This window comes from Pangasianodon hypophthalmus, chromosome 4, assembly GCF_027358585.1.
Source record: "Pangasianodon hypophthalmus isolate fPanHyp1 chromosome 4, fPanHyp1.pri, whole genome shotgun sequence".
Classification (NCBI taxonomy): domain Eukaryota; kingdom Metazoa; phylum Chordata; class Actinopteri; order Siluriformes; family Pangasiidae; genus Pangasianodon; species Pangasianodon hypophthalmus.
In genome coordinates, this window is record NC_069713.1 from 21917991 (window position 1) to 22051402 (window position 133412).

Below are 133412 nucleotides of genomic sequence, written 5' to 3' on the forward strand. Positions count from 1 at the left end.
AAAAAAATAGTAATTTTTTGTTCTTCGACGGATAAAGAGGTTTAATGTAAATAGCTGTGTCTTGCAAAATTTTATGGGTCTGTACTGCAAAGTGTTTTGACCTTTGGGTTGATTTGTATGCTTGCGTACTTGTGTGTCAAAGACCAGAGAAGAGAACAAACTTCAGAGATGACTTAAGACGACAAGCAAAATAATAGATATTGAGCAGACATTACTCATTCAACTCTACAATCACCCTCATGCTAAATTAAAAAAAAAAGTGTATTACTCCTTCTATTTTACCCATGCTTTACATCAGAAATTTATAATGAGCAAGACGGGAAGGATTTTGATTAAAATAACTAAGTTTAAACCATCATTGGTTTATTTGGTTTGTTGCTATAAATGTAATCAAAAGCCAGAGCTACATTAGATACTATATGTTATCTTTTCAATTAATAAGAATTTTGAAAATCTTATGGTTGTGTTTCCTATGGGTAATAAACGGGTAATAAATTTAAACTTGAAGCTTTTAAATGTTCTGTGAAGTATAACCAGTATATAGCAATCATTTGTATTCATATAATTCTATTATAAATGGAAAATTGACTACCATTTTTGAGGACATAAAAGTCATTCAAATGGATGGCCCCATCCATCTCCCTCCACTAAACAGCGTTGGGTCTCAAATCACATACTTATGTACTATTCTAGGCCATCATTGAGTACTAACCAATGACTTTGTTAGTGTTAGTGCAATTTTAAAAACCTGTCATTTCACCTTCAAACCTACTGAAGGTCTGTTTCACGTACCAGTCTTCTGAATTTTCTAGATTAGTAAATACTTTTGAAAGTATTGTCAGAGTTTTCGATCTAAGATGCAGCCCATGACAACAATCATGACAACCACTAAAGATTTAGGAGAAACAGATCTAAACTAATCTCTAAACAGTTTACACTTTGGCCTGGAATTCTCGGTTGGTCTTTCTGAATTTGTTAATAAGTTTGGCAACAGTGTCGTGTGTGATATGCTTGACATGTTTCCTGTTACAATCCATCGCAACCTTGTGACAGCTTCCCAATCCAGCCATGAGAATAATTTCAATATGTTCTTTTGTCAAAGGTATTCTTAATAGGCGTCATTATCTTCATTCCTACTGAAGCTTTTCAGAATTACTTATATAAAAGATAAAAGTGTTAATATGACTAAAATGCTTACATCTCACAGCTCTAGGAATTAAGTTATCAAATTGATATAATACTACATCAAGCCGTAATAATAATAATTATATGTTAAATATGTAACATACAGTAAAATGTAAATACAATGTATGTAAGTTTTTGTATAGGTTTTGACAGTTAAGCTTAGAGCAAGGGTGGGGTTTGCAATCTAATAATATTTTATGATTTCATTCATATAAAATCCAACCATATATCCCTTGCTCATTCTAATTCTGACAAATCTGGAGTGAGATTTAAATACCATGTACTTCAGGAAATTCAATTTCACAGTCTGGAAAAAACGAAGCTGAGCCATTTTATATGTGTGACAAAAACTGAGAAAGGTTTTAGATGGTTATGTAGCCAATTGTATGTTAAGTCATCAAACCTGTATTTTGAGAGTAAACAGTCATTTGGCACTGCAGCATCTATCAAGCACACTACAGCACACAAATACACGCAGTTTTATATGCCGACCTGTTTGCAGAAAGACACCTCAAAGCCACATTTGGTGTTCCATTTTCCATACTGTTATTTCAGCCTAGTAAGTGCACTTGTCCTCTGTGGAATAACAACTTTATGGCCTAATTTCTGGCATAGTCCTCAGTTTGAAGCTATTCACCCCCCACCCCCCTTCCTCTCTCTCTCTCTCTCTCTCTCTCTCTCTCTTGCACACACACTACTCATATACAACCAAGATAAAAAAAGATAACAGTATAATCTGTCACTTAGTTTTTGCAAAATAGTGCCATATCCTGCGGTAAAAGTGAAAAGCTTCAGTTAACCCTTCACACTCCTAGGACCCTTTGGAGTAACTATTTATAACTATTTCTATCATTTTTACTGTAGTTACTAAATAATTCATAGCTCTTACTGACTGATATGCTTTGAGATAGTTAAGGTTTTCAGTACTTCAGGGAAATATGTGAAAATATGTTATACCAAAGCATAGCATTTTCCCTGGATAAATAAAACAGAAAGCATTCCAAACAATGTGGCCAGAGATAAAGTATAAACAATACTGTGCATGTACAGTTATCATGCAATTATCTCACATTTCCTGTTTTCAGAATATTTTTTAATATCATTTTAATAACAATTGTTAATACTCATACTGTTACAATTTTATTAAACAGGGTGTAACAGTAACATCCACTGTATGACTGAAATGCAAGCAAGCTCCATGTAATGGGTTAGAATGACATTTTAGTCTGTAAGTCACATTTGCATTTATTAATTTGTTAGATCCTTAAGTGACTTACATGCACTGCAAAACACAGTTATAGAGGTGTACATTTGAGGATTAAGGACCAACATTACTCTCTGGTAAAAGATCCAGCGGGGTCTCTGGCAGTGCTAGGATTTGAACTCACAACCTTTGAGTAAAGGTAGAATAACAATTTCATTGTTACATATGTGCATATGGCAGATGGCTCTATCTTATTTATTATTGATCACAGAAGGGAAATTTTACTGAATTTGTGTTACTTATATTTGAAATAAAATACTATACAAGTACATAAATAATAAAAGAGCTGAACAGTGCTGTAGTCTTTCCCCCAGGTGATCCAAAACAAGTGTGAGACAGAGAGAACATGTTGTAGTAAGTGCTAGCCATTATAATTATTTTGTTTTTTTAAGGTTTTCCCACTGAAAGAGAGCCCTAGTTTACCACACTGAAAGACATCGACTGTTCATTCCATCAAACTTTCAGAGAATAGCATACGAAGATTGAAATTGAATAAGAAAACAAAGATTAATTTAGCAAAAGAGAAAGAATGTCATTGAACATTAAGACGGTAACAGGGATGGACAGGAGAGGCTGTTTCTGTGTGTGTGTGTGTGTGTGTGTGTGTGTGTGTGTGTGTGTGTGTGAGTGAAAGTATGCAAAATCTTTAATCCAGTTTGGATAACTGACACACTGTAAAGGCAAATGAGCCTTATACCACATTGAGAGCTACAATACTGATTAATACTGACATTTTGTATAATTGTCTATTATACACACACATGCACACACACACACACACACACAGGCATATTCTCCCACAATCAGGAGTCTGCTTGATTGTAAATTGCTAGAGCAGTCAGTCAAACAGAGATTTGAATATGTGCATATGTGGGTGTGCAGTTGTTTGTCTGAGTTTGTTACTAAATTAGTTGAAATTTGCTGTGAAAGTTCAAGTGATGTTTCAGATGATTGAGCCATAACAACACTCTTTTTGTAAAGTATTGTCACCATGAAAATAATGGGCTCTCTTTTATGCACTGCGGCTTGAATATAGGACTACAACAATATAATTTTTTTTTTCTTGATAGTGCCAGGTGTGATCTGGTAAGTTCATACCATGTGCATAGTAATGAGAGGTCCATTTGTGCATAGGCGCATGTAAATGAGGTGTCTGTACTTTCAAATGAAGTGTCTGTATTTGTAAATGAGCTGTCTGTATCTTCCAGAAATGGAGGACTTTTGAATAAACATCTGAAGCCATGTCTATTTCCACGGTGATGGATCCCATGTTCTTAACAAATATATTTATTAGAGTAAGTCATGATTACCAACAGTTAGAAACATTCACATGATTATATTCATAAATATTTATAAGCTTTGCTAGTTGTCTAAATTAAGCAAAGTTGAAAGGTATGTGTTCAAACACACCTCTCTGTTTGTGGTCTTCAAATAGACCCTCCTCAAATATAGCGACTCTTTTGAACAAGCACTTAGTGACTTTGCCATACATGGTGTGAATGTGATTTCATCATGATTCTGTCCTACATTGTTTTATTATGCAGTGTGAGATGGTAACAGAAGTGGTCTTTAATTGATCAGTCAGTCAGATGGATGACTGATAATGGATACTGAATACTGTATTTCTTCTTCTTTTTTTTCATTTGTTTGTGTTTATCTGGTATGGCACAACGTAGCAAACCTGTATGCTTCTTTCTCAACATTTTGCTAGGTACTCATTAGCATATTATTTTGAGGGGAATTATTGGAAAATTTATCGAACTGTCAGTTGGAGTTGTATCTTTACATTCTATCTGAGCACCCACACTGGGACACACTAGACCGATTATCAAACATGCACCCTGAGCTGTTAGCCAAAAACAAGATTTCCAAAATCATGCAATGGACTAAACCAAGCTTATACTGTTTGCAATGACAAATCCGCCTCTGTAGGGGTCAAAAGTAATTTGGAATGCACTTCAACTTTTAATCTGAACTTTAAACCAAATAATTTTTTGGGGCTACATTAAAAGAGGCTAATTTGAGGCTAAAAGTATGGGTTAAATCACCTGAGTGGAATTAGAGTTTCACATGGACTTTACAGCTGTTGAATACAATGTATTATTAACAACAACAACAAAAAAAGTTAATATGATTTGAGCTTTAACTATTTTAAAATGTGAATAAATATTCAATAATAACATTGCAATGAATCTTGGGTAAATGTGTATGTGAAAACTGCTCATGTGTTAAATATATTAAAAGTGATGCAAAGCACAAATTCTTATGTCAAGAGTTACTGTCAAATAATTGAAGCTGGGGACAGCAAAGTGAGATCATTTGTTCCCTCTAACAGTGACCACCTCGATCGGCCATTTAAAGCAATTGTTTTTCATGACTTCAATCTGAAAACCCCCCACAAATGGCTCCTGTAGGTGTTCTCACTTTGCTGTGCCCAGCTTCAATTATTTCTCTTAGACCACACTGACAGTAACTCTTGGCGCAAGACTTTGTGCTTTGCGTCATGTTTAATATATTTACATTAAACACATTTGAGCAATTTTAACACAGTCACAAACATTTATATGATGGAGTTAATTCTGACAGTCGGAAACATATAGGAGTTTCTGAAATTCACTGTGTTGTTATGCGTGCTTAAAGAAGTGGTTGATCTTTGACTTCAACACAGGTTCCTGTGGAAATTGTGTTCTCCTTACTGATATACTTTCAAAAGCTTGTTCCCTCACTGAATTTTTTTTCTTTCATTCTCACACCCATTCAGTGGTTGTATAATAGATGACTGTATGAAGTACTGTGTCTTTTTGTGAAAATTGAAAAAGCAGCAATTAAGACGTCATTTTCAGTAGAGACTTTTGTTGCAAAATGTGATGAGTAGGTCATAAAACTGGAATGACAGCAGCTACAAAAGAGGAAAATCACACCCATTTGAGTCCTTCTCCCACTATATCAGTATATATATATCAGTATATCTTACTATTTACATTTAGTTTTTTCTCTGAAACTGAGCAGTATACTTAAGGTAGTGTGATGTGAGAATTACAATACAATGAATATAAAAAGTCTACACACCCCTGTTAAAATGGCAAGTTTTTGTGAAGTAAAAGAATGACATTAAGATCCATGATGTCAGATCGTGTTTCACCTTTCATGTACAATTGCAAAGTATACAAATAAATTGAAAAACAATCAGAAACTTTTATAGAGAAAAAATTAAAAATAAAAAACTTACAATAACCTTCCCTCCCTCAGACACTCATGTTTCTGCTCGGATATCAGCATGTCTGGCAGACATCTCATCATGGTTGACAGCTCATCAGCTGAAACTTAATCCCACTAAAACTGAACTGCTGTTCATCCCAGGTGATTCATCTCCATCTCAGGATCTTATAATCTCCCTAGACAATTCTCTGATCTCGCCTTCAGTTACTGCACGCAACCTTGGGGTAACCATGGACAATCAACTGTCCTTCTCCTCTCACATTGCTAATCTGACACGCTCATGTCGATTTCTCCTTTATAACATCAGAAGAATTCGTCCATTTCTTTCTACATAGGCCACACAGGTGCTTGTTCAGTCCCTTGTCATTTCAAGACTGGACTATTGCAACTCACTCCTGGCAGGTCTGCCTCTGAGCGCCATTCGTCATCTGCAACTGATCCAGAATGCAGCTGCACAACTGGTTTTCAACCCTCCTAAATTTTCCCATACCACCCCATTGCTGCGCTCCCTCCACTGGCTTCCTGTAGCTGCCCGCATCAGATTTAAAACACTGATGCTCGCCTACAAAGCCAAAAACGGACCAGCGCCCACTTATCTCAAAGCACTTATCACACCTTGTGCGGCACCACGCTCCCTCCGATCCTCTAGCACTGCTCGACTGGTCCCACCATCTCTCAGGGTACAAGGAAGGCATGCATCGAGACTCTTCTCTGTTCTAGCACCAAGGTGGTGGAATGAACTTCCCCTACATGTCCGAACAGCTGAGTCACTGGCAGTCTTCAAACGACGTCTAAAGACTTATCTCTTCATAAAGTACTTAAGTTAGCACTTTCACAAAAAAAAATAAAATAAAAATCCCCAACAGTGTTTTGGACTGATGGTATTCCTAGTTTGTGACCTGGTGAGCCAATATCAGAATATATTTTTGATAGACTTCAAAGCACTATTGTAAGTCACTCTGGATAAGGGCGTCTGCCAAATGCCATAAATGTAAATGTAAATGTAAACAACCTAGTTGCACAAGTGTGCACAACCCTAAACTAATACTGTATTGAAGCACCTTTTGATTATATTACACCACTCAGGCTTTTGGGTAAAGTCTATCAGCATGGCACATCTTGACCTGGAAATATTTTCCCACTCTTTCTTGCAAAAACATTCTAGATCTATCAAATTGTAAGGGTATCTCCTGTGCACAGTCCACTTTAGGTCACACCAAAGATTTTTAGTTGGATACAGGTCTGGGCTCTGGCTAGGCCATTCAAAAACATTGATCTTCTTTTTATTAAGCCATTCCTTTGATTTGGATGTATGCTTTGGGTCACTGTCATACTGAAAGTTGAAATTCCTTTTCATCTTCAGCTTACTAGCAGACACGTGAAGGTTTTGCACAAAAATTGGCTGGCATTTGTAACTATTCATGATTCCCTTCACTTTGATAAACCCTGCAGTTCTGGCTGAAGAAAGGCAGCCCTAAAGCATGATGCTGCCACCACCACACTTCACCGTGGGTATGGTAGTCTTTTGGTGATGTGCTTTTTTTGCGCCAAACATAACTTTTGGGATTATGAATTATTATACCTTTTGGAATTGGTCTCACCAGACAATAACACATTTTGCCACATGGTTTGGGGTGATTTAGTTGGGCTTGGGTGTTTTTTTTTTTTTTTTTTTTTTTTGTGAGAAAGGGCTTCTGTCTAGCCACCCTACCCAATAGCCCAGATATGTGAACAATACGAGAGATTGTTTTCACATGCAGAGTGTAATCAGTACTTGTCAGATATTCCTGTAGCCCCTTTAATGTTGCTGTTGGTCTCTTGGCAGCCTCTCGGGTAAGTTTTTGTCTTGTTCTTTTGTAAATTTTGGAGGGACACCCTGTGATTGGTAATGCCATTGTGATGCTCCATTTTCTCTACTTGTTGATGATTGCTTTCATGATGTTCCGTGGTACATCTAAGGTTTTGGAATTGTTTTGTACCCCTATCCTGATACTCCTGATTTTAATTAGAATAAATTAATTGATGACAGCTGTATGATAACATCAGATGTATCTTTTGAACATGAGATTGGATGTGATTGGTTCATTCTGAACACAGCCCCAATTATAAAAGAGTGTACACACTTATGCCACAACATTATTGTAACTTTTTTATTTTTCCTATTTTTCCCTAAAATGTTTCTGATTGTATTTCACTTAAGTTTTATATGTTGTAATTTTACATTGAGGGTGGGAAAAGTTCTGACACGATTTACCTTGGTTTTTATTTTTTTTTATTACACAAACTTGCCATTTCAACAGGGGTGTTTAGACTTTTCATATCCACTGTATATACATTATCATTATGAAATGAATTATTTAATGCCATTTTTTACATAGTGTAAAATTATAAGGAAATTTGGTTTCATAATAATATCCTTGTCACCTATCCCTAGACCATTCACATAATAATTGGTTGTGTTTTTTTGCATTTGTACAGTCATGTTATCCTCTTACTGAGTAGCAAGAACACAGTAATTAAAACTAAAAAATAGTATCTTTAAATGTACAAGTGTAAGAAAATTTGATAAAAGTAATTTTGTTGTAATGATGGATCTTTACACATTGCAATAATACAGCAAGGTCATATCAGGGAGACTTTTTTTTTTGGTGTCACTACACCTTACCCAGGTGACCCAGCTCATTTTGTCCCCTAGAAGAAGTAGCCTGCAGCTCTGGTTTCTTGATCCTAAGCTACCTGCAAGCTTTGCTGCCCCTATGTTGCTGTGGATGGCCCTTTTCCCAATTCAGAGAAGGTTTGGGGACCACCCTGTAAAGTCTTTAGACTCACAAGCAAACACAGCCCCTGTAGCCTTGTCTATAACAGTCACTGACCAGGTCCTTGTATTTCTCTCTTTGGTGCAAAGGTCTTCTCAGTGCAGTCCAGTTAGCCATGGTTCAGTTAGCTCCAACATGATGATGTTCTTGCCCAGCAGTGCAGGTTTGACAACATAGGGAGAATATTATAGACTGCCTGGACTTCAATGCAATGTGACTCTGCTCAACAGACATCTGTCCACTTGATGTTCTTCTACACAGCATGCTCCTCCCATCTTTCCCAGGCTCATGACTGTCTCATACCCACTGCTTTGCTGCAAAATATTGCAATGAACTACTGAAACTGTGAGCATATATGAAATACATACATGAAATAAGCAAGCGAACAGGAAATTGGGGTCAGAAGTCATGCTAGATTTCAGAAGCGTGCAACTTCTGCTGATAGGATGGGGTGGACTCTTTCACAGACTGTGCCATTCAGTGACATGATGCTGGACTTGCATGCCATGCGAGCCTTCTTGATGACCAATGAAAGCGACAACACACTAGGTGACAAGGATAAGCAGAGTTTCTACACTTGGCTGGGATACTAGTAGCTGTGACTCCAGTAATAAAACTGGGAATGCTGCACCTCAGACCATTCAGTGCTGCTTGAATGCTTAGTGCCTGTCAGAGAAACATTTTACAAATGTACTAAAGTAGTGACAAGGGAGTTTTTGTACCTTCAACCTATAATGCCGGGCATTTTTTTCTTCTTCAATGAATGTTCTTAGGTGTTCTCCCTGCAAACATGGATGTTGTAACAGTAGATGCCCCCAACTTTTATATAGCTGTTTGCTAAACCACTGCGGTGGATGACACTGGAGCACATCTGAGACACTGCAGCCAGTGCAACCCATTCTGGTTGAGCAGACCGTGGTTCAACCTGTTGTTGATGTAGCTGATGGGTTCCCACACTGAACCAGCAGTCCCAGATAAATGTGTCACTGTGGCACAGCAGATCACATATTATGGATCTTTCCCCTGGGAGAGACTTTATACTGTCATATTTGCTGTTTATATGCTTTGGGGAGCACCATATAGGAGATCTGCTGTCTAAAGACATTTTAGCCCACATGATATGATGGCACAGGCACACTTGAATGCTTATCAAGGGGCGCCTTCCATTAAATGCCATTTGATGCATGTTATGGATACCTACTGAGAGAGGCATTAATAGGAGTGTCACTGGAACCTTAGTGACAAAAACCTCACTGTTTCCCTTTGATAGACTTTAGAAACTGAATGTTGCTTCATTGCACCCATGTGCTCTGTGGTGAGTTTCAGCGATCCTTATCCTCAGTATCAGTATCAGTACTTTGAGGGATTTTCATTCTTAAAGAAGAACAATTTCTGAATGAGTTGTCCTAATCCTCAATAAAAGTAGTATGAGCATTGGGGTTTGAATGCGCAAGAGGGAGTGGTATCAAAATTCAAAGCAATTCATGTGCTTGATAAGGAATTGTATTAGCACTTCTGGTGAGTGCTGTCTGTTATTTTCAGGTGAATTGTGTTACGAGGAGAACAGGGAAAGATATTTTGAAATTAAAATAAGTTTACAGAAGTCTATGAACTAAAGGACTCTTATGATATTGTCCATATTTACTAAGATACACACACACACACACACACACACACACACAATGAACTAAACTCTGCAGAGCATAATAATGAGAACGGCTTGTGCATTTGTAAGTGTGTGTGTGTGGGTGGGTGTGTGTGGGTGTGCTATACATTATCTATCTATCATAGTCTAAATGTATAGCATTTTTTTACTGCCAAGTCCCTTCAGCTTTATCTAGTTGAGTTAATGTTTATGCAAGCAACAGACCTGAAGCTTTATCTTTCGTGCCAATACAAGTCAAAGAGACAATGGCGCCACAATTGTTCCAAGCACAAAGAAATCAAAGCAAGTAAAGGGAAGGCTGTGAAAATCAGAACAATTTATCAATGTGGAAGCTCAACATTTTGAAGAGGGATAAGTCCATGATTGATGCCTAATCCATTAATGAGAAGCTGTTAACCTGCATTCATATTCCCCAAAAAGGAATATAAGATACATAAGATATATAAGAACTGTGAAACATGTACAGTACATGTGTGTGTGTGTGTGTGTGTGTGTGTGTGTGTTTATTTATACAGCTCTTATAGCTGGAAGGTTTGGAGTGGTTTAAAAGGAGCAACCATCACATATTGTTCTTTCGTCTGATGATCATCAGAATAATAGAACGTGGGCATGAATAATGGACCTCTGTGAGGAGCACCATTTCATATGACTCATATGCAATAAATAACTGAATAAATCAATAAAAAAATAAGTAAATAAATAAATCCATTAAAATAATGAATTATAATAATGTTTAAAACAAAACATCAGTATAGAAAGAATGTAAGCTGTTTCTGTTTCATTTAAATTGACCCTAATGAGCATGCAATAAATACCTGGCCACAATAATATCAAGAATTTATAATTTCATATTGACTGAATTATTTGAAAAATTCAATAACCTTTTTGTTCACATAAGGATAGCTATATTTGCCAACTTGGGAACACATATGACCTAAACTAGTATTTATCCTGCATAATATCCTTATATCCTTATAACAGATCCTGCAACATCTACTGTTGTCAAAGAATTGTAATTAGCCTTCATGATTTCACCACACAACAGCACTTTCTCAGGCTTGTGAGGGTTATCAGTTCCCTAATGGTCAAAATGGTACTGCATCATTGTCTTTGTTGGATATCTGATTTACCTGTTTGACCTCTGCACTGTTGTACAGCAGGATATTTCCTGTGAAACGTTTCAGGACTTTTTTTTTGCAGTAACTTTTTTCAAATAAACCAAAAACACACCTTATGTATGACCGTGTTGTCCATAACACCTTAGAGCCTGTTAAAAATTTATTATAATCAAACACTTTTCTATTTTTTTTTTCTATATTATATTGATTGTTCTGTTCATAGGATGTTCTTTTCCTACAGATGAGTGTAGGAAGAAACAAAAAAGTGTCTTAGTAAGGTACTGGGCCACCACAAGACACCTGTGGAGCTGTTCTGAAGACATGAACACCATTCTTCTAAAAGATATTTCCTGAACTGGTGTTTTGATGATGGTGGTGGAGAGCACTGCGTGACATATCGCTCCAAAATCTTTCATAGCTGGGAAGGGCATTGCATATGATTTATATCATTTTCATATCAAACCTTTCAGTGAGCCCTTATGCCCTGTGAATGTATCAGGTGGCAGAGACGGTGACAGTTGCGGTGAATGCTTTTATTAAAAGAACTGGCAAATATCAAACAAGTCCAAAACAGTAGGCTAAACTCAAGGTTGAGCGACAGGCATGAAATCAGGAGAACAATCCAAGAGCTGAATGAATACTACACAGTGAGTGATGAAGATGAGTGTGCTTATATAGGGTGTGGTGGTAAATGAGTCCAGGTGTGTAATCAGAAATTGGATGAGTGTGAAGGTGATAATGAATGGGATGTGTGGGTGTTGTAGTCCAATGGTTAGACCAAAAGGTCTGAGAGAAAGAAAGTGGTCTCCAGTCAGCTCCAGACCTTTGGGAAGTCCTACAAAAGGCACAGCAGAGACATTCTCAGAGGAATGTCTGGAAAAACTGGCTGTTTGTATGGAGAATGTGTGTGTAGAAGTTACAGCTTCTTTGGGAGTGTTTTTAATGAAAATGTAGTGTTATTGCTTTTTACTTATTGTCACAAATATAAATAAACCCAGCTAGCCTTTAATATTATTTAACGTTATTGCAAAGTGACAGAGTTAATGTTCCTTTATTAAGTAATTTTGAACATATGTGTCCCCAAACCTTTGACAGACACTGTGAATCATACAGCATCAGTGCAGACTTCTGTGTTTTGAGAAATGACTGTCACACTCAGCAGCCTCTTGTGCCAGTGCTAACTCATTAAATTGGTCTCAAAGGATCTGCTGTAGACAATATTTATATACATCACCAGTCAACCGTACCAGCTTCATAATAAAACATAGATTAGTATATTCAGTGTAGCCTCCATTTAGTACAAGTCTAATTATCATGCGTCCAAATAATATCACAATTACTATGTAGCATTTTACCTTTGCAGGAATGGATTTAGGAAAAACAAATATTTTAATATTAATTTGCAATAACACGCAAATCCAGTGATGCCATTCGCTTATGTCTGATAACGCTGACAGTCCAATATTTCCTCCGGGGAAAATTTTTTTTATCTGATCAATGGCAGCTGAACTGCAAGTTATAATTTAGTGTTTAACATCTCAGGCAATCAGTGCCACAAGAATCATAGTAAATCACCAGCTCCCCTCTCTAGCGCACATACACAGAACATTACTCTCATTCAACCAAAACTAAATGATTAATATTTAACCACTAAGGTGGAGGCTGTGAAATGACAGCTCTATATTAATGTAATATTTGGTCCTGACTATGTGCCACATTGTGTAGGCAGACTACATTATTATTATTGTATTCCAAGGCACTATAAGGCCAAAAGTTTGTGGACACCTGACCATCATACCTATATGTTCCACAAACTGTTGCCACAAATAGGAAGCACACAATTGTATAGGATGTCTTCGTGTGCAGTAGCATTAAGATTTCAGTTCACTTGAACTAAGGAGCCCAATGATGTTCCAACATGGTAATTCCCCTGTGCATAAACCGAGGTTCATAAAGAGATAGTTTGCCAAATTTCAAGTGTATCGTCCTGCACAGAGCCGTGACGTCAACCCGACTGAACAGCTTTGGGATGAACTGGAACTCTGACTGGCACCCCAGGCCTCCATGCCTTACATCATTGGGCAAATGCCCAGAGCCACGCTCCCAAATCTTGTGGAAACCCTTCCCAGAAGAGCGGAGGTTATTATAACAACAAGGGGGTTGGGAGGGGGGAGTACATCTGGAATGGGATGTTAAAAATGCACATGTGGATGTGATGGGCAGTTGTCCACAAACTTTTGGCCATATAGTGCATATTTTATTGATGCATCATACATGCTGCATCATACATAGCAGCTTACCACCAATATCATCATACATTAAATTATACGACCAATTATACATCATTCCTTGTCTCCAGGTTTTCCCAAATCACTAAGGTATGCTTGGCAGTGTGCTTCTGTCATTCTGCGATTCTGAGACATTGGCTGAAATCTATGTGAACCCTGGATTTTCTTTTCCCACATCAATGAGTAGATCTACACCATCAGCATGGACTGCAGAGTAACGTAGCAAGGTCCATGAGAGAATGGAAAAGGTTGCCAGAAAGAGAATCCACCATTACTGGATCTCAAATGCAATATTCCGTATCTGGCCAGTCAGTGTCTGTGATAGGCAGTGTTTATATCCATGCTCACAGGGTTGAAAGGCACCTGCCTTCAGTTACTGGGCAAATCTAGGGAAAAAAACATAACTATTGTATATCAAGCCATTCTGTTCATCTGGTTGGACATGGATTGATGGCAAAAGCTGTTCAGTTATCTTGGTGCCTTGCCTGTATTTTTCCCCTCACTTGTGAGTCACACTTATACCATCAGATGTCACAGAATGTCCTTCATCTCACCCTCTTCCAAAGAGATCCTTTATCAGTGCTAGGCACCAACCCCATCTGGTAATTTGGTGCTGACAGAAAGATGAGCGCATAGATCAGTCAGAATCCTAAAAGTCTTTTTTTTTTACAGATGGGATTATTGCTGTATGATGTCTTGATCTCAGCCTGTCTTTCTGTGGATATTACATTAGGGTTTACCTATGATGACTGTGTCTGCTTGTGTTCTGATCCCTAATATGGACACTGAAATCTGTGTTGGCTCAATAAGGCATCTAGACTTACATCAGGCTGTCTCTGGCTACCGTTTAATCCAGTGCATTGTTTTATTTGTCCTTATCCTATAATGTGCTTATCATATCCCTATGAAAAAACGTTAATTATTATACAAATTATTATTTTTTATTTACTGTGTGGATAGAACATACCACTACACCGCTCCTACCTTAGACTTTGGCTTCTAGAATTATGTTGAAATATTGAACATAGAAATATTGAAGAAGGTTTTACACATATTTTATATTTTCTTCATGCATCCTTAATTCGAGAATGAATGTGAAAATAACTTTAAAGGCCAAGGTATGAGGTAGGAGTAATGCAATGGTCCCTTCCATTCATAACAAAGAAAATAATAACTGCATAACAATTACTAATTTGCACAGCACTTTTCATAGCACTAGAGAGCACTTTTACGTGAGTACTATACAGGACAAGGACCAATAAAAAAATCCTCTGTATCACACAGGAGCCAGAGACGGCAGGATGCAAGCAGAGGGTTTTATTTGAAGCTTTTCCAAAAATCCTTTTCAGAGACCATAGAAGGTATCAGGGAGCAGACAGACAAGGTCATTATAGAAAAATTCATTTAAAAAAAAATCATAGAATCCATAAAATTATTTTTTTAAAAAACAGACTGAAGTCAAAACAAGAAAACACCAGAACAAAGGAGAATAACGAAGCCAGCAAAGTAGAAAAGTGTCAACTAAAAAGGCTAAAAAAAGAAAAACAGGTATGCAAACATGCAGAAACATAGCTTACAGCTGCAGCTGGACTATGCAAAGACAAGAGACAAACATACACTGACTAGCCACTATAATAGGAACACCTGCGCACTCATGCAATTATCCAGTTGGCTAATCATGTGGCAGCAGTGCAATGCATAACATCATGCAGATACAGGTCAAGAGCTTCAGGTAATATTCACAGAATCGGGAAAAATAAAATCTCACTGACGGTGGCATGGTGGTTTGTGTAAGGTGGGCTGTTCTGAGTATTTCAGAAACTGATGATCTCCTTATATTTGACATTTGACAGTACAGCATTCTAGAGTTTACACAGAATGGTGAGAAAAACAAAAAGCATCCAGTAACTGCAGTTCTTTGGGGGAAACACCTTGTTGATGAGAAGTCAGAGGAGAATGGCCAGACAGGCTACAGTAATTCAAATAACAACTCTTTATACCCGTGGTGAGCAGAAAAGCATCTCAGAATGCTCAGCACGTCTAGTCTTGAGGCAGATGGGCTGCAATGGCAGAAGACCACATCGGGTTCTACTCCTGTCAGCCAAGAACAAGAATCTGAGTCTAAACAGAACAGTTGAAACAGGACAGTTGAAAAACATTGCCTGGACTTTTTCCAATCTTCAGCTGTCCAGTTTTGGTGAGCCTATCCCCACTGTAGCCACAGATTCTTGTTCCTGTCAGGTCAAACCAGTCTGGCCAATCTTCTCTCACCTCTTGCATCAACAAGGCATTTCCACTGGCAAAACTGCAGCTCACTTGATGTTTTTTTTGTTTGTTTGTTTTTCACACCATCCTGTGTAAACTCTAGAGACTGTTGTGTGTGCAAATCCCAGGAGATCAGCACTTTCTGAAATACTCCACCCAGTCTGTCTGGCACTAACAACATTGCTCATGCTCAAAGTCACAGAGGCCCCGTTCACACCTGGCATTAACATGCGTCCTGGGTGATACGATTGAAAGTGGACAGCAAGTACAGGTGTAAACGGGGTCAAATGTGTCTCGAAGATGCATTGTAATCCGATCACTCAAACCACATTTGGAGGTGGTCTGGGACAGTGAGTGGATGGAGGACTGTCATCCTCTGTAACACTACATATAGTTAAGTAATGGTCTGCTTTTGTGGAGAGTCATTTTTGATGTTGACTTTCACATGAGCTTTTGTCTAGGGTCTAGGGAACTGGAATTCATCTCCAGCTGCCTCTATGAATACATCTATCAAACTAATCACTTTTCAAATCACTTACATTACTACAGTTGTAATTTTAAAACTGTATTTTTAAAATTTTTAATTTTTTAATTTTAAGAAGGTGTGCAACGTTGGTTTTGACGTGTTTGAGCCCTGATTGCGTTCCGTGGCAGTGCTGCAGTAGTAAATCTTAAATTCATAATCACAAAGCTTGTCAAAAGCCTGCCAGTAATTGGGTGCTCAAGTCTATATACTTCTTCTGCATTCACTGACACCATCTTTGAATATGGCATATCACAAAGCCGTGAGTGGATACAAAACGATAATACAATAGGTATAAAGCTTCAAATCCCCCTCAGCTGTAGTTTTTTTTTCCTGTGTGTGTATATGTGCTCCTGTACTCCCGATCATGAATGAACATGAATTTATACCTTTGTTGAGTGGCAGTTGGAGTGTTTCATAGACATCAATATCCATTATTGAGTGCAGCCAGTGGTCAATAGCTGCCAGAGAAAAGATACACCTATAGCTGAAATGTCCAACAAAGGCATGAATGCAGCATCACAATCACGCTCACAATTGGAGCGAAAGGACTGGGATCAAACACAGTAGCCCCAGACTGAATTAGGTATGTCTGGGTACATGGGTGGGTTTGTATTTCTGAAAACATCTTATTGACCTCAAAGGAATTACACAGACCCCATGCCTGTATGCCTGGTGAAGTGTGTGTGCACGTGACTCTGTGCTAGACCCCTGGCAGTGGCTTGACCTAATGGAAATGGAAAATCCGGCTTTGGTCCATTGAGCTCGCGCTGGGATGTGATTTAGGTGACAGCGACCCTCCAGCCTCCACACTGACCTCTTCCACCGACCTCTTCTCTCAGTTTCACTTACGCATAATTAGCCGCATTGGATGAAGTGGGTCATTATGTGGTAGCATTTCGTTCCGTCTGCGTCATTTCACGCCAGAAAGCGCTTCCTCTGGAGGATCGGGGGAATTAAAAGATTCGCGCGCGCACACACACACCCGGAACGCTCGCGCCGTGGAGAGCAACTTTATCATCACGGGCAGCAAGTTCTGGGAGGGAAAAGCCCCAGAAAGCCAGCCCTCCTCTCTCTCTCTCTCTCTCTACTACGTCTGTCACTCCTTTTCTCCGTCAGTTCGCTTAGTTAGACAGACTTGTGGCTGCACTTCTGCGGCATCAGACGGCGGCGCGCGACAGAAGCGGACGCTGCGCACGAAGCAATGATGAAGGTCAGTGAACCTCATAAACATGTCAGGCTTAGATTAGGAATTAAGAGGTGGAGGCGACCTACTTATTTGATTCTGATGCATCATATTATATTTCGCTTGATATTATAAATATGTCTTAATAAGGGCTCAGTTGAACTTTTTAGTATTCTTTTGTTTGTTTGTTTGTTTATTTGGGCATCAAAATGATATCGAAATATTTTCTGATTCTTTTAAGCAATGATACAATACACAGTAATCTCTTTAAACCCATTAAAAGTAAAACTTTTTGGGTTTTTTTTTTTACAAAGTAAAAGTATTCCTCGAATTTTGATAGGATCATAATTATTATCAGCATTATATCATGCTATGTTTACACTCCCATCTAAATGCTCATGGTCTAAATGCTCTAAATGCCGCACAGACATAGGAAAGGTTTAAGAAGTCACGAACTCCGTGTGTAGCTCTGTCAGAATTGCATGCTGGTACAGCACACAGACTATTGAACGTGTAATGAAACGTGTGTGTTCCTCTCTCGCTCTTCCTCCGTCTTGCTGGTGGTGTGTAGCCGTGCTCGGGGCTGATGCGCTTCCGCTGGGCGCTCTTCCTCAGCGCGTGTTTGCGGATGGTGAGCGCGGACTGTGGCTCTGACTGCGCCTACTGCTCTGTGCACCTGCGCCTGCAGCAAACACACGTCAACTCTATAGTAAGTCTGTCGACGCTGTGCGTCTGTGCGCTTTCAGTGCGTCAACACAGCAATACTTATTCCCCAAAACGCAGTTCAAAGACACATTCTGTGCACACATCTGCCTCTTTTTTTTTTTTTTGCACAGCTGTCATGATGACAAAAAGAGTCTACTGGACTTCATGCTGGGAAGCAATAATAAACGTATTATTATTATTATTATTATTATGCACAGCATAATGATTATATTATTATATATATAATTTTTAGCACAAGCATTTAAAATACTATAAAAGGTCTATCGTGTATAGTATTGCACTTTTTTTCCGTAATACAATACATCATTCTGTTTGAGAGCGCAGTTCTGTGATTCATGCCCTTCTTATCAGTAATTGGATTGGAAAGTTAAACAAAAAAAAGCCCGATATGTATTGATATTAAATGCATTTGATGCCAGAAAAGAAATATTGTCTGTGATATATTGATTGTGTAGCGTTTTTCAAGCCATGGCATGTTCCCTGAATCAATTCATGGTGCTTGATGATGTATTGATCAAAGCTGCCCTAAAACTGTTCAGGAGTGTTTTATGACAAAAGATTTTGTGTGTGTGCGCGTGTGTGTGCGTGTGTGTGCGTGTGCGTGTGTGTGGGCGGGGGGGTGGTGGGTGGGGGATAATCTCTGCAATAACATCCACTGAATTTTTCACCATTACAGTTTTCTAACACATCTCACTACCTGTGTATTTCGATCTGTACCATGTACATATTTGATTATATATTTTGTCCAATATTAATTAGGTTTAAATGTGCATTCTTTCTATTTCTGCTCTTTCCTCTTCTGAACATTCTGACATTGCTTATCCTACTATAATGGAAAGTTTAAGTTTAAGTGTACGGATAATATTAATATGTCTCATAACACAGTATAATGCATAAAAGGCTGTATGTTAGATTTGCTGAAAATTATTCTCACTGCATTAAAATTCATATGGTTTCTCAAGAGCTTAACTCTGCTTCCCACCCGCACACACTTACTCATTACACATAAAAGAGAATGCAGTTAGTCATGTCTAATATCAACTTTGACAACCATCAACACTGATGCGTCTAATTATGCCAGAGTCAGATAGTGTTGGTATGTACATGTATCTCATAGACCATATTCATGTGTTTTGGCAGGAATGTGTGTTGCAGTGTGAAGGTCATCTTTCCACTGGTGGCTTTTGGGGTATATGTCAAGATTTCCTGCAGACAACTGAAAGCATGCCTGAAGCAGGGCAAACATCCACAGAAACCTATAGCCTACCCCAACAACACCATGAGGAGAAAAGATATGGTGGCTTCATGAAGCGATATGGTGGTTTCATGAAGCACTACGGAGGCTTCATGAAACGGTATGGGGGCTTCATGAAAAAAGCAGCAGAGGTTTACGGGCCGCAGCCAGATGAAACAGACCGAGGCAGAGAAATCCTGTCTAAGAGCGACATGGAGATGCTGGCCAATCTGGTTGAAGATGATGCCGAGAGGGAAGGGCCTGCAGTGAAGGACATCCTTAATGCAAAGGGAGAGGTTGATGAGTTAGAGGGCGTGGTAAAGCGCTACGGTGGCTTCATGAGAAGGGGTTATGACTTGGGCGGTGGGGCAAAGCCACTACAGAAACGCTATGGTGGGTTCATGCGGCGGGTGGGCAGGCCAGATTGGGGGGAGGAGCCTAAACTATACAGAGGTGTCTTTAAACGTTCACCACAGGTGGAGGAAGAGCAAGAGAAGTCATCAGATATGAGCAAGAAATATGGGGGGTTCGTGGAATACTGACGTCCTTGCAGACTGTGGTTAGCTGTTGATATTTCTGTTATATCCCCCTTCATCTTTTAACTGTTAAAGGTTCTGGCAGACAAAATCACATGCTTATAATGCTGACTTGTGCTGACACCATTCGTATCATTTGCTTGTAATATCTTTGTAGTGATAAACATTTTCAGAATGTGGAAAAAAACACTCTCAAAGGTATATTGTGGCTACATGAATTCATGTTTCATAGATGCAAACCTCTGTAGCAGAATCAGACAACAGATCAGTTACAAAGTTTTATCACTTGCGCTGGTCTGTCCTACCTTCATTTGTCCCTTTTCCCTATTTCCTTGGCTGCACTACAGATAAAGTTCTCTACACCAAATTTACTTACAGACTGATCCAGGATTATACTTCTAACTTACCACAGCAACAGACTTAGTGGTGTAAAGGTTTTTTTTTAAACCACAGTAGAGTGATTTCCCCACAAAGCAATGTTTCTCATAGTGGGTTGTTCTGTTGACTGTCTAAATTTGTTATATGCTGTACAGCTTGAATAAACTGCTTGAAACTGCAAAACACTGCCTCTGGGTTTCATAAATATTGTAACAGTCTAAATTTACTTTTTCAGAGATACTTCCTGCCACATCTCTGAGAGGTGCTTCAACCTACCATTAGGTAGCTATAATAAGTACTTTTACCAGAGTGTGTCAAGATGTTTTTCCCATTAATGTGTAGCCTACGCAGTAGCTCAGTATCTGCACCGTAGGATGGTAGTGACAGAAATCATAGAAATCTTTATGATTATGACATTTTCTGTTTGATTGTCTGTTCATTTTATAATGATATAACAATGAACAATACCTCCTAACATTGTAATGATCTAAAGTGCAGCTGGGTTTCTTACATAGCTACATGATCTATATTCAGTTGTTTGGGCATCCCTGAGCAAATTACATATTTTGTTGATTTTTGAAGCAAAAAGAAATAACAATTCTATAGGAAACTATTAAAAAATACTTGTTAATGTAAATGTTAATGCAGTTACCTTATATTTGATGAAATTAAAAAGTAAAGAAAAAACAGTAATTGTGCCATTTTCAAAAGTTTGGGTACCTTACTAAGTCAGTACTTAACACCCCTTTGCCTGATATCACAGCTTGCAAGTTCTTTTTGTAGCCAGCTAGGAATCTTACTATTCTTGTTTTAGGAATTTTCAAACACTACTCTTTTCAGAACATTTCTAGTTCTGAGATATTCTAGGACCATCTTGCATGCATAGCATGTTTATGATTTTAAAATTTTCAATTATGTTCAAGTCAAGGGACTGAGGGCCATTTCAAAAGCTTCACCTTGTATTCCTTGAATAAGGTCATGAAGGAATTTTAGGCATGTTTTGCACCATTGTCCTCTTGTAGAAGCCATATCTTTTCAGCTTCAGTTTCTTAACTGATGTATAATAAATCCATTCTGTCATCTAAATGTGCAATGTATTCTTGTGCCATTGGCTGCCACACAAGCGAAAAGTATAATAGATCCACTCCCATGATTAACAGTTGGCAAGGTGTTCTTTTCATCAAATCCTACTCCTTTTTTTCTCCAAACATATCTTCAGTGATTGAGGCCAATTTTACTTCAGTAGTCCTCAGCACTATTTTCCAAAATGCCTCAAGCTTATCTAGATGTTGTTTTGCATACTTCAGACATTGAGTTTTGTGATGAGGTCACAGGTAAGGTTTCCTTCTGATGACTCTTCCATGCAGATCATGTGCTATCAATGCTACATTGTAGAATGGTGCACCACCACTCCTGTGTCAGCTAAAGCATCCTACATGTCCTTGCTTGGTCGTCCAGATCTTGCCTTGACTTCCACAGTTCCCCTTAACTGCCATTTCTTAATGACACTTCAAACAGTGGAAATGGCGAGCTGGAAGAACTTCGATATTTTCTTATAGCATTGTACGCATCAATTAGTTTAATTTTCAGATCCTCAGTCAGCTGCTTAGAGGACAGATGGTTGTTGAGTGTTAGCACAAGGTTTTAAGAGTCAGAGAATCAATTCCTAATCACAATACCTGACCTGTGTAACAAGTCCTAACAAGTCAATTAAGGCCTAACAAGTTAATTATGTTCTAAGACATTACTACTGGAAGGATGTCCTAACTTTTCACATGCCATAATTTTTTTTTTCTCCCAAATATAAAGTACCACATTACTACACATTACCACAGTACTACACTTTGCCCATTAGGATGTTTGATATGAATATTAAATGATTTTGTTTCACCTGTATCTGCATATTTGTATGCTTTTTGCTGCTGCCAAATAATTGGCTGACTGGATAATTGAATGAACGAGCAGGGGTACAGGTGTTCCTATTAAAGTGGCTGATGTAATGATGTATTCATCATTACTGTCATGTCACAGCCATCAACAAACTCAACTTCCCAGCAAACACCGTGACCTACAAATATGGTCACCTCGGACTTCACTACCTAGAACATACAGACGCTTCCCTGCTCTCAATCACTCAGCTTCTAATTCAACACACCTGTGTTCAATCAGCCTCACAAGCACACTTTAAATAGACTGTCATTCATTGTACACATTGTGAAGTATATGCTCAGTTATCTTGTGTTCTCTCATTACCAAGCCTTGTTTATCTCACGTTTGCTTCCACTGTTTGACCTAGTTTCTGCCCATTGTTTCTGTCTTTATCGCTTTGCCTAGTTAAGTCTGGTTGTTGCCTGACCCTGTGCCTGTTTATTGACTACAATTTGGGACTGTGTTTTGGATTTTGGATTATGTGCTAATTTGGGAAGATCAACTGGGCATCTGGTTGAGACCAAGTATGATCTTGAGTGATGTAACAGAGGTTGAGGACTTGAATAAAGTTATGTTCTGCAAATTCCTAGTTGTTACCATATAGTCATATACTGACAGAAAGAAAAGTTTTGTTAAGGTCACACCCAATGGTTCAAATCCAAATATTAATATATAGACTTTCACTGTGGCATGGTTGATGGTGCCAGACAGACTGGTTTGTGTATTTCAAAAACTCATAATCTTTAGGTATTTTCATGCACAACAGGTACTACAGTATACAGAGTATATAGAATGATCCAAAAGACCCAAACCAAACCAAACAAAGAAACAAACAAACAAACAAAAACAGTGAGCCAAGAACAGGAATCTGAGGCTACAGTGGAGAGTTGAAGATTGAAAAAACATTTTCTAATCTTCAACTGAGAGCTGAGGGCCAAGAGCTCTGAGCCCAGGCCTATTTGTTTGCGAGGCAACACGGGTACCTGGGGATGTGAAAAGGCAGAGTGAGAAGGTAACGGTACAATCCACTTATATCATAGTCCTGCTCACCTCTCTGGTGGGCTGATTTCAAAGTTCACTGGGCTGATCCATTCTGTGATAGTGTAGAGAATGGTAAACAAAATATCGCACTGGCGTGTACCTTTGGCATATTGCTTCATAGTCTGGTGAAAAGATTTATCTAGCTGATCCATCTGCTGGTGGTACCCTAAGGTTCATATGTGACTTTCCTGGGGTTGCTAACACAATTATTTCACCATTGACTGTATGTAAGTGTGTACAGGTGGCCACCCCAGAATAATGACTTGCTTGTCCAGGACTCTCTAAGAACAGGACACAAGTAGTTTTTCACCTTCTCATGTTCTTATGCTCACACCTTCTGTAAGAGATAACTGAGAGGGTTAGCATCTGTCAATCTCTCGCCATATTCCTTGCACTTTGTCCTTGAAAAAGAGTATGGAACAACATGTACCACAAATCAAGGGAACTTGTTTATGTGTGGCTCATTCATGTTGTCAGCCCTGTAGCTGTTGTCCTTAGTACTGATCCCTGGCACTTCAGTTATAACAGTGCTACAGGTTAAGGCCTGCCATCATATGTATATACCTCGCAAATTTAACCTGCAGCACCTACCACAAAATTTTTCTTTATCTTGAGTGTATCTTGATTACGTTGTGGAGGCAGTGGTTTCTATACACTTCCCAAGCTCTCTACAGATTTATTGACCTTTGTATTGGAGGAACTGAAGACCAAAATCTTCATTTAAATTAAGAGGGAATGAACAAAAATGGAAATAGCTAACTCAACTATATATATATATATATATATATATATATATATATATATATACACAGTCATGTGAAAAAATTAAGACACCCCATGAAAGCCTGTGTTTTTATTTAACATAGTTAAACATATGGACATTTGATCTTCATTTTAACAATATTGGGAGATTCAACTAATATAACTAAACAAATAAAACCAAAGGAATCATTTTTAAAAATGATCTGTAAAATGTAATTAAAAAAACCCAATTTCTTGTGAGGAAAAAGTAAGGACACCTCTCACATTTATTTGTATTAAAATGGCTAAAATTACCTACAGGTGTATCACATAAGGTGCAAATTATTAGAACATCGTCACAGTGTATTTTGAAGGAGGCTTGCCTTATTTAAACCTCAGACATTTAGTTTGGTTTGCTCTTAATTGTTGAAGTGAGAGGTATCACCATGGTGAGATCCAAAAAGCACTCTGAGGCCTCCAGAAAGAAGATTGTTGATGCTTTTGAGTCTGGCAAGGGATATAAAAAGATCTCAAAAGAATTTGTAATTAGCCATTCCACTGTCTAATAGATCATTTACAAGTGGAGAACATTTAAAACAACTGGCCATCATGACCAGGTCAGGCCGTCCAAGCAAATTCACCCCAAGAGCAGACCGCAAGTTGTTTAAAGAAGTCTCCAAAAACCCTAAAATATCATCACGGGAGCTACAGCAAGCTCTTGCTACAGTTGATGTCAAAGTGCATGAATCTACAATCAGAAAGAGACTACACAACTTTAATTATCATGGGAAGTATGCAAAGAGGAAACCTTTGCTGTCTTGCTTGAGGAACATGTGAGACCATCTGTCAAAACATGACCTTGCAACATGACAATGATCCAAAACATACCAGTAAATCCACCAAGGACTGGCTGAAAAGTAAAAAATGGAGAGTTCTGGAATGGTCAAGTCAAAGCCCAGATGTAAATCCTGTGGGGGAAACTTTCTTCCAGTCGATGTCAGAAACTGGTAGATGGCTACAAGAAACGTCTCATTGAGGTTATTTCAGCCAAAGGGGGAAACACTAGCTATTAGGGCATAGGATGTCCTAACGTTTTCCTCAGTTGAAATACTCATTTTTGTTGATTTCTTTTGTTTAATAAGTGAAAACAAAGTGATTTTTTGTTGTTTACATGAAATGACATCACTTTCATCTACAGGTACAAATTAAAACAAGATCAGAAATTGACATGTTGACATTTCTTAATAAAGAACTGAATATTTAATGGGGTGTCCTAATTTTTTCACATGACTGTATATATATATATATCTCTCTCTCTGGTGCTATCTTTATGATGCGTAGTTACCTTAGGCCATTTTCTAAATAAGTGTACTGAAATGCTCATGTCATAGCTTATGCAGAGCATGATAACTAAGTTATCTTTCACCTTTGGTTGCTATAATCATAAATCATAAAACTTTTAGTAATGTCTAAGGACTTTGTAAACCTTTACACATAACAACAGTATGTCATAACACTGACATGATCTAATTTGCATGGCCTCATCTAGCAACTTTACAGCCCTTTTCCTTATGCAATTTAAAGGCAGCATACAGTACTGTATAAAAGCCTTAGGCACATGTAGAGAAATTCTCTAAAGCAAAGATGCCCTTAAAAATAATGAAAGTAAAAATTTGTACATGAAAAAAATCAACTATGAAGAGCAGTAAACTGTAATAAAATAAACAAAGGCAATATTTGGTGTAATAATGCTTTGCTATTTAAAAATGCACCAGAAGCCTCAAGTACGCTTTATGCGGTATTATGAGGAAATTGGCTGGTAAGCATCTTGGAGAATTCTTCTGGAGATTTTGACTGTCACAAGCTGATGGCCTTCATTTTTTTTTTTTTTTGGGTCTGAAAAGTGGTCTGTGATGTTACTTTCTTTGCTGTAAAATTTTTTGTTGGAAAAATAATGTTTGGAAATCTACATTTATTTACTGACTCAATAAAGCAGAAGTCATAAAATAAACATTTAATATAAAATTAGTATTAAAAAATTAGGGTGCCTAAGACTTTTGCACAGTACTGTACCTAAGAGAATTTATGTGTTAAAAACAAAGAAAGACTTTTGTTTTTAATTATTTATACTTTGATACTGAAGATGAATAAATAAATATGAACAAGATCATATAAACCACTTTATCCTGATCCGTGTCATAGTGGATCTAGACCCTATCTGCACTAGGAAAAAGGTGGGAATACACCCTGAATTGGATGGCAGTTTTATAAGGAAATGGGCTGATAAGTTGTTCTAAGCATCTTGAAGACCTTGCACCAGTTCTGCAGGTAAAATCAGTCTCAATTGTGTTTTGAATGAGAACTGTGGTCTATTAATTAATGTGGTCCATCATACAGTGGATATAAAATGTTTACACACCCCTGTTAAAATTGCAGGTTTTTGTGATGTAGAAAATTAAACCAAGATAAATCATGTCAGATCTTCTCACACCTTTAACGTGAAATAGCAACCAAAAATTCAAGTGAAAAAAAAACTTACAATAACCCGGTTGCATAAGTTTGCACGCTCTTTTATAATGGTTCATGTGATCAGAATGAACCAATCACATTCAAACTCGTTCAAAAGTAATTATCATCTGTCATCAATGATTCTGATTAAACCCAAATAAAGACCAGCTGTTTCTGTAGGATTTTCTTGACATCTGTTTGGTTTCATCCATGGTCCACAAAGAGCTTACAAAGCATGTACAGGATCTCATTGTCAAAAGTTATTGATCACAAGAAAGCAAGGCAAGGCAAATGCATTTATACAGTAGAGCACATTTCATACACAAGGCAATTCAAAGTGCTGTACAAGTGCTGTTGTACAGAGGGACTATCGAGAGCATCCTGAGCAGCTGCATCACTGCCTGACCCTGCAGAGGATAGTGTGGACAGCTGAAACATACATACATCCCATCCTCTTTGCAATTTTTGCACATCTCTGTATTCAATTTCTGCTGCTACAAATATTTATTATATACTGTATATAATCTTTATATACTCCTTATGTTTACATTTACAGCAACTTATATTGTTACTCTTTTGCACTACTGTCATCTGATTCACTTTCTACTAGAACTGTGTACTATTCGGCGCTGCACTGTAACTTATTGTGCCCTTTGTCTTGTTTTGGTAGTTTTATACTGTCCTGTGCTGTCTGCACATGTTTGCACTGTGCACTTCATGTAAATATATGTAGTCTCCCGTAGTTCTGTGTTTGTTTTATGTAGGATCACGGTCCGGGAGGAATGTTGTTTTGTTTCACTGTGTACTAACTAACTGTATATGGTTGAAATGACAATAAAAGCCGACAATAAATGCCAAGGTGCTGAAAAAGTAGTGCAAAGAATATAGAGCAATAGACAGAAAGTTCAAGTCCTAATAGCTTAGGAGTCGGCACATGAAAAAATAATTGTTTTTAATTTAAATTTAAAAATAGCTAAATTTGTGGCATATCTAACAGCTTCTGGGAGCTGATTCCAGTTTTGAGCAACGTAAAAGATAAATCCTACTTCACTGTGTTTAGTTGGGGGTTTAGGTACTACCAGCTGACCTGCACCCATGGAAACCTGGATCTGAGAGACTTGCTGGGTTTATATTCTTTTAGCATATAACAGAGGTATTCAGAACCCAGACCATTTTGTGATTTATAGACTAGAAGCAACATGTTGAAATCAATTTTGCAACTAACTGGAAGCCAGTGCAAAGATTTTACAACTGGAGTAATGTGCTCTCTAATGTGCTTCTTCTGGTTTTGGTTAGAACTCTTGCAGCAGCATTTTGAATGGGTTGCAGCTGTTTAAAGGTCTTTTTAGGAAGTCCGGTTAGGAGACTGTTACAGAAGTCAAAGTTTTTAAAATCGTAAAATGTTGTTTAGGTGACTGCTTTAATATGGCTGATAAAAGTCAGATGTGAGTCTATAAGTACACCAAAATTTTCCACAAAAATTTTACAAGCCCATCTAAATTTTGTCAAAATGTACATACAATAACATACAACAACCCAAACCATGTGGGAAAATGTGTTATAGTCTGATGAGATCAAGGAAGAACTTTTTGGTTATCATTCTAAATTATATGTCTGTGAAACGATACAGTTTATCACCCAAAGAACACGATACCCACGGTGAAGCAGGTTGGTGGCAGCATCTAGTCAGAATTCCAATAGTAATCATGGATAGCACCAAATACTTTTATATTATATAAATATTTTGGCACAAAATCTGCAGGCCTCTGACAGACAGCTAAAGATAATGAAAAAATTCACCTTCTACGAAAGTAAACATTTCTACACGAAAAAAATCAACTATGAAGAGCAGTAAACTGTAATAAACTAAACAAAGGCAATATTTGGTGTAATAATGCTTTGCTATTTAAAAATGCATCAGAAGTCTCAAGTACACTTTAAGCAGTATTATGAGGAAATTGGCTGGTAAGCATCTTAAAAACAAAGAAAGCCTTTTGTTTTTAATTATTTATACCCTGATAAAGAGGTTACTGAAGATAAATAAATAAATATGAACAAATTCATATAAACCACTTTATCCTGGTCTTCAACTATGAAAAGAAAAATTTAAAGATAAATTTTAAAGATAATGAAATTCACCTTCTACCACTATCCACCCAAAGCACAAATCCAAGTCAACAAAGAGTGGCTTCAGAAGAAGAAGATCAATGTTTAGGAATGCCCCAGTCAGAGCCCAGATCTAAATCCTATCAGATACCTGTGGAATGGCTGTGCACAGGAGATCCCCTCACAATTTGATAGATTTGAGCATTTCTTTAAGGAAGAATGGAATAAAATGGCCAAATCAAGATGTGCCAATTTGGTAGATCCTTACCCATACAGTATTAGTTACAGGGTGTGCTTTTTATTCCCTAAAATATTTCTATTTGTTTTTGCATTTTTTTGTTGGTTGCTATATCACATTCAAGGTGGAAAAATATTTATCTTGGTTTCATTTTTTCAAAACACAAAAACCTGAGATTTTAACAGGGTTGTGTAGACTTTTTATATCCATTATATGTAATGGTGATTCTATTTTCTTTTCAACAGTCCACTCTTTGGCCACAATCACTGAAGGTATGTTTGGAGAAAAAAGGAGTAACACTTGATGAAAAGAACACCTTGCCACCTGTTAAGCATTTGGGGCAGATCAATTATGTTTTGGGGTTGTGCGGCAACCACTGGCACAGGAAACATTGCACTAGTAGATGGAAAAAAGGATTTCAGTAAACTTCAGAAAATTCTGCAATCAAATGTGACACAGTCAGTGAAGCTGAAAAGAGACTGGCTTCTACAACAGAACAATGATCCAAAACATACCTTAAAATCCACCATGAACTGCTTCAAGAAATGCAAGCTGAGGCTTTTGGAATGGCCTTCAGTCCCTTGACTTGAACATCACTGACAATCTGTAGGTAGATCTTAAACATGATGTACATGCATGATGGCACAAGAATATCTCAGAACTAGAAATATTCTGCAAAGAGTAGTGGTTTCCTAAATTTAAATTTCCTAAAACAAGGATAGAAAGTTTTCTAGCTGTCTACAAAAAGAGCTTGAGAGCTGTGATATCAGCAAAAAGGGCTTTTAAATATTAATGCAGTAGGGTATTCAATCTTTTGCACGTGCCACAATTACTATTTTATTTCTAATTTTAAGTTCCTGAAATATAAAGTAACTGTTCCATTTGCAGAATTTAAAATTTTTTTAAAAATAGCATTTGAAGAAAATGTTTATCTTTTAAAATAGGTATCGCAGAAAATGTACAAATTTGAAGGGTGTACACATGTGAAGGGTCTCGTAGCCATCTTTTAACCTGTTGCGTTATTTTAAATATGATCGTTTTTATTTTCAACTTGGTTTGTTGTTAAAAGAATAATTCTAATAAAACATGGTTTCAAAGCGACAGGATTCCGACCCCAGATTTAGGTCCAGTGCGTTTACTGGTTGTTAAGAAATTTGCATTTGCCACATCTTAAGCAGTTGCATGCAACTGTACTGTAGCTGTTATTTGACAGAACATTTATTTCACTCCTCCACGTATGTCTGTGATGTTTATATCCTGTAGGCAGGAGCAGCAGTAGGAATGTTGGGCCCTCTGACAGGTTAATGGATTGCCCTCCATCCCAACCCCTCAGAGGAAAGCTTTCATACCAGGGAGGTGCTCTTGGGCCACCTGTCAACTTCGGTCACTAGGAATTAGCCCCACTTTCCTCACCCAAAAGGAATTCTTTCCGTTTTATCCCTAGACCATATAGTTTTAACTTACTTAGCCCTCTGGAGATAAGTAAGATATGTTTGAACGTTTTGCCCTAGATTTATTTTTACAGTATTATACCACCTTAAAAATGTTTTTACCTCAAGTATTTGGTATCATTGTTTTCAGCAAAACCTCAACTTTTTGAATGTATCACATTCTTTTATAAGATACTGTACTGATGTAACAGAATCCAAAACTCACAAAAACAAAAACCCATAGAAAGAAAAATCACATTTTTATTGAATAAATGAGTCACTGCATCAGTTTTTTCAAATGGAGTAATTTCTTTTTTAAATTTGTGCTTAGTATTTTTTTCCATTTTGGGGGAATTTTTTATTTTATTTTATTGATTTAACATAATTAACTTTAACTTAACATAATTAATTTTAAATAATAAATAATAAAAATAATAAATATGTGAGAACAAAGAATTTTACGGAAAAACAAGAAAGATAAATAGTATGTTACAAATGTTCTATCATTGTATCATTATTTTATTTTTATTAATAAAAATGATCAAATAGAGATATCAGTAGTCACAATGTCATTAAAAATTACATTAATGATCACATTAATAATCAGCTGAAATCTCATTTTCTGAATGTGATTTATTCTAAGATGCCATTTTGACACATTATAGATGTAACACACTGCCTTTTTCAGTCAGGTTGAAACTGAGAGGGTCAAAGGGTCACAGCAAAACCTTTTTAACTTTAGGTTCTTGTTATTTAGAATATTTTTCTCTGTTGATAAAGTGTAAACTATTCATGTATCTTCTGTTTTCATCCAGAAAACATACTGGAACAGTATACAGCTTTGTGCTGTAGTTTACTAGGTGAAAGGTTGCACTGTGCAGCTTCACAGCTCAGTGCGTCTCGGCTCACAGATGGTTAACAAGAGGCCACGCCTTCCACATCCTGTACCGTTACCGAGCTCGCGCCAGTATTACCGACCTTTGTATTGGAGGTAAATACGAAGTGTAATTTAAGTTTTAGCGACCGAAGGTCGACCATTTAGTGTTTGCTTAAATAAAAAAGCGAATGAACGCGGCGGCAGACTCGTCACTTGTGTTCGTGTGTGAGGTAGCTGAGTAAACTGACCTGCCTGTCCTGAGGTGAAAGTGGTGACGGAGCTTACTGTAAACATTAAAACGCTGCTCTGGCTGCTTATTCACTCACACTCACAGCTGAAAACTCACTTCTTGTCTCCAGACCTCGTTCTTCTGCCGCCATGAACTTCTTCTTAGAGACTCTGAAGGTGCTCGGATTGTCGGTGGTCTACTACCTGGAGGCGTTTTTCCGGCTGTTTGTGCCGGCGCGGAGGAAGAGTGTTGAGGGAGAGCTGGTGCTGCTGACCGGGGCTGGAAGTGGACTCGGCCGGATCATGGCGCTGGAGTTCGCGCGGCTCGGCGCGCGCCTCGTGCTGTGGGACATCGACGAGGCGGGAAACCTGGAGACCGCGCGCCTTGTCAAAGAAACACACGGCTCGCGAGCGCACACCTACACCTGCGACTGTAGTAGCCGAGAGGTGGTGTACAAAGTGGCGGACCAGGTAGGAACACACACTGTGTAGGGAATTACATGTGTGTAGCTAAATAAGGCTTTAGAACTAACCTGAACCTGTTTGGCTGTTCTTTTAATTTAAAATAAGTTGCAGTTTATGTTAAAAAAAATCCCCTTTCCTCACTGAAGCGAATCAAATATCCACACAAGATCAAATTTATCTGCACTTCTCTAGAGGACATCCTACCCTTACACAAACAAATGGTTTCCCACACACACACACACACACACAAATAGAGCTAGATGTTTGAAACCTTATGAATTCAGCTTTTGTATAAATAACAAGAGGCTTTAATTTCACACCAGAATATAAACAGAACAGGCTATAGGTGTAGAAAGCAGAGACAATGCAGCTAAACCAGAGAACTCCAGCTGACTTGGCTTACTACTTACAATTCAACATACAGTGCTCTGGAAGATAAATGCTGAACACATATATATTTTAACACAACCCCTTTCACATTCACAGACATTTCAACATACCCTAATGCTGACATTACAACTGGCACAGAAAACACAAAAGCCTCTTGACTCCAAACACTGCTAAATTGTACTCGAGAATAGAGCTGTGATTACTGAAAACATTAAGCCACTGTATGTTGTCCAATTGGCGATGGATAAAGCTGATTCAATTTGCTTGGCTTCTTAGGTCAAACGGGAGGTGGGTGACATTACAATTTTGGTGAACAATGCCGGCATCGTCACAGGGAAAAAGTTCCTGCAATCTCCAGACCCGCTTATAGAGAAGACTATGGAGGTCAACAGCATGGCCCATTTCTGGGTTAGTTGCTATGACATACCCTCTCAGTCTCACTTTCTCTTCAACATATACATACCTGTAGATTTACACTATTTACTGCAAAGACAAGCATGCATCATAGTGATCTTGCTTCTTTCTTTAGACGTGCAAGGCTTTCCTCCCAGCGATGATTGCTGCAAACCACGGCCATGTGGTCAGCATAGCTAGCTCAGCTGGACTTATCGGTGTCAGCGGACTGGCAGGTATACACCCACAACACATTTTGTGTGACTGTAAACACTAACTTCTCCCCCTTTTAACAATAGTCCAGTCTAACAGGTGTGTATGTGCGTGTATTTGACAGATTACTGTGCTAGCAAGTTTGCGGCAGTGGGCTTTGCAGAGTCCATGGCTCTGGAGATGTTGGCTATGGGCTGTAATGGAGTGAAGACCACCATAGTGTGTCCCTTCTTCATCAACACTGGAATGTTTGATGGGGCTAACACAAAGTAAGATACATAAAGTATTTCAGTGTGTAAAACATTCAGTTGGAGAGAGTGCAGTCACTGTGTTTTATGTGGAAAAAATTAGAAAGCTTGCTAATATAGAAGAATGAGAAGTTTTATATATGTTAGTATTTAGTTAGGGCTTATCTTCAGGCACTTTAATTCAACTTTTTAAAATAGACAGAACAAGGGCAAAAGCGAGCTGGAGGGATATTGTGTTATTACCCAGAGCAATGTCTGTGATGTCAGTTTTTATTTGAATGATCTTTGTGTCTTTGTCAGATGTTGCACATGTAAGTAAATGTTTTGGCATTAGGTGCAAAAAAAAAAAAAAACAAACAAACAAAAAAAAAGACAGCAAGTGAAAATATCTTGAACATATTAAAAATCTATCTGGTATTTCCTATTATACTAATTCTTACTAATTTCAAGCTTGGCAGATAATTTTTCCAATTTTAGGCATTTATTTCTAGAAAGAAGCAAATTTTCTGCCGATAGAATAAGAACATTTAAAGAGTGAAATGAGTAAAAGCATCAAAAACTGTCTGAATAATCTTAGATGTGATTTCTAACAATGTCATAATAAGAACATTACATAAATATCCCCATATTCCTGATAATTTCTTTTGTTAAGATATTATTTTTGCAGCGTGTATGACCCTGCAGGTTAGATCAAGCTACATTGTGGCTGCTCATATTAATTATCATGCATCCAGTAGATACATTCATTAAACCATGGTACATCCCATAGACTGTTGTGAGATAGAATAAATTCTAATAAAGAAGCCAACAAAAAGAGTCATCAAGGAAACTTAAGACAGTGTGACAATTCAATTCAATTTTATTTGTATAGTGCTTTTAACAATGGACATTGTCACAAAGCAGCTTTATAGAAATAAATGGATTCACAAAACAGTTGAACATAGAAGAACCACTACATAAGAAAACTTCATTTCACCCTATCGTAGCCTATTTAGGATATAGCTAATTGACTACTAACTAACTACTAGTTTGAATGAGACAAATCGTTACATAAATCATCAAAAAAACTACTAAGTCTAACAGGAATATGACTTTGCATTGGACTACAGCTGCTCTGAGATAGCCAGTCTTAATGAGAATTTCTTCAGACAAATGAAATTTACATTTCATGAATCAAGGATGAGTCAAGAAGGTCAAGTCTCTGAGGAAAAAAAAAAAATGCAGTTGTACATTTTCAAGGGCCAAGAAATGGTGAAGTACTTTAATAATTATTCTACACATACTGATGTGTAAAATGATTAAAATGGTGTTTGTGTATTTCTGTAGGTGGCCAAGACTCATGCCTATTTTGGAGCCAGATTATGTGTGTAGAAAGATTGTGGATGCTGTTCGGAGAGATCAGGTCTATCTATATCTGCCTCGTAGCATCTATCTTTCCATCGCTCTAAAGAAGTAAGTCACATTTAAACTTTAAGTCAATCCAGAAATCAACCAGCACTACTGTGTTCACTATGTGTACCCAGTAACAGTACTCACATATTGTATGCAGGATTCTGTTTGTCTCTGTACTGTTTGTGTGTATGTGAGCCCTTGTACACACACACCCCCACCTCTCTGCTGCTTATGCTCAAATCTCTTTGAACTCCAGCATAATTGTGCCATCATTTAAGATTTTAATTAGCGAGACCAGACTATGATGCCATAATGGATAAACCACTTACATGTCTGACTGATCTTGTGCCAAGTTTCTGCTGAATTGTTATTTGCGTTTGTGCGTGTATTTGTGTGTGTGTAGGAGTGTTTGATTATACTATGTGTTTTTGGTATACGGGTTCATGTTTAGATTAGGAATTGGCATATGATGCAAAACACACAAAATACTGCAACAAAAATGCATCAGAACAGGGTATAGGATTTTATTCTGGTAGAGAATGTTTAACACTAAGTACCCTTTACTTACCACATTGGTGGTCAGAACTAAATTGCAAAGGGTCAATCAGTTACTCTGTCTCAGTGGTTTACAAATGTTGACCTGCCGTTATATTTTTCTGCCATGAAAGCACTACATAGCAGGAATTGTGATAAAGGCCATTACAGATCATGTGAAATCATTTAAATGCAAAACAGCGGTTGAGGGTTTCGCAACATGGATAGGCTCGAGACAGTAAACACACTGCTACATCTCCTTTTCACTATGACAAGTCAGTCGGGTGTTTGGTAGCACAGTTTCAGTGCTTATAAAATGTGAACAGTAACACTTCTCTTGCAGGTGTCTGCTTTAAAATCCAACTGAAGCACTCAAGTGTTAGCGTACTTGATGTTAGAAATACATAACAGAATACAAAAGCATTCTGATGCAAATTACCTGTTTTTTTTCCACATCAATCAAATACAAATAGTATTTTATAATGCACATTTCAGTCACATGTATGAGAAATACCATCCACACCATTACTATGACAATACTAATTTTCCTACTTATTCTTACATTCCTACTTTGATTACTTTTATTGCTATTCCTGTATCTGCTTCTACAGTATGCTCTGTACTGTTTAAACTAAATAACAAACTCTAATTAGGTTTATCTGTCAGCTTTTACTGTGTTGTAGCTGTTTTAGTTCACACAGATTCATACGCGAGATACAAGGGTTCACATGCAACTGTTTGCTTACTGCTTGAACTGGTCCAAAGATCACACTCCATTCAATTTCTCTACTAATATTACTACTGAATTTCCATAAACATGGAAATATAAATATGCTTTACAGCTGTCATGGAGAGCAGTTTGGGATTTCCCTGCTCATGCCATAAACAGTTTCATTAAAATGTACAGATTCATTCATGTACAATTTCATTAAAATGTACAGATTCATTTATTTATTTTGGTTTGTTGATCTCTGTATTTGTATGAACATATAATGACATTTTTCATATCTATTTTTTATTCTCACAGTATGTTGCCTGTTAAAATAGGAGTGCTGCTTGGTGAATACCTGGGAGCATTTGACTTTATGGCTAAGTTCAAAGGACATGGCAAGAAGAGTAACTGAAGTCTGAGGAAAAATTAACCCCATCCATAGGTCTTCAGGATCATCGGCCGTGTTTTCAGTGACATTAGATCGAAGTCATTAATGGGACCAAAGCTGCATAGAGAAGAATAAAGCAATGAAGAATTATTATTTAAAAATATGCAAGCATGGCAATGCAGTCTACTAGTGGCACTAAGGTATAACCACTCAGAGGCACTTAATCTGGAAAGTACATAAAATGTGCCAGTATAATAACAATGTAATAACAGGAGTGTATGTCTACATGTGTATAACAATACTGTTTGTATTTTATGAAAATACTAAATTGCAAACTGAAGCAGCTAGCACATATTGATTGTAAATGTATCATGTCATGTATTATGAAATACCTCTAATGAAGGATGCGCAGTGTGTATAAATCAGCCTTGACTGACTAGTTTCTGTGGCTCTTTTAATCATTTTTAATATTTTTTATTTCTTAATTAACAGTAATGTGTTCTGAGGAAGATGGTACTAAACCGAAACAAGTTCAGCAACTAAACATCATTCAGTAAAGCTTATAAACCACTGATTATGTGAACATATTGATTTATACACCTTGTAGTTTGTGACTTTACTGTGCTTTTGTTCTCCAGATTTATAGCAAGCCTCTTTAATAGGCATGTAAATTTGCTTGTACTACATTCTTGCTGGATCTGATTTTTATTACACACAGACTCATGAAAGCAGCTGATTTTGAGATGTATAATTCTCTGTTCAGCACCCTGGTATGAAATGTCATTTGCCAGTTTCACTGAGCCTGATGAACTATTGTGCTAAGCACTGCGTTTCACAACCATTCGTCCTCGAGATGGATCACATGCCTTCGGGGAACACTTATTCTGTACGGATGATTACTGAGCTAACAATAATAGTGAACACAGAGTGGTGCAATCAAATCACCCTTTATCCGCCATTATGATAATAACATACCATTACTCTGTATTCGTTCATGATAACCTATTGCTATTTAAGAGGAATGCCAATGGTTGCTCATTTATGTTTCAGTAGCAAATTTGGAGGCAGGGGGTTCTACGATTGCTCTGAGTCTGAACCAGTGGGCACAGTACCAGCAACTCCTTTCAGTGAAAAGCAAAAGATTGTGAAATTGATAATGAAGGTAGTTTTTACCATTTTATACGCAATATATGCTGCTTACAGCATCATCAAGCCTGAATCCCACTAGCACATTATTCATAAGGAGTCGTGACTTGAGTGGGAGATGACAAACACATTGCGTACAATGCAACAGCTTGTCTGATTAGTAACAGGTTGGCTGTTCTCAGTGCTTACTACCAAACACACAAAGGTTACTGAGGCATCTGTAATAACTTGGACTGTTAAACTGAAAACCATAAAATCACAGCAAGTCCATAGGGTGAGCCTGCTTGAACCAAAAGGTGGTGATTTACAGTCGGCCACTAATATATGCATTGTAGGATCCTATCACCCTCATGAGGCCACTGCAGGAAGTGCAAGCCTTCACAGACTACAGGACTGTTAATTAAAAGTGTACAGCACACTCACTTTGTGGACATCAGTACTCATTTCCTTCTGGAAAAATAAACCCTTACAATTTATAGTGAAGTGAAGAAGAAACAACAACGGTTTTATTTTCATTATTTATTTGACTCTAGAGAATATTCATACTGAATACTCATGAGATATTATAATTGTACATGATTTATATGTTTATCTGCCAGATTCACAGATTGATTAACATAGGATCTCTGTGCAAGCATGTGTTCAAAAACTCATCATGGAAACACTTGCACTCTCTCAAGTACACAAACAACTCCATACAAGTATGAGCACACAAATACCCACACAAGCATGCGCATAGACACACACACACCACACACACCCCTGCCCACTGGGCTGAAGTGTAAATAAAGTTTTTAAGGCTTCCTATTAGAAGGATGGACTCATCCACACACACACACACTTCACCTCAGAGAGGCACAGTCAGTGTTCTGCTATTAAAAGTCAGTAGGTTTCAGTAGGGCTTCCCTCCCAGAGAATCTAGCAATTCTTCCCTCTCTTTAGCTGTAGGCATATCGGGCTTTATACCTTCACGCCTGCGTTGTAGCATCACAGTATGCTGAGGGGGAAAAAAAAAATGTACAGTTTAACATACATACATATATACATACATACATACATACATACATACACAAACTCACTGAGCACTTTATTAGGAACACTATACAAATACTGGGTAGGGCCTCCCTTTGCTCCCAGCCTCAATTCTTCATGGCATGGATTCCACAGGATGTTGGAAACATTCCTTTGAGATTCTGCTCCATGTTGACATGAGTGCATCACGCAGTTCCTGCAGATTTTTCAGGTGCACTTTCATGCTGTGAATCTCCAGTTCTACCTCATCCCAAAGGTGTTCTGTTGGATTCAGATCTGGTGACTGGTAAGGCCACTGAAGAACATGAAACTTGTTTGAGATGACTTTTGCTTTGTGACATGGTGCATTATCATGCTAGAAGTAGCCATTAGAAGATGGGTAAATTGTGGCCATGAAGGGATGCACATAGTCAGCAACAACACTCAAATAGGCTGTGGCATTCAAACGATGGTTGATTGGTATTAACAGGCCCATAGTGTACAAAGAAAACATTCTCCACACCATTACACCACCTCCACCAGCCTGTGCTGTCAACACAGTGCAGGCTGGGTCCATGGATTCATGCTGTTGGCACAAAATTCTGATCCTACCTTCTGTGTGCCTGAGCAGAAATCAAGGTTCATCAGACCAGGCTATATTTTTCCAGTCTTCAGCTGTCTAGCTTTGGTGAGCCTGTGCCCACTGCAGCCTCAGCTTTCTGTTCTTGGCTGACAGAAGTGGAACCCGACATGGTCTTCTGCTGTTGTAGCCCATCCGCCTCAAGGTTTGATGTGTTGTGCATTCTGAGATGCTTTTCTGCTCACCACAATATTGTTACAAAACTTGAACCAGTCTGGCCATTCTCCGTTGACCTCTCTCATCAACAAGTTGTTTCCGTCTGCAGAACTGCCACTCACTGGATGTTTTTTCTTTATTGCACCTTTCTGAGTAAACCCTAGAGACTGTTGTGCATGAAAATCTCAAGATATCAGCAGTTATAGAAATATTCAAACCAGCCTTTCTGGAACCAACAATCATGCCACGGTCAAAATCACTGTGATCACATTTTTTCCCCATTCTGATGGTTGATGTGAACATTACTCGCAGCTGCTGGCACTGCTGCCACAAGATTGGCTGATTGGATAATTGCATGAATGTGTAGGTGTACAGGAGTTCCTAATAAAGTGTTCAGTGAGTGTACGTGCATGCTGTACATGGGTTTAAGTCAAAAAAGACAAAAAAAAAATTTAAATGCTTTAAAAAAAAAAAAGTCAAACATAGGACTTTTATTAGCTCAATGTTGCTCTACTTGAAGTTTCATCTGCAGTGACTAAGCAACAGAAAGTATTATTATAATATTATTATTATATAATTCAGTCATTTCCCATATATTTTTTTTATTATTAGCACTTAAATATATAACTATTTGCATAAAATTATCCAGGATTGTGATAGACTTGCCTAAGAACAATTTAAACTCTGCTATTTGAACTATAAACTCTGATAACATTAGCTAGCTAGTCTACATTACCTCACAATTGAGTAATACTTTAGTAGAGGTGTCAGACATATGGCCAGCAGGCCAGAACCGGTCATTTAAAGGTTCTAATCTGGCCCGCCCAATGATTTTGAAATCTGTGTTCTAAATTAAAATCATCTTGTGAATCATAATGGGCTCATTGCACAAACACTTCCTTGTTCTTCTGTAATGCTCCTATGGTTCTTTCACTACACTTACAATGGCAGTACTTTACAATCTGTGCTTGCAAGAGCAAGCTAAAGACTGGCTTCAAATTGTGTGCTACATCATGCAACAAATACATATGTATGAAGGTAAGAAAATACCTATTAACAGAAATGAACACTCAAACAAATACTGTATCTAATGTTAGCCCACAGAGTTCACTGGTTCAACTAGCTGATATGGTGTGAAATGTCTGCTACAGATCTTTGCATGGGGTGAAATGTTTGTGACATACGCTCACTAACCATCGTCCTCCTGTGCTGCTCTGTGCACAGATGGATATAACAGTGCTCAGAATCTTTCTTCATTTGTTTCTGAAAATGTTCTGTCTTAAATACCTTACAGCAGACCCTCCCTGTGATGCGGTGTTAGAAAAAACCTGAAGGACAAGTTGCTGTCTAACTGTACTGACGAATTTATACAATGATGCCGGAAGCAAGAGAGCCGTACTATTCCAAAACAGAAATACGTAAAAACACTGAATGCGAGAAGTCCATTGATTTGAAAGAATCCATAAATAAATAAAAAAATAAAAATTCCAATAGGAGCAAAATAAAGCAATAAAGGTCATTTCATGAGTAAGCTGAAAATGTGATGCTATAACCAAGCCTCTTTCCATAAGTAGTAATTTATGTTTTTTTCAGTAATAGGAGTTAATACTTGTGCAAATCACAACTTATGTGTATTTTTATTTCTAAATAATTTAACTACACTGATTTCCCCCACTTCAATATTATGGGCTTTTTTGGGTAGATTTACGACACATAATCCCAATTCTAGGGGGTGAATACTTATGCAAGCCGTATGTAATTAGTAATTTTTTTTTGGTAAGGATTTTTGGTAATGAATTGCAATGTGTTCATGTGTTTTTGTGTTCGATGTACAATTAATCAGTTTGTGCATTGAGAATGTACGTTTCAGATAAATGAACACATTTAAGAGGATGTGTGCTGATGTGTAATTAGTCACTAAACTGATTTATTGAGTAGACACACTTGACTAGACTTAGACTAAATGTAATGGTGTCTGTTACCTAAAATGAGTTTGGCACTGCTTTACAATGTTCTGTTATGCTCAGCAGTAAATGTCTGTGCAGATGGCTCCGATTTCACCAAGGCGTACGTCTATGAAAATAAGATGTTTTTTTTTGCGATCTGGAGAGCTTTAATTTGTCAGGAAAAAGTGAAAGCTGGTGTGAAAGCTGCATGCAGTTAAAATACTCACCCAGTACTTCCTGCAATTCTTATACTTCAAGAAGTATGCAGAGCACATGTTCTTATCATAGTTATACGCTTCCAGGCACTTTTGGGAACCATCACTCTCCTACACAGAGACGAAGCAATACGCGTTATTACTTGTTATGGGACGGGGAATTAATATAATCTGTACAAGAAGTATTACAAATCGTGACATTGTGTGGATCACGAGTACAAACACTTGCTGTGTCTCTCTCAGTCGCTGTGTGAGTATGTGTGTGAGTGTGTGTGTAGCTGAAGCTCTCTCCAGTCCTTTCTACAGCCATTCCCTACCTGTCTGTGGTCAATTAGAGAGAAAGTAGCCTTGTAGTACTTGTATTAATGTACTGATGTTAATTGTACTAACCCCCTTAACAAATAAATGCTTGGATTGTATTCTGCCTTACATTTAAGCAGCTTTGGTAAAAGTGACCACCATATGAATAGAGATAATATAAACAGTATAAAGAAAAAGGAAGAACTCAAAAAGAAACCAAAGCACAGCAGGCCAAAAATATGTCAGTGGAAGTTACTGACAGTGGATGAATGTGTGAAAATGGTGCATATGCAAGGTGCTTGTGAAACAGGAAAGACATTCATCATACACCTTCAGCAATTAATTAATAATAATTCATTATAAATTACAGGCAAGGCTACAGTCTACATGAGAGCAGGTGTGTAATCTAGCATGGACGCAGCATTGGTCTCGGTCATCTGAAAGTCAATCACTAAAAACTTACTCATCTTCTTGTATATATGTATTCTTTTTTTTTTTTTTAACACATTTCAATTTTTTTTCTCTTTTCACTAGTCTATTTTTTCCTTCCATTGATTTATACATTACATAATGCCATAATGCCATAATGAATGATTAAATGACATGCACGCCCATCGCATTGGACTTAATCTGTGTATCAGACCAGGACTACATTCATGACCACCCTGCATAAAATTTCACTTTGTAGCAATATTTATCTTTAATTAAAATTTATTTGCTCAACTTCATATTTACAACGGCTGCCTGGAAAGCAGCAAAGCCATATGAGAAGAAGGGAAACATGATGGGAAATGGAGAGGGGAGAAAAACAAACATGCAAAAAGCAATTAAACAAACTAGATTAAGCAAAATTACAACAAAAGAGTGCATAACAGCCAGAAAAGAAAATATGCTGAATTTCTTTGCAATCATTTTTGAATCTCGGTTGGCATTACATTTAATCTGACATACAGTGTGTTTAAAATAATTGGCTGAAGGTTTGATATGAGAAAAGAAATATACTAGGCTATACTCATAACCTGACCTCTATACAGGGGTTGCTGTCTGCATTCCGAACTTTTCTAGCACTCGACTTGGTGCTCATCCTTCAGACGCATCCGTGATCCGTATGTTCTGAAATACAAGACTTGTGGTCAAAGTGAGAACAGCATATTTACGTGCAATTCCAGTGCCGTACACAAAGTGTCACTTTAGATCTGAGCTGTGCAAAGCAACATGCTACTGGAGCTGAATGAGGTGAAACCAGCTGACCCAGTTGAGTCGATTGCATTGCACATTTCTTTTGGGATGCATGAGACATGACTGATTTAAAAAATAAATAAATAAATAAATAAATTTTATGGTCTTCTTGAGAAAGTATTGGATCAGTTGGATCATGCGAATTTGTTACAGATTTTTTTTTTTGCCATATATATATTTGCAGTATTGGAAAAATCTGGTGAAGTACGACCAGTTTCTTTAGAAAAGGTTTCAACTACATTTGTTCCTCACTCTCTCTGTAACCTGTTAAAAAGGTAAATCATGCTGGTGGCATGAGTTACACAGGTACAATTGTCTGTGAGACATTGTAGACAATCTGCTACAGTAGTGTAGTTAGTAGCAGCGCTAGTAATACTTGCTACTATTCCAGTGATGTGTTGCAAAGCAGATGCACTCCTGATGCTAAACCTTCCTCTCAGTACAACCAGCTCTAGCAGACTTCACACATTATGTTATTACTGCATAATAACTTTGCGTTATGTGAGAAACATGCTAACGTTTGTGGAAAATCTACAGTACTAATCAAAATTTTGGGCACACTTACATACAGTATAAATTCTTTTTTTTATTTATTTATTTTGACTATTTTCTGCATTTTAGAGTAATTGTTAAAAAAGTATGAACGGATACATTTGGATTTATGCAGTCACCAAAAACAAACCACAAACATCTTGTCTGATATGCTTCAGAGTGGTCTTGAGAGGATTTGTTTGCATATTAGTCCTTATCATTAATATCTGCTCTTCAATAGCTTCCAAGATTTATTTTGTAATGAAATTCTGAGTGGACATTTTTTGGTATAAACTTTTTTTTAATCAACATGTTGGTCAGTTTTCATTTTTGTGATGAGTGATGTATATTTTCCTCCTCAAACAGCCAACTGTATAGTCAATATTATATATTCAACAAGAGAATATGTTTGTATGTTGATTGATCCAAAGCAATTACTTGTATCTACAGCATAGCTCATTTAAAGCAAAGTGTGTTTATTTCTGATGCTGTGTGCGGCCATGTTAATTAGACGTCACTCCATAAACTGAGAAGGACCTTGTAGTTGTGAAGACTATTCCAAGTTGACGAGTACGAATTTCAAGTCGGCATGGCACACTATAGGTAACTTCTCACTGGAATAATGAAAATACAGCCTTAACCAACAAATTATCACCAGAATCACTAATCACACACATTCCTACATAAAACTATTTAAACGTGCAGTAGGTAAGATTAGGTCTCTAACAGTTAAGTAGGTGGATCTATGGTGGGGTAGAGAGTAGCGTTGGTGAAAGTAGTGTGGTGTAATGCAGTGTAGTGAAATGCAGTGCAGTGTAGTGTAGTGTAATGTAGTGTAATGCAGTGTAATGCAGTGTAGTTTAGTGTAATGCAGTGTAATGCAGTGTAGTGTAGTGTAATGTAGTGTAATGCAGTGTAGTGTAGAGTAATGCAGTGTTATGCAGTGTAGTGTAATGCAGTATAGTGTAATGCAGTGTAGTGTAATGCAGTGTAGTGTAATGCAGTGTAGTGTAGAGTAATGCAGTGTTATGCAGTGTAGTGTAATGCAGTGTAATGCAGTGTAGTGTAATGCAGCATAGTGTAGTGTAATGCAGTATAGTGTAATGTAATGCAGTGTAATGCAGCATAGTGTAATGCAGTGTAGTGTAATGTAGTGTAATGCAGTGTAATGCAGTGTTATGCAGTGTAGTGTAGTGTAATGCAGTGTAGTGTAGTGTAATGCAGTGTAGTGTAGTGTAATGTAGTGTAATGCAGTGTAGTGTAGAGTAATGCAGTGTTATGCAGTGTAGTGTAATGCAGTATAGTGTAATGCAGTGTAGTGTAATGCAGTGTAGTGTAATGCAATACAGTGTATTGCAGCATAGTGTAATGCAGTGTAGTGTAGTGTAATGCAGTATAGTGTAATGTAATGCAGTGTAAAGCAGCATAGTGTAATGCAGTGTAGTGTAGTGTAATGTAGTGTAGTGTAATGCAATGCAGTGCAGTGTAGTGTAATGCAGTGTAGTGTAGTGTAGTGTAGTGTTATGCAGTGTAGTGTAGTGTAGTGTAGTGTAATGCAGTGTAGTGTAGTGTAATGCAGTATAGTGTAGTGTAATGTTATGCAGTGTAGTGTAGTGTAATGCAGTGTAGTGTAGTGTAGTGTAATGCAGTGTAGTGTAATGCAGTATACTGTAGTGTAATGCAGTGTAGTGTAATGCAGTGTAATGCAGTGTAGTGTAATGTAGTGTAGTGTACTGTAGTGTTATGCAGTGTAGTGTAGTGTAATGCAGTGTAGTGTAATGCAGTATAGTGTAGTGTAATGCAGTGTAGTGTAATGTAGTGTAGTGTACTGTAGTGTTATGCAGTGTAGTGTAGTGTAGTGTAGTGTAGTGTAATGCAGTGTAGTGTAGTGTAGTGTAATGCAGTGTAGTGTAATGCAGTGTAGTGTAATGCAGTGTAGTGTAATGTAGTGTAGTGTACTGTAGTGTTATGCAGTGTAGTGTAATGCAGCGTAGTGTAGTGTAGTGTAATGCAGTGTAGTGTAATGCAGCGTAGTGTAGTGTAGTGTAATGCAGCGTAGTGTAATGTAGTGTAATGCAGTGTAATGCAGTGTAGTGTAATGCAGCGTAATGCAGTGTAGTGTAATGCAGTGTAGTGTAATGCAGTGTAGTGTAATGCAGTGTAATGCAGTGTAGTGTAATGTAGTGTAATGCAGTGTAGTGTAATGCAGTGTAATGCAGTGTAGTGTAATGCAGTGTAATGCAGTGTAGTGTAATGCAGTGTAGTGTTATGCAGTGTAGTGTAGTGTAGTGTAATGCAGTGTAGTGTAGTGTAGTGTAGTGTAGTGTTATGCAGTGTAGTGTTATGCAGTGTAGTGTAGTGTAGTGTAATGCAGTGTAGTGTAATGCAGTGTAGTGTAGTGTAGTGTAATGCAGTGTAGTGTAGTGTAATGCAGTGTAGTGTAGTGTAGTGTTATGCAGTGTAGTGTAGTGTAGTGTAATGCAGTGTAGTGTAGTGTAATGCAGTGTAGTGTAATGCAGTGTAGTGTAATGCAGTATAGTGTAATGCAGTGTAGTGTAATGCAGTGTAGTGTAATGCAGTGTAGTGTAATGCAGTGTAGTGTAGAGTAATGCAGTGTTATGCAGTGTAGTGTAGTGTAGTGTAATGCAGTGTAGTGTAGTGTAATGCAGTGTAGTGTAGTGTAGTGTAATGCAGTGTAGTGTAGTGTAGTGTAATGCAGTGTAGTGTAGTGTAGTGTAATGCAGTGTAGTGTAATGCAGTGTAGTGTAGTGTAGTGTAATGCAGTGTAGTGTAGTGTAGTGTAATGCAGTGTAGTGTAGTGTAGTGTAATGCAGTGTAGTGTAGTGTAGTGTAATGCAGTGTAGTGTAGTGTAGTGTAATGCAGTGTAGTGTAGTGTAGTGTAATGCAGTGTAGTGTAGTGTAATGCAGTGTAGTGTAATGCAGTGTAGTGTAATGCAGTATAGTGTAATGCAGTGTAGTGTAATGCAGTGTAGTGTAATGCAGTGTAGTGTAATGCAGTGTAGTGTAGAGTAGTGTAATGCAGTGTAGTGTAGTGTAGTGTTATGCAGTGTAGTGTAGTGTAGTGTAATGCAGTGTAGTGTAGTGTAATGCAGTGTAGTGTAATGCAGTGTAGTGTAATGCAGTATAGTGTAATGCAGTGTAGTGTAATGCAGTGTAGTGTAATGCAGTGTAGTGTAATGCAGTGTAGTGTAGAGTAATGCAGTGTTATGCAGTGTAGTGTAGTGTAGTGTAATGCAGTGTAGTGTAGTGTAATGCAGTGTAGTGTAGTGTAGTGTAATGCAGTGTAGTGTAGTGTAGTGTAATGCAGTGTAGTGTAGTGTAGTGTAATGCAGTGTAGTGTAATGCAGTGTAGTGTAGTGTAGTGTAATGCAGTGTAGTGTAGTGTAGTGTAATGCAGTGTAGTGTAGTGTAGTGTAATGCAGTGTAGTGTAGTGTAGTGTAATGCAGTGTAGTGTAATGCAGTGTAGTGTAGTGTAGTGTAATGCAGTGTAGTGTAGTGTAGTGTAATGCAGTGTAGTGTAGTGTAGTGTAATGCAGTGTAGTGTCTGTCGGTAAATAATAAATGATATTTTATGTCATAAAGCAGAAGGCACATCCAAACACCGGGCTTCAGTTTTCCAAACGGGTTTTCTCAGCCATTTAATACACTTGTGCTGAAGCCAAGGCTTAAACCTTTATATTTTATCAGGTTTTTTTCATATCTTCCAGGTTATTTGTACAAGTAAGAAATGAAAGAATTAGACTAATGCACCTTTAATATGTTTCAGGGTGGACTTTTAATTTAAAGAGCCGGCATTTCCCTCAATCTTTAACAAACTCCTACACATGGTGAGAACGTATTTACCTGCTTTTCAAATGTGAAAATGAAACTCGTGAGCATTAAACATTCATTCAGTCGTGTTTAAACCTAACGGTTACCTCTCACACCAGTAACACACGAGCAGAAAGTGAAAGCAGTAGCTGTGAAGTGCTGCTACTCGAGGCGGTGCTTCATTCAATCTGACCTCCAATTAACCAGGTGAAGAGCGCTAGGCTAGGCTGAGGCTATGACATTGAAACAGCATTTGACATTAACAAAAATCGCGCAGAGCCTTGTGTTGGTGGTTAAAAATATTAAGAGTAAAGTACATCGGGTTTTATATGCAAAACATTCATTCATTCATTCTCAGGTAGCCAAGCGACAGTGTCAGAGTCCTAACGCTTTCATTAGCTTTAGCGGCTGTTAGCCTCAGACTCTTAGCTCAGAGTTAAGAGGCACAGGCAAGAGTTTAACATGGTTTATTCTCTGTAAGTGCCTAACAGGTAAATCTCGTTGGTTTAAACAAACAAACAAAAAATAATACGTTTTTAATATAGGTACTCACCGGTTACTGCACCTCAGGCTGCAATAACAGTGTGTACTCTCATCTCTGAGTTACAGAGACACCTAGCAGCTTTCCCTCATGTCAGACTGGACGACATACGAAACACAACACAGCTGAAGTCCCGCCCCTCGGGTGATTGACAGCACACTCTGACCAATCTGCACTGCTAACTAAAATAAACCGGCAGCTACTCTGTCGACTGACAGGTCTTTCAGCCACTAATTTGGAGCCTCTGGCGGTTTTAACCCACCTATTGTTTTAAATAGAAATCAACTGAAGTCATTTCGATTGACAGAATCGCCGACGAGTCCGAATATTTTGATTTTCTGAAAGGTACGGCCGGTGACAGTGAAATATGAAAATGACAGGGTTATACACAAATCACAGAGAGCGAGGGGGCGGGGCAACTGCGTAGGCGTGGCCTAACGGTGTTTGGTTGCACCGCAGCGCATAGCCTACACAATGGCTGCTGGAAAGAGGAGAAAGCAAACAATTTTCAGGCCCGCCGCGTCCAGCAAAAAATATGAGAAAAAAATTTTTAAAATTCGGAAAATAGGTGAAAGTCAAGGAAAACGCCCTAGAAAGGATGTTAAGGCTCCCACGGTAAGTTTTGCGCAAATTAAGTAAATTGTTACGGTGTTCTTGAATTAAAATATCGGGGTTATTCAAATTATGAGAGTGAGGGTGAGCTAGGGAAAAAAGTTTGCGTTAATCAGCGCCCAGTTTGGGACCTGAGAGAAAAGCAGCGGAAGATAGAAATTCATAGAAAATTAATATAAATTAAGTTGTTCTGTCTTGTCACGTCGCGTTCACTGCAAATGAATGTCAACAAACGGAGGAAATCCTGGAGTGGTAAAAAAGTTGGGGAAAAGTTTAGAATTTTAGTTCAGTTTAAGTTTTTCTCTGAATATAATAACGTCGGTAGGACGGGGTAGCTGTAGCGAACGCACGCGCATTTAAATATGGTCAAAAAAATTCGTATAAAATGCACGCGGCACTCATGCTGCTCAAATTTTGACACATACATGCACGCGAGACGACAGTAAACACCGTGCTGTCGGCACAATTGCGTTTGCATGTGCCATATAATGCGTAATGCCGAAATTGGATTAAATGTGCTATAGTTTCATTTAACCACGTGATTTACAAAAGTTGTCGGTTCAGGAGTTGTGGTCGTGTTTACTACTGATCCTATCACAGGAGCCAAGAGATAATACACGGCGTTTCCGTGTGGTTCAGGGGGCTATCAGCGCGAGGAACGTTGCTTGTCAATATCACAAACAACCAAAATGGAGGGAGAAGTTAAGGGGGACTAATTGGGCGATGCTAAACATTTTCTCCCCCATGTCCCTCCAGATCCAATACAAAGCCCGTGTTTCAGTCCACAACAAACCCGACCGCGTGCTCATTCCTCTTACAGCCTCACCTTTGCGTTCAGTGGCGCGAGCGTGAACTGGGATTGGGTCAAATTGAGCTGATTACTAGCACAGCCTATGGGGTGGTCAGTCATCAGAGGTGTCCATGTGTGTGTGAGTGTGTGTGTGTGTGTGAGTGTGAGTGAGTGTGTGTGTGAGTGTGAGGGGGGTTCGTGTTCAGACCATGCGGTTCTCATCATCATCATCAAATCCATCACATGAAACCTCTGCATATATTGTTGCATTTATGGACGCGCTCGATCAGCACACCATGCACGCTGGATAAGTCCGAGTTTTTTTTTATTGCACACACTTTTCGGAGTTGTCATGATGCGTGCCTGTGGATGAACTCGCATGTGTGAAGGAGGGGGGCTGGGGTTTGCGTGCTCACACAGGGGCACGCATGCAGCCCGCTCACTGAACGCATGGAACTTTGGATCGGCTTTGTGTGTAGGTGGTCGGCTGCTGCGTGTGTGTGTACTCCATTTCATGCGAGTTCATGTGAGTGGCGCGTGCGGAAAAGTCACGGCTTGTCGGAGTGTGCGTGGAGGAGACGCAGCTCCACGTGCGGGATATGCAAATCAAACCCGACACTTAAACCTGTGGGTTAGTTCAACCTCGGTTTGTTTGTGTGTCACATTTCCGCTCGAGAGATGTAACCAAGTGCGTGGCAACGTCCTAAACCGCACAGGCTACTACCGCACTAAGTAGTGTGTGAAAAATAGCACGCGATTTCTGGTAACTATGGTAACCTACGATGGCGTACTATGTAGTGCGGTAGTATGCGGTTTGAGAGGCAGCCCACGTGCACTCTGGAGCCGCAGATTAAATCATGCTGTTGATCGAAAACTATTTTATGAAGTGATTTCGGAGGTTTTTGGAAATGCTGTGCAAAGTTCTTGTGGCATTCCTGCCCATTTGTATTAGCATTGAAATATTTAAACAACAAAAATATTGTTTATTGGCATTTTATTACACTGTTCTGGTTTGTGTCAAAAAAAGAAAAATATGTATTTTAGTACAATAATTTAGATATTAATATTGTTTTGGTGTGGGGTGTAATTCAACTTTTTGCTTTACTTCACTACTGAATTTCAAAATGACTAAACTAAATAAGAGAAATGATTTTTGCTGGTTATAACATCTTGCCTGGTTATAAATTAAATGTAATTTTGTTTTGTTGTGGGTGGGTGTTGTGTGTACACATGCTGTCTGATCTGACTTTAAAGGAAGTGATTTAGGATTTTGAGGTTTGTAAAATGTTTTTGATTTCAGTACTATTGCTCTAATCAAAATATTAAAGTTATAATTTTTTACAAAAAAGTCTTTTGTAAGATGTAAAATCATCGCTTCAAGCTGATCAATTATTTTACGAGAAAAAAGTCATAGCATTCACAAATTGTCAGAGATGTTTGCGGGTGTAGCTGTTTTATATCTTTTCCTTGAACTAAAATATTTTTTTCTGTATTTAGAGTTATTTAAATGAAGCTGGATGCTAATGAATTGTTTAGCAATGCCAAACAAATAATTATCTGAATTTATAAGTATGTAAAATATGTGAGTATGGTTTCTAATTTGATATGTATGTAGTTCTTTCTGTGTACCAAAACATTTTCCTAAGCTATTAGTTAAGTATCTCATAATTAAAGGTTTCCTCAACAATTTGGGTAATAAATTTCCTGAATTAATGTCAGATTAATATGTATATTTATATGCAATGTATATGAAATATAATTATGTAGAATTTGCATTAAAGAATTCTATTTATTGGAGATAATTTCACCTGATGTTCATCACTAGTAAATTTTTTTGTTTTTAGTTAATAATTAGCTCTCAAATAATACTAACAATTTAGCATGAATAAAAAAATACAATTCTTATCATCAGTGTTTTTTGTTATTTAAATAAAAATTGTCAGGAAGGTGCACTGACAAATTTACAGTGCAGGCTGCATTGAAATACAAAATAAAATGTTTATAAGGTGTAGTGCTGGCGTCTGCTGAGAAAAGTCTGAACTCGGGCAATCGTACAAGCAAAATGTCAGCCTGAAAGTTCATGAAAAATGCTGATCGTTCAATCCATAGCTCATGAATAACAGAGAAATAATAAACAGAACAGTAGAGTGCAGGTATATGGATAGTTAAGGATACTTAGACTTTGATAAAGAAACACACTGCTGTAGGGTTCTACAAAGAATGTTCATTGGTTCATTCACACTGTGGGACAAACTGAAGAACGATTCAGGGTTCTAGATGTAACCTTAGGGTCCTAAATGTAAGAGCTTAGTACTAGTGGGTATAGTGAGTCTCTCAGTAGACTGTGGTACAATATCACAGACATGCAGTGCTGTCCATGTATAGCTGAATGGATAAAGATGGAAAGAAGAAGTAGAAGTGAGTAATGAAGGGATAAACAGTTCTGCTGCGTATGGTTGGCTAGAGATAGTTGGATGAAACGGGTGTAGCCCCAACAGTCTGTAAGAAACAATATTGGTAGCCCCATCCAACAGTTTCTCCAACAGTTACTCATCCAACAGTTTGACCAACAGCACCACAGTATTGCCATATTTCTGACTTCTGTTCTTTCATAGCATTAGAGTCAGAATATTTAACTCCTTAAACTGCCAGCTGCTTGTTTCAATCTTTGTCTTAAAGCATATTATACAGTAACTACTATTCAGTAACTACTATTCAGTAACTACAGTGAAACCAATACAAAATGTAGGTAGTTACAAGAGTGTGAAAAGTCATTCTGGATGCACTAACAGGTCCTGAGGATTTAAGGGGTCACTATTTTATTTTTTATTTCTGATATTTCCCATCATCTCACCGGACAGTCTGTGGGATGATAGTGTATGTACAGTAGTAAATACTTGTGATTGAGACTTCATATTGAATCCTGTAATTAAGAGTTGTCTAAAGGTTTCTTCTTAATCTGAATGTGATGCAAGACAAAGACCAATGTACATCAAAAATGTGCAAGCTTGTGCGTGGAAATGTGCTTGGAAATTGCAGTCATTTTCACTCTAAGCTGTGAACATAAGCGTTTTATTTTCTCAGGTCCAATAACACAGACATACAGTGCAGTCCATGCATAATTGGAGAGACTTTTTGCTGCTTTGGCACTGCATGTGAGCACTGTTGAATCTGAAATGAAACAATAGTTATGAAAAGGCTTTAATATCAAGCATATGTAGCCTACATTTATATCAGGTGACCCGTGTAGGAATTACACTCGTTTTTAGACATAGTTCTCCCATTTTATAATCCCAGACGTAATTTGGTAATTGACTGCTCAGTTATTTCTTGGCCAGTTGTGTGTTGTTACATCACTACTTTAAGCGCAGGAGAGCTGACAAAAGGTGTAGAGTTGATTCAAGATTTCACGTTTGCATCTGGAGTCTGTTACTGTTGTCAGTGCCAGTAAAGGAGGCCATCATGAGACTGAGAAGCAGCATAAATCAATCAGACAGATGGCCAAGACAAATCACCTGTTTGGTATAGTGTTTGGTGTATGTGCAGAACAAAACCCATAAACACATAGTTTTTCACCAGGTCCTCAGAGAACTTACCCTAGGTAACCACTGATACCTTTTGTAAATGTGCATTAAAAGCCTGTAGAATTCGAACATAGTCTCATGGCTAAATGAGACGGAGATGAACTTGTACTAAGAGTCATAGAAAGAGGAAAGTTTGGAGAAAAGGGAACTGCTCGCAATATAAAGCATACTACCTCATCTAACATGAAAGATGGTGTTATGACCATGTATGGCCTAGAATGCATTACTTTAACGGAAGGCAAAAGTCCCCAAAACAAGCAGGAACTGAAAACAGCCTGCAGAGAATAACCAGGAAAGATACCCAGCGTCTGGTGATGTCTGAGAGTCACAGACTTCAGGAAGTCATCAATCGCAAGGGATTTGCAACCAAGTACTAAGTTACAGTTTTAATAAGAATTGCGTTCATATGTTCATCCACTTTCTTACAGTATATTTCTCTGAGATAGAAAGGGGGGCTGTGTATTTAAAAAAAAATGTGATTGCTGTTTGTCTCACTTGAAATAGATATAAAGGCAGACAAATTCAGGCTGACATTTTGCACCCTGTAGTCTTTTTTTAACCCCGTTTCACATATGCCTGAGTGCATAAATACAACAACACTCACTGTTCATCGTACATTTATGTGTGATTTGTGTGAACATGTTCACTATTGTTTATTGCATACATTAGTGTTTACCTGATTCAACACACCTTAATCTATTCAAAAACAAACCTTTCAGTTGAATCAGGTGTTTTGCAGTGCAGCAGAATTAAGAATCATTGTTTTATCAAACAGAAATGCAGGATGTTTGGCCAGTCTCCGATCTGCTTTTTCCTTTCTTCTTTTGGAACCCTACCATCATCCTCTCTCACTTCCTCAGTGCCTGGCCTCTCTGTGGTGTTGAAGATTCAGCCTCTGTCACTCTGTCAGTGATCGGACACGTCACTTGTGTCCACTGCGTGGCTGGCCTGCGCTAAGTCGCCATGGCCACAGTCACCCCCGACGATGACTGCCCCAACCCGGCAGAGCATGATCGAGTGAGGAAGAGGAGGCCAGAGGGGAAAGGGAGGAAAAACTTCCCCTGTCAGCTTTGTGAGAAGGCCTTCAACAGCGTGGAGAAGCTGAAGGTGCACTCCTACTCGCACACAGGCGAGAGGCCGTACCGCTGCACACACACCGACTGCACCAAGGCCTTTGTCTCAAAGTACAAACTGCTACGGTAGGTGGGATCCACACACTCATTCTGACTAACAGATGCTTAAAAACAGGCTACTAATCCTCATAGTTTCTGCACTACTTAGTAATGATTGGTTTTATAGCAATGCAAATATATCTTGTCTCACATTAAAGATCTCAGTTAAAATCAACCTAATCAATACTTATGGAAACAGACTGAAAACCTCTTCATGCGTGTAGTGATCCTCCCAATGAAATGCTTATGACTGAGCTGTAATCACATTTATTTCATTTTAACAAAGACAAGTCAGTGTAATTGACTGGGGTTAGAGCAATAAATCAATTATTTAAATTTAAAACTGACAAATATTATTGACTTCTATCTAATTGCAATTTTAATAAAAAAATGTGGGAAATGTGCTGTTATGATATATACATTTCAGTGCTTCTCATATGCATACACACACTACAGAGACACGCACCTTTTTTGCTCTTCTTTTCTTTCAGTAAATAATGCGTGTTAGTTTGTTTCCACAGCCACATGGCCACACACTCACCTGAGAAGACCCACAAGTGTAGCTACTGCGAGAAAATGTTCCACCGCAAAGATCACCTCAAGAACCACCTGCACACACACGATCCCAACAAGGAGGCTTTCAGCTGTGCCGAGTGCGGCAAGAGCTACAACACCAAGCTGGGCTTCCGCAGGCACCAGGCTCTGCACGCTGCACATCGTGGTGACCTCACCTGCCAGGTGTGTCTGCGGCCATATCCCAGCACCACCCTGCTGCTCGAGCACCTGCGTGCTCACGCCGGAAAAAGCGCCACGGCTGCGGCCAAGGAGAAGCGGCACCAATGCGAACACTGCGGGCGCCGTTTCTACACGCGCAAGGACGTGCGGCGCCACCTAGTGGTGCACACGGGCCGCAAGGACTTCCTGTGCCAATACTGCGCGCAGCGCTTCGGCCGCAAGGACCATCTGACTCGGCATGTAAAGAAGAGCCATGGCCATGAGCCGCTGCGTGTGAAGGCAGAGCCGCTGGAGCCCTCAGAGCCACACCCCTACCTGTTTGGCCATGCCTCCTACTCTCCTCCGCCACCGCCACTCCGTCCCGAGCTGGAGAGCTACCTTCTGGAGCTGCAGGCGGAGGAGGTGCCGAAGCTGAGTGCTGCTGCCACGTCCTCCGGAGAGACACCTCCGTCTTTGGACTTCCTGTCTCCTCTGTTTAACTTCCTGCCCTATGGCCAAGGGGCAGGGCCAGCCTTGGGGGTTTCCTACAGCCAGGAGGAGGGGCTTCCTGTGATGACGCCTTCTCAGGACGCTACCGATCCTCTCGGCCCAATTCACACACTCACGCATCCACAAACGCTTTCACAGACACACACACTCACTACAAGTTACACACACTCTGCAAGCCTGAATACAACCACCACCCTGCCTCGCTTTCACCAGGCCTTCCAGTGATCCAAACGTACACAGGCACACACATTTAGCTACCGTAGCACTTACACACATCTACACTTACATCAACTTGGCACTTAATTTAAATACAAAAAAACACACCAATACAACACTTGTTACTTAAGTCAGTGACACTTGTTAAATTATGTGCCTTTGAGAACATATCACTTATCAGCTCGTTTAAATCTACTTCAGTCTTCATTTTAGGAGTTAGCAATAGAAGATGTTGAACATCTGACAGCTGTCATTCAAAACAATCTGTCTGGTTTACGAATGTGTATGTGCCTTGGTTTGCAGTGAAGTTTTGCTCTCAGACACTGAGTGCATATAGCTTTCCCATTTAGCACTTTGAATTTCTAGTGATGTTGAAGTTCCATCAAAGCTAAACATTGAGGTTTTTTTTCCTGATATTTTTGTTGATCACTTTGTTTGTTGGCTCACAAGCTGATGGGTACTGAAGTGCCAGCATCTGAGTGACTATACACAGCCAAAGGCAACCAAACCCCTCAGAGCCAGAGTGTGGACGGCTCATCTTGTTTAGCCTTTATTTTTCTTTTTTTTAAATTTTATTTTATTTTTTTTTTAATGGCCGTTTGCCTTCATGCTGCTGCTCGTTTTAAGGGCCTAAAACTTTACCAGTGCAGATCTGCTTCACTATACAAAGCAATAAAGGGAAACATGGACTGACTTTACAAAGACTATCATGTGTAGACACAAACAGCTCTTAAACACCCCTTCATTTTTTTCCCCTGCCGTATGTCTTCTTTTTTTTTCTTTTACATTTTTTTTTTTCGCTCCTGGACTTTAGACACCAACACAACCTTCAACCTCATCTGCCAGAATGCTGTCCATTGCACTGATTCTGATTCTCATCAATAATAAAACAAAAACATTCAGTTGTATGGATCTGTGCTGTCGCATCCGAAGCGCACGCAGAAGTCTGAATGACATACGCAGTCTGTGAAGAAGCTCTGTTGTGAATAAGATACATTTCTACAGATAGTTTTATGGAGACTATAGACGGCTCCAGAGGCCGTAAAACACACCTATGGTTGGCACAATCCTTTTCCCAAAACACCCAGCTTAACCCGTGTACAGATGTGTTTTTGTGTGTATGTGTGTGGGCGGGGATGATAGAGGTGTGTGCTGAGTGAATGTTGGGGTCTTGTTGAATATACATTGGGAGCTGAAGGTTGTTGGATGCTGGAAAGCCTCCAGGTTGGGCATATTTTTCATAATAGCACTTTCTAAAGAATCTGATGCCTTGGATTTGTCATGTTATGAATATGTATTTTATGTTAAACAACCATTTTGCATAAAATGTTTAGATGTCATATATAGCTTTTAGCAGATTGTTAGCATGTGTATATATATACAGTATATATATATATATATATTAAAAAAAATGCTATGTGTGTGATATTTTTACAGGTACACTTCATACAGTGTTTAATGTTGTAAATGTCTCCTGTTTTTGCTTTATTGCACAAAACGTCTGTGTCTCTCACTGAGACTTTATACGAATGGTTTATTCCACCCATACTTCTTCTTCAAAGCACTTCCATCGTTCGTTAAGTTTTCAAAGGGTTTTATAAATATCTTCATAAATCTGCAGTTTGTAAATACTTTAGTATTGGGAAAAGTGTATAAAACTGGGAAGACCAGAATGCCTCAATATTTTAAGGTGTGAAATGGAGATGTCATTTGATGCTGCTGAGTGGCTGACGGATTACTTAGAGAAGCTGATTGAAATGCTCTGCGTTCGAGCATGTTTTCATTGGGAGACACAGACCTTTAGCAATTCTCCTATTCAGTTTCAGTGGTACCATCATGCAGTGTGTGTATGTGTGAGAGTGGAACAGTCTCTCGACTTGGATAATGCTGCTAATGGACATGGTATAGCCCATGATGGCGCAACAGAACTTTTAGTTTTTCTCCTTCTTTCAAATCCATGAAATGTTTGAAGAGGGAGTGGACATGTGTCCATGCGTGTCATATTTTGACGTGTCAGTAAGGTGATGTAGTTATTATCAAAGCCGATTAGGAGCTGGATGTTGCCACAGCCGTGTTTCGAGGGAAGGGTCTTTGTACAACTGAACTCTGAGTGACCTATTGAAGACGAGAAGAAAAGGAGAAAGAGTGTGTGTTTTGTTCAAGAGACAGCATTCCAGCCATAATGGTGTTTTACATGGTGTCCTTATTGTTTTAATCACATTTCTGTAATGCCATCCTGTGATAGTGGCTTTCGCTAATCAATGTATATGTTACCGTAATGTACTTTTACAAACTACTGTTGTATGTGCATATCCCAAGACAGAATGATTCATAATTATCTGTGTGTGTGTATGTGTGTGTGTGTGTTGAGAACTTGCTGCTGCAGCCTGCGTTTTCTTTTGTCTCCAGATGACATCATCCAAAGAGAAAGTTATTTAGTGGCTGGCTGGATGAGCCAGTTGTGTGCTGTAGAAGGTGAATGGCAATGTGTGAATGTGTGCGTGTTTTGTGTCTGAGAAAGAAAGTGTGTATCTGTGTGCATTCAGACGACCTTTGCTGCTATGTGAGGAGAGGAGAGATTTGGTCCAGTGTTAATACTGTTCACAGTACTGAGAGCTCAATAAACATACCAGAAGGACTCATGTTACAGACTCTTTTTTTTTCTTCTGTTCCTGTTTGTGTGGCAACATACAGTATGTAAAATTTATTAAAGGATAGAAACAAAACTGCCAATTTTATAGTGGGAGATTTGGAATAATTGGTTTTGAACAAACTGGAATATGGGAGCGGGAAAGAAAAACTAGAGAAAATATTGGACAGCTGTAAAATACTTGTGTAGGACTTAAACATTTTACATGTTGTATGAAGTACAATATAGCATCATGTTGGTCTGAGGGAATGATTTTTCTATTTTTTTTTTAGTAACTGAGTGATAGCATTATTAACTGTTATTACTTTATAGGCTTTGTATATTTAATTGAAAGGGTTATTGGTAACAGCCACTGTTATTTTAAGATTATGATATATTCATAAAAGTATGTTTCTTCTATGAAGGTGTATGAAATGTAGTATCCTTGCTTAGTTTGTAAGCACTTTATAAAATGCACATACATGCAGTTTACAGTATAGGTAAATCTAATAAAACTTTGGTGTTCTCAGATTTATGGTACTATTATTATTATTATTATTATTATTATTATTATTATTATTATTATTATACCAGAAGTCAATTCCTATATAGCACTAACATATTTTGGACAAAATAATGAAAATGCATTCAAATAGAATAATGTTAATATTTGCATTTTTAGAATAATTGTACAGGACCTGCATTATCTTGTATCCATTAGATGCTTTCCAATAGCTTGGCAGTGCTGCAGTGATATTAGTTGTGTGTGCTGAAGGATTTCTGACTGCAGTCTCTCTGTTTTTAAGTTCAGTATGCTCTTTGTTGAATTCAGGGAATTGATCTGGACAGTCCAAAATATTCCTCTTTTCCTGACTCACAAGGACTGTAAGGATTTTTGATGTTTTTGAAAATTGCTCTAGGCACTTAGTAATGCAGTACTTAGAGTTGACGTGTCTGGAGACAAAATGTTTCTGTCTGTTTGAAATCACTGAGATGATGATGTATAGTGACATTATCTATAAAAGTGAGTGAGTCTGAGCTTGCTCTGAGTGACTCAGCTTTACACAGTATATCTACCTGTCCTGAATATATGCTTTGCATCATCACCCAGTTTTCCCCTGGTCATTGCTGAACATGCAGCACACAGTTGATTTCATTGTCTTTTTTAAGGTAATAAAAGTTGTAAACTTTTCTTAGCCCGATGTCTGTGGTGCAAACGAAGCCCTTTATGCTATTTCTCACTCTCTTTCTTAACTAATTACAAAGACTGCCTCCAAACTAAAGAAGACAAACCAAACACATCCCATTGATGTGTATTAAATAAATTCTACTGAATGCTATATAGTTATGCTTTTCTAAAATAAGGGTACGGCCACATAAAGCTCCAAAACGTATGCAGAAAATCCAAAATGACTAAATGATTCTGTATTCTCTATATCATATTTATTCTTTATTCACCCAAGATGAGTGCTTGGTTTTTTGCCATCTGTATTCATTCTAAATGCCTTTTTATGGCTTTTATTAATCCTTGGCTCTGTGATATTTATTAATGAAACATTATGGTATAATGACTACATAGGATTATGATGATCTGATTTGGCTCTTTGATTAGACTACACACTATAGTGTAGAACTGCATTTACTACAGACTGCTCATTTCATTTACTTGGTGTGTGGTCCCAGGTTTTTTTTTTTTTTTTTTAAATATATTTACAAGTTGCTAATGTTGTTAACTTGAGAGAAAAGTTCATTCAGATGAATGATTGTATAAACGAATGAAATGAACACATGAAATCAGCGAATTCGGGACATTTTCCCTCCTAATAGCTGCAGTGATACACAACATGGCAGTCAGCACTGGACTAACAGTGCCTCAGTGAGCGCATATCCTGAAGCGCCCAGTGAACCCGCTGACCCTCTGTCCTGCTTCTGGACGCTGACGTCAATGGGCGGAGACGCTGTCAATCATTTGTCATATCAACCAATCTGCTCACGCGCTCCTCTCCCGCCGTGGACCTGCTCTTTCTATTGGTTGGATGTGAAGGTGTACAGAGGTCGCGCAGTACCCGGATGTGGTATATAAAGCTCTGAGCAGGCCTCGAAGCCTCTCTTTTTCCGTGAACAGAGCACTCGGTGTGCGTTTGTGCTTCCTGGCTCACCGCTGTTCGCTTTTTATTCCGTCGAATAAGTCGGTCAGGAATACTCAACTATGGTAAATGTTTTAAATAATTAATTTCTCTAACATGTTTTTTACGCAACTATGTTGAAATTATTTCGGGGTTTTTATAAATTAGCTCGTTTCTCCGGGCACGTGCGGCTCGCGTTAGCTGGTTAGCATGACTTTTAAGAAAACAGCTGCTAGTTGTGATTGAAGATTAATTGTCCTATATGTTTATGTTTTGCTAGAGAGCACTTATTAACTTTCTCTGTTAATGATAGTGATGAACTGGCACAACGCTACCACGAATAAAGAAATCCCCGTAGATTTTGAGTATTGTATTTAGCAGCGCATTATGAAAACATGGTGGCATAGTTTGTTTTTCGTCTAGTTTTAAAACGTACTTCAGTATGTGGTGTGTATGCCATGAGTTTGGAGATTTGTTCATGTTGAATATGCTTAAAGGTGTTTCTAGGTAAAGCTTAATCACTGCCTCTTTCACGCACTTTGAGTCTGGATCGGATCAGAGCTGATATTTGGCCTGATTGGTTTCTCACTGCACTAACTAACTATAAAAGTGAATAACTATTGTAAAGTATTTTGATTATTGTAGCTGGAATATTTCCTGTTTTGTTAATCCAAATATCCAGAACACTTGACACTTTGTAGCTCGCAGCTCACCTTGCACAAAAAGCTGCCCATGACCCAAAATACACGATTGGTTCACTTTCCTACATTTTGATTGTACCAGGATTTAATTGCTTTTTATTTATTTTTATTTTTGTTACTGCACTGAAGTTTGATTGGAGACAGGACATCTCACTCGCTGTTTTGGTCTGTGCTGTGTGTCTTGTTCTCACTGTATCACACCAGAGTTTGATTAAAACAGACTAATAGCTACATATGTGAAGGCTCCTTAAGTGTACTGAATGTCCCCTCTTTCTGTTGGGGTGGTATTGGTGTTTACTTTTTTTTTTTTTTTTTTTGGTGAAAGTGCTAAACTATGAATTAAATGAACATTAGTCTGCACGTGAAATGGTATACAATTAAGATTTAAATTGTTCCTAGAATGTGTCCTGATGGCTGTTTCTAACTTGCAGGCATTCAAAGACACTGGCAAAGCTCCTGTTGAGCCTGAGGTGGCCATCCACCGCATCCGGATCACCCTCACCAGCCGTAACGTCAAGTCTCTTGAAAAAGGTTTGTAATCAGATTTTTTTTCCTTTTTTTCCCCATCCCAAGGCAATGAGGACAACCTATATATTAAAATGATTCTCTGTATGAATTACAAATTATACGCTATTCTGAGCCGATGTCTATGTACAAGCTTAGGATTTGCCTTGTATATATATTTTTACTAATATAAAACTTTTGCCCCTTTAGTGTGTGCTGATCTGGTCCGTGGTGCCAAGGAGAAGAGCCTTAAGGTGAAAGGACCTGTGCGCATGCCCACCAAGGTAAATAATGCCGGGGAACAGGGGATGCAGCATGGGGGGAGGAGAAAGTGAAAAAAAAAAAAGAGCACAATCAACTATTAATAGGTTTGTCCACAGGGGTGGACAAAAGAGACAGAAATGCATTTTAATCTGCATTTTAAAAAGTCAACAGTGAGGTGACTGTCTGATCATACACTGACTGTAAAATTGAAATAAACCTATTTACACATATTAAGAAAAATGATCAAGATTTTGTATAATGTTTCGATCACGAGTGACACGAGTCACCAGCGGAAAATATATGGCTATTCAACTCATGTAACATGGACTTGACTCAATGGTTGTAAACCCTATGTTGTCTTCACTTATGCAGTCTTCCTAATTAATTTCATGGGCAGTAGTAGCTCAGTGATTAAGACTTTGGACTACGGATTGGCAGGTTATGAGTTCAGATCCCAGGGTTGACATGCTGCCATTGCTGGGAACTTGAGCAAGGCCCTTAACCCTCAACTGCTCTGTTGTATAAATGAGAGAAATGTAAGTCACTCTGGATAAGAGTGTCTGCCAAATGCCATAAATGTCATGTTTTTTCCTTTCCATGCTCCATTTAATAACTTTAAAAAGCAACAAATTTGAACATGGAAAGTCTGAAAGTGATCTGGAACAAGCCTGAAAGGTCTGGATTTTTATGAGGAAGAGACAAACTCTGTAAGAGACACCATCTGAAATGTTCTCATTGGTATACTTTGGTTTTGTGGAAAAATGGCCTTAAATCCAGGGTGAGCATATGGCTTTGTGACCATGCTGTGAAATGTGCTGCTCTGTGTTGCGTCAAGGTTATCTTGGAAAGAAGTCTTGCTGTTCTTGACAAAATACATAAATTGGTTAATGTGTTCTGTAGAGAGAATTATCAGTCCAAATAGATATTTTTCCCCTCTAAAACATGTATTACAAAATCTTGGAATTTGCTGTGATTTAACTAAATGTTAGACTGTCGGTTCTATGCTGTAATCCACCCTTTTTTCCCCCCCTTCACTTTCAGACTCTGCGCATCACCACCCGTAAGACTCCTTGTGGAGAGGGTTCCAAGACCTGGGATAGGTTTCAGATGAGGATCCACAAACGCCTCATTGACCTTCACAGCCCGTCTGAGATTGTCAAGCAGATCACCAGCATCAGCATCGAGCCCGGTGTCGAAGTTGAGGTTACCATCGCAGACGCATAAGCTGCTTTGGGTTGCCAGTGTGAACAGCACTGAACTATTCATGTCTGCACAATAAAAGAAAATTTGGATAGAACATGGTGTGGTTTTGTCTTTGTGGTCTGATGGAGCATTTAGAGTTCAAGCATAACTTGTCTGATCTTTGGTAAGCCATTTATAAATGAGCAGAGTCCCTGGTTCTTTTTACATGATGCAAGCACACAAGCTTGGAATTTTTCCCCTTTACATTGATGTAAGTAAAGGAATATAGTTTTCTGGTCCAGTTTACTTTCTCAGTTTTGCAGTAAGTTTGAGGACCAATTTACATGAGTAGGTTCACTACCTGCAGCTGTAGTGCTTGAAGTAAATGTGAAAACTTTAAATCAAATAAGCATGTGTACTGAACATTGAAAGTTGTGATGTCACTGAAGTGAAAGGTTTTTTTTTTTTTTTTTTTTGGGAAGACAATGTGTAGAATGTAGAAACACCAAGTGTTTTTTGATTTGGGAGCCAAGATGCCATACAACACAGGGTTCCCATTCAGAGACAGTTCAAACTAGGAACATGGTAACAAACTAGGAACCCTTGAGGAGCCACTGTTTCTGAAAGAGTGATCACCATTGGCAGTTTTGAATGGTTGTCAATCAAGGTATTTGGTTAAGGAATTCCAGGAACTCTGGTCTTGGTTTTTTTCCTAACAAATTCTCCTTGCAAGAAATTCATTCTCTTTTTAAACATGTCAAGAGCATATTTATAAAAATGTTTCTATAATGACAATACAGACTTATTCAACAGGTGGCCCTCTTAAAGTGTTTGTGATGGCTCGCTAGACCATATATGCTGAAAATGATTAATGTAATACAAAATATTTATAGAAACACTTTCTGATACATTTTTTTTACATAATCACTAAAAAAATATATAACTAAAACATGACTTGAACAAAATTGCATAAATATTCAGCTTAACCCTCTCACACAGTCACTTGCATTGCAAATTTAATAAAGTATAAATATAAAAATCAGTCCTAAAAAAAACCCCACAAATCTTTAAACATTTCCACTTCCAAAAAAAATAAAATAAAATAAACGTTTTCTCAAATCCAATTCCAAACATTTTCTATTTGTTACGGGATCAAATACATTGGTACATCTCTGATGTCTGCTCCACCATTTTTTTTTTTGCTTTGGCCTGACACCGATTCTGGGTATCGGATCACGTCATCTCTAATTTATAGTAATTTTACATAGACTCACCTGCCAAACAGTTAAATAGGCCTGACTTATGCTATAGACCTCTCACCTGTTAGCCAGTTTGATGCATAAATCATCATCATTATTATTTGAAGAAGGTGTATTGGGCTTTGTAATTTCAACAGGTATGCCTTATTAGCTTCCTGAAAGAATTCAGTATTACAAAGCTTTAGTATACGAAGAGCTGTGAAGTGTCAGTAATGTTTCAGCAGAGTCAGATAGTTGCACTTTCGTACTCATGAAGCTGATTAATTCTCAGCTCTGATTGGAGGGCTGGTTTTGCAACTCACACATAATTGGCTAGATGGCATTTTGGGGTGGGGTTTTGACTCATCACTGAAAGTGGATAAAGGTGTTTTACTCTACGTTTGGTGCTGACAGGCTGTTGGAAACCTAAATGTGTTGAATCCATCTTGCTAGATTAAATAAAGGCAGTTTGTCAAAACTAGATGAATTGGAGCTGAAGAGGTTTGTTGGTTTCTGGTTGTTTCTGAAGTGTATTCATTTCTGAGATAAGTGTATTAGTCATTTCCTGTCACAGTCATGGCAGCAACTATTGACCTGACACATGAAGGCACAGTTTTGGTGGCCATGGAGTCAACAGCGTGTGATCCTCACCACACTGCATTACCAGAACTTTCTGGCCTTTCGTCCATTACTTCACAGGTAGTGAGGGTGCCACTAAACCTTCCTTTGCATATAGCAGTCCTGGTAAATTTACCTTGTGTGGGTGTTCACAGAATGAATCTGTTGATGGAGGTGAGCAGCAGCTTCGAGTTTTCCTCAGAGTTCGTCCTTTCAGTAAGGAGGAGCTCAACAACAATGAGGACCAGGTTTGTGTCTACTGGCCTTGATGTTTCCCATGTTGTTTAAACTGGTGGTTCTTAAACCAGTCCTCATGGCCCCTCAGACAGTCCATGTTTCTGTTTCCCAGTGTTGTGTGAGGTTGGGATAGAGCAAAAATGTTGACTTTTTGGAGGGTCCCAAGGACTGATTTGAGAACCAAAGGTGTAGTAACCATATTCCATTTGTATTGCCTCCTTTAGGGTTGTGTAGTGTTTGAGAGTGCAGAAACTGCTACGCTTCATGCCCCTAAAGGTTCTGCCACTATGAAGTGCAGTGAAAAAGGCATTGGCCAGCAGGTGCACAAGTTCAGCTTCACCAAGGTATTGTCTAGGTACTAAAGACTGATACTCTTTCTTATGTCCTTCTCGATGCAGTTTTATGAAATGGTATGTTTATCCTGTAGATTTTTGGGCCAGAGTCGACTCAGGCGGAGTTCTTTGATGGAACGATCAGATCGCAAGTTCAGGACTTCCTGCATGGCAAAAATGCACTGGTGTTCAGCTATGGAGTCACCAACGCCGGGAAGACACATACCATACAAGGCATGGAGTATTATAGTGGAGCATTACACAAATGCAATAACGCAAGGTGTCTGTAGGTTCTGAAATTATTTTCTAAATGTTATTAAGTATTGATTTAAATCAGAGTTTGCATGGTACTAGATCTGTTGGGATTTTGGCACAACACATTGAATAATACAGGGCCACTTACATGAGGCAGAAGTGTGTGGAGCTAATGCCCATTATCCTGCTGTTGAGTTAGCACATTGATACTCTAAAATAGTATAAAACGGATTTAATCCAAAATAGTCTTTACAACAGCAAATAGCTTTACCTTGCTGGTTAAAAGCATGTGTCTGCCAACATCATGTGTGCAAGATATTCTGTACTTGGTGTATCATAACAGCAAATATTACTTGCCTTCGAGGTGGGATTAAAGTTTTAAAAAGTGTGCAATTTAATGTGCACACCTTTGAGGCACCATGTAATGAGAAGTGATTCCTTTCCCACCCTCATTTCTGTGTTGTATTAATTGTCAGTGTATGCCTGTGTGGAACTGTTCACCTGTCGTGATGTACAAGACTTGAAGCTAGTGAGCCTTTCTTCCAGCTGTTGATGTGTGTCTGTGAGCACAGGCTCTCCAAAAGACCCTGGTATTTTGCCACGTGCCATTGACGCAGTGTTCAGGCACATCAATGGGCGGCTGTATGAACAAATGGACCTGAGGCCGTACCTGAACTCAGATGTGCAGAAACTGGACCCTGATCAGCTCAGAATGGAGAGATCCGCCAAGACTGCGCTCTTCAGTATGCTGAAAGAGGTACCAACACACGCATCCCACAGCTAAATAAAATATATACAATTTTTTTCCTGTAATATTCAAAAAGTAAAATTGTGCACACTGACCTATAAGGATGGATTATGAAATTTTATTTGTGTCTGCAGGACTCAGAGTCCACCAGAACCAGCAGGAGTCGGAGCTCCTCCTCTTCTTCCGTCAACAGTCTCTCTTTCTCTGGAGTCTCTTATGATCAGACAGGTAATATTGCAATATTCCAAAAGTGGTCTGGCCAAAAATAAAAAACCCAAACATTTTACTGTTTTGTTTCCTGTCTCCCAGTGGACAGTGCAGAGGGAGCTGTCGACGATGTGCAGTATGTCTACTCGCTGTGGGTTGCTTACTACGAGATCTACAATGAGCAAGTGTATGACCTGTTGCAACCTGCGCTCTCTAACAAGACGAAGAGGCGTGCTGTATTGCGTTTGTGTGAGGACAGTGCTGGAAATTCCTACGTTAGAGGTGACCATATGCTTTTGTCATCCTGTACCATAGCTTGTGAGAGAAATGGCCAGCTATAGGAATTTTGACCACAAGGGGCAGTAGTTTATTTATACATTTCATACATTGCCCTTACATTATATCTAAATGGCATTAAGAGAAGGGAGGGTTTTTTTAAGGCATAAAATAGTAAATTGATACTGTAATCATTTTTCAGCTGTTTTGTTAGACTAAGCTGGAAAAAATAATGTAAAAATGACACAGGAACACACTTAAATTTTTTCTTCTTTATGACTTTCGTATAACCCTGATGCCTGGGAAATGAATGTATTTGTTTTTAACAAGCAGAATTGATGTAGCCATTCCCCGTGTGACAGTGTTATTCCTCTGTATGTTGTAGATCTGAGGTGGGTTAATATACAGACTGCAGAAGAGGCGGCTAAAGTTTTACGCGTAGGGAATAAGAATCGCAGTGCTGCCGCCACCAAAATGAACCAGTCGTCCAGTAGAAGGTAGCATTCACATCTCTATAACCTCTTGTACTGTTTCAGCACTAAACGTGTCATCACTCATAATGCCCATAGTGGTTAAACTCTTGTACTATTACTGGACTAAAAATGAGTTTTACTTGGTTTAATGAGTACTATTTTGTTTTGTACATAGCCACAGCATCTTTTCCATCAAGCTGATGCGCATTGATGGAGCTGATGTCCAGGGAATATCGGAGTAAGTTTTTGCTTGTTTTTTTGAACTGTATATGCTGGCTGTTTGTGAAAGGTATAGGATAGATCACTTTCCTTTTTTCAGGCTTTCTCTGTGTGACCTGGCTGGTTCAGAGCGATGCAACAAGACGAAAACTTTTGGGGAGCGTCTGAAGGAGGCTGGAAACATCAACAATTCCCTGCTGATTCTCGGAAAGTGCATTGCAGCGCTCCGCAACAACCAAGGTGACAGGTATGGATGTTCTGCTGGAGAAAATGGCTTCGTATTGAACACTGTGACCATATACCAGTGTGATGGTTTGATGAGGAGATGACGTTCAAGTGTTTCTGGTGGTGGAGCACATTCCCTTCAAATATGCTACACTTGTGTTTCCCTTCCATATTTTGACTTTTCTTGCTTTACCAGTTTTCTTGTGAAGGAACTGATAGCTAACCACTGAGTGTGTTTAAGTGGGGTGGTGGGACACACAAATATGCAGTGCAGTGGTAATGCAGAATGATTGAGTTTAAAACTTGTAAAGAATAATTGTACCTAGCAAAAACTCTCATGATGATTTCGATATTCTACTGTTTGCTTGAAATAATGCAGGGCATAGTCCTCTTTTTAAAATGGCATTGCAAATGTGTATACCATGATGTATCCAGTACTGTGATATTGTTCATTGTTCTGGTGCCATGACTGTTTCTCCTGGTTAAACATCTGCCTTTTCTAGGGCAAAGAACAGCTACATTCCTTTTCGTGAAAGCAAGCTGACCCGCCTCTTCCAGGGAGTGTTTTGTGGTCGTGGTAGGGCCTCCATGATTGTGAACATCAATCAGTGTGCTTCAACTTATGATGAGACACTCCATGTCATGAAATTCTCTGCTGTGGCCAAAGAGGTACTGCAGCAGTGCCTTAAATGCTTGAAAATATTGTCTGCATGATTAAAGGAAAAAATAAATCTCTAAATCATGGTTGGAAGGGCACATTTTGGGGAAAGATGGGAAGCTTTCTAGAACTGTTAAAATGATTTGCAGTTTAAAAAAAAAAAAAAAAAAAAAAAAAGCTAACTTTTGCCTGCCAGGTGGTTCAGGTGATCCAACCTCGCTCGCTTGAGTCTCTAGCACCACGCTTGATTGGTCGACATGGAAAACCTTTGCTAAACAATGGGGTGCTGGACAGCCAGGCAGTGGATGGCTACCTATCAGAGGACGAGCTGTTGGATGGTGATGAAGAGGCAGATATGTCAATATTACCCCAGGAGGTAATATCTGTAACCTGTAACCTCAGCTGGTATAATGCAACATGGTGAATGTATGTGCTTCTACAAATATTAGGCAGTACAGATGGCAAACAAAATGAATGCTCTTTTGCATTTGTCTTAAAGGGCAAATAAGGCTTGTTCACTAAGATGGTTGTTTGTGTAGGAACTGTTGAATTTGGTGGAGAGTCTTCGAGCAAAGCTATTGGCTGAGCGTAAGAAAAATCTGCTGCAGGAGATTCAGATCCGCAGAGAGATGGGTGATGCCATGATGCAGCAAATCATGGAGATCGAAGAACTTCACAGGTGTGTCTGTACTCATTTGGTTCATAAATGATTAAGTTGCACCAAGGTTGAAATAAAATTGTGCAAGAAAGACTTAAATGTTTTTTTTTTTAAATTATAATAAATATATAATAATTAAATTTAATAAGAAAGTCACAGTAGGTCTCTTACAACTTAATTATGTGAAAACCACTCTGATTCCTTTTACTTTTTAAGTACTCACCATTACCATACATAAATTATGTTACAATGAGGATAAGTGAGCAGGAAAGAAATCAGTTTCTGTGGTTGGGGTAAAAGGGGGACATAAGCAGATGGCTATTTGAATGGTACTTTGGTAAACCTGACATGACCTCCAAGTATAGTCCCGCACAACTCAAATGGGCCAGAAGAAAAAGGCAGAAAAATATTCAGAGACCCATATTGTTCTTTCTTTGACAACTGACAAATTCTGCACAGAATATATAGGTAATAGTAAGAAGGTAATTATGAAAATGAGTGGACAAGTGATGGTCTACTTTCTAGTCGTCAGATGGCAGATCTGAAGGAGAGTTATGAAGAGAAAATGGACAGCACGTTTGAGATGTATAAAGAGGCGCTGAAGGAGCACGCCTACCAGTGTGCCCTGGAGCGGCTAGAAGAAGAATATGTCCCACTAGATGAGTTCACCGCTGAGCAGGACCGAGCCAAGGTGTCTACTCTAAGTGAAATACAATCACTTAATTGTCTTCTCACACTTTATGGCTCACTGAGTGACTGCTTCCTTTTCAATTAGGAGCTTGAGAGGCGTGTGAATGAATTGGAACGGAAGCAACATGGTTCTGTGTCGGTTCTTCAGCAGGAAAACTCAACACAGACTGACCTGATGCAACCAAGCACAGAGGAGACTGGTTGGTTGATTGTATACATGTGGATATTTCTTTGACCTATTTTCAATGCCTGAACATCAACTTTGCGTTTCCTGTTAGATTCTGAGCGGTTCAAGCTTCTCTACAAGGAGAAATGTGCTGTGGAACAGGTGTGCGCAGAAAAACAAGAGGTAGAGTATATTACTGGTGCATATAAGGAGAAATCATTTTCTGATTCCTGAGTCATACTTATAATAACACAGACTGCTTTGTGTAAATGAGTCGGCTTGTTCACCCTTTATCTGAGCAGTGGGTCCATGGTGTGTTCCTTACAATCTAAACATGTGACCAGTTAAAGGAAAACTCAACATAAGGTTTTGAGCCACCAGAACCCCTTCACTACTCCTAGTCCTAGTTCTGTAACACTCTGGAACTGTCCTGGAGTGATGAACACCATTCTTCTAAAAGATATTCCCTCAGTTGGTGTTTTGATGGTGGTGGGAAATACTATTTTAAAAAACCTCCAAAATCTCAGATAGATGTTCAGTCACCAGCTCTCAACCTAACTGAAGATCATAGTATATAAATTGTCCTTTTCACGCTTATCAAACCAGTCGGCCCTGTGGATGGGGGTGGGGTTTTCCTGGAAGAGGTCGCTCTCATTAGGATAGAAATGCTTCATCATAAGATGAAGGTGATCAATCAGAATAACTACTGATTTGTAGTAACTCTTCCCTCTAAGGGGACAAGTGGACACACACCATGTCAGCCAAATGCCAACGCAGCATAAGAGGGCAAACGTTTTTTTCCATTAGTCACCGGTCACACAACATTTAAACACTTATGCACAATCCGATTATTTTATAGATTTTTTTCTTTTAATGTTTCCTTCTGACTAGTTGATTGTATCACTTGAGAAACGGATCAACGAGTTGAACGAGACTCTGCAAGAAGCTGGAGAGAGCTACATGGAGAAACTTGCTGAGGTTCAAAATTTACAGAATAGGCTCAACTATCAGGTATGTTAACACAACAGTCCTTTAACACAAATGCATCAATAGCTGTGCTCAGCTGTTCACACCTTGCTGTGTTCTTGTCAACAGGAGCGAGAAACTGAGCATTTGCAGAGGGAGCTCACTGAAAGAGAGCTGGAGCTGCGGGGTGTGAAGGACGACCTGGCCAAGCTAACCCGTGACTCTGTAGGACAATCACGCCCGAAGCGGGGACTGCTGGTGAACATCAAAGAGTCTATGTCATCCCCATCCTCAGGAAATCTCTGCCGCACAATCAGAAAGTCAGTCCGCACTACAACATCCTTGAGGAAAAAGCCCAACTGATCAAGTGTACTATATGTATGGTTAAGCAGGTGTCTGGTTTTATTATAATGTCTGTTTTTATTTATTTAATAAATTCTTTTTATCACAAACAATCTTGTATTCTGAGAGTAAAATTGTGAGCACTGAAAAGGTTCATATAAATTCCTACAATAGTATAACATAAGGTGGTTGGGTTACTAATTCTGGGCTGTAAAATGTAACATCATTGCTTCAAATGGTCTCCACTTGTACACCATTGTGGACACATTTTGGTGTTAACTTATTTTCAGAAGTTAATAGTAACCACCATTTGGAGCACAATCCTTTTCCAGACTACATTCACTAGCCACTTTGTGGTGCATCTGTACATAGGGCAGAAATGCCTTCAGAGGAGAATGGCCAGGCTCTCTTCTGCTGACAGGAAGGCTACAGTATCTCAAATAACCACTGTTTGCAACCATGGTGAGCAGAAAAGCATCTCCGAATGCACAATGTGTGTCTCATGAGGCAGATTGCTGAAGACTGGAAAAAGACAATGGCAATGTTTTTCCAATCTTAACCTGTCCAGTTTTGGCGAGTCTGTGCCCACTGTAGCCTCAGATTCCTATTTGACAGGGGAAAAAAATGTGATCATCTGTTAGAGCCCATCTGCCTGAACATGTGACCAGCCTGTCTGGCACCAACAACCAGGCCATGATCAAAGTCAATGAGATCATGGTTTCCACGAATAAAATATTTAATGTAAACATTAACTGAAGCTCTTGATCTGGACCTCAATTTGTATAATGCGCTGCTGCCATATAATTAGCTGATTGGATAACTGGGAGAGGTACTGGTATTCCTTTTAAAGCGGCCAGAGAGTGTTTTAAACTGGATCACATCTGTACACTGGACTGAGCTGTGAGCAGTTTTGTTTGAACATTTTCGTGGTTTTCCTAGTAGTAACGTCTGTTGGTGGACTGATCTACATTTAGCTTTCTCACACAAATTTTAATGTTGATCACTAACAAACCTGAAAAAAAAAAAAAGCCAAAAAATGAGTTATTTTTCTTCCTTGTTTGCTGACTGATGTGCATTGGGTCCATTTAATGAGATCAACCAGCCTTCCTTCAGCACAGAGGAGGACAGGCTCCACCTGCTGAATCTTAGTTCCTTATTTCTTTGTTTCAAGGTTTCTTCTTTCTTTGTGCAATTCTAGGGAGTGTTTCCTTGGCAAACTTGCCCTCAGCCTGCTCACTGGGCGTCGAGGCAATCATGTTTATTAAAAAATGAAATTCTATATGATGTTCTTGGCTGTTTTGGATCTGGCATGGTATCATGGCTGGCTCTGGTACTGGCCCTCTGTGGCTGTATAATAGTCCTCCAGCACACTCTGCATGTAGTCAAAGGTGGGCCGCTCCTCTGGTTTGGCCTTCCAGCATGAAATCATGATCTCGTACAGTTCAGATGGGCAGTTATCAGGACACTGCATGCGATACCCGCGCTGCACTCGTGCCATCACTTCACTGTTGCTTAGACCTGTGGTAGGGTGGCAAAATACCAGGAAATCTTTATACTACCTTAAAATGTTTTTTGTGGTTCTTTTCATAATTCCATAATGTGTAAATTTTTTATCCTAACATTTTCTCTACATTAAATTACGCTTAGTGACTCAGAAATTCAACATTGTAGTCTAAAATGTGTATGTAACAATTAAGCATTTGCCACTAGAGAGCAGCAAACACCATTGTGTATTCAAGAAACTTTTCACTAGAACAGTTTCCTGACCCTGGTCCTGGCCCTGTCCTGCACATTTTAGTGTTTTCTGCTTCTAACACATCTGAATCAACTAATTAACTATCCTAATTAACTATCTAATTAACTGTCCATTGTTGAGTTGAAATACAGGCAAAACACTAAAATGAGCAGGACAGGAGGCACTCCAAGACCAGAGTTGGGAACCCATGGACTAACTACTGCATACAAAGTCCTTTACATCCTCTTGTAGGTGAAAATTAAATTAGAACCGGTATCACAGGTTGATTTCAGTATATAAACCGTGAAATTATTACCTTTCTGTTACTGTTCTGTTACACAAAATAGCACTGAACCTGTTGAGTGGATTAGAGAAGTGGTTAGTGTAGTCACACTAACCTGTGTAGGGGATTTTCCCATAGGTGACGATCTCATAGAGAAGGATGCCAAATGACCACATATCTGATTTGATAGTGAACGAACCATAGTTTATAGCTTCTGGTGCAGTCCACTTAATGGGGAATTTAGCACCTAAATAAGAGAAAACAATAATCAGTAATAAGTGAAGGGGAAATTTGTGTTAGAAATTAAAGTGCTTCTCGATTTGTTATACAAATGTTCAAATTTTATGAAACTGGCTGCTATCAAACACAGCCATTGTGTGTGCTCATTCATTAATTTCGTATTGATTATAAAATACTACTGTTGACCTATAAAGCACTAAATGGTCTCGCGCCACAGTACCTGAGTGAACTTTTGGTCTTTTATGATCCGCCACGCCTACTCAGATCAAAAGGTGCAGGCTATTTGTTGGTACCTCAAATAGTGCGTGCTACAGTGAGGGGTAGAGCTTTCTCTTACAAAGCCCCACAGTTATGGAACAGCCTTCCACTTAGTGTTCGGGGCTCAGACACAGTCTCAGTGTTTAAGTCTAGGCTGAAAACATATTTGTTTAGTCAAGCCTTTAGTGAGTAGTTTTCTGAGGTACAGGGGCAGGTCTGGAGGGTTCACAGGCATAGAGTGTTGTGGTGAACTGGGATGTTTGGATGCTGTCGCCCCCCCACTCTCACACGTTCACTCAGGTTTGTCGACGGTGGAGTGGCTGGCTGCCTTATGTCCCAGGGTGCCCTCATGTCTGTGTTAGCTTCTGGCTCTCCCTTTTAGTTATGCTGTCATAGCTAGTCTTGCCGGAGTCCCTGCTTGCACTCTGCACGCAAAGTACATTGTCCTTAACCATTAGAGGACAAAAGCTTACCTAACAATCTCTCCCTCTCTCTCCACCTCTCTCTCTCCCTCACTCTCTGTCGAGCTACACATGCTACTTCTGAGATGCCAGTGATCCTGACCCCTTCTGCTCCTCCTCGCTGCCTGACCCATCCTGATGCACCTTCTGCTCCTCCTCGCTGCTTGACCCATCCTGATGCCCTATTTCTGGTTGGAGTTCTCATTGGTTGAGTTTGCTCGCTGCTGCTGGGGGCGGCCCCATATGGACGGTCTGAAGAATCATTCGGTTTGCTGAGGACAGTCCCACCTGGGGGACTACTGTACTGTGATGGCTTGGGACTGCGATTGCTGTAGTGGCTTTGGGGCTGCGGTTGCAATGAGCACCTTCATACTCAGGACTCCATCAGTGGACAGTGGATAGATTTTAACCAACCGGACTTCTTGCAAAAACTGTGATGAATTTATTGGTTGCACAATTGCACTATTTGTCCATATAGTACACAATAATAGAAGAGATTTATTTATAATTGCACTATCCGTTGCGCCCAGATGAGGATGGGTTCCCTTTTGAGCCTGGCTCCTCTCAAGGTGTCTTCCTCATATCATCTCAGGGAGCTTTTCCTTGCCACCGTCACCTCTGGTTTGCTTATTATAAATTCACATATTTACAATATATATCTTTTTTTTTTTTTTGTGTGTGTGAATCCATTTATTTCTGTAAAGCTGCTTTGTGACAATGTCCATTGTTAAAAGCGCTATACAAATAAAATTGAATTGAATTGAATTGAATTCATTCATTCATTGTCCGCCCAGGGGCAATTTAGTGGAGCCAGGCCTCCTACTGGAGAACCGGGGTAAACCCACACAGACACAGGGGGAACATGAGAAATTCAACACAGATAGTGAAGCTATGAGGCAGCAATGCCACCCACTGACCCATAGTAGTGGGATATAAATTGGTTCTATTTGCCTATACCTTCTCTGGCTGAATATTCATTGTCCTCAATGACCCTAGCCAGGCCAAAGTCAGCAATCTTGCAGAGCAGGCTTTCACTGACGAGGACGTTTGCAGCTCTTAAGTCTCTGTGAATGTAGTTCTTCTTTTCGATGTACGCCATGCCTTCTGCAATCTGATGCACAAAAACAACAAACCAGTTTCCATTATGCATCACTCCTAGTGATGCTGAACACAGAAGTTCTGCTTTTGCCTGATTACACACACCATGCTTCACAGAAAGTCTCAGTTCTCTTAAAAATATTTATGTGATTCTGAGAATATCAAACACCTGTTATAAACAGCACTACGTAGTATATGGCTATTTGATGTCATTTGACTTGGTGCAGGCATGTGTGTGTGATAATACGTACTTGAGCTCCAAAGTCAATCAGTTTAGGCAGCCGTATTTTTCTGCCTGGTGGACTTTTCAGAAAGTCCAACAAGCTCCCTAACAGCAAGCAACAGAGAATGTAAATGGTGTTAGTGTGTTTATGCAAGCTTAAAGAAAGCTGCACAAAATTCTAAACAATCCAGAAAGTTCATATTAATGGCAAACAAGATATAGATACACATTAGTGTGCTATAGACTTTTGTGTATGTATTTGTAAATGTGTGTACTAGGGGTGTAACCAAATATGAATAAATTATTCGGATTGAACAGATAATGTATCCTAAACAAATACAAACAGTAAGTGATTCAGAGTTTTTTTTTTTTTTTTTTAAGAAAGCTTTAAGAAGATTGCCAGGTTTCAGCAAAAGTCCCACCCCAAATACAACTCAAAAACCACACAGAAAGAAATGAAACTAGCTCAGAATGTTTGGGCATAGGAAAAGGTGGGTGCATTTTTCTTCTTTTTTTTTCAGTCTTTTCTGGAAACAAATTAACAGTGGTGTGTATTTCTGATTTGCAGTACATATCTACAATATTTGGAACTGCTGTTCCACAGCTTTAAATGAAAGTTCTCTATCATTATATCTTAATGGGCATTCTAAAAATCCGCTGACCTTTCTGGAATATAACACACCTAAAAACCTAATTAAATCTGCTAAAATATTATTAGTTGGCTATTGTTGTTAACTGCAGCAATAATAACAGTTTGGTGATTTGGGAAGGACATCACTGTTTGAGTTTCAGTGCTTACTCAGCCACATTAGATAGAAGATGGAAAGTTGCCAGAAAGTTCCACAGGGTGTCTGGTTCAGGATTTGAATAAAGTAATTGTGCAACTTGCTATCTGTTGTTATAATTTGTCAATGAAAATGTCTTCTTTTCTCCATCAGCCCTGTTTTTTCAGTGCTTTCTAGTGTTTCCAGGGCATAGTGGTATAGGTTAACATTAAAATAAAAGAAGAAGAAGAAAAAAGTTAGTCCACACCTAGTCCCATTTTAAATTAGAATATGAAAACAAATAAGAATATTTTGAGCACCAAACAGATACAGACACAGCTAACTGCATTGTGTTACACCCCTAGTGTGTACCATTAGCCATGAATTCAGTGATGATGTAGAGGGGCTGTGATTTGGTGACCACGGCGTAAAGGCGGACAAGGCGGTCATGCCGTAGAGTTTTCATCAAATTAGCCTCCTGCAGAAATGCTTCAACTGACATGCTGCCTGGCTTCAGGGTCTTCACTGCTACTTTAGTAGTGTTGTTATATGTTGCTAGAGAGAGAGAGAGAGAGAGAGAGAGAGGGTGATGTGCTCTGAATATTCAAATAATTCAAAGAAAACAGCAGGTCTGGTAGGAAACAGGAAGCTCTGATGAATTTTTTTTTTTTTTTAAAAAGGAAGTAATGATGGCCCCAGAATTATATACACTCACCTAACCAGACCTCACCAAACTGACCAGCTCCAAGCCTCTTCATCATATGAAGAGATTCTTTGGCAATTTCCCAAGCATCTTCATCCCACTGGACTGCATTTTTAGGTTTTACACATGGTTTGCCTAATCGCTGACATAAACCACTGGCCTGCTCTACAAACAGATACACAAGTGTGTAAGCACCAGAACAGTCATAAAAAAGCCAATTTTTTAAAAACTATTTATATGTTTATCAGATGTCTGATATATATTTGAGGTTAATAGATGCTGACTGATTTACTGAAATTTATGCATAATTTTTGTAAGTCATTTACACTCTTGTTGAAACTCTCAGCACATTTGATATTTTATTTATTGTTTTCTAATAAATGTGAGTTTGATTGCGTGTTGAAAAGAAAATGCCAAAAAAGCAAATATGAAAAATAATATTTGATATTTCATGATTGGGTTATCGGATGGAGGAGGAGTTTTCCCCCTGTGTTTCCTGTGTTGCTACTTACATTTAAATTGAACTTGAAAAACAAATGCAAAAAATGCATATACCAATCCAAGGATAAGTATTTTGACCTTTTTAATGAGATTTCTAAAGAAATATGGCCTCAGTGTATTTCATTATTCATAAAATACTGTTTTTGGCAAACTACTAATATAAAGAAGATATTAAGTAGTAAGTTCTGAATATCACTTCTGGCTCAAGTGGGATATTATTATTATTATTATTGTAAATGTATGTATATGTAAGTGTATGCAGTAATCATTTTGCAAATTATTCTTTGACTGAAGTTTTCTATATAGTACATACTCTGTGTTTTATATGAGTTTACATACTCTGATAGTACGCAATGAGGTCATCTAATGTTTTGAAGGTGATTCTTGGAGAGATGTAAAATCCTCCATCTTCCAATAGGCGAATCTTATAATGCTTTACCACAGCTGAGCCATTAGGACCCACGTCTCTCACTGACATGGAATAACTTCCTGCACACAACAACAAATATGTTTACATGCAAACAAACACATTAAAATACATAAAAATTGTCCATTATGAGGAACTCTGATAATGAGTAAGCTTGACCCACATTTAATAAAGTTATTTGAGTTTGATTGAGGGTATGTTCTCTGGGTTGTTAAAATGACAGTGTTTCCTTTTATTGTGTGTGTGTGTGGGTGAATGTGGGTGAATGTGGGCGAGTGTATGTACACTGCAGACCTGCGGTTGTCTCACTCTGGCGTATGAGGAAGGCACCTGGTTTATTGGCAGGAGCCAGTAGGTCTCTCTCAGCTGCTATTCTACTGATGTTCTTAAAGTACCAGCTGTGAAAAACAAAAAGTTGAAAACACATAGAGTGTGTGGAAGAGAGAGAGTCTGTAAAAAGAGTGTATGTTTTTCTTCATCCTCCAAAAGAATAGTAAAGGTTCTCATACAATGAGAACTTGCACTACTTATTGAAATATTATTTAATATTTGGAACAGGGGGGAAAAAAGTGAAATCTCACATGAAAATAACCACATCCTAATTAAAAGATCAGTCATATTGGACTGAATGCTAATTACAGTGTCATTTATGAACTATAAATATCAGGACTTCATACTTATAGATTTCCTATGCAATATTAGGCAAGGGCCATAGAGGCTAAGTAGACAGTATCCTAACCGCATGTGTATTGATCACACAGATGATCAAATTGTATGATTAGTTAAGGGGACCTGTTTAAACATCAGGAAAACATGCCAAACCTGAATAAAATGCTCCTGCAAAGGAGAACAAAAGCATGTGACCTCTACACAACTAAAACCGGTGAACTTCACAAAGCTGGAACGTTTAACAGCGCTACTGTTCATTTCTCAAAGAACTTAACTGACATCATGAAGAATATATGATTTGAAGATTCCTTAAAGCAAGCCACATACGTATCGAGAAGTGTGTGTTGATGGTTTTTGACACAGTCTCTCTTGACAAATTAAGATGTTTCACTTTATCTGTGATCATCACCTTTGCAATGGGAGCATCTATTTATCTATTTATCCCATTTTGCACACACTTTCTATAGATATTCTGGATTTTTTTATTCATTATCATCCTCAGATTGTTATAAACAATTCCAGTGCTTAATTTTTCACACACAGTATAGCATTACATTTCATTTACTTATATTTCCATTTCTAATTTTCACAAGGTGTTTCCAATACTTCATATACACCCTGAAAAAAAAAAAGTCCTGAAAAATGACTTACTCTTTGTTGTCCATGCTCTCTTCTAGCTTTATGTAATTGGAAGGTATTAATCCTACTTTGCTAGAGGAAAGTGACTTTGCTTTCCACCACTCGCCATTCCTAACACACAGACAAAACACACATAGCAGTGACCACAATGATAATGATAGATAAAAAAAGATTAGACAAACATTCAGTGTGTATTTGTTCTCAGAGTGGATGAGGAAGTCTCGTATATTGATATACAGTGTGTAATTTATACTCACTCATCCAATATTACGAGCTTCTCTCCTTTTTTGAAACTTAGCTCATTCTTATTCTCGGCTTCGTATGAGAATAATGCAATCACAATCTTGCTGTCTGTGGATACAGCTGTGGATATATGAACACAATTTTTATCCAGTGTAAACAAAAAGTTGCTAGAAAACTCAGTTGCTATGCACAATTTTTCATCTCAGCTCCACTGTGTCTATCAAATAAAGGACAAACACAAATTATGCATGGAATGGATTAACTACAATCTCTAACTAAACACATATAAGGTGGACCAAGAGGGTTAGTATACAGTGTAAACATAGTGTTAAACCAATACATAAACCAATATTGCTCCTGTGCCTGATACACTCATGCCAGTGCGTCACACACTACCATGTCAGTGTCACTGCACTGCTCTGTATATACGAAGGTGAGACAAATGAAAACCTTATTTTTTATTTTGCATTTTTACTGCACATAGGTGTCCCAAAAGTGTTTTGCTCAATTCAAGCGTTCCATGTCTGATGAGCATCCGGCATCCTCTGGGTAAAATTCTTCCGGTTGCATGAGCAACCACTAAAAGTTTTCATCTGACTCACTCTCGTAAATAACGTTCCATAACACCCTAGTTTCTAGATGACATTTTAAAATGATTTTTAAACTTTACATGCAGTTAAAGAGTTCCCAACCTGTTCCTGTGCTACAGCCATCTACCTCCTTTATGGACATAAAAAGTTTATACACAATCATCCCTAGTGAAGATGTATTGAGCGCTTGAAACATTTTGTCTATTCATGACCAGAAAAGAACCCTGATTTTTTTTTTTATTAGAACTTGTCTCAACGCTAAATGGCTTCAGCTTTAACATCAATATGAGCTCTTAAATAGGACCTTCTTATGCAAACCTCTTTGTGTTGTGTTCATTAAAAAAAAATCATTAGAATTGTTGAACACTACAATTCTTTATAAACCTGCAGACCGTTATTGTTACAGTACACCAGTACAGTACAACATCCCAAGCACTGCAAAAATTTCATTAGCAATTCACAGCTACTGAGACTTAAAGGCATTCAGCAAGAACAACAAATTCCTTCATAAAAGTAAAGAAATGCATGATTTGGGTTTGGGTTAATCACCAAACTGATGCAGTGACAAATAAACAATCCACTGCTAAGACTCAATGGCTCAAATTATACTTAAATTCTAAATCCTCTTTAGACAGGATGAAAAACATCAAAACCATGAGTTATTTCATGAGTGAAATAAAGCAATCTGCCAATCTCTTGCTATGGTACTAACGAATGCAACCTTATAAGATGTACTAGATGTAAATTTGTTAGTACAGAATCAAAAAGACAGGCCTTAAGGAATCAGATTTTTTTGTGCAAAACCACAGGAGTTGTTAATTTAAGCTCCTGTAAGAGAGGCAGTCAGCTGTGCAACAGAGAAACCAAGAAGAGGTCAGCTGATTGCTTTTTGAGCAGCTTCGCACCATCAAAAGATTTCTCCTTTGCAGTGGTGAGATCTGTCAAAAGCAATGTGCGCAATATTAATGACAGCTCTGTTTGCACTTCTAGTTGTTTGCTGGCAGCAATGAAGTGAATCAAAATGAACTAATCTACACTCGTTAGCACTTTAGAGTCCTAGGGAATGGCATATTCTGACAACAGCAAGAACAATGTCAAGTATTTCAAATTTAATTCAAATATTTCAACTATCTTTTTATCTAAGTTTTTATATATGTATATATATATATATATATATATATATATATATATATATATATATATATATATGTATATATATATATATACATAAAATAAAATAGTCATAAAATAAAAATAGTGTGCCTAAGAATTTTGAACAGTATATATATATATATATATATATATATATATATATATATATATATATATATATATATATATATATATATATATATATATATATATATATATATATACATATTGCTGCAAAAATAAGAAGGAAGTGCGACAGTTTCCAGAAGAACTGTGGCTGCTCAGAAAAACTTACCAGCTAATTTCCTTATAAAACCACACAAATTGTACCTGAGACTTCTATTTAAAGCAAAGGATCATCACACTAAATATTGACTTTGTTTTATTTATCTGCTCTTTACAGTATTTTTTAACGTACAAACGTTTAATTTCATTACTTTTTGTGCCTAAGACTTTTGCACAGTATTGTATATATACTATACTATATATACACACACACACATATATATATATATATATGTGTGTGTGTGTGTGTGTGTGTATGTGTGTGGGTGTGTGTGTGTATATACACAGTCCCCTCCAAAAGTATAGAACGGAACGGCAAAGCCCATTCTTTTGTTTTTGCTATACACTGAAGACATTTGTGTTTGAGATTAAAAAGATGAATATGAAATGATGAATTTCAGAATTTCAGATTTATTCCCCGATATTATAGATGTGTTAAACAACTTAGAACATGACAACTTTGGTGGTAGACCACCCAATTTTTAGGTGAACAAAAGTATAGGAACAGATAGTGTTAAAATAAATGCAAGTAAATAACACTGAATGTTTGGTTGCATATCCCTTGCTTGCAATAACTGCATCAAACTGGTGATCCACTGAAATCACCAAACTGTTGCATTCTTCTTTTGTGATGCTTTTCCAGGTTTGTACTGCAGTTTCCTTAAGTTGTTGTTTGTTTTTGGGGGGTTTCAGTCTGCTCTTCAGGAAGTACATGCTCAGTTGGGTTAAGGTCTGGTGATTGACTTGTCCAGTCTAAAATCTTCCACTTTTTTCCCCTGATGAAGTCCTTTATTGTGCTGGCAGTGTGTTTTGGGTCACAGTTCCTCCCAATTAGATTCAATTTCACTGTAAGTTGGCAGACATAATGTTTCTGTAGACTTCTGAATTCATTCTGCTGATACCATCATTTTATATCATCAATAAAATTAGTGAGCCTGTTCAAGAAGGAGCCATACAAGTCCAAGCCATGACACTACCTCCACCATGCTTGACTGATGAGCTCGTATGTTTTGGATCATGAGCAGATCCTTTCTTTCACCCCACTCTGGCCTTTCTATCACTTTGGTAGAGGTTAATCTTGGTTCCAGAACTTTTGTGGCTCATCTCTGTATTTCTTTGCAAATTCCAATCTGGCCTGCTTACTGCTGATGAGCAGTTTGCATCTTGTGGTATGGCCTCTATATTTCTCAAAGTCTTCTTCAAACAGTGGATTGTGATACCATCAGCCCTGTGGAGGTTGTTGGTCACATCACTCATTGTTGTTTTTGGGTTTTTCTTCACAGCTCTCACAATGTTTCTGTAATTAACTGCTGTTGTTTTCCTTGGCCAAACTGTTCAATGTCTTGATGTTAGTACATCAGTGGTTTCTTTCTTTTTCAGGACATTCCAAATTGTTGTTTTGGCTATGCCCATTGTTTGTGCAATTTTCCCTTTTCTCAGCTTCAAAAATGGCTTGCTTTTCTCCCATAGACAGCTCTTGGGTCTTCATGTTGGTTTATCCTTTTTACCAACAGATGCAGTCTTCACATGCAAAACACAAGGCTCAAACCAATATTATACATTCAGAGCTATTAATTGTTTAAAGAATCGATCTGACAGAACACACCTGGGCAACAAGAAACACATGTCAGTCACATGTTCCAATATTTTTGATCACTTGAAAAATGGGTGAGTTCAAACCAAAGGTGCCATGTTGTAAGTTGTTTAACACATCTAGATGTAAATATTAGGAAATGAAAGCTGAAATTCTGATCTATCATCTCGTATACAGCTTTGTGTTCAGAAGAATTGGCCTTGCCTTTCCAATACTTTTGAAGGGGACTGTATGTGTGTGTGTGTGTGTGTGTTTGTGTGTTTTGCACGTGAAGGCATACCATCCCCATTCTGCAGAACCTGCCCAGGCAACAGTGATGATGAATTCTACAGACAGAAAAACTAGAGTAAGTCAGGGCGTACAGTGGAAACTCTGATATGCAAATATGATAATATTTACTTTTTTCAACAGATTATTTGAATTTACATATAATTTGAATGATGATGGAAAAACGAGCCTTTATTTTATGACTGTTTATGTCAGGTTCATGAGGGTATACAACCATTTATTTCACAGGCTTTTTAGAAGTACATAAAAAGAAAACATAACAAATGAAAATAATGTTTGTTTAGAAAATAAATGGAAATCAAAATGGAACCTATATTAAGATTTATTTTTAAGATTTTTAAACAATTATTTGCTACCAGATGTGCACTGGTAAAACCTAATGTAATAAATAAACAAACAAATAAATCTTTGTATTTGATTTTACCTGAGTTCGGTCTGTGGCGTATCTTTTGACTTCTGGGGGTTGGGGTTTTGGCCTTTGTTCCACACCACCACCCTTTTCCCTAGAACTCAAACATCCCATACTACCAATGGAGATTGACTGAGAGAGAGAGAGAGAGAGAGAGAGAGAGAGAGAGATTATAATTATTATGTCTCTTATTATTATTATTATGCCTCTTCACATGCTTATGGATCCCTCTGAAGGCAGGTGTAATGTGCTCAGGGGTGAAAAATTAGATAAATTAGAGATTGAAGGAATGTGACGGGGACTGAAATAACACTTCAGATTTACAAACAAGAGGCATTTTAAACATTTTATTGCACCTTACTTTTCGGTTAAAATGAGTCTGATCTCTTAATTACCTAAAAGAGTTATAATCCTCACTGAAAGCAAATCCTGTTGTAAGAATCTCTGTAGAACCTTTAAGGGTTCTTCTAAAGGGAAAAATGAGGAACCTCTAAATATATAAGTAGAATTTTAAAAATGAGAGTTCGTGTTCATTAGTGAAGCATGAAGCTTCACATTCAAAATGTAATTTTTAGTACTGGTACTTTCTTTTTCTGAACATCACTGTTAATAATTCACCCAAGTCATTTAGAGCTGAACAAAATTAAGGTGTAACCAGATATCACTAGTTCTACACTTATAGAAAAAAGGTTCCATAAAGCACATTTACACCTTCTTCAGTTTGTCCCTCTCAGGCTGTGGTTCTCAAAGTCTGAGAGGGATGGGAAGCATACTCAGAGGGTTCGTAATCTAAACATTTTGTTACAGTGGTGGAAATCACCAACGTACCATTATTATTATATTATTGATTGAGTTGAATGTTAAATTCAAACTTCGATGACTCAGAAACAAGTTGCCAATTAATAATGTCAAATTGAACCTAATGTGTTCTGTGAGTGGAAAGTTCCATCAAATGCCATCAACTCAAAATTATGTTAAGCATTGCTTCAGCGTACTCACCTAATTCTTAAAAGTTCAGTCAACGTTCAGAATTCACTCTTGCTCCAAGATGATGATATAATCACATGTTTTAGCTTCACTGGGTAGGTTCTCTTAACTTTGGTTATATGTACTTATAACTTTTGGCATACAAACAGCACATCAACTGCTACCTTCATTTGCATAAAGAGCCATAAGAAGCACTGGGGATTTGCCAGAGTGTGTAGGCTGATTCAGACTCATTTACTGGTCAAAGTAAACAACAACTACAGAAAATATGCTCATCTCACTAATGCCAAATATTCATTAGTTACAGAAATGAGTTAGGAGTTTGTCTTCACTTGATTACTGCAGTGGCAATGCCATTAATGCTGTCAATAATCAACAATAATCTGGTGGGTTTCAACAACCGAATGAGAAATTATGAATATACTCTTAAAAAAGTCACATTACTTAGTAAAATTATAGTGTACAGTGAGTAATAGTTGATATTATTTATGTCATTTAGTGGTAAAGCCTACTTTCTGTCTACCTGCATGAAAGCATGCTTCCTCTAGTTTTCTCTCTCTTTTTCTATCTTCATAAATAATACAGCATGTCAAGTCAAGTAGGTATTGATATGTGATAAGTAAAGTGTTCGTGTGTTTTTATTGGTTAAGTATGAGTTCATGTCTGTATAGCAGACTCCATGCAGTTGTGCTTGTTTTTAATTGTGTATTGATATATATGCGCATTACACAGTGCGCTTATGTGTATATGTATATTCTAAAAATCTTCCACCATATAAACAGTGTGTGTAAACCCACAGATATCTATATATTTGTTTGCTTCACAAAGCTCTGTTGTTATCTCATCTCACCACAGATCCCAGTTCCAGTCACAGTAGCATATAGCTCCTAGCACTTCCGTTTGTGGTTATAGGAAAAAAGGCTTTCTTCTGTCACATAGTCGGTCAAGAGAACTAAATAGGAACTTCAGTGTCTCACCAGTCACTGTAAACATCAACGATATATACCATACCATTCACATCTCTTTAAGTGATATACTAATTGTCCTTAATATTTTGCCATTTTAATTTTTTAATGGCAATTTCAACACAACACACATTTAAAGCTCGGCTATAAAATTTACTATGTTTGCTCATGTGTGTCCCCATACCACATTAATAAAAAATAAGTTATAGTAAAATAAATAAGTTTAAAATAAAAATATAAATACATAAATACACACATAAACAAATAAATAAGGTGGCGCAGTGGTAAGTGTTGCTGCCACACAGCTCCAGGGTCCCTGGTTCGAGCTTGGGCTGCTGTCTGTGTGAAGTTTTGCATGCTCTCCACGTGGGTTTTCTCCAGGTCCTCTGATTTCCTCTCACCACCCAAAAACATGCAGATAGGTGGCTTGCCTACGGTAAATTACGAATGTGTGTGCATGTTATGCTGTGATGCACTGGCGTGAATTCTCTTGCCTTGCGCCCAGTGTTTCTAGGATAGGCTCCAAATCCACCACAACCCTGACCAGGATAAAGTAGTTAAGGAAGATGAATGAATTAAAAATAAGAATAGCATTTATTTATTTATATAGCACCTTTTTCTCAAACTCAGGATTGCTTGCCATAATCCATGAAATCCTAAATATAACACACATAATCAGAAATGAAGCATACATGAATCAGAATTAATAGGGGTGATAAAATAAGGACAAATAAATATAGTAAATCCATACAAACCTTAACAGCATGAGAGACTGTGTCAAATGCAGTTTCAGTGCTGTGGAGGGGATAGAAGTTAGATTGGAAGTGTTTGGAATTTGTTACTAGGTGGACTGCACTTGGGAAGCAGTTCAGCAGCAAAAGGCAGATCAGAGATTGGTGGGCAGTTACTCAGAAAACCAAATTTCTTGAGTAGTGATGTGACATCAGCGGCAACTTTTGTAGATCGAATGGTACTGCGCTCAAAGCATGGATCAAATGAGAAATAGGAGCAGAGATATTAGACAGGAATTAGACAGGCAGAATCAAGCTGGCATGATGTTGAGCTGCATTTTTTAATGGACTCCCTGATGAGTGATGGGCAAGTGGGGGTAATATTGGAAAAGTGAACAGAAACGTCAGAGGTATGTTGGTACAAAAAAGACTGAGTCCATTTTATTTTGAAAGAAGTGAAGGAATGATTCACAGAGCCTAAGGCAGCAGAGGCCTCAGACTGATGAGGGAGTTTATGAGTTTATTTACAGTATAGCAAAATGTGCTATCTATCAGTATCACTGCAGAAGAAATTAGAAGTTTCATGCTGCCATCTAGCGGTACAAATTTCTAGGACAGACAAGAATAAACATTGAAACTTTAATTAAACATACTTATACTACAGCTGAGAGAAAGAAAGTCAGCCGCCATTGACCTTACACCATTGAATTTAGACTTTGGAAGAAGTGTTTTTGGTGTCTTTTTCCAACTTCCTCCACAGTATTTTATTGCAGGGTATATCTCAGGATATATGAACATATAGACTTTATTGATTAGAAAATACAGTATTTTGCAAACACATCAACCAAGTCTCCAACAGTGTCTAACCAAAAACTAGTAAATGCAGTATATACACTGAATGTACACAAATTAATTAAATGAATATTAAGCCAATATCAAATGGTGTGTTTTAACACAGTATTCTCACAACTGGCATTAATAGTCTGTATAAATATAATTAGCAGTTATTGTTGTTATTGTTATAGTTTTCTGCTATTGTTATTGTTTTATATCATCCACATATGGGTCTCATTTTGGGAGCTAGAGCTAATGTCTGTGACATTTTGTATTTTGTCAAAATGAGATTACCATAATGCACAGGGCAGCATTCACGTTGCCAAACAAGCATTTCTTTACCCTGCCTCAGACAAAGATGATGCAGTCATGATGTAAACAAACACGCTCATGTTACATCTCTTTAGCATCACCAACAAGTCACTGGGCAAATTTCCATAAGGAAGACATATAAAACATAAATTTTTTTTCCATGTATTGAATTAATTACAATTCCTTTTTTTTTCATTAAAAAAGGTATGAACACAAGCACTGAACAACTGACAGTTCGGCATTATGATGAGAGATTAGGCACTAAATTATTCATGTTCTGTCACCTTAAGTGCTAATCAGTAACCAACAGATGTGCTTCATAAATCAAGGTGGTGCACATGATCATTTTCAGCACCTCCAGGAACTGTTGCCTTTCAAAAACCATTATGCTAACAAGGAACGTAAGGCAGCTTAGGTCATCATGAATATTGGAGTTTGTTATATATTCGAGTATTACTACTGCAGCAATGTGGATTGCTAAATATATAGTTTACAGTATGGGGCAGTGTTGCCCACAAAATACAAACAGTGCGTCAAGGGCATCAGGTTCTGCAGATTGCTTTATTACACCTATTTGTGCGGTCTGTCCTTTGACTGGCTGGGTAACCACAGTAGGTATTGTAGCTTCTGTCAGTGGGTGCACCTTATTATCTGCTTTCTTTAAGACTGGTGGGCTGAAGGCAGGTAGAAAGCTGTTTCTTTCAGCCATGGTTTTATGTATCTGTGTTGCAGGGGCCACTTTAACTTCCCTTTTTTCTTCTGGTTCCAGATCTGAGTCACTTGCATTTGGAAGGTTGAAATAAGTAAACTTTGATCCTGATGACCCAGGCCACTTCTCGAGCTTAGTGGAAGGCAGAGTCCCATGAAGAGAGTCTTCCTGCCCAGAATGTTGCTCACGGTCAACTGATATGGTTTTGTTGTTTTTCCCTTTTCGGTGCCCTTCCTGGAGTTCTGGAGAGGATTCACAAATTTGTTTCTCTGCAAGTGACCAGTTCCCTGTGTCACTAAGATTAGCATCTCCAGATCCCACCTGTTCATTCAGGGTGATGCAATCAGTTGGCGCATTAAAGATATCAGATGCATTTGTGGCACTGAAGTATGATAAGTCAGTCATTACTCGAGTGCGAGCTTCATGGTAGGAGGCCAGACTAGATACATTGGCTCTTCCAGGACCTTCTCTTTGCTTGGCATTCAAGGCAGATGGGGATCTTATATTATCTGCACCTACACTACTTGAATTACCTCTTCCATAGAGCCTCTCAATGGTTCTCCTGACAAAACCCTTGGCAATGGCTAACCGACTTGCGTCATCCTCCCCACTGGATGTCTCTTGTGACCAGTTTCCCCCACTGTCTGTGGATTCTTGCTGGGAATCAGACAGATCAGAATTTGGACTATGTACATGTCTCTGCCCATTCTGGGTTCTAGTTTGGCTCTTAGCAAGAAACATATCCCTGATGAACTTCACTCTGGTAGCCTGAACGCTTCTTTCTGACTCTTGTGCTAAAGAGCTGCTTTGGGAATCATAGCTAAATGCTAACGAAGATGAGTGGGATTGTGAGGTTGTGTCTGTGAGCTTACCTGTTAAAGAAATATTATTTACGTTACCTGGGTCTGATACCTCAGTATGATCCACAAATCTGTGCACAGACTTCCCAGGTTTACTGCTAGGCCTTTGTGCACATGTTTCCAGGTTACTGATGAGCTCTGCTATTGAACTATGCTTATTTTTAGCCTGTGCTGTCTTAATCTCACACACTACAGCCTCTTTGGGGCTACATTCCTTTTGATTATCAATATTTTCTTGTTGAACTGTGTAGCATTCTGGTACCTCCACAACCACCTGCTGCTCCTCAGAATAAATCTTCTCTGTTTGCTGTCCTGTCTCATGTTCTAGACAAACAGCAAGCAAAGTAGTTTGCATTTCAGGTTGTCCAGTGTTGTTCTTCACACTCTCTGTTTTACTGGATAACTGCATGTGTGCTTGACTCACCATTCCTTCACTTTGCCATTTTGCTTGGGGCTCAATCATGGAATATTTCTGTTGTAAACCACTTGCCAGATTTATTTGAAGATGTTCTTTATCACTGACCTGATCTTCAGAAAAGTTCATATGTTCTTCTTCACAGCTATCTTCTTCTAAGCTGGATTTCGCCTCTTCAGAGGTGGTCAGGCCTTCTTTACTCTTACTTGACTCTGATGATTTGTGGTCCACTTCAGTAATTCTACCATTATCCATTTCACTTGCATCCATCAGGTCTTTCGATTCCTCCAGTTCTTCATTGCTGTTTAGTGGCGGAGAATATTTAGGATCAGTCTCCATAATGTAATCTTCCTCTACACTGTCATCCTTAGATATAATTCTTCCTTGGGTCACTCTACTCTGTTCACACACTGCTCTGTCTTTGATCTCTTTCATATTTATTTCCTGCTTTGAATATATTTCCTGTTTCCCTTTATGTCTTATATCTTTCTCCTCAGTTCTTTGTTGCTCTTCTTCCAAGATGTTTTCACAGATGTTAGAGCGTAGTACGTAGTCAGCCTGTTGTATTCTCTCTGTGGGACAGGAATTTCTTTCCTGTTCATGAGTTACCACTTTGATTTCTTTTTCAGTGCCAAGCAATGAATTTGCCATAAATACCTCTGAATTGCTGTGTGCATAAACTGCTTTTTCAAGGACAAATTTAACATATGTGTTTATATCTTCAAACACACGGTCAGGAAACCTGATTGTTTCTTCCCTTAACCCTGATTCTGTATATCTATTTACCTTTTTCTCAGGGAGTGACTCACACAGCTCTTCTAATCTCTCACCCTGATTGCCTCTGACGCTCTCCTTTTCTTGGGTGTGGAGAGCTGCCAACTCTTCTCTAACTCTGTCTGGAACACCTAGTTCTTCCATGAGCCCTTGAATTACCTCCTCCTCAGAGCTTGACACACTGTAAGAACCACCCCACTCTGGTGTGATACTGGAACTAATGGATGTATTGCTCAGTTGTTGGAAACCTTTCCAGCTCTGCAGCAATTGATTAGATGCTGATTTCTGCAGAGCATTTAAGCTGGCTCTCAGCTGCTCTGCATCCTCAATAGCTGCCACCTCCTTAAGAGACTGAAGCATAAGCAAAGCCTCTGAGCAACTCAGACTGTTCTCTCCTTGGCAGAACGCATTCAGGTTCTTGAGACCATCCCTCAAAGTCATGACTGAAAGGAATGCTAGGAGCACTCGTGATGAGGAACCAAAAGTAGAGGCCAAGTGTGAGGAAAAGTCCGGCATGCTATTGGATTTCTCCAAACAGGACCGCTGCTTGTGCTGTGCTGCTTCACGGAGTGAATTAATGGAATGGCAGAGCTCATCTAGAATGTGCCTCATATCAGGCCTTACTGCCATTTTGACTGTGTATGATTTTTCTGTTGGGAAAACTGGCATTTCTTTCTCTGAAAGTGGACTTAAAGATCTACATTTATCATTTTCACATGACCCTACTAATCCCTGTGTGATTGTAGATTTAGATACTTTGATCATACCTGAATGTCCAGGCTTTTTGTAAAATGTTGCATTCATAGAAAGGCCTGTTTTCTCCACACGTTGATTGCTGAATAGTGATGCCTTCGACAAAGTGTTGTTTTTGGGTATTTGGTCTATGGAGTGTTGGCTGGACAGAGTCTTTTCTGAAGAAGGATCTCTAGTTAGAGATGTTGGTTTCACATGGTTGTTTGCACATCCGAATGCGTTACCCAAGGACTCATCTGTGTTATTATCTTTTTTCACATAGTGGGGAAGTTGCTTTATTTCTTGTTTTGAAGATAAGTTTTCACATGTGGCTAAATTATTATCTATAATAGTATAACTAGTCATTTGTGCATCATTTAAAGACATATTTCTTGACAATTGCGTGTTTTCTTGTGAAACATTATGGGCACTTTTGCTAAATGAATTTTCATTAGGTGATGAATTATCTTCTGAAGACATTCTTTTCCAGTGATTATTTCTCAGAGGGAGAGTCATTGGTAGAGGCATGTTCACTGAACTGTTACTTTGTGATGACTTTGTGTCTCCTTTCAGTGTGTTGATTTGGGATAGGGATGAACTTTCTTGGGCAGAACCTCTGGGCAATATGATTCTTTTTGAGGAGGAACTGAACTGCTCTTTCCTTGACAAGTTTGGCATGTTTCTGGGACTACTATCTAGTGGAATAGGAGGTGTTAAATTCTTCTTTGATGCCAGTCTAGCACCTGGAGTCTCACAAGTTATCTTTAACTCCTGTGAAGACTTAGGTGGTGGCACCTGTTCCTGGTCAGGAGGTGGTTCTGTTTCACTCTTCTGTAGCCAGAGTTCTACATGTTCATTTAAGACTGGGGAAGAGTAATGCACGGTAGGAATGGAGTTGCTTTCTTTAAACTCTTGTGTCTCTTGCTCCTCTGTCTCTTGCTCTTCTTGCATTGATGTTTGCCGTGTTAGGGTACATTTATTGGTTGACACATTAAGTAAATGTTTATTCTGTGAGGTAAAACTTTCACTTAGTTTCCCCTGGTATATGTCTGCTGTGGCAGGATTCTTGTCATTGGTACAGTGGTCTTTTGCGGAAAATTCATTTGGACTTTGAATTTGCATGTGAAAAGTCTTGTGTAATGTGGAAGAAACACTTTTATGACTAATAGGTAGATTTGTTCTTTTACCTTTTAATAATTTCTTGACAGATTTGGCTCTGTACTGTTCAGTCACACCTCGCAAAACTCCAGCTTGGTTAAAGATAGCAGCTCTTATTTTCTTTATCTCTTTCAGAATGTCAATTTTGTTATCGTTTCTCCTATATTCATGATTGGCAATATGGAAAATATGACTCTTTTTCACAATAACTCTTACTTTCTTTCTTTTCTTGCTAGTATCTGCTATTGAGATCATTCTAGGAGCTGATGTTTTAAAAGATTCAGTTAGAGGAGTATGCATTTTTGACTTTTTGTTTTTGATCTCTGGAGGGTTATTTTGTTCACATGATGTTTGGAGCGCCAGTGAAGGGAAGAATGTTTCCTGTCTTTGGAGAGACCTATAAACAGTGGCGGGTCTGGGCTCAGAATCAAAGTCTTTACTAGAAGAGGGAACCATGTCAAGGGGTGCAGAAAGTACAGTATCGCATGTGCATATCCCCTGATCATAGAATTGTGTATTGGCAAGGAAACTCTTCTGACAAATCTGCTGCTCATAGATGTGAAGCACTGTCTCCTGCCCACTGTCCTGTATTTGCAGATTCTCTGCAGATTTATACGAACTAGCCTGCAATTGTGAGGTGCCTGTGCTACGAGGTTTAGGTACTGGGCGTTTATTGCACTGCCTTACCAGGTGGTGCTCCTGCTCACTGCTTGCCTTTTCCCTAGAGGTGTCCAATCTTTGCACAGTATCATGGCTCTCGGTTTCAACAGATATTTGTTTTTGTTCTTGAAGTGGCTGCAGGGTCTCTTTTATTCTGATGCTTTCCTCTGCCCTACCTTCCATCATCTCTTTATACAGTGCCTGAAGACATTCATTAGTAGAGACATTGCTATATTCTTCAGGACACCTTTGGATTGCTGAGGCATCAGTGTCAACATCAGAGGCAATCTTGTCAGCTAAAGCTACACCCAGATCAGAATATGAATCCAAGCCACATTTCATTTGACTTGTAACACTTTGCCGACTGAGTGTCGTTGTCCAATGAACAGTTTCCTCCTCTTTAATAGTCAAGCGCACCTTCATCTCTACAGTCATGCTGCCATCTTGATTGACTCGAAAAGATTTCTCAATGTCATCATCAGTGGGCATGCAAATGTATTCATTAGTGTCACCATCCATGCAGGTGACTGTATCCGTCCCTGCAACAGAATCCAGTAGTTGACCAGTCTCCATTTCTACAGAACCAGTGGGGTCATATGCACTTTCTGCAAAACCGTTGTGTAACTGATTTACAATGTAACGCTCTGAAGATGGTGAGAAAGGCCGAGATTTGGTGCTGCTAGTCACAGATTTCTTTTTTCCTTTAGAAGTAAATCATGATTAATTGGATTATCATAAACAAAGCAGCAGAAGAAACAAACAGGACAGTATTTTACCAGACATCACAGACATGGAAGAAGTAGATGTAACAGGAAGATATCAGGCCAGACCACCACGAAAGCATTAAAAGGAAGAAAAAGGGAAGAAACTGGGATTAGAACCAGCAATGATGTGAGAGAGTTATGATGCATGTTGCAAGATATAGGTCAAGCTGGTTATTACTGCAGATACCAATGCCTCAGCACTTCTCAGATAATCTCAGCCACAGACCATCACCTATTTTAACTGCAGTACAATTTATAGTTGCATTCAATTTGCAGTACATTTTTCTTTGCTTTAATGCTTGGTTGTATTAGAGCAAATAATTTTGGATTGATATCTCACATTGCTCACACAAAATGTGTCTTGTTCAATACAGTGGATAGAAAAAGTCTACAGATGCTTGTTAAAATGAACAGGTTTTTGTGATGAAATAGAAATGTTTTAGGAAAAAAAGAAGAAAAAGAAAAATAGTACAATAACCTGGTTAAATAAGTGTGTACACCCTTTAACTAATACTTTGTTAAAGCACCTTTCGCTTGTTTGGGTAAGAGTCTATCAACTTAGCATGTCTTGATTTGGCAATTTTATTGCACTCTTTCTTGCAGAATTGCTCCAGTTCTATCAAATTGTGAGGGAATCTCCTGTGCACAGCCCTCTTAAAGTCATTCCACAGGTTTTCAATAGACTTTAGACTAGGGCTCTGACTGGGCCATTCCCCAACATTGATCTTCTTCTGAAGCCATTCCTCTATTGACTTGGATTTGTGTCATTATTCTCCTAGAAGATGAATTTTTTCTTCATCTTCAGCTGTGTAACAGAGGCCTGCAGGTTTTGTGCCAAAATAGATTTGATATACAGTCATGGGAAAAAGAAAGTACACCCACCTTCAATTCTAGGTTTTTATTTATCAGGACCTAAATAACAATTGTGTGGTCCTCAAAAACTTCTATAAACAAACAAATAACCTCAGGTGACAACAAAAAACACAACAGATTTCAATAGTTATTAAACCAACATTCAGAAACCAGGCAGAAAAAAAATAAGTACACCCTTCCAACTTCCACAATCATTAAGAGAGTAATTAGCAGTCAAGGCTTACTAATGAAATGCACAAGATTAGGTAATCATCAAGAAGTGTGACTACCTCTATAAAAGCATAACTTTTGGTAGTTTGGTGTTCTGGAGCACTCATGTGTGTGTCTACATCATGCCAAGAAGAAAGGACATCAGCCATGACCTCAGAGAAGCAACTGTTGCTGCTCATCAATCTGGGAAGGGTTATAAGCCGTCTCCAAACAACTTTAAATTCACCAATCTGCAGTGATTAGGATTGTTTACAAATGAAGAGCCTTCAAGACACTTGCCAATCTTCCCAGAAGTGGGGGGTCCCAGCAAGTTCAGCCCAAGGTCAGACCATTTAATACTCAGAGATATAAAGAAAATCCCAAGAGCTACATCTTGTGACATACAGGCCTCTGTAAGCACATTAAATGTCTATTTTCATGACAGTACAATCAGAAAAAGACTGAATGGCTGAATGGCTTTCAAAATTGCATCTGAACAAACCACAAAATTTCTGGAACAATATCCTTTGGATTGAGCTCAAAGTGAAGATGTTTGGTTATCATGCACAGCTCCATGTTTGTCAAAAACCAAATGCAACATATCACCACAAACATCTCATACCAACTATTAAGCCTGGAGGTGGAGGTGTGATGATTTGGGCTTGTTTTGCAGCCAAAGCACCTGGGAAACCCACAGTCACTGAGAGAATGATGAACTCCACTTTATACCAGAATATTCTTGAGACAAATTTGAGGCCATCTGTCCAACAGCTTAAGCTGGGCTGAAATTGGGTCATGCAAGAGGACAGTGAGTCCAAGCACACCAGCAAATTGACATTTGAATGGCTAAAGAATAAAAAAAATGGAGGAGTGGGAATGGCCAAGTCAAATTACAGACCTCAACCCCATTGAGATTCTGTGGTGGGCTTTTAAGAGAGCTGTGAATAAACAAATACCCTCAAACATCAATGAACTCAAGTAATGTGGTAAGAAAGAGTGGGCTAATATTTCTCCAAAATGATGTTTACTTCAAGTTATTGTTGCTAAAGGTTGTTCTACATGTTACTGAATTATAGGGTGTACTTATTTTTTCCTGCCTGGTTTCTAAATGTTGGTTTACTTTTTGGGAAAAATGACTACATATTGAAATTTGTGATTTTTTGTTATTTTTGTGTTATTTGTTTGTTTATAGAAGCTGTTGAGGACCCCACAATTGTTGTTTAGGCCCTGACGAGTAAAAACATAGAATTGAAGGTGGGTATATTTTCTTTTTCCCATGACTGTATCCATGCTTCCCTATATCTTGACTAGAGCCCCAGTACGAGCTGAAGAAAAGCAACCCCATAGCACGATGCTGCCACCACCATGCTTCACCATGGGTATAAGTGTTCTTTGGATGATAATTTTTTTTTTTTTGCACCAAAGATATCTTTTGAAATAATGCCCAAAAAGTTCTACCTTGGTTTTATCAGAGCATAACACATTTTGCCACATGGTTTATGGTGATTTAGTTGGGCTTGGATTGTTGTCACATACAGGGAGTGACCAGTACTTGAACAATATTTCTGCAGCTCTTTAATGATGCTGTAGGTCTCTTGGCAGTTTTACTGATAAGTTTTTATCTTGTCTTTCATCTTGTCTTCTTGTCTTTTTGCCTGTTCTTAGTAATGCCTCTTTTTCTCCACTAGTTGACAATGGCCTTCACAGTGGTCCATAGTACATCTAATGTTTTGGAAATTCTTTTGTACCCTTCTCCTGATCAATAATTTTTGACAATGAGATCCCATACATGCTTTGTAAGCTCTTTGTGCATCATGGCTTCAGCAGTGGAAAGAAAACAAGAAGATGCCAAGAAAATCCTACAGAAACAGCTGTTTATTCACATTAAAGGTGGAAAAAGGTCTGATGTGATTAATCTTGGTTTCATTTTTACATCACGAAAACCTGCTATTTTTACAGGGGTGTGTAGACTTTTTACATCCACTGTATATAGAACTTCTGCCACACAAAATTAAAAGAATGCATACCACAGCAGTGGATAGTGATAGAAACTGCTGAAATATTCTGGCTCTATTCACTATTTGAAGTGGATAAAGAATGGTAGACTTACTGGTCACAGGATGCAGCCTTCCTACACTTTTTGCTGGCAGCCAAGTTGGAGCAAAGGGCTTTTGAACATCATAGTTTCCTTTTCTGAAAGGCTCACGACCAGCAGCTACCAATACACCCAAACACAAGATCAGAGCAGGAAGTCCATCCACCTGTAATACAGAAAAACATATTTTCATGATTAAATATGTAACTATGCACCTAAGTGCCATGCCAATTACACGCTGCACACTAGGTAAAACAAATTATAAAACTAACATCAAGCAGAATTATCTATAATGTCAATGTTCTATTAATATTTCCACAGTGCTACCAATAATTATCAAGATATTTAAAGTGAATTAAAACTCATTAATTAAATATGTTGTGTTTTTACATGTTATGCGACTAAAATGTAGTTCAGCATTGTTTCCTTCACATGGCTAGTGTCCACTGACATATTTTGGCCACAATTCCAATTGCTAATGTGATTAAATTTGAGGTAATAAGGAATAAAATTTCCAGTAGTATTCAGTGGTTAGATGTCTTGACTACAGAGTATTCAAGCCATTCCCACTCTGTCCCAGGCTTTGTCCCAGGATGCAGACCAGCATAATAGGATGAAATGGTAAAGAAGCTTAATGCTGCAAGGTGATGGGTCGTCTTTAACCATGTTATTTATGCTCATAGCAACTATAGACAAGCCCATAATGTGTGAAAACATCATCATACATCATTGTGGTTACATGGCCAAATCTTCCAGAAAAATCAATAAGCATATTTAATAACCTAAAATCCCATGAAATTTCCCCCATTTATTGGCTTTTTTCACCGTGGCCTTAAGTTTTTTTTTTAGGAAAGCAACAGTTAAACAGTTTAGTCTACATTGCACTTTTGGTTCTGGATGTTATATTTAACATAATGTATTAAACTAAATTACAGTAATTAACTTCTTAGGAAATGTATTCAAGCACTAAATGCTTGGACTTTTACACTGTACATTGATACATTGTAAATAATTCCTAAGAAAATAAAAATATAACAGAAAAATTGTTTGATAAACGGTAATCTGATCAGTAAACGTTAACCATTTTAAACAAAAGGATACAAACACACAATACTATTGTAAGAGCATTTAACAAATGAAAAATGGGGAGACAACAAGCGCACAAAAGCTTTAATAATGTAAAAGAAACATACCAAATACATTTGAGAAAACAAATGAATATATACGACCATGAAACCAACAAAAACATGTGACGGACCTAAACACAAAGCAGAAATATATACACAAGCATTAACTAGACACAGGTGATAAGGATAACAGTGAGGAAAGGAGGACAGAAAGGAGGTAGAGAAAACTAAACTAAAACTAAACTGAAGCACATGGAATCAGAACTCTGGGGAAACAGAGCATTGAGGACATGCCATGGTAGATGTGTTCATTTATATACTAGCATTACACCCTTCTCCATCAAAGTCAAAATTTGCCAACAATTTTTGGCTTCATAGCAGACTGCTTCTTGTTCATCTATTTCCTCAAGCCTGGTTCACTTGTCAGGGTTAATGTAGAAAATGCATCTGCTGAATTATTTAAAAAAATTCTATATTAGAACAATGAAGGCAAAAACACATTTTTACATAGATATTTATATGTTTACACTTTGACACTGATATATAGAGTATAGTCGATTAATCAATCTAAATCATTATTACCTGCATAAATATGAGAAAGTGTGTAATTAGCTCAGAAAGAGACAGTTCAGAAAATGTAAAAAATCCAGATTATGGCACTACTGCTGAAAATATCTCCATCAACTTCCACAAGTATACGAAACGGGATAGTGCTTTGGAAGGATTGAAAAAGTGACATAGTTGTTTTCATGTCACAATATGATTTTTTTTCTTCTCTAACTAAAGCAAGACAAGTAGTATTATTTGTCAGTGGGTTTAATCAGGTGTGTCTCCAGCACTAGTTAGACAAAATTGTGAGCTAACAGGCTAACTTAACCAGGTAGCACTCAGTCCCCAAAAACAATGTTATAGTAGTTACTTTAGATAGTGTTAGCGAACTAAGTAACTTAGGCAGAAAGAAGAAAAAATTATTCCAAACAAGGTAAAATCAGAAAACACCAACCTGTCATGAGAAGGTATTTTCTGGCTGGCAGAGCTTGTATTCACCAATCCAAAACAACCCACATGTGCTTGACTGTATCCATGAATGCGTACAGAGATCGAAGCACCTGAAGACTTAAGGGCGCCTTCCCATGGCATTTATTGATGTATTTAATTTATAGTCAACTTACTAATTATTTTTTTTAAATAAAAATAATTACTAATTACTGTAATGCACATTTTATGATTCCCAAGAGTTTTACAATGTTTCTTAAAAATTAGACAGGTTTGATAAATAAAAGTAATACATATTTGTCTGTAAGTCTTTTTTGATTGTTGTTTATTTAAATGATCAATAAAAACATTAAAATTGCTAGATAAAGAATTTCATTATCAGTTACTGATAATTGCTGTTAAATGATATTTGTTAATTGAACTGAAATGAATTTGTTGATTGTTTAACCAATTGTTAAAACAATTTCTTTACAAAACTACCTTCATAGTGTATTTAGGTTTTGTCTTTTCATTTTATAACGAAGCACAGAAACATTAATGTAAACCTTCACAGCACAGTTGGCATTCCTTCACAGATTAGAAAACACCCTGTTTCATCAGTAACTCCTAGCAACTGTAGATCACTTGCTAAACTGAACTTCAGGTGACAAAATAAGGTGAAAAGAATGAAAAAGAATGAAAAAAAAAAACCCTCAAGCCTAAAAACTTCAAAAGGGGAAAAAAAAAACGATGAAACATTGAGTGAGTTCTCACCCTCCTTCCATCTGGTGTGTGTAACCTGCGCACAGGGAAGCACATGACTTCAGATATATGATCAAGCAGTGCCTCAAACGAATGTGTGGTCCTCTTCTGCAGCAAAAATGTATGCTTGACTTCTGGATCTCCATTGCGGAAAACCACCAGCCGCTTTGGGGTGTGCAGTAAGGCAGCATGCTCTTTTCTTCTTGTATTGCGTGGGCCAGGACTCCGTCTCTCTCTCAGGCGCCTGTTGCTGACAGGGCTGGCATGGTACCATGGTGGTGGTTTGCGCCGTGCTTGCTCCAAGTCGATGGGCTTGACAGTGCGTTTATCCGAGCAGATGTACGAATGGCCGTGGTGAAGCTGAGCAAGAGAACGGACTGCTGTCTGGCCACGTGGTGTTGTAATAGTGCGGACTCCAAACGGCAGTGGAACACGCTTGGACAGGTTGTCTAACAATGCCTCAAAGGTCTTGAAGGTGCGGTTGTTGATGACCACAGGCAAACCACTAAACTGGGCATCTCCGCTTTTATAGAAACACACACGCCTTGAGGCAAAAGGCTCACTCATGTATGGCTGGCGTGATGGTACCAAGGTATGACCAGTGCCAGGAGACTGTTCCTGTAGTGCAGCCTTCTGCAATGCTGAAGTGTCATTCATAATCTCACTGTAAATGTGGCCTATGAGGGGAGAACGAGAGAGAGATACAAATACAAAAAGCAGAACTGAGTGCACAGAATAAATATGACAGCATAGAAGTGGCATTGTTCCTGCTGATACTCAGATGATAAAACTTGATCTCACGTGCTGGAAAGTCCTAGGATTAAGTCAGTCAAGCTTATTCAAGTCCAAAATCACTCTGATGGTGTCCTTCACAACCATTTAACAAACGACAGCCCTTTCACATAAGAAGAGTATCCACCCCTCTTCCAAAAATGGGAAAAATATTGGAGACTATGCAATGATTGTCAAAAGCATGGATAAATAGTAGAGAATTGCTTAGAGGTCTAAGCAGTATATAATAACGCATTGGCACTAGACAATAGTAGGAAAGAATTCCACAGTGAATTGTCAACAACAATCGTTAAGTCTGTGAAAGAAAGTCATACTGTGCCATCTCTAATTTCTATGACTGAATTCAGAATGCATCAGACTACTGAATATCTCTTTATCGCATTAGCAGTAATCAACATCCAGGAGGCAAACACAAGAACATGCACAGTAGCTTAATCTTATTTACTATATGAACAATTTATTGCTGTTTTTTCATGACATCTTGTAGGTAAAAATGTCTATCCAATAGTCTATTCGAGAGTTATAGTAAAACCTTCAATATAAACATCACAACATCTTATCGGTGGCCATGTCATTCTCTCTGAAAAGGCCATGCGCTTAAGCTATTCATATTCTACAAATTCAGCTGACTAAAGTATTTGTAAGAGTAATGAGAAATGCTACCTAACAACTATTTAATACTACCAAATACTTAAAAAATAGTCTTCAGAACCACAAAACAATATGAATCAGAACCACACTGCAGCTAAAGCAACAGTAAAGTAACTTAAACAAAGGAAAGCAAAATGATCTATCTTGATGTAAATTGTTATGTGCTTTGCATTTAAATGAGACAAAAACTGACCACTGTATTACTGTATTAAAAATTAATTTTTCTTTTGGTTTGTTTTCTTTCTTGAGTACTAACAGTTGTAATAAGCTTTCAGATAACCAACAAAGGAAATAAAACAAAAATAGATATTGATAGAGAACACTAACAGTTATAAGTATTATACTATATTTATAAATATTTTAAATATTTCTGTTTAGAGACTACAAATCTTTGGTAAAGGTTATAATATATGTCATATAAAATTAACCATTCTTCACCTATATTTGTTTCACCTGTTTTTAAATTTACCCAATAAAAAAACATTAGAAAACTAGATATACACACAGCAATAGGAAGGTTAATATTCTATAAACTCTGTAAACAAGTGCTCAGAAAAGCCAGCAGACTAATATGATATAACTTTCAATTAATAAAACTGAAAAAAGGATTTCCACACTTACCAAGTTTCCCATATTGAGCTGAAAGGTGTTTAACTGCTCTCTCATGTTGGTCGGTGGAGTGCAGCTGGTCGATGGAGACTGAGAGTTATTTTGGGCAATGGCTTCACCATTAATTTGCTTAATCTTTGCTCACTGCTAATCCCAGTTACATGGAGGAGAAAACACATCACAGAAGAGTGTGTGTATGTGTTTGTGGGTGTTTACATAGGAGCGTGTATCTTTGTGCCCAAGTAAGGAAAGAGTTCCCAAGAAATAGGAGTTAAAAATCACAATTTTATCTCCTACGCAATTTAACTATTTACACTGCCAGTGCCCATTGTCAGGTCACGAAGTACATTCCTCACTTTCGTAACTACTTACCTTTCCCGTTAGCTTCATTGTAGTTTCCGAATAAATCAAAGTAGTTACTGAATAATATGAGCTAAGATAGATAACTGAACAATACACTGGGACTAGGAGTGTGTGTGGCCCATATATAAATGACTCAGATTACATTTAAAATATGTTTAAAATGTTATGTGCAATTGGCAGAATTACATAAGTACAATATTTGGTAAATATAACACTCCAATATTTGCTCCTGTCACACTGACCCAACTCTGTGTTTCTATGTTTTAACTACAGATGGCCACTGGTTCTGTACTTAATCTCATTTGTATGCTTTAAAAGGATAACCCCAGCACTCTGTGTGTGTGTCTACAAGAGTGAGAGAGATGGCAAATAAGATTGATAACCATACTGATCAGAATATTTGATATTGCACAAGGTGTACATTAATTTACTTTGTCAATCATTAAAGAAACTGAAAAGAGACAGATAGAGAAAAAATGAAGGCTGAATAATTAAATTCACAAATTAAGGCAGAGCAATTTAAACATTTCGCAGGTTTAAGATACATTCTTCCAACATTGGTGATACAAATGTGCCCAAGCTTGTCATGGCAATGAAGCACTTTAAATTAATTTAAGGAGTAAGAGCTCTTTCTGACATCACAAAACATTCAAGGAGTCAAGATCTATTTTAACTCTATTTTTAAAAAAATGGAATCAGTACACACACTGACTAAACATTACATACAACCCATAGAGACATGCACGCAGGCATACATACAGATTATTGAGCATACAGTATGAAGTTGGAACAGGTTCAAGAAAAGATAATTTATCACTGGCAATATACCCTTTTTCCACAGTGTGTGTATACACAGGGATGAGTGTTAGATGTGAAGGAACTGAAGAAGTGTGGAATGCCGGTGTGGTCTCCTGTTGAATGTGTCCTATTCCCAAAACAAAACTGAGAGGAGGAATGTCAAACATTCACCAGAAGAAAGCCTTTTCCTGCTACTGATAAGAGAGTCTGTGGCAGAATGGTGTCTCGTGACAGAAATATCAGAATTGTGCCTATTCATTGCTTAATCAGCATGAAATTCTGCTGTATTATACTATTCGTATACACACACACACACACACAAAGGCAAACTGAGGTCTCTTTTAGATCTAAGCGCTGCAGTATTTAGATGTGTGGATGGAATGTGTGTGTATCTATATTTAACACTCCGCTGCAGTCTCGGCGCCGGCTCCAGATCCCTGAGCCCTTTTTCAGTGGGAAACTATTTGTGACACATTTAGGATGAAATAAGGGATATGTTTGATATGTGAAACTTGTATGACTTGTGTGTGTGTGTGTGTGTGTGTGTGTGTGTGTGTATACACACAAGCACACAACAGCAAATGGCATTATCCCGCCCTACCTGCCAGTGCCAACCTCATTCTGTCTGTCCCTTTCACCTGCACTCCTGATGACCCTTCAAGTGGATGACCCCCTACAAAAAGCACTGTTGGAAACTGAAACTCAGTTTGACACATTGAGATAATTCCAGGTTTTTTTTTTTTGCCAGAGTGCTTTTGGGAGGAAGCAGAGGATTGTGCTGCTCCGGCTCCCCGCTGCTCCAGGTCCTGACCGATCTTCCACTGGAATTCCCTGTGCTGCCCTACAACCTCCCGCTATGCCAGCCAGACGATGTACCAGGTTACACACAGGTCTTTCCGCAGTTAACACACACACACATACACATGACATACACTGAAGTTAAAAAACAATAGACAATAGACACTTGAAATGAAATGTATGTCATCCTATTAACATATTTGATAATACATAGCCCTAGGTTATGCCTTAAGTGACTATTACTACAATATATGATATTATTTTATTTTAACTTCTGATACACCCATTTTAATGTCATAAGGAAATAGCTATCAGAGTAGATTACGACAGAACAATAGCCTCACCTTTAGCTTGCTGTCCATAAATTTAACCTACACACACACACACACACACACAGTTCACTAATCCACTCATTAAACTGTTCTCTCTTCTTGGCTCTTCTGTAAAATTTTAAATTTGATTTTTGAAATCTCAAAAATATTACAAAAAATACTATTTCAGCTTAAATCCACACATGCTTCATTTCTAATTAGACTCATTTGCTGTATATGCTGAAAAATCCAGCTTAGTCTGATCAGTAACCAGCCGCCAAAACACAGGCTGAAGTGGTCAAAGTTATTTCCCAGATTCCTTACATGACTAAATTTGTCAGTAAACGTTTGAGATATTCTACAGATCCCCTAAGGCGACATAATGATGGAAAAAAATATGAGATGGGAGGAAAATTTCTATTTTAATGCTTTTGTGTTTGTTCACAAAACATCTGTTCTCTCACAAAGATATTTGCAGTCTCTCGAATATCTTAGCGAGAGAACGCAAAAGTTTTGTCAGCAAATGCAAAGTTTCTTGTGGGAACACAAAAGTTTTGCGAGTGAAAAAGCATCGAAATAGAAATGTTCCTCCCATGTCATTTTTTCCATCACCATGTCCCCTTAGCGGCTCAGTATTATTAAATTGCCTTAGAGTTGTGTTATTTTCTTAAAAACAAGTTGTCTATCATGAAGCATTATTAATTCAGAAGTTTCCTTTCTACCAGCACTACAGCTTCACCAGCTCGGCCTGGTAGCTGATCAAACCAAGCTGAATTTGCTTGGCTAATAAATATAATCTGTACATGAATCCTTTCAGTGTTTCAGGTTCATAATAAGAAAATTAAACATATAATCAGACTAACCTCTATTTGAATTATTTCTAACATCACACTATTGCTTCTTCTAGCTCAGCCTGTGTGTGTTTTGGTAGCTGAGTCAGACCAAACTGGATTTTTCAACAGTCCTGAGTTTGAAGACTTCAAAATTATGATATGAATAATGACATTGTCTGTAAGACTACAGGCCTTAATAGGTAATTTTATCTAAAACTGTTAACTTTCATAAATGAACACATATAGGCTACAGGACGTTAAACGAGACGGTATACATGAAGCGTTTTCCGCCATCTTCTCTCAGGTCACGCACACGTCTCGCGTGACTTATGCAGCGCGCGCGCCCTCTGGCGGGAAAATCCCCACACTCACACAGCACAGCATTCATAACAACTGACTACCTCAAATTCACTTCTTAGCTCTTCATGAGGCTTTTAAAACTTTTTTTTTCTCAGTAAAAAAGAAAAGCCCTGTCGAAAAGTCAAACCGACATGTTTGTTTGACAGCGCGGTTCTTTAGGGACACTGCAGTCTGCTACAAACCGAGGCTAATAGCTAAGAGCCTGACCTTGGCTTCATTTAAGGCTGCTAACTTCTTTGTTACACTTATTGTATTTGTACATCATTACCCAAAATGTGTATTTATAATCCGGATACATCCTATCACTGAACAGACAGTCATTCCATTTTTTCTTAATTACTCTTATTTTTATTTTGAGAGCCCCATAGCTATAGTTTATGCAGTGCATATCAAGATACAGGCTCAGTGCACTGTACACACTAACTCCCCAAAACATCAACCTTACAGCAGCTCATGTCCCAGGCTTCAGCAATATTTACCTAAACCTTATTACTATTAAAATGCTAACAGTATTATAATACTACCAGTATGAAAACGTTCTGCATTATGCATTATTATTTTATATAATATATTATTAGTTGTTGTTATTTAATAGTTATACGTGTTGAAGCCTGTGTCTGAAATGGTGGCTAACTTCCTTTTCTGTACAAACAGCAAAGTGCATTATGGATTCTGTGCCCTCTAAGACCATGGCTCTCACAGTGCACTTCCACAGTTTTGTTTGTTTGTTTGTTTGTTTTCTTACAGTAGTGGAAATCATAACCCACCATTATCAATGCTATTATATAGATTATTGAATTCTTATAGTTATTAACAGATTGACTTGTAACTTTTATACCAGTCTATTTATGAGGTATAATAACTCTGAATGGGTTTAATCCAAACCTCAAGAACTCAAAACAGTAGGTCTGTAAATATTTGAATGTAATGAGAATTTTAATAAAAGTATATATATACACAATAATAAAAATTTTCTGTGGTTTCAGTAAACTGCCAAAATATTATTGTGCACATTTAAATAATGGGGTTAATATTTGGAATAGTTGGTGTTATGTTGATATTTTGTTCATAAAATAAAAGGAAGGGGTCTTTTAGGAGTTTTCTTTTTTTTTTTTTTTAAAGGATCCTTGGCTACAAAGAGTTACAAAGTACACATCTATTTTAGCTTAACTAGTGACACATAGTATTCAGATTAGAGAAGCTAAGTAGAGGCATTATTAAATGATTTTCTGATGAGTTTGCTGCTTAAATCTATATCAAATGATGCTTCACTTACAGAAAGTCAGAAAAAAACCAACATGCATTATCTGCATTTATGCTGGTTTTGTCTGTTCCTGTTCTGCTCAGGTGTGAATGTGGAACTTCACTGATAAACAGGAACATTGCTGTGACTCCACTCCGGGACATGCGTGGGAAACACACACACACACACACACACACACACACACACACACACTCACAGACGTCTGACTCTGACAAAAGTCTATGCCCTGTGTTATGTTTTGACCTTTCTTCTTTATTTAGTTTTATTTTGATGTATTTTTATTTAGGAGGAAATCCTTCTCTCTTTCCCAGACTAGTGGAAGTTCTGTCAATTTTAGGGAACTTTGTTTCCTGAGCAGCTGAGGATGTTCCCAGCTCATCTTTCATGTGTTAAGTAGCCGAGACAATATCTAAGCCAAGGAAGTGAAGACAGTTGCTCTTGAAAAACTTCCACAAATGCTCCAGTATTAAACACAATGAAGCACAATTCATCTTTTTGTTCAGAAATTCATAAAATCATTCAGCTTCTGAAACATGACCTATTTTTTTTATTCTAAAATCACTATATTAAAAATGTTTTATAAGGATTACAGTTTAAAATAATTACAGTACTGATATGTACATTTCATGCTCTATTAAAGTAGCTCAAATCAAGACTAACAATAAAAACATATGGAACAAGGTAGCAAATAAATAACACAAATTGAAGGATAATTCCTGATTGGCTGTTTACTGCTTAGAGCAATAAAATATACCATAACTAAAGAATAAGATAAGAACATAATGCTTCGTGCATGACATAGTTTATACTGTTATAAGGCTCAGCTGCACAGGAAACCAATAAAATTGTCCTATTTCTACCCCTGAAAGATCTGCTTCAGGCAAAGCAAAGAACACACATGATTTACATTATTTAAGAGGAGTGTAATAATGACTGTTGAACTTTAATAATTAAAAATAAAGAAACCAATATTTTTGTTAATAATACAAGTTAAATGTATTGCAAATGGACATTTGAGCTGATATGGTTGCCATTTCTCCCTTTGGCCTCTTGCTTTCAGGCTCATGTAACAAAACAACAGCACTACATTTGTGCGTTTCAAAAGATTTTGTGTGAAAGCCAGGGTGGCAAAGACTTCGGGAAAGCTAATTTAGAAACACGTTGAATTACATCACTCATTGTATACAACAATGGAAACGTGTTTATTTTTAATTTTCAGGCAATTCATGCACAGGTTTCTATCACGGCAAACATTCAAAGCTAAACTCTTGCCTCACTGGAACATTTTTAAAACTGTGTGTATAAAAGTGTGATTATATATATATATATATATTCCTAAGGGTCAAATAAGTGAAAATAGCTTGTTGTGTCAGAGCTGGGAGCGCTGATCAAGTGTAAGTTTATATTTAGATGTGCACAACTGAACCGGGTTTGGTTTGGGAAAGCCATGCCTATGAAAGCGATAAGGCCAGGGAGGAGACTCATATTCCAAGGATTATAAAACCGAGTCACTCAGCCCCACACACACATGTGTCAAACACACATACGTTGACGTACACATGCACTCTCTCTCTCTCTCTCTCTCTCTCTCTTTCACACACACACACACACACACACATACATTCCGTTTCAGACAGGAGACGCCCCGTCTATTGCAGCTGCCTCTTCTGATGGACATTGTGCCCTTCTGTGCTTACAGAGCTTGTGCGTATAAAACCATACACACTCACAACTCCCTTATTTCCATACTGTTGTATATGTGAGGAGCGCTTGTCAATACCAACTGTCTGTGGTGGACAATGTGCCTACATACATTGGATATAAAATTCCCCTGTTAAAATGACAGGTTTTTGTGAAGTTAAAGAATGAAACTAAGATAAATCATGTCAGATCTTTTCTCACCTTTAATGTGAAATTGCAACGTATATAAATAAAGTGAAAAACAATCGGAAACCTTTTTAGGGAAAAAAGGAAAAATAAGAACTTACAATAACCTAGTTGCACAAGTGTGCACATCCCTAAACTGAAACATTGTTGAAGCACCTTTTGAATTTTACACCTCTCAGTCATTTTGGGTGAGAGTCTATCAGTGTGGCACATCTTGGCTTGGCAATATTTTCCCACTCTTTCTTGCGAAAATGTTCTAGATCTGTAATATCATGAGGGTATCTCCTGTGAACAGCCCGTTTCAGGTCACCCCACAGATTTTTTGATTCAGGTCTGGGCTCTGGCTAGGCCATTCAGAAACATTGATTTTCTTTTCATTAAGCCATTCCTTTGTTGATTTGGATGTATGCTTTGGGTCACTGTCATACTGAAAGTTGAAATTCCTTTTCATCTTCAGCTTTCTAGGAATTATGGAATTATTATATGTATTGGAATTGGTTTTATTAGACCATAACACATTTTGCCACATGGTTTGGTGTGATTTAGTTGAGCTTAGATATTTTTTGTGAGAAAGGACTGCCGTGTAGGCACCTTACCCCATAGCCTAGACATGTGAAGAATATGAGAGATTGTTATCACATGCAGAGTGTAATCAGTACTTGTCAAATATTCTTGTAGCCCCTTTAATGTTGCCGTTGGTCTCTTGGCAGCCTCCCTGGTATGTTTTTGTCTTGTCCTTTTGTAAATTTTGGAAGGACGTCCTGTTCTTGGTAATGTCACTGTGGTGCTCCATTTTCTCCACTTGTTTATGATGGCACTTGTTGATCACAGTGTTCCATGGTATTCATTTATACCCCTTTCCTGAACAATAATGAAACAAGTGAGATACCCACATGGACCATGGCTTCAAGAATCAGATGAAACCAAGGAGATGCCAAGAAAAGCCTACAGACACAGCAGGTCTTTTGATGACAGCTGTATGATAATTACTTTTGAACATGAGATTGAATGTGATTGATTCATTCTGAACACAGCCATATCCCCAATTATAAAAGGGTGTGCACACTTATGCAACCTGGTTATTGTAACTTTTTTATTTTTCCCTAAAATGTTTCTGATCATTTTTCACTTAATTTTTATAAATTTCTGACATGATTTATCTTGGTTTAATTTTTTACATCACAAAAGCCATTTTAACTGGGGTGTGTAGACTTTTAATATTCATTGTATGTGCATGTACACAACTACAATACATTTTTTTCTTTCCAATATTGTTGTCACAAAGGTATGTGCAAGGCTCTGTTGTCTTTCTTTCATTAGTTGCCTGTTAATATGGGTATTAGTTAGATGCTAGCCGGCTAACCCCAACCCCCGCCACATACAGCTCACTCTCTCTTACATGCACAAACACACCAATACAGGTGATTCAGGGTGGAGACAGGGCCTATTGTTTGGCCCTAGGCTCACAAAATGAAATGCGCACACACACTTACCAAGTGGTCCACACTGTCTGTGTGTGTGGGAATCTGGAGGTCTTCGTGCAAAAACCTGTTGCTGTTTCCGTCAGTAGGCTAAAAAGGGACGTGGGGTCAGTGTCAGTGACCTCCTCTGAAAAAGCCTCTTCCTTTTGCAAACAGAAAATGAACGCACTCATACTACACACTCGAACAACACGCTGATCGACGCAGAGTAATTGTTTCTATTATGGGACAAAGCGCAATACGTGGTTCCTCCATTGGCCTGACTTTTATTCTCAGGCTCTCACAAGCCTTTGTTTGTGGGTAGGAAGGTGTGTATGTGTGTGTGTGTGTGTGTGTGTTGAGAGGTGGCGTGGGGGGGGAGTTGGAGCTCAGGTCCTTATTGATGTTAATGATGGACTTTGTTTGGTGAAGGTGAAGAGATTGCGATCATATTTAAGTCATCAAAGCCAACAGAGCTGCAATAAACAGGAAGAAGTGTGTTAATCGCAGTTCCTGCAGCATGAACACACACACACAAACAACCACATGCACACAAACACATAAAGGGGAGAAAAAATGGGACAGAAGTACACAATGCAAATATTTGTAGGGGTGTACATACTAATAGTAATAAAAGCAATGACAAAATATTAATCACTGAGATGTTTATTTCCTAAAAGTGCAAAAAAGTATGAAATTACATTTTAATACATTAATGACATTTCATTTTATAAAAGGACTTATGTACAGTGTTTTTCAGCATTACTGTGTCTCCTTTAAAAACATTTTTAAATGTTTAATTAAGCAAGTTTAAGTGAATTTATACAATTCATACAATTCTAAACATTTATAAATTCATAACTCCCTTCATTATGTTCTACAAATATATATACAAATATAAACGTGTATGTCTCTGCAAGATGTGGCACCAGTGTGATAAGTCATTCAGAAGTCATTATTGGTGGCTCAGGGGTGTTTGCTGTGATACAGGAGCTTCAGGTGTTGTTATAGTTAGAGTAGTACACAGCAGTGCTAGCATCAGACAGTACAGTAGAGATGAGGTCAGACCCCTGCATGGTTGCATGAGGAAGCCCATATGACAGGTACTGCTCAAATTCACCACAACCCATTTCATTTAGCATCTCAGGAGCATGCCGGCACGTCTCTGTATGTGTATGGGAGTGTTGATCAGAAGGAGTGTGTGAATGCGTGTGCCCTTCTTGTGGAGGTGACTGCTGCTCAAGCGGGCGTTTCACCTGAGAGGCAGGGTTGTAAAAAACACCTAGGGTAGATGGGCACCCCAGGTATGCAGGGGGCGGGGCCTGATTGGAGCCAGGTGACAGGCTTCTGTTAAAAAGGGCCTGAGATAATGAATGCGCATGGTGAGGATTGATATTGTGGCTAATATTATGATGTATGCTGCTATTTGCATTACCGAGTTCCTGAGGGTGTGAGCTGCTCATTAGATTGGCTTGTGTGTTGCTGTGAGAGTGTACTAAATGTAAGTTGGAGGTGGTGTGTGTGTGGACCTGTGAGTGCGTCGTGGCATGTGAGTGTGTGTCATTTCGTACTCTGCCTTGAGCCTGTGTACTAACGAGGGGGTGCTGGTGCCCTAGAGGTGCGTACTCTTGTTGGTGATGGTAGCTGTAAGCCATGTGAGAGCTGTCCTCCTGAGAATGGCCAGTGAAGTACACACTCTCTGTCCCCATCGCATCCATCGGGGAGGAGTCAGGAGTGGGAAGGCTGTAGTGCTCAAACAAGCCCTGGGCATCGCAGTACTGAGACAGACCAGCCTGAGGCAAACCCCCAGGGGGGAGGGAGTAGCCCACCTCAATGTTCTCCATACTGAGGGCACCCTGGGGCTCACTTGCCCCAGGCATCAAGAAGCCAGAGTCCAGGCGCTTGATTCTCTTCACCTGTTTGCGACGACGAGGCCTGTACTTGTAGTTCGGATGATCCTGCATGTGCTGCACGCGCAGTCTTTCCGCTTCCTCCACAAACGGTCGCTTATCCAACATGGACAGGGCTTTCCATGACTTACCTAACAAAATACAGAGATCCAGTTCATTTAGCTCAAATGAAAAAATCATCAACATCAAATGTACAAAATGTTTATCTTAAAAAGTTAAACACTATATGTAGATCATGTACAATACGTATCAAGTTGTAACTGGATAAGACTTCATTCTTGGCATATCTTGCCCAGAAAAAAGAGAGCAAATCATTCCTAGCAAAGTTTCTGCAACGTTTTCTACAGACCTCACAATTCCAAGGTGTAAAAGGAAATGAATAAGCGCAGCTCCATTACCAAACACCTTAGTGCTGGTGTGAAAATACTAATTAAATTATACACATTCCAACCAAATTGTAAAGATTATAGCCTTGCACATATGTAACTCTTGCATTAAGGAGAAATATTGTATAAGTCTTTTAACAGATCTTGAACACCGTTCTAACATTTCACCAGATGGTGTCAAGGTAAATAATAACAAACGATTAAAAAAACAGCATAAAAGAGAGCACAGTGGACACTACGGCAAGTATTTTTCATAAGTATTATTCATAAATGTAATATAACGAATGCAGCTTGTTTTCATATTTCGTATAGGCTGCAACAATCTTTTTACTTTAATATTTAGGCAACTTTTTCATCAGGTCTTGAGGTGTCCGTTGCAGAGACCTCACATTAGGAGGTTAAGTGCCTCAAGGGCATAATGGCTGTAGCAGGCTGTTATCAGTTGCAATCAAACCAATGACCTTTTGATTCCTAGCTATGTTCCATCTGCTAGCTGTACTATTTGAGGAAATATATATTCTAACGTTGCCCAAATCCCTTAAGAAATCCACTTATGAAGTCACTTAACACATAACCGTGCTGGGTACAATTTCATAACTAGCTTTTATTACTCATGTCTCTTAAGTTATGAATACACAAATGTGCATTAAATATTTTAGTAAACTCGAATAAATTTTAAAACAATAACTCCCTAGGGGAGAGATTAAATGTTTAAGGGTGATACTAAAGATTCAATAAATCTAAACACATAAGTTTTGTAGAGTAAAAATCAACGTCTGCTAAATGCAAAGCATATTAAAACTATTTAGTCCTGATCAACAAAAAGTTACATTTGGAAAAGGATTTCTAAAGAAACAAAAGTTATAAACTCATCAGTTCATACTTATAATAATAATAATAATAATAATAATAATAATAATAATAATAATAATAATAATAAAAGACTCCTGATTACTCTCTCAGTATACTGAAGCTCCACAGTATATGATTAGGCTGATAGTTAAAGGCAGTGCTGTATACCTGTAACTCACTACACTGTATAATGAGAAAGTTGCAATTATAAACGTTTCATTAAAAAAAGCATGAAGTTTTTGCTAAATAAAGTGTAACGAATAAAACCCAAATCACTTAATTGTGAATGCTGTTGTTCCATTTAAAATAATGGCCCTTCCTCCTCTCAGTAAATTAAGACCTTATGAAATTAATCTCTGCTGAAAGGATTTTTTTCCTAAATTAATTAAGGTTATATAACATTTCAGTAGGCAGATCCCTAAATATAATGTCTACTGAGGATTTCATTCAGTAAGTAAGGTGATAAGTTTAGAAAGTAAGTCGAGTTGCCAGGAAAAGCAAATTCAGGTGAGCAGAAGTCGAGGTAAATGCAAGTGGTAGAGTTTTTTGAGGTTATGCCACAAAACCTTCACGGATTTAGGAGTGATGTTGCGCATGAAGCTGCCGCCACTCACCGAGCATTTTGCTGAGCTCGGCGTTGTGCAGGTCGGGGTTTTGCTGTGCCAGTCTCTTGCGCTCGTCTTTGGCCCACACCATGAAAGCGTTCATCGGCCGGCGGATGCGCGCTTCGCCTTTCCCGCGCGCCGCCGCGCACGCTTCGCTCTTGGCTTTGGCGTGCGCTCGCGGGCTGAGCGGCTCCGGCCACGCGCACTGAGCCGCGCCGGCCATCATGGCTGAGCTGGTCCCGCGGGCCTGGCTCGGATCGTCGCTGGCGTAGCCCGCATCGGGACTGCTCATCTCGCGATAACCCGCACCCTCCGATAACCGCGGGGCCGAGAATGACTTCTTCTTCTTCTTCTTCTTTTTTTTAGCTAAGCTGTAATGGAGCCGGATAAACTTGACGCGCGCGAATGTGGACAGAAAAGTTGGATCTGGTGCAGGTGCTTGCGCTTCTGCGCTTCTGGAGCGAAAGAAGATGCGAGTGACCCGCTCCGGGACACTGAAAAAAGTCGGAATAACGCGGAGGGATGCCGCGAGCTTTAAAAGCGCAGCAGCAGCCAATAGCGAGTGCGGTGGGAGGGCTCGCGCAACACCGCCGAGGAAGATGGGACATTAGAGCTCATCAGCCAAGTGAGACTCAGTCACAAGCGCTGTACCCTCCCGGGACCATGGAGACACCAGAGCTGAATAACCCCCCTGGAAATGAATCCTATGATTGGGTTATAAAGCATTTCTTTAATTAAAAAAAAAAAAACTGTCGAAAATATTTGGTTTGTGTCATTATCTGATTTTGGGGGCTCTTAAGGCCTAATTCGTTACATTTCAGATTAATGAAGTCTAAAATGCATGCACTTCCCATCATCACTGAGAGTCACACTGAGAGTCCACATGAGAGCTGGTATAAAACTTTCCCCTAAACTTTTTTTTTTAATGTCAGAGCTATTCATAATGCTGCTCTTGCACATTTCAGGGTGTCACTTGTGACTTACTTTTGTTGTAAAATTCAGCAGTTTGGCCAAAAGTATTGTTGTTTTGTTGCTTGAAAAATGAAATGAGGTGATCATTTTGTGTAGGGTCACATCTGTTCATGTCTCCGAACAGGAAACTGATATAAGAGCTGTAAAGTTCTGTGTCACTGTACAACGACTACAACACACAGGACAAAGAGTAGACCTGTTATACTTCTCTCTCTCTCTCTCTCTCTCTCTCTCTCTCTCTGTGTGTGTGTGTGTGTAGGTGTTTGTGTGTGTGTGTGTGTGTGTGTGCGTGTGTGTGTGTGTGTGTGTGTGTGTGTGTGTGTGTGTGGCTACATTTGCAAACAGTGGTGAGAGAGAGAGAAAGCAGAGATAGTGACTTGGAAAACAAAGTTTTAAAGATTAGACAGATTAAACACACACTTCCTGCGCTTCTTCTTATTGTACACAGTAACCTGGTAGCCTTAACATGTTGACTTCATGTCTAAGTAAGGATGATTAATTAGTATGATGTTGTTATATTTCAATGAAAAGTTTTGTGTGTGTGTGCGTGTGTGTGTGTGTGTAAACCTGGCCAGGTTAACCGGGCTCAGGTCTGTTCCGGGAGGAAGTGGCGTTGGTGGGATTGCAGTGCAGGTGTGTTTAACAGGAGCTTCTGCTCGGATTTTTCGCAATTTGTCATAAAAGGGGATGTGTGATTTGAATGATTCCCACAAACTTACGAAATACTTCTTATTACAGGTAATATTACTGAGTCAAGAGAAATGAATGACTCACTGCTAGTAATAAAACAAATTGTTAATATTCTTCAAACATACAGCAGTAGATCTACACCATCTCATTTGGACACTGTCTAACCAATATGAAAAATGTTTCAATAAATACAGGCTTGTTTGGTTTGATATGTATTTGGATAGAAATACTGAATCTCCCAATCAAAGTTTGCTCCGAAAGAAAGTCGTTTCTTTATGTTCCATGCAGAGGAATCACTGAAGCATTTCATGTACAAATGAATTTCATTTATACATGGACATATTAATATTCTGAGTAGTGACTGAACAGTTTAAGTAATATTACATTCTCTGCACTGATGCTACACTATTAAATAGTTAAAAGGAAGTGATTTAATTTTAAGCAGTGCTATAGCCTACTTAAAATGTAAATTATATAAATTATCTGCAATACCTGAGCACAGGAATTGTAAAATAAGTTGTCTATATCTCAGTGTCCTTCTGTATGGGAAGAAGAGAGATTTAGGGATGGGATGCACATAAAGAGCATAATCTGATATCAGTTAAAAAAAACAAAAAAACAAAACAAAACAAAACAAAACAAAAAAACCCAATATGCTGAATTAGTGCTCTTTATTGCGCCAGTCTGTTAACAATAATGTTTATTTCATTAACATTATTAATGTTTCACAGAACCATTTCATCTACTGGAGTAGTTTAGCAGAAGGTGTATTATGAGAAGTTAGTACACCTTATGCGTATGCTGTTCCGAGAAGAACTGGGAACCTCACCTAAACCACATCCTATTTTTCCAACAACCTTATTCTGTGTTCATGCATGTGTGTGTGTGTGTGTGTGTTTGTGTGTGTGATGTGATGAGAGAAAACAGTCTATCTGCATACTTTACCTTTAATTATAATTATATAAATATGATGATTAGGTACAAGTTAAAAATGTCTGAGTCTCTTTAAGTACGGGTAAATTCCAGCCTCAATCTTCACACTCAGGCACACAGCAACACCTCATCAACTCTCCCACCATCACACACACTCACCCACACCCACACAGTATATTTGGACCTCCACACATCTCTATTGTCCCCCTGAGTAAGGGCACAGAGGGAGTGCTGGTTCGGTATTACTGTCATCATCTATTTTACTACCAGAGACTGAATATGTTGTATGTGTGTGTGTGTGTGGTGCTAACACATATACAGCTTCCGCTTGACTCATGTAAAAAGCAGCACTCAGGAGCCAATGCTATTGTGTAATTCCCCAGAAAGGCTCGCCTGGCGACAGTCTGTGTGTGCATGTGGGAGTGTGTGTGAGTGTATGCGAGTGGGTGGGTGTGTGTGTGTATGTCTGAAGGCGGACAGTGTGTGCTCCTGCGCCAAGGACAGGAAGCAGTTTGTGGGGGACAGGAAATGCACGCTGAAGCAGTAGCTCAGATAAGAATGAGAGACTGCTCCCTCATATACACACACCTCACTCCACCCCAGACTCCCCTAGGCCACGCTGGTGCCATACAGACCTGCTTACCCACCCTGCAACTGTTCGAAATGCTAAAAGTGTTAAAATGACCTAAGAGACCTGAAGGGGACAGTCAGTGAAAGTGTCAGTGATTAATAGTCAAAACAGATTGTTTATCCATTAAGATACAATCTCGGATAGGACATGAAACAAGCGTTGACCCAAATTATATATCGTTCAAGCCATCCAAATATTAAGCAGTTCAGATTCGATCTTGCTTTCTGGCATAGCTATTCTTGTGGCATTTGAAACAATAGAGAATTGTTAGACCTAACTGTAGTTGCTGAGCCCGACAAGGAGTTAAGTGGTCTGTATTATTTTAGTATGAAAAGAAGCAGCAATTTTATTTTAACTTGAGTGTAAAAGATTAATTTAGGTTTTTCAGCTCATGCAGGTTCTCAGGTCTGGAATCAGCTTGTGTCTCCTGCATGTCAACTAGATTGAAACTTGCTTCATCAGTAATACGAGAGATGAATAATATCTATAAGAATAGCCTAAGAGTTTTAATTGAGCATGGTTGTCAGTACTCCTCTTAGGAAAGGAGGAAACTTTGTAAGACCTACCTCTTTAGTTTTTGAGGAGATGATATTTCAAACACTCACTCTATCACTCTCAGTAACTGCTTTATCCTGGTCAGCGTCACAGTGGATCCACAGCTGATCCTGAGAACACTGGGCATGAGGCAAGAATACACCATGGATGGGATACCAGTCTATCACAGGGTATCATACACACATTTTCATGCTCATTCACAACTAGGGGCAATTTATCTTAGTCAGTCCACATACTGGCATATTTTTGGGAGGTGGGAGGAAACCTAAGAACCCAGAAGAAACCCAGGCAGACACAGGGAGAGTCCGAGCTCACGATTGAACGGGGGGTGATTGAACTGCACCACATACTGCCCATATTTCAAATAGTTTGTATGTATATTTTTAAACCCAAGCATATAATGGCATGCAGGATTGAAAAATTAATATAGACAAAAAACTTCACAGAAGGACATTATGAAAGACTTCAAGAGCTGTGATAACTGCTAAATATTGTACAGGCAACAGTTGTCTCCAGAAGGATCCATGAGTCTGCTCACAAACGTTATAAGCTATTATTGTGTTATTATAGATTAATTAAATGAGACTTCAGTCTGAAAGCCAATTTATTAACATTGCAGATTTGTACAGTATAAGGCAGATTTAGTCCCCCGTTTGTTGTTCTAATAACCTCCACTCTTTTGGGAAGGTTTTTTTTTTATAGCAAAAAAATGTTGTGTGATACCTTGAATATCAGGCATAAATAATATTTAATCCTAACAAAATAATACAGTGTTGTATGGAGAAATAGTAAATATAATGGATGTAGAAGGATGTTTGAATTTTCAGTTTTACACAAGTAGGTCACCTGATAATGGTGAACTCAAACTAAGAGTCTCTCATCAGTGGATGCCAACAGTCAGACTATACTTAATATTGTCAGTGTTTCCTTATCTGATTTATCTGATTACACACTCACACACACACACACACACATACACAGAAATATTCACAGAGAAAATAATAATTTACTATTATTTTTCCCTTCCTGGGAATAGATATAGTCCAGGAAAATGTCCCAAACTTTTCTGAAAATGCCACTATATCACTCCTGTTTGTGGGATTGTGCACATCAGTACTGTTCTAATTTTAATGAACAGTCACCATTAACAGCAATTTAATTATATTTTACATTATTTGCGAATAGTGAAAAATTTGTGAATAATTGTGAAAACAATTATTCTGTTTTTAATGGGACAGTTGAAAATAAGATATCTAAGATGTTGAATCAATTGCAAACAGACTTGGATGTTTAGCAGAATGTAAACTAATTATTTTAACCAAAACAAGTTAATAAACTTGACAATGTAATAACATTTTACAACATATATCCTCTCAAAGGACACTATTTAGGTTGTAAGCTGAGTGACCACTCTTCTCTACAGTGGGGTGTGTGTGTGTGTGTGTGTGTGTGTGTGTGTGTGTGTGTGTGTGCATGTGTGCGCGTGTGCATGTGTGCGTGCCTGAGAGAGAGACAAAGAGAGAGAGAGAGAGAGAGAGAGGGAGATGAAGTAAGAGGCTATGGGGTTGAGTATGTTTAGACTACTGAATTGAGAGTGACAGAAATAAACGAATAGCGGTTTAGTTGTGGGGCATTTATGGCCTGCTCATGGCCAGACTTTGAGTGTGACACGGCCTTTTGCGTGTGACCTTAACACTTGACCGTTTATATAATCTTGCCTATGATATTGAAAGTGTGTATCTAACTGAACTAATGGCTCATGAAACTAGCGTTTCATGTTAATGTATTAATATTAACGTGAATAATATTATATTATCATATTAAAATTATCAGTTTGTTAACATTATTAATCATAATAATATATTATTAAATTAATATGTTGCTATTAATATTCATATTTTTAGTTTTTAGTTTTGGTGAAGGAAAATGCAATTGCAAATACTTTTGATCGCTCATTTTCTAATTAGAACTGGAAGTCCAGAAAATGTTAAATTCAATCAACAAACACTTATATAATGCACATTCAAACTGAAACCAGCTACAGTATAGCAATAAACATTTACACTTACATCATTTAGCAGATGCCCGTATCCAGAGCAAGTTAGAGAACTGTAGAGAAATTGTAGTCTCTATAAACATATGCTCATGCTAGTTCACTAGGTCAGGGACTAAGAATCAGCCGAAAACCCTGTTAGAGGAGGTTAGTACAGTAAGAAAAGAAAACACACAAGTCATGTGATTTAAAAAATACAAAAACATTAATGAAGTGCACAGGTAGATCTTTACTGTTTGTTTGAAGACTGTGACTCAGCTGTTTGTACAGCCAGGGGAAGTTCATTCCACTACCCGGGTGCCAAGAAACAGAAGAGTCTTCCTTGTACCTTGAGGGACAGTGGGTCAAGTCAAGTCGCATTAGAGGACTAAAGGGAGCATGGTGCAGTTGTGATAAGTGCCTTAATGTAGGTGGGCAATGGTCCATTTTTGGCTTTGTAGACAAGCATCAGTGTTTTAAATTGGATGCAGGCAGTTACAGGAAGCCAGTGCAGGGAATGCAGCAATTCAGTGATGTGGAAGAATGTGGGGAAGTTGAAAACAATTCTTGCAGCTACCTTCTGGATTAGTTGCAAAGGTTGGATGGTGCGCAGAGACAGATCTGCCAGCAACTGGTTGCAGTAGTCCAATCTCGAGCTGACAAAGCAGGGAGTGACCTCTGTGGACAGAGATGGACGGATCCTCCTTGTCTTGTAAAGCAGAAACCTGCATGACCGAGTCAGGTTAATAAAGGTCTTAGGATGAGAAAATGTTCTTATGTACAGTAGGTTCACCAGGTATTCAGACCTCTTCAGTTTTTGCACAGTTTATTGTGTCTTAGAATTGATTAAATATACCTTTTAGCCATTAATCTATACACAATAATCCATAATGACAGAACAAAAACAACTTTTAAAAATCAAAAACTGAAATCTCTCATTTAGATAAGTATTCAAACCCTATATTTGATACTTTTTAGAAGCACCATTAGAAACAATTACAGCTTCAAATCTTCACTGGGTAAGTCTTTACAAGCTTTGCACACTAGGATTTGGGCCTCTTTGGGTCTCTCCACAGATGTTCAACAGGGTTCATGTCTCGACTTTGGCTGGGCCTCTTAAGGACATAGCATGATGTTGCCACTACCATGCTTCATGGAAGGGATGGTATTAGCCAGTTGTTGAGTGGTACTTGGTTTTCACCAGAAGTAGTGCACAGAATTCAGATTTTGAGTTTAATGTTTGTCTCATTAAAGCAGAGAATCCTTTTCTCAAGCTATTAGAGTCTTTTAAATGCCTGCCAAATGCTTTTTACTCAGGAGTGGCTCCTGTCTAGCCACTCTACCATAAAGCCCTGATTTATGGAGTATTTCTGAGATGGTTGTCCTTCTGGCAGGTTCTCAATTCTCTGTGGAGGAGTTCTGAAGCTCTGTTAGAGTGGCCATTGGGTTCTTGGTCACCTCACCAAATAAGACCCTTCTAGCACAGTTACTGAGTTTGGATGGATGGCCAGCTCCTGTGTCCTGGTGGTTCCAATCTTCTTCCACTTTCAGAATGATGGGAGCCCAGTGTGCTCTGGTAACAAAGCTAAAAATTAAAAATGGTTTTATACCCATGCCCAGATCTACGTCTAAGCACAATTTGATTGCAGAGTTCTATGGGGCTTTCCTTAGACTTCATGGTTTGGATTTTGGTTTGACATGCACTGTGAATTGTGGGACCTTATACACAGGTTTGTGCCTTTCTAAATCATGTCTAATCAATTTAAAATGCCACAGATGGACTCCAAGTTATGGAGACATCTCAAGATAAACAAAGCAAACAGAATGCACCTTAGTGTCTTAGCCAAGGGTCTGAATACTTATCTAAATGAGACAGTATATCAATTTTTAATTTTAAATACATTTGCAAAAATTTCTAAACACTGTTGTTGCTTTCTAAAAACATGTTGTCATTAGGGATAATTGTGTGTAGTTAAATGGCCAAAAAGTAAATTTAATCCATTCAAAATTATATCTATAATACAATAAAGTGTGCAAAAAGTGACAGGGTCTGAAAACTTTTCTAATCTACTGTATTTCTAGGCATTGATTATCACTGGAGCAATACAGTAAAAAATGTCTTTCAAGTTACATACACATTCTCTAGGTTTTATGTCTATACACAATCAGCCCACACAAGTATATCAGATACACATAAACACAAATTCTTCTTTATGAAAAATTTTACAGGTTTAGAGCTTACAAAGGCTTTTAATCAAAGAATTTGTTAAAGTATGTTATAAAAGTTCTCTGTTTTACATAAACAGGTATTGAATGCTCCAACAACTTCCCTTAGACTTCTAATATATGTAAGTTTTGAGTAAACAAGTTTTCTGTCCTTTTCTCAAACTACTGTCTGTGGTATCCGGTAGATAGATTTTTCCTTTAAATGTGTGTAGAGTGGTTTCATATTAAATTCGTTGCCAAGACTAAATGAAATAAACTTGTTTTAAATATTACATTTTATACCTTACACACACAGTGTAATACATTAGCTTGAATTCACTGTTGGAGTTAAATAGGCTTGATAGTTTCAGAAATATTTGCCAAAGTTTCATCAAAGATTAGGATCTCAGTCCACTTTCACCCTTTCACCTTCCTGGCCTAGACTAAAACATACACACACACACACACACACACACACACACACACACACTAGTTGACTGTTTGACACTGATTATTGCAACAGTATATCATTTTTATTAGCATTTGTGCAAAGACAGAAGAGGAATAGCCAACATCCTGTGACAAGGATGGGAATGACTGTGAGAGACACACACACAGAGGGAGAGAGAGAGAGAGAGAGAGAGAGAGATGCACACACAGAAGGGGAGAATAAAATCAGTGAGAGTGTATAGTGTTTGAACTTGCCTATTGTTTTTTGCATGAAGATAGGATAGCCTATGAACATTAACCTGAGTTTGATCTCTTAGAGAAAAACAGCAGAGTAAAATATTATAGACCAGAGAACAGATACGTGCACACACACAGAAACACACACACACGCACACACATGCACGCACGCACACAGTAGCACTAGAGACTTTATATTGATTCAGACTGTATTGAGTTCCTTTGATTCAGAGTTATACAAGTTTAAATAGAAGTTAATCATCATCTCTGTGTGTGTGCACGAGTGCATGTGTGAATCGATCTCTCACACACCTTCTCCAGTGTCAGGTGTGCTGTTTCACCAGTTGTGTGCTAAAAGGTTGAGAAGGGTGGAGATAAAAGGCTGAAGTTGCATGCACACACACACACACACACACACAGAGAGACACAGACAGATATGTCGTATGTCATCATGCTCCAACCTTAAACAGTTGTCAGGCTTCACGGAGACAATGATAGCAAGCTTTGATAACAGATCAGATAACGAAAATGCGCACGAGAAACAACCAGATTTGTTTCTTATTACCGTTTGTTGTGGTCATATTGTTGTTCTGAAATTAGCTGAATAACCTCCCTCAGAAAAACAGGTTGTGTTATACCAGCTAGGTAACATTAGCTGGCTAACTCACTCTGCTGATTCTGTGCTGAGTTTAGATTTCACAGATCCGGGACAGTTATATTGCAGAACTGGCGAACAAAGCTCTGAGGGATTGGAATAGTACATAGACAAAGAAGGTGCTAGCTTTTGACATTAACTCACCAGCTAAAACACAAGCTCTTGTTAAAGGGGCTTTAACAAGAGCTTGTGTTTTAGCTGGTGAGCTTATATATTATATTGTCTTATATATTTTCTACACTTATATTATCTTATATATTTTCTACACTTTTCTGGCCACAAGCTTTAAGATTTTGAAGGGTGCAATCTGATTTGTTCTCCACAGGACGGAAAAATGTTCATGGAATCCTGCTTTTTCAAGGTTAAGAGTTTTGTGTGAAGCACTTAGTGGTGAGTAAATGAGATAATCACACATTTTTGGTCTGTGGTTGGTTATCTGCCATATCAGTGAAATGCCCTCTTTCTGTAAAAGTAAGCATTTCTTGGTTTTTACTGACAAAATGCACCAGACTCTAGAGAAGCTAGAGTTCTGACTTACAAGACTGCATTAAACTTATCACAGTCAGACCAATATGTCATTACCATTTTCACTTTATTGTGCGTGTAAAGTAAAATGGCTGAAGGTATACATTTCATGAGCTTAGTAAGGTTGTCCCTGGGTTAAGAATGAATGGGAGACAGAAATTCATGCTCTCTTTCACACACACACACACACACAAACATTCCTGTCACAGATTTTACTCACTCCTGTGACAGTATCCTCACTTATTATGGATGTTTATAACCTGCACTTCTGCAACAATGAGACGCATAACACACACACACACACACACACACACACAGAAGGTGAGGAGAGAGAAGTGTGTTGGTTCTCACAGATGTAGTTTTTATAGAGGAAATACATAGCATGAATGTGTGTATGACTGCTTCCTCCCTTCAGTACATATACATAGGTGCACACACACACACACACACACACACACACACACACACACACACACAGATAACCGTTATTGATTTTAAATGAACTCCATATGGCCTAGGGCTGATTACTCATAAGTGTTACAGGGGGTTTATCAGGGTGTTACTTCTTACCTGACATTCACTAATTAATAATCTGTAATATTTTACAGCACAGCTATTCAACAGGCAGCCTGCATTCAAACGGCACTCAAGACTGTTGTGAATTAGTACAATCAGTAAGAAAAATTAAAATAATACCAAACTTGGAATATATACTGTATGAAAAGTCATATATGCTGTTCGGTGTTTAATAGATGACTGAAATGTGAAATGCAGTTTAATCCAGTAGGATTTAATAACTGCTCATGGCCTCATTATATCAATTACAGGGGAAGAAAAAGTCGGACAATTTAAAGTTCATTTAAACTTATTAACTAATAGCCTTGCTCTACACTGCTGCTCAGGCAAATAAACGGATCATTTCCAGTTCATAACTGACATTTCTTTTGAATAAGCCATAACGATCAGCTTAGAGTTCCTTAGTTTTGTCCACTTCCTGTCTTTAAAAAGATTTACAGTACATTATAACACACACACACACACACATACACACACACACACACACATGATCACAGTCACACATAGAAGAGATGTCATTTCATGCTATAGCCTCTTACACTAACTTCCCTGACTGGGTCAGATGAGCAGCTTCCCTTTGCTGATCCCTGGGCAGATAACCAGCCTGTCACTCATACAAGCTCTCTCTCTCTCTCTCTCTCTCTCTCTCTCTTACTGTAATATGTCAATGGTGCATATAATTCCTTTTTTATTGGGTAATGGTTGTGTATTTGAGTGTGGGCCCTGAACTCTTGTGTTTTTTTTTGAGGGTTCTGGCTCAGCACCATCCTAAACAGGCCTTATCGCCACAGTAAGTGCTTATCAGATGGCCTTGTGGCCTTACAATAACATAGGCACTATCAGCGGAGCACAGGCTCAATCTGGCAACCTGACCCTACAGCAACAATAAATACATCACAACAGTTATTCTCCCAAACCCAGGCATTCCCAAGACAACATACAACCTCCTCGCCCACCACCACGCCCACCACCACCACCCCTGAGCCTGAGTGTGTTCTCCCAAAACATACACGTTCATACATAAACACCCACTAGAAAGTGGAACATTACTTATTAGCGCATTATCCACAGTACATGAGCATCAAATTACTTACTGTAGACCTACAAGACATAAATCAATGAAAGCTTTAATATTTTGATTTATTTATTATTCAATATTTACTCACAATAGCTCTGAGTGTAAGATTCTTCAATACGATTTGATGTATGTATGTATGCATGTATGTATGTATGTATGTATGTGTGTAGGAAGCTCAAAGCCAGCTAGCCAGCTCTGGTCATATCCAGGATGTGTACACTCATTTTTTTTCTTATCATGCTATCCCTTTAAAATGAATTTTGCTATTCTGATCGTTTAATCTGGGTTTGTGTTAATCTCTAGCAGCAGAGGTAAATAAGCCTATCCAACCTATCCAAACTGGCACACACACACACACACATACACACGCACACACACATACACTTGTGCATACACACCCCTGGTAAATAATGCTCATGAAAAGCCTTTCTCCAAAATTAATTTGCAGAGTCACAGCTTTGTATGCTCTGCTGTGCATAATCATGTAGGTCAAACAGCCACCACTGAATACTGATTCAGTGTGGATTATTTAATGTAAATTAATGCCACAGCACTGTTGAATTCTTAATTTTGATTGGTCAGAAGGGGTTGACTGCAAGGAAAAGCACAGGTTTATATTAAAGCTATAGAAACAAATCATTTCTCATTCACAGGGTCTCGTATGGCAGATATTTCCCATAATCTAAGACTAATAAAATGGATTTAAAATGCTATTTTAAAAAGAAAAGCATACATTATTTGGCCAAAAGTATGTGGACGCCTGACCATCATTTTGAGCAGGTAGCACTGATTTAAGTAAGAAGAGGGAATTCACTGGCATTCACATATGTACCTGTATTTTAACAGTCTTTGTTTTTGAGCTTGCTATGAGCTAACCTGACAGAATTTATGAAGATTTTCCTAGACAGTCATATACCTAGTTGTCAATTTCACTACTAATGCTAGCCAGCCATACACAGATGTTAATAATCGTCTTTGCTAAATATCTAAAATAAGCTATTTTGACAGCTCAGAGTGCAATCACAAATCAACACCTGTTCAGAAAGTTTGAACAGTGTGTCTTTGAGATCATAGCTTAAAGCTCACACACTGACACCCACATACATAATGATGCACACAAAGACACAGTCTGCAGACAGACATTTCTCATTTTGCATGATGATGTTAGAGGTGATGCTCAGGCAAATGGGAAATATGGTTTAAAACATGGTAACAGAATCAGAAAGATAAACACCACTCTGTAATTTGGCAATTCCGACATGCTAACCACACAGAAACTATCTACATATTTAAGTTACACTTTAACCCTTAAATGCATGAGTTCATACATGTCAGTGCTTGTATTGAATCCACGTTCTTCTAGAATAGTGTAAAACTGTCAAAACACTTTCAATAACTAAGAAGTAAAATATATATTTTGCTTTATTTTAAAATTTTGATACAAATGACAGAATATGTTTATAACTACTTAATGACCGATATACGCCATATTAAGCACATACTGAACTATTCGTTACACAAGCAAAAAGGTTGATGAATAATAGAGAGGTGGGCATCTAGATGAAACACCAAGTAGAACTCAACACCAATGGCAGCAATGGGGATGCCTATGTTCCTAATACCCTTAAAATATATTTCAAACAGGAAGGAAGCTATTGAAGAAAAACTATTTCAGACAGTTGACCTTGGTGTGACCTTGACCCTGTTGGGATAAATTCCAAAATCTAATGTGTTCATCTGTGGGATACAAAGATAATTCCATATAAATCCTACAAACATTCAACTACTTGTTCTTGAGATATCGCGCTAAAGGGAATCTCAGACAGATGCATAGACAATCCGAAAACATAATGCCTTCACCACCTAGTGGTGGAGGTATAAAAAATAAATGAGGAAGAGAGGGGAGATGAGTCAGTGGGTCACTAGTGACTGGTGGTATTTAATGGTTAAAACATGTAGACCATTGCTGTATAATTATTCTTCAAGAAAACCAACACGTCCCACTTCCCAGAATTTTCCCAAAATTGGCCACTCTTCAGAAATCAAAATCCCTCGGTGGAGTCAGTGCTCCAAATTTTTATTACTATTTTCTCTCTTACCAACTACTCTGTGTATGATAATGGACCAATAATACAAATTAAAAAAAGACACTGAACAGACAATTACCCAAGATTTGCTTTTGAAAGACTTACCATTTATAGATAATTCCATTAAAACCCATCCCTGCTACAAAAGCAACTATTTACGTGACTCTGACCGCATGGTGCAAAGCAAATAAAATACTGAACAATAATCACTCACTTTTTGCTCAGACTCCACTATGGCATAATCCTATGTAACAAATCAACAAAAACAACAACAACAACAACAAACCCATAATATTTCACCCATGGAACGAAAGCAGAGTGACCAGTTTGGAACATCTATTTAATGACAGCTTGTTCATGACCACTGACCATCCCTCAGTTCCATGAGAAACTCAATCAAGTCAAATCAAGAAAAATAATATCACAAATATATAAACTCCTTAATTAAATCATGATGACACAACATCCTTCCCAATAGACAAGTGGTTATCGGATCATACAGTAATAAATTGGCAAACCATATCCAAAAATATATTTTCTATGTCCTGAAAGACTAATGCTAAAGACAATTCCCACCTCAACATGCAAAGTGGGGGAAAAAAAATGGACGTCTCCACGAAAGCTCATAAAAAGCTACTTTAACAACAGTTTTACACTTACAGACCTGAGTTGCTATTGATGCTGGTTTACTATAATGAACTTCAAACATTCCTGCAACATTTAGTCTGAAATTGATGTACAGCAACTCCATGTTGATGATTTTCTCTCCAAAACAGCAATTAGTATGGTCAATGTTATAGATTGGTACTGTTTCTGTACATTAACTAATCTAAAGCCAATACTGCTATAAACAAATTTATAAATAAAGAAAGTTCACAGTGTGCATAGTCATGCTGACCTGATGTCACTCCATAAACTGGGAAGGAACTGGTAGCTCAGAAGACTACCCCAAGTTGATGAGTTAAAATATCAAGTTGAGGGGCTGTTTTGGGGGGTTTTCACCACTGGTAGGTGGGAAATTACAAGCTGCAACTTCACCTCGAACGTAGCATACGACCCCATTAATACAATATAAGAGTTCGCACAGGTAACATCGCACCACACATAAGTTCAACAGCATGTGTTGTAGCAATAGCTTCAAATGTAAACACTTACCAGATTCCATAGATGATGACTTTCATGCTCTCTGGTCACGTCCATACGTCCAGTCCTTCTGGTCGGACGTCCTGAACAGGCTGTCTGAGATCCTCAGTATCAGCATCCCACACTGCCTCTCCATCACAATACTGCGTGATCTATCAAATCTAGATCCATCACAATACTGCGTAATCTATCAAATCTAGATCCATCACAATACTGCGTAATCTATCAAATCTAGATCCATCACAATACTGCATAATCTATCAAATCTAGATCCATCACAATACTGCATGATCTATTCAAATATCCCAACAGTACCAAGCATTTATACTAAAATTAGTCACAATAGCCAAAAATGTAATATTACTAAATGGGCAAGACAACAAAAATATCCTTCCTGTGCTGACAGATCATTTGACATTATAAAAAAAAAACTTATAGCAGCCATTAAAAACAGGAATAAATCATATTTAGATACTTGGTCTCCATTGCTGACATCACATTTGTCACATTTTTTTGTTAATATAAGTGCAATGTGCAATATAATGTGCAATCTTGGGTTAAAATTTGTCTTATCTTCATGCTTGCTTACCTCGAATTGTTATATACTGTGTCCTATTGGTTTTTCCCCCTTGTTGTGTACTGTCCTCTCTAACCCTTATCTAACCCCTGCTCTGTTATATATTTATGTGTCCAATTACAAAAAAAAGAAAACCAACACTTTATACAAAAGTAATCATTTTTACTCTTAAAAATCTGTTTGAATGTCTTGTTACAAATGTTGTGATACAGTGTGTACTTACACATTCATATACAGTACATGTTGTGTATTTACAGAAGGTATCTGTAATAGTGCAAACATCTTTATTACTCACACTGTAGTTGCCTCTACAGTTTATGTGCATCTACGCAGGTATTAGAGTTACTTAATATAAAGAGGGACCTAAAATGTCTCAGTGTTTTAGCTGCATGATTGCAAACCAATGCAGTAACGTTAATTTACTGGGTTTGGGAAAATGGGAAAGACATCACAGAAAGAAAGCAAGTATTTTAAAACTCTTATTTTTTACAAAAAGTTGTCCAAGGGATTTAGCTACCCTAGCTCGACAATCAGAATACAAGGTAATTGTAGCAAGTAGCTTAGGCAGCTATTATTCCATGTTTCATAGCTATTGTAATTTGGTGTGCAATTGGTGCCATTGCTGATTCTCTCTTATCCTCTTTTGACACAGTCTTGTCTGGGACTTGATAGCTCCCTCCCATGGTGATTCATGGAACATCACAGGATCAAACAGGGACTCTTCACACACACACACACACACACACACACACATCTTTTCATCATGAGACCTATTGACTGATACATGAGATACATGAGAGCAAATTTTTCTGAAAGAATATTACATCATTCTGAGATTTGACCTGTTCTGTCCTTTCACAGAATGATTCCTTAAAGTTATTGACTCTTCTACATGTGTTTGTTAAATGAGCCTGTCTGTTAAAGCAGGTCATATTTTCAAGTCATTATATTCAGCGTAATAACACACACACATACTCAGACACATCCGTAAACACACCAACACAGATAACGAAGCGTGATTTCACACTTCACCTTCTTACTCTATCTTTTTCTAACACACAAACAAAGACAGGACTAACTAAGAGAGGATGCAATTAGCTACTAAAGAAAGGAGAGATGTTTATTTGTGGCATGGCACATTGTATGGAAATGTAGAAGTCTTTCCCTCTGTCTTTCTATCGCTCTGCATCCTTCACACAAGCACCTACATAGACATACACACACTTGGCTTCACATTCAAGGTTCTGGTGTCTTGGGGTATAAAAATACCAGAGAGGGACATCAAAGACTTGACACAAGCTCATACACACAGAGGAAGAAGATCGATGTTAAGAGGTTCAGTAAACATGGGCTGATCACACGCCTGCAGCTACTGAAGCTCTGCCTAGACCAATCACTTATTAACTCTGACTGCTAAAACCACACCAATATAAGAATGTCTCTTGATCAAGTGGTCATTTTTAATGTAAAAGATATAAAGGTATTTTCTTTCACAACCTAGATCTTTTTTCTTTAGCAAAACAAAAATTGATAACTATACTTTTTCATTTTTTTTATAATAAAGTTCCTCTGAGTGATTTTAAAATAGATTAACACTTGCATATATCAATAAATATCTATAAAAGATTGTTTTCCAAATAATCTTTTATGATCATTAAGTGCTGCCTTACTGAGAATGTCCTGAGAATAAAACACAAAAAGTAGTGAGGCAGCCTTTTGTTTTTTTTTTTATGATTCTACAATTTGACCTTTGAGATTTTCATTGAATCACTTTTTAACATTCATCCTCCCATACACCCCACCCTTTTCCATTACCAGCTTTAAAACATCACACGTTTTAAACTAATAATTATTGTAACACCATTTATTAGTTTATTGTCTGTGACTTCCTCTTTCTTTTTTATTTTATACGTTTTTATGAAGTTTTGACTGCAACGCACTTTGAATTGCATTAAACTCTCACAAGCTGTCAGTGGGTTCAGGCTTACGTTCCTGTGCGAAAGTATTGGGCACCTGATTTTTATATACTGATATAAAACTTATAATAAAAATTTTACATACTGGTGTTTTTTGGATGTTTATTTTATGACGCCTGTAATACTGGGTCAGTAGAAAAAAAAAACTTTAAGAAAAAGAATTTCGATTTTCAAACATTACTTTTTGAACCAAAATTAAATGTTGTAGAAAATTATTTGTATGTCACAAGAAGGCAACATACTATGCAATAGACCACTTTTCAAACAAAAATGAATACTGGCCATCAGGGATTACCTGCAAAAACAAAAGCAAATGTGACCCAAAGCAAAGTCTGCAAACTGTAGCAGAATCTCCAAGATGCTTAAAAAAACTTACCAGCCAATTTCCTTGTAAAACTGCACAAAATATGTTTGAGACTACTGATGCACCAAAAATATTAACATTGTTTAGTTTATTGCTGTTTATTGCTCTTTATATACATCTTTTAATGTAGAAAAGGATTAATTTCATTGTTTTTGAAGGCATCTTTGCTTTACAGTATTTCTTTACATGTGCCTAAGACTTCAGCACAGTACTGTATAACCCTACAATAGAGGATTTTTCTATCTGAAGGACCTTTAATTGTCCAATGAACCCTTGACGCACCCTTTCTGTAAGCATGTACATACCTTTCATGTGTGTGTCACTGCTGAATAATTCATAGTAACCATTGAATAATATGCTTTATGATGAATATCTGAATTATACACTGGGACTTTAAGGGGTTAACTGCAAGAAGGATACTATACAGTCTAAATAAGTTTATGATATTATTATACTGTATGTATCCATTGTTGATGAACTATTTCTTTCCTTTTTGTCTTAATGTTCTACTTCATGTCCTGGTCCACATTGTTGCCTCACTTTCATTTTCCTGCCTCAATTCAACCTTTGTTAAAATCTCATCTTCTATGTTCCACCTACTATTCTCTTCTCCCACTTTTGCAGCGTTTACAAAGCATTGCTGGAACATTTGCCACAGGGGAGTTTAAGGATGAAGATTATTTCACACAGCTACTCATGTAGCTTAAAGCCCACTCAGCTTGTCCAACAGGAAATATTCAGTACTCCTGGTCTAATGAGGGTTATTTCCTTTTAGCACATAACTCTGAGCAGTATGTAATATTGAGCAAAGGTGAACCATGAAGTAAAGTTTAATTATTAAAAAAAACATACCTTGTAAAAAATCAATTTTTCACATTCCAAAGTTTTTTTTTCCCCAAATAACACATAATTTACATAACAATCTCCAATGCATTAAATTCCCCAGATAATTGTCATAGCTCAAATATGATATATGACAATTATCTCCCTAAGAGGAAATGGTACAAACGTTGCAATACAATGTTTGAGCTGCTTGCTGGTTGAGAAAACTTTCTCCTGTAAGAGTTATGCATGCAGAATTGGACTAACATTCATTCTAGACAATTTTGCATCTTAGTTTACTTTGTTCAGAATTTAGTCAGTATGATAATTAATTTCAATTCAATTCAATTTTATTTGTATAGCGCTTTTAACAATGGACATGGTCACAAAGCAGCTTTACAGAAATAAATACAAATTAAATTAAACCAAACTAAATTGTAAATAAATTTTATATGTGAATTTATCCCTAATGAGCAAGCCAGAGGCAACAGTGGCAAGGAAAAACTCCCTGAAACCGTATGAGGAAAAAACCTTGAGAGGAAACAGACACAGAAGGGAACCCGTCCTCATCTGGGTGCTAACAGCAATTATAAATAAATCCCTTCTGTAACTGTGTACTACATTGACAAATAGTGCAATTGTGCAACCAGTAAATTCATGACAGTATTCACATGAAGTCCGGTTTGTTGAACCTACCCACTGATTTTAGTGAATCTAATTTCAGTGTCATTTATATGTGTTTTACTTTTATCTCTTTAAATGAGCATTGGTAGCAAAGTGGTTAAAATTCTGTGCGTGTAACAAGAAAAGTGTGAGATCAAATTCCAAGTCTCTTGAAATCCACTGAGCATCCTTGCTCAGATAAACGATTGAGTTTTATATGGTCTTATTTCAGACAAAGCCATCTGACAAATCAATAACTCTATTTACTCTATATAATTTGGCTTTTATTGCTTTTATTCCAATACTTATTTTCTCATTAATACTTATTAATAATTTATTTATTTAATAATTTATGGAATGAAAATTGTGTTTTGGCCTGGGTTGATGTAGTTTGGGGATGTTAGTGTTGTTGTTTGACTGTGGCTCCACCCAGAATGCAAACATTTGAGTGGGACATGTTAGTTAGGAGGACTCCAAATGGTTTAAAACCCAAAGGTATATAAACGTACCTTCAGCCTCTTAAATGTGAACTTAAGAATTTAAATTCTTGCATGTGCAAGTTGTATCTGCAATATAAAAATACAGACTTGTGAAAAACCTAAACTGGTGAGGAAGATAAGCAGTGGAGATATGCCCAAGAACCAATCAGCATCACGCTCTTGACACGATCAACCACTCAGACAAACAGGTCTAAATGAAGAACAATGAAAGAATAGCAGGACCTCTGTATCCTGACCTCACATGAACCTTGGGGACATTTCTGGAACATGA

The 133412-nt window shown here is 38.2% G+C and overlaps 9 protein-coding genes, 1 long non-coding RNA gene and 1 other non-coding gene across 14 annotated transcripts; 6 read left to right on the forward strand and 5 right to left on the reverse strand.

The window, feature by feature from the left end:
- The first annotated feature begins 17184 nt into the window (after positions 1–17184).
- penkb (proenkephalin b) lies at positions 17185–20587 on the forward strand. 2 transcript variants are annotated; one of them, XM_026937030.3, is made up of 3 exons: positions 17204–17557; positions 18102–18239; positions 19397–20587. In XM_026937030.3, the coding sequence occupies exons 1-3, from the start codon at positions 17549–17551 to the stop codon at positions 20030–20032; spliced, it is 783 nt and encodes a 260-aa protein (XP_026792831.3). In that variant the 5' UTR covers positions 17204–17548; the 3' UTR covers positions 20033–20587. The 2 variants fall into 2 exon arrangements, with proteins under 2 accessions (XP_026792832.3, XP_026792831.3); XM_026937031.3 differs by lacking the exon at positions 18102–18239 and having other exon boundaries at positions 17185–17557.
- A 10777-nt stretch (positions 20588–31364) lies between these two features.
- sdr16c5b (short chain dehydrogenase/reductase family 16C, member 5b) lies at positions 31365–36811 on the forward strand. Its single transcript, XM_053233171.1, has 6 exons — positions 31365–31973; positions 32634–32765; positions 32887–32986; positions 33088–33232; positions 34538–34663; positions 36165–36811. The coding sequence occupies exons 1-6, from the start codon at positions 31653–31655 to the stop codon at positions 36259–36261; spliced, it is 921 nt and encodes a 306-aa protein (XP_053089146.1). The 5' UTR covers positions 31365–31652; the 3' UTR covers positions 36262–36811.
- A 1076-nt stretch (positions 36812–37887) lies between these two features.
- Positions 37888–47966, reverse strand: chchd7 (coiled-coil-helix-coiled-coil-helix domain containing 7). The gene is made up of 4 exons (XM_026936598.3): positions 47808–47966; positions 42676–42764; positions 41364–41462; positions 37888–38380 (listed from the first exon to the last, which is right to left on the reverse strand). Exons 2-4 carry the CDS (start codon positions 42733–42735, stop codon positions 38276–38278), a joined length of 264 nt encoding a protein of 87 aa, XP_026792399.1. The 5' UTR covers positions 42736–42764; positions 47808–47966; the 3' UTR covers positions 37888–38275.
- Positions 47924–58031, forward strand: plag1 (pleiomorphic adenoma gene 1). 3 transcript variants are annotated; one of them, XM_026936593.3, is made up of 3 exons: positions 47924–48410; positions 53557–53980; positions 54475–58031. In XM_026936593.3, exons 2-3 carry the CDS (start codon positions 53745–53747, stop codon positions 55400–55402), a joined length of 1164 nt encoding a protein of 387 aa, XP_026792394.1. In that variant the 5' UTR covers positions 47924–48410; positions 53557–53744; the 3' UTR covers positions 55403–58031. The 3 variants fall into 3 exon arrangements, with proteins under 3 accessions (XP_026792394.1, XP_053089145.1, XP_026792395.1); XM_026936594.3 differs by having other exon boundaries at positions 47925–48410; positions 53642–53980; XM_053233170.1 differs by having other exon boundaries at positions 47924–53980.
- A 2046-nt stretch (positions 58032–60077) lies between these two features.
- rps20 (ribosomal protein S20) lies at positions 60078–62914 on the forward strand. Its single transcript, XM_026936371.3, has 4 exons — positions 60078–60234; positions 61281–61380; positions 61564–61637; positions 62659–62914. Exons 1-4 carry the CDS (start codon positions 60232–60234, stop codon positions 62839–62841), a joined length of 360 nt encoding a protein of 119 aa, XP_026792172.1. The 5' UTR covers positions 60078–60231; the 3' UTR covers positions 62842–62914.
- On the forward strand, positions 61421–61495 carry LOC113540699 (small nucleolar RNA U54). The gene has a single exon (XR_003404073.2). It is a non-coding gene; the product is annotated as a small nucleolar RNA U54 (small nucleolar RNA).
- Positions 62915–64373: 1459 nt separating the features above from the next.
- zgc:56231 (uncharacterized protein LOC406257 homolog) lies at positions 64374–71220 on the forward strand. The gene is made up of 19 exons (XM_026936369.3): positions 64374–64538; positions 64612–64736; positions 64811–64903; positions 65117–65236; positions 65320–65458; positions 66052–66236; positions 66362–66455; positions 66537–66716; positions 67096–67207; positions 67359–67421; positions 67503–67649; positions 68131–68296; positions 68482–68661; positions 68825–68964; positions 69469–69634; positions 69719–69833; positions 69912–69982; positions 70691–70810; positions 70895–71220. Exons 2-19 carry the CDS (start codon positions 64614–64616, stop codon positions 71126–71128), a joined length of 2448 nt encoding a protein of 815 aa, XP_026792170.3. The 5' UTR covers positions 64374–64538; positions 64612–64613; the 3' UTR covers positions 71129–71220.
- Positions 71219–86638, reverse strand: LOC113540120 (tyrosine-protein kinase Lyn). The gene is made up of 13 exons (XM_026936370.3): positions 84669–86638; positions 83685–83801; positions 83253–83298; positions 79366–79471; positions 79121–79219; positions 78095–78198; positions 77713–77862; positions 76885–77037; positions 76542–76724; positions 75434–75510; positions 75042–75195; positions 73241–73372; positions 71219–72625 (listed from the first exon to the last, which is right to left on the reverse strand). Exons 2-13 carry the CDS (start codon positions 83781–83783, stop codon positions 72423–72425), a joined length of 1506 nt encoding a protein of 501 aa, XP_026792171.3. The 5' UTR covers positions 83784–83801; positions 84669–86638; the 3' UTR covers positions 71219–72422.
- A 125-nt stretch (positions 86639–86763) lies between these two features.
- Positions 86764–102277, reverse strand: LOC113539989 (oxygen-regulated protein 1). The gene is made up of 4 exons (XM_053233168.1): positions 101656–102277; positions 99604–100268; positions 96743–96893; positions 86764–93507 (listed from the first exon to the last, which is right to left on the reverse strand). Exons 2-4 carry the CDS (start codon positions 100246–100248, stop codon positions 87989–87991), a joined length of 6315 nt encoding a protein of 2104 aa, XP_053089143.1. The 5' UTR covers positions 100249–100268; positions 101656–102277; the 3' UTR covers positions 86764–87988.
- A 1215-nt stretch (positions 102278–103492) lies between these two features.
- LOC128317044 (uncharacterized) lies at positions 103493–105067 on the reverse strand. The gene is made up of 2 exons (XR_008301641.1): positions 103947–105067; positions 103493–103696 (listed from the first exon to the last, which is right to left on the reverse strand). It is a non-coding gene; the product is annotated as an uncharacterized LOC128317044 (long non-coding RNA).
- A 5311-nt stretch (positions 105068–110378) lies between these two features.
- sox17 (SRY-box transcription factor 17) lies at positions 110379–113988 on the reverse strand. Its single transcript, XM_026936104.3, has 2 exons — positions 113480–113988; positions 110379–111758 (listed from the first exon to the last, which is right to left on the reverse strand). Exons 1-2 carry the CDS (start codon positions 113760–113762, stop codon positions 110713–110715), a joined length of 1329 nt encoding a protein of 442 aa, XP_026791905.2. The 5' UTR covers positions 113763–113988; the 3' UTR covers positions 110379–110712.
- Between the last annotated feature and the right edge of the window lie 19424 nt (positions 113989–133412).

Bases quoted from the DNA above. Each gene is read 5' to 3' on its own strand.
- penkb (XM_026937030.3), top strand. The intron at 18,240-19,396 runs GTAAGTCTGTCG...GTGTTTTGGCAG, and splicing joins AAACACACGTCAACTCTATA to GAATGTGTGTTGCAGTGTGA.
- sdr16c5b (XM_053233171.1), top strand. From the start codon at position 31,653: ATGAACTTCTTCTTAGAGACTCTGAAGGTGCTCGGATTGTCGGTGGTC. The intron at 33,233-34,537 runs GTAAGATACATA...GTATTTCTGTAG, and splicing joins TTTGATGGGGCTAACACAAA to GTGGCCAAGACTCATGCCTA. The intron at 34,664-36,164 runs GTAAGTCACATT...TTATTCTCACAG, and splicing joins CTTTCCATCGCTCTAAAGAA to TATGTTGCCTGTTAAAATAG.
- chchd7 (XM_026936598.3), bottom strand. From the start codon at position 42,735: ATGAGCACCAAGTCGAGTGCTAGAAAAGTTCGGAATGCAGACAGCAAC. The intron at 41,463-42,675 runs GTCAGGTTATGA...GTCTCTGTGTAG, and splicing joins ACAGCAACCCCTGTATAGAG to GAGAGTGATGGTTCCCAAAA. The intron at 38,381-41,363 runs GTGAGTATTTTA...TTTCCCCCTCAG, and splicing joins AGAATTGCAGGAAGTACTGG to CATACTGTGATGCTACAACG.
- plag1 (XM_053233170.1), top strand. From the start codon at position 53,745: ATGGCCACAGTCACCCCCGACGATGACTGCCCCAACCCGGCAGAGCAT. The intron at 53,981-54,474 runs GTAGGTGGGATC...TTGTTTCCACAG, and splicing joins TCAAAGTACAAACTGCTACG to CCACATGGCCACACACTCAC.
- rps20 (XM_026936371.3), top strand. The intron at 61,381-61,563 runs GTTTGTAATCAG...TTGCCCCTTTAG, and splicing joins CGTCAAGTCTCTTGAAAAAG to TGTGTGCTGATCTGGTCCGT. The intron at 61,638-62,658 runs GTAAATAATGCC...CTTCACTTTCAG, and splicing joins CTGTGCGCATGCCCACCAAG to ACTCTGCGCATCACCACCCG.
- zgc:56231 (XM_026936369.3), top strand. From the start codon at position 64,614: ATGGCAGCAACTATTGACCTGACACATGAAGGCACAGTTTTGGTGGCC. The intron at 66,717-67,095 runs GTGACCATATGC...TGTATGTTGTAG, and splicing joins TGGAAATTCCTACGTTAGAG to ATCTGAGGTGGGTTAATATA. The intron at 69,983-70,690 runs GTAGAGTATATT...CCTTCTGACTAG, and splicing joins TGTGCGCAGAAAAACAAGAG to TTGATTGTATCACTTGAGAA.
- LOC113540120 (XM_026936370.3), bottom strand. From the start codon at position 83,783: ATGGGATGTTTGAGTTCTAGGGAAAAGGGTGGTGGTGTGGAACAAAGG. The intron at 77,863-78,094 runs GTCTGCAGTGTA...TGTTGTGTGCAG, and splicing joins CCAGAGTGAGACAACCGCAG to GAAGTTATTCCATGTCAGTG. The intron at 75,196-75,433 runs GTACGTATTATC...TTTGTGCATCAG, and splicing joins TGATTGACTTTGGAGCTCAA to ATTGCAGAAGGCATGGCGTA.
- LOC113539989 (XM_053233168.1), bottom strand. From the start codon at position 100,248: ATGAATGACACTTCAGCATTGCAGAAGGCTGCACTACAGGAACAGTCT. The intron at 96,894-99,603 runs GTGAGAACTCAC...TCTGTATTACAG, and splicing joins ACACACCAGATGGAAGGAGG to GTGGATGGACTTCCTGCTCT. The intron at 93,508-96,742 runs GTAAGTCTACCA...TTACTTCTAAAG, and splicing joins AAGGCTGCATCCTGTGACCA to GAAAAAAGAAATCTGTGACT.
- sox17 (XM_026936104.3), bottom strand. From the start codon at position 113,762: ATGAGCAGTCCCGATGCGGGCTACGCCAGCGACGATCCGAGCCAGGCC. The intron at 111,759-113,479 runs GTGAGTGGCGGC...GTATTTTGTTAG, and splicing joins CGAGCTCAGCAAAATGCTCG to GTAAGTCATGGAAAGCCCTG.